General features: G+C 40.5%; 4 protein-coding genes across 8 annotated transcripts in view; 2 read left to right on the forward strand and 2 right to left on the reverse strand.

Moving 5' to 3' along the window:
• Positions 1 to 22,810: 22,810 nt before the first annotated feature.
• heatr3 (HEAT repeat containing 3) lies at positions 22,811 to 84,607 on the reverse strand. 3 transcript variants are annotated; one of them, XM_059992887.1, is made up of 15 exons: positions 84,253 to 84,599; positions 80,560 to 80,732; positions 80,140 to 80,227; positions 79,477 to 79,589; positions 78,090 to 78,199; positions 58,837 to 58,977; positions 57,835 to 58,127; positions 55,452 to 55,542; positions 49,664 to 49,809; positions 43,599 to 43,681; positions 43,383 to 43,519; positions 24,657 to 24,745; positions 23,892 to 24,038; positions 23,496 to 23,672; positions 22,811 to 23,318 (listed from the first exon to the last, which is right to left on the reverse strand). In XM_059992887.1, exons 1-15 carry the CDS (start codon positions 84,391 to 84,393, stop codon positions 23,205 to 23,207), a joined length of 2,043 nt encoding a protein of 680 aa, XP_059848870.1. In that variant the 5' UTR covers positions 84,394 to 84,599; the 3' UTR covers positions 22,811 to 23,204. The 3 variants fall into 3 exon arrangements, with proteins under 3 accessions (XP_059848870.1, XP_059848873.1, XP_059848872.1); XM_059992889.1 differs by lacking the exon at positions 22,811 to 23,318 and having other exon boundaries at positions 23,496 to 23,614; positions 84,253 to 84,607; XM_059992890.1 differs by lacking the exons at positions 78,090 to 78,199; positions 79,477 to 79,589; positions 80,140 to 80,227; positions 80,560 to 80,732; positions 84,253 to 84,599 and adding an exon at positions 59,460 to 63,088.
• Positions 84,608 to 86,687: 2,080 nt separating this feature from the next.
• Positions 86,688 to 98,476, reverse strand: cnep1r1 (CTD nuclear envelope phosphatase 1 regulatory subunit 1). The gene is made up of 6 exons (XM_059992894.1): positions 98,411 to 98,476; positions 98,254 to 98,325; positions 95,162 to 95,235; positions 94,221 to 94,330; positions 93,803 to 93,857; positions 86,688 to 87,960 (listed from the first exon to the last, which is right to left on the reverse strand). The coding sequence occupies exons 1-6, from the start codon at positions 98,433 to 98,435 to the stop codon at positions 87,919 to 87,921; spliced, it is 378 nt and encodes a 125-aa protein (XP_059848877.1). The 5' UTR covers positions 98,436 to 98,476; the 3' UTR covers positions 86,688 to 87,918.
• On the forward strand, positions 98,472 to 119,413 carry LOC132406843 (nuclear receptor coactivator 5-like). Its single transcript, XM_059992893.1, has 10 exons — positions 98,472 to 98,651; positions 101,987 to 102,051; positions 102,427 to 102,474; positions 108,296 to 108,372; positions 112,055 to 112,181; positions 113,395 to 113,594; positions 115,166 to 115,447; positions 116,238 to 116,303; positions 116,575 to 116,766; positions 118,515 to 119,413. The coding sequence occupies exons 2-10, from the start codon at positions 101,993 to 101,995 to the stop codon at positions 118,553 to 118,555; spliced, it is 1,092 nt and encodes a 363-aa protein (XP_059848876.1). The 5' UTR covers positions 98,472 to 98,651; positions 101,987 to 101,992; the 3' UTR covers positions 118,556 to 119,413.
• A 13,614-nt stretch (positions 119,414 to 133,027) lies between these two features.
• znf423 (zinc finger protein 423) overlaps positions 133,028 to 144,179 on the forward strand; it is a 392,953-nt gene continuing 381,801 nt past the window's right edge. For 2 of the 3 annotated variants that reach the window (XM_059992895.1, XM_059992896.1), the window contains exon 1: positions 133,029 to 135,959. In XM_059992895.1, coding sequence (XP_059848878.1) covers positions 135,920 to 135,959 — 40 coding nt within the window. In that variant the 5' untranslated portion in view covers positions 133,029 to 135,919. Of the gene's footprint in view, positions 135,960 to 144,179 lie in introns of all 3 variants that reach the window. The other variant, XM_059992897.1, reaches the window with a different exon arrangement.

Here is a 144,179-nt window from a genome sequence, read left to right on the forward strand (position 1 = left end):
CCTGTTCTCCATCTCCCTCTGGTGCTCCCCTCCCTCTTTCTTTCTCCCTAGGCCTCCCATCCCATGATCCTTTTCCTTCTCCAGCTCTTAGCTTCACCCCACCCCCTCTGGTCCTCTCCTATCATTTCGCATTTTCCCCTCCCTCTCCTACTTTCAAATCTCTTACTACCTTTCCTTTCAGTTAGTCCTGACGAAGGGACTCAGCCTGAAACGTCGACAGTTCTCCCCATAGATGCTGCCTGGCCTGCTGCGTTCCACCAGCATTCTGTGTGTGTTGCTTTAATGCCAATACCAATAAGATGGACTCTTAACCTCACTCTCTACTGCACTTTCTCTGTAGCTGTTCCACTTTATTCTGTTATTGTTTTACTTGTTCTACCTCAATACACTGTATAATGATTTGATCTGTATAAATAGTATGCAAGACAAGCTTTTCACTGTACCTTGGTACATGTGCCAATAATAGACCAATTCTGAATTCCCTGAACACTTGAGCAAGACTCCTAAACATGCTGACATTTCCCACAAAACCCACAAGCCCTTACTCACATAATAGGCTTTAATAAGACAGCAAATCAGATTTTTTTTGAGAATCCAGATATATTCCATCCACTATTTCTCTCTTCTTGATTCTAGTGTAGCTCATTGGAAAAATAGTTTTATAAGTACCCTATAATTGTGTTAACTTCGTTGAGTCATATTATGATTTTCTTAAGTGCCTGGTTGCCGTATACTTGATGATGGTTTTGTTGTTATAGATTCCTAGAAACCCATTTATCTCAACTTTATCCAAATATTTCATCTAGTGGAGTATCTTTGTTACTCTGTGCTTGTTATGGAATCATGGGCAAACCTACTTTACCTAGTTGGAAATTCAGTAAAAATCATTGTTACTTATAATGTGTATAAATCTTTTAAAATCATTAGAAATGTGAGTATCCTCAACATTTTCACTCTATTAGCATTATAATTCTAGGGGTGTGATTTCTCTAACCAGCAAACACACCCCAAAAAAATCGCTTGATTGTCTTTCTTTGCTATTCCCTTGCCTGATGTTGATAAATTATGTTAATGGATATATTATTATGAGGTAATGGGTTTCCTGTGTGCACACTAGATTATGATAAATTGCTTAAACAAAGATGTAATAAGCATCTTCCTGCTTGAAATGGTAGATGCAAGAAGATTTTGAATTTTAAAATTCAAGAGCTTTTTAATAGAAATTTCTTTATCTGGGATATGCTCTTTACAGCAATCTGCATTTTTTCCAATTTTGCCTTCAAAAGTTGGTTCTTTTGCCTGACAGAAACACTCCAATGATTATACTTCAGAATCCATCAATTTATATCAAGGCAGCAGTTGATCACATGTTAAACTGAAGATCATTAACAAAAATTAAATCATTAGGAATTGGGGATAAAGACTTAATTGTCCAGAATCTTAAGAACAATCATAGCACGAAAGAAGGAGGTTGTGATCTTATTCCTTTAAAAAAAAGGCAGGTTTGTTGCAGTTATCTCAGTGAAAAAACACTTTCCAGAGCAGTGTTCTTGTCCTAAGCATCATCAGCTGCTCCTTTGTTGATTCCATGCTTTGAGTCAGAAGTTGGGATGTTGATAGATGATTAAACAATGTTCCACTCAGTTTTTTTTCAAATAATGAAACAATCTCTATCTGTTCGTAGCAAGACGCGGACAACTAGGAGGATAAGAACAGCAAAGCTAATAAATTTCATTTCATATCAATAACAGGTAATGGACATTTCCTTCAGTGGACTGAGTACCTTCACAGAACTGTTTGCAGTATGACATTAAACCCTTGATATCCTGGATAATGGTGCTAAGGGTACAGGAAGTCATTATAGTGTGGTGGATAATTCACCTGGTTCTCAAAAGAGCTGCAAGGCATAAGTAAAGTGTCTGAATGCCCCCAATTAGGAACTTGAGTGTCTCCCTTTGTGTTTTCCACAGCCGATTTTATATGGTGGTTGAAATTAAATAACTGGGAACAAAACAGAAAGCTTTATGCTCTGCACCAGTCCACATTCACAGCTGGCAGCAATTTACTAATAACATTTATATTTTTTCATAACTGAAATTTCACTAAAGGAAAAAAGAATTCTGTACTTTTAGCTATCATATAGCAACACTAAAAAGTGATTCTGAAATTCACTATAATTAATAAAAAATAAAATCATGCATCTCTTTGTTAGATACATTTCAAGTTTATGGCTAATGTCTCAAAATTATAAACTCATTTATAAGAACAACGGCTTAAGAATTAATTTGCTGCTTAGTAAGAGCATTAACATCACGCTGACTTGTTCATCTACGCCGATACACATTGGATCATTTGGGATATGGTTTTTAATAACAGTCCTAATGCAGCAGTGCAGAGACATTTTCATTAGGCTATAATTCCTAATAAGGGAAACAGTATGGGTGATGATACTTTGTCATTGAATTTTATGCAGCTGCCAGCACTTTACTGTGTAGCTAATACGTCAGAACTCCAGCATTTAAAGGGATCCTCTACACAAATTATTGCAAATGGTCTGCTTATGCAATTATGGAAAGAAATTCTGAAGAGGGAATGGAATGTTTCCACTGCATCAGCCTTCCACTATACACTGACCTTATGTGAGAGGGAGGTGCTCCATGGAAGGAATTGGGAGGCTTTCGGCTGGCATGAAATAGCAACAGAACACTCTTCCACCAGTGCTTCTTCCAGTAATATGGTGCAATACAAAAAGAGTACCATGACCTGACTGAAAGTGTCAAGGTGAGTACCCAAACATTTCAAGCTGCACGTCAAATGTCCTTTGAGCTTGCAACTGCAAAACTCAGCCCCGCCCCACCACCCCCATACACACATACTGCTATATTTAGACAAACACGGGCACACATACTTTCCTGCGACGAAGCAGACAAACACATTTGCAGGCGGTCACTGAGATAGAGGTATACACACTCAGTAGTCATTTTATTAAATACACCTGCTCACTAATACAATTACCTAATCAGCCAATCATGTGCCAGCAACTCAATGTATAAAAGCATGCAGATATGGTCAAGAGGTTCTGAAGTTTTGTCCAGACCAAACATCAGAATGGGGAAGAAATGTCATCTAACTGACTTAACTGTGGAATGATTGTTGGTGCCAGACAGGGTGATTTGAGTATCTCAGAAACTCCTGATCTCCTGGGATTTTCAAGCACCACAGTCTCTAGAGTTTTCAGAGAATAATGTGAAAAAACAAAAACAAAACATCCAGGGAACAGCAGTTCTGTGGGCAAAAGTGTCTTATTATTGAGAGAGGTCAGAAGAGAATGGCCTGACGGGCTTAAGCTGACAGGAGGGTGACAGTAACTCAAGTAGTCACGTGTTACAACAGTGATGTGCAGAAGAGCATCTCTGAGCACACAACACATCAAACCTTACAGTGGATGGGCTACAGCAGCAGAAGACCCACAAATCCACATTCAGTGGCCACTTTATTAGGTACAGGAACTACATAATATAGAAAACCATGCCATTGATGCACAAAATAAAAAAAAGCCTCCTCCATGTCTCTCAGTCTTTCCCCATTCACCAGCTGACAGGCGAAGAGTATTGAAGAATAGTATTCTCAAGCTCACAATCTGATTTGAATGGAAGATGAGTGCTCTTCCTCATGGATATTGAGCAGCTAAATTGCATGACCCACATATTGGAAAGGAGCTGCTGAATTTACCTAACATGCACATACCTTATGGATTTTCATGATCACTACTTAATTTACATAACTGTGTGTGTCTATGCATGTAGATCACAGGTTCCCAACCTTTTTTAGGCCACGGAGCCTTACCATTAACTGAGGGGTCCGTGGACCCCAGGGTGGGAAGCCCTGCTTTAGATTGTCATTGACAGGTTTGCTATTAAAGTCTATCATCACCACAGAACCAACATAAAGGCAGGGGAACATCACTGAGCCCACTTCTGTTAAACTTTAAATTCAAATACATTCATGATTCTCCAATTTACCCTGTCGTGTCTGTTGCACTTTGTCTTCCTCGACTGCACCTTCTCTATAATTACAACACAAATCTTTGGCATTGTCTTCTTTTTACTACTTTAGTATCACATGATCTGTCTGGGTAGCATACAGAACAAAAGCTTTTGACTGTATCTTGGTGTGTGACGATAATAAACCAAAAGTAACCAAAACCAATACCAAAGATTGTTAAGTTTTTTTTTAAATTCACTACCTAGGAGAACTGTGAATGCTGAATCATGAGAAAGCTCCATTTTTTGGGCTGTAAGAAACCCAAGGGTTATGGGATTGAGAGGGCAAATTGAGCTGAAGCCAATGATCAGTTCTAATATAATAATGGATCTGGTTTAAGGATCTGGTATGACCTACTGCTTCTCAATCTCACATTCAAAACTCCTCAAGGCTCATGTCCACCCTTTCACTTTGCTGCTGAATGCTTCTCTGAATACTGGAATGAAGAAGCTCACATATCTAAAATCCATTAATGTATGGCCTTTACTTTATGATCTTGGTCAAATTAAATTAATTGCCTCTAGCTGTATCCCTGATTTATTACACCCACAGATGAATGAGCTGAGAACTTGTGGCCTGCAGTCTTCATGAGAATATGTGGATCATTAAATGGTTCCTGACTGAAGATCCTGTTAGGACCTGTCTTCTACATTGCTGTAGCACCTGCTCTTCCCATTGATGCTCTTTCTGTAGCTGCTTTCTTTCATTTTCTTCACCTTCATTTCCTTCTACTCATCTTCTTTATGATGTTGGATAAGAGATCTGTTCTTAGCACGATTGTGAAGGATGGCGTAGATGGAGAGTTGGGCAATCTTCCCCCAGAGAGCTACATTTTAAGGAGATCTGTGCCTTTTTCTACTAGATCATGTAGTTTTCATTCTGGTGGGATTGAGCTGCTGTGGCTGAAGAATTGTCAGGAACAAAGGGACGATCTAGAAATCCTTAAGATCAAATATTCAGTGCTGTGGAGCACCTTAAATACAATAGATCAAATAGACTGTCAAAATGAATGATTGTAAGATCCCTAATTACTCAGCATTAATCATTAGATATGACATTAAACCACAATTGAATATTGAATGAATGATTGTCCTTATGATGAACAAATAGCATTGTGAATAGGGAAGCCTCAAGCACAATATGACTGCAATCTATCAACACTTTAACCCACAGGAAACCTACAATGCTGGAATGTTTGTGAACCTATGCAGGTTTATGTTATCTGATAAAGTGAAGACAGAAGAATTCCCTTTTCCTTAAGTTTGAAGTGCCTGTGTTTTTCACAATTCTCTGGTGAGCAGAAAACTGAGATACAGGTCAGCCAACATGGCTTGGAAAGATCTGGAGAAATGGAAGTTGAAGAAGAAAATGAACTTAACTTTGATTGAGAGAACAGACCAGGCAAAGGAATGAGCTTTGCACCCCTTCATGAAGCATGACTCCTAATGATTACAAATATTCATGAAGCATGAAGCAATTTGGAGAATTCCTTATATTAAAAATATATATAAATGTTTGAAGAGTATTTCTCAAGTGAACAGCAAATTAACTTCTACAAAGACATCGATCTCCCTAACTGGTTTTACTCATGATTGATCTCCCTAATTGGTTTTGCTCATGATGCTCTATTAATTTTATTTAATAAAACATTTTGAATGGCTACAGATGAGCTATGGCACATATCCACACGCACAAGAATAAATATAGAATATCACAAATGCACTCACACAATATAATTAAATGCACTTTACTGACATATTTCAACATTTACTTAAGAAAAATCAGGTTCAATAATTAAGGGGAAAAAAAAGTCAGAACTATCAAAAAACTCCTCCCCTACTTTTTGTCTAATCATATAATTGGTTCCTTAAGGTTGTAATAACCAGGGGTAGTGGTGGGATAAGCTCCCATTATCTATTAAATGCTCCTGCAGATTTTCACAAATAAAACAAAGTGAGGCATTTTTTAATGAAACCCTTAACACATTTTATTGAACTCCAAAACCTAAACACAAAAACACGCTAAATACCTTTAAGTAATAACGTCATCACATCAGACCAGCCTCTTAAAGTAAAACCCTAACTGAATGTTGGTGGTTGTGAATTATCTATCTATATTTCTCTCAATTACATTATCCTACACAGACCCCCCCACCATCCCAGAATTCACTAAAATCAGCATAGTGAGCCTGTTTGGATTTTGGATGAGCTGCCCGGGCTCGGGTCCTATTTTCAATGGATGGAGGAACAGCAGGTGCTTCTGGCTTGTCCAGAGGTGCGTTGAAATGCTTATAGTCATGTTGTGATAGCAGGGGATAGCAGCAGAAAACCCCAAATCTTGGTGGACCTGTTTAAGGCAATCTACCAAAATACATTCAGGTTTGCCACTCTTATCTATGAGAAAGGTCTTTTCTGACCATTCCAAAACATGGAACGGGGGCCTAAGAGGATGTTAGTGTGCATCATGGTGTCACGGTCAGGTCTGTTGATTCTCTGTTTCAGTTAATTTCCTTTTCCCCTTGTTCCACTGGGCTCCTTGATTAGGGCACCTGATCCTTATTGGAACAGGTCAGCGTAGAAGCGCCAGCTTACATCTACTCGCAGCTGGTTCATCACCTCAGTAGAGTGGCTATGCTTGCTCAGGGCTGCCGAGAATGAGTCAAGAGCCTGTCACCCGCTGTTCCTGCTTCGAGTCAAGAGGCTGGTTAGTCACCGTAGCCAGGGCGGTGATGAATCTTCTGAGCCACCAAGATTAAGGGACCGTCTTCATGAACTTCTCCGAGTCAAAAGACGTTTTGTTTGTTTTTGTCATTTCATGTCCTGCTGAGTGGGTCCGGGCGTTTTGCCGCTGCTGCAGAGGCAGAGGCAAATGAGGCAGAATGGAGATCAACAAGAACCCAAGAGTGCTGTACATCATGATGGGAGGTAGGAATAGGTGCAAAGGAATTGAATTTACTGACGAGGGTGGAACACTGTTGAGAGGCCAACCAGGTGGTTGTGGCATCATGAATAAAATCACCTGGCACTCGTAATGTCTGTCTGTAGACCAACTCAGCTGCGGACAGTTGCAGGTCCTCTTTTGGAGCTATTCTGAGCCCCAGCAGGACCCACGGGAAAAGATCATGCCAACACTTAGTAGTCAGGGAAGCCCTCGGAGCAGTCTTTAAGGAACAGTGAAACCACTGCCATAGGCCATTGGACAGTCGGTGATATGCCGTGTTGTGATGTAGCCTAATACTGAGGTTCTGGCCATTACAGCCCAAAGGTCTGAAATGAATTGGTGATCCCAGTCAGAGGGAATATCGGATGGGGTGCCAAACCAAGCAACCGAGGTCTGCGGCTGCCGTTGATGCTGGAGGGATGACCTCTGGCCACCTGGTGGTATGATTTACTGTGGTAAGAAGGTGCATTAAACCATGGGAGGGGTGAAGAGAACCAACAAGGTCCACATTGACATGTCAAACTTCCGCTCAGAGACCTCAAAAGGTGCCAGTGGTGCCTGAACATAACAGTTAATTTTTGCCAACTGGCACTCCACCCAGGCAGGCTGTTCCAAAGAAACCTTGGTGCAACCAGTTTCCATCTGGATGTGGAAGGCCACATATGAAAAAATCTGCCTCCAGTTTGCGGGCATGATGGGGCAAGGGCTGCCAGTTGAGATACACATAGGTGAGTAACCCCAGCTTTCCTGAACCAAATCGCGGGCCCATGACTGCTGATCGGTAAGCTCGGACCTCTGGGTCAGTAGCTTGGTCAGCCGTAATGCCAGCATAGTCAACCCCTCTGTGTACGGCCTCAGCGACTGGCAACGAGAGGCAATCAGTCACAGCATTATTTGCCCCTTGATATGTTGTGAACTCAGATATGTAGGCTATTTGGCATTGTGCTGTGCAAACCAAGGGTCTGATATTTTGGCCATTGCACGCACAAAGGTTTTGTGGTCAATGAACACTGTGAAATGGTGACCCTCTAGAAGAAAACAAAAATGGCGGACTGCCAGATAGAGACCAAGAAGCTCACAGTGTGCTGTACTTCCTTTTGGGGGCACGGAGCTGCTGGCTGAAGGCGGCAATGGGCTCCGACCAGCTTTTCACTCACAGCAACCACAGCATAGTCTGAAGCATCAGCAGTAATGGCTATGGATGTGTTGGGAATGAGTGTGACAGTAGGGTCCCATTAGAAAGAGCTCATTTGGTATTATCAAATGCCCTGGTCATATCCACTGACCAGTTACGTGCCTTTAAGTGCACTATTTAGGGGAAGCATAAGTTTAGCAGCTTGCTGAGTGAAGTTGTGATAGAAATTCACCATGCCTAAAAACTCCTGTCATTTTTTAGTAGTGCAGGGCAGTGGGAAATCCATAAACACAGCTACTTTTGATGGGAGGGGTTTTGCACCTTCTGCGGAGATGTGATGGCCAGTAAAGTCAATGGTCAACAACCCAAACAGGCATTCAGTAGTTAATAATCAACACATGTTGGCTTAAGTGCTCAAAGTGTGCAGAGATTAGATATGTGTTTAGATTTGGATGTACTGGCAACAAGTATGTCATCCAGGTAAACAAAATGAAAATCTGTCTTTTAATAGAGTCCATCAGCTGTTTGAGAGTCTGTGCTGCATTTTTCAGTCCAAACAACATGCACAGAAACTCAAAAAGGCCAAACAGGGTTTTGGGAATGTCCTCCAAGCATACAGGCACTTGATGGTAGCCCCTAACTAGATCGACTTTGGAAAAAAATTAACATTCCGGCTGTACATGCTAAAAAGTCTTGGTATTGGCAACCACTGACGGACTTATGGACCACATGGACTGGTGTAACCCAGGGTCTATTTCACCAGCATCCAGTGCCAAGCTTTCCATGTTGGCAAACTCAGCCTTTGCAGTTGCCAGCTGATCTGGGTCCAGCCAGTGTGCACGGGTATGGACTGGTGGGCCAGTTGTGGGAATGTGGTGCTTGACCCCGTGATTTGCGACTGTAGTGGAGAGTGTGGGCTTGGTGAGGTTTGGTGATTTGCCCAGCAGTCGAGTAAACTCACATGTGGTGGTGTTTGCACTTGACAGAGTCGTTGGGGGAGCAGGATAATGACTCAAAGTCCTTGACATCCACAAGCTGGCAGTGGCTAAAATCAACTAACAGGGTCTAGCCAATTTAGCCAGGACAAAGTTCCATGAGTAACATCACCCACTGAAGCCAAGCATCATCTGACATGTCCCACAAGTCTAGACACTGCTGCCGTTGGTGGCCTCTAGTGACGTTTCCTCACCTTTCACTTTTTGTTCAATAAGTGATGCTGGCAGCACACTCACTTGAACACCCATGTCCTGCAGGAAGCATTGCTCTGAAAGGGTATCTGTAGACGACCACAGCAGATGGAACCCATGTCTGTTCACAGACCTCTCATGTCGTGATGTGCTGGCACTGTCGAAGCTGCAAGACGGTCTGTACTTCCTAGTGTTCCTACCAAAGCGAGCATGTTAAAAACACAGGCCTGGCATCATCTGTTTCTTAGTCGTGGGTGTCTGTATGTTGGGTGCCTTGCTGACCAGGCTTATTGAGGTAGAGAAAGGAGGAGGTAGTATGCATTGCTGCCCAGCTGAGTGTAGACTATCAGCTGCTTTAACAAACTCCCTATGGTCCAATAGCGAGGACTATATGAACTTCAGCAGGCATTTGCAGCATTTAGAGTTCTTTAAAAATAAAACAAGCACGGTGATTTCCCAGGAGAGACAGCACTTGCTCCATTAGCTTTGAAGACTTCCCATCGCCGAGACCAGGCAAGGAGAGCCACTGTTTGGCGCACTCAGACTCTGATAGTCCAAAAGTCTATAAGAGGTGAGTTTTCAGTGACCGGTATTAATCCCGTTCAGATGGGTGTTCTAGCAGACCCACCACTCTCAGAGCCATGAATTTTCCAGCAACATTACCACATAGAATTTGGGGTTGTCGGTGATGATTTCTCACTGAGTGAAAGGAGCCTCAGCTTGTACAAACTAACTGACAGCATTTTGCTCCCCAAACTCTAGTAGTTTCAAAACAACTGCATTGGGGGACCTGTGCAATAACTCTGGAATCATCCTAGAGCATCGGTGTCACCAGGGTAGGTTTTCACAAATAAAACAAAGTAAGGCATTTCATGTTTAATGAAACCCATAACATGTTTTGTTGAACTAGAAAACCTAAACTCAAAAGCATGCTAGAAATCTTATATAATAACATGATCATGTCAGACCAGCCTCTAAAGCAAAACTATGTCAGTGGTTGTGAATTACGTACACTTCTCCCAATTACTATACATTCCCAATGAAGTGTGACTCAAATGACCTCTGACAACCATGTCCAGCTCCTGGCCTTCCATGTGTGGCTTCGCTAATAAGCCCGGCAGAACTGTTTGTACTGACTGGAGAAGGGGCGAAGCCGGCTTACTGGTACTTTAAATATAGTTGCTTCAGGAGTATAGAGCTTGTTAGCTGTCATTTAGGAGAAGGAAAACTCTGAGTTCAAACCTCTGCTGCCTTGCAGCTACATCCACTCATGGGGAAGGCTTCAAGAGTAAAGCCCGAGAGAAAAAATCTGTGGAGATCACTTAGGGATAGTTTACATGTGATCTGAATAGGTTTGCCCCACTGAGACAGGGAATTGACAGTAGAGTGAAGGAACCATAATTATGAAGTGAGGTGGAACATTTAATCAAGAGGGAAAATGAATCATACTTGAGGTTTAAAAAGTAAAAATCAGAGAACTCTTGAGAATTATAAGGCAGTTGGGAAGGAGGTTAAGAAGGGATTTAGGAGAGCAAGAAGGGGGCTTTAGAAGGCTTTGATGAACAGGATTAAGGAAGACCGCAAAGAATTCTACATGTATTTGAGGAACTGGAGGATGACTACTCAGGTATAAAGGAGGGAGAGGAGGCTCTTAATAAACACTTTGCTTCAGTGTTTACCAGGTAGAGGGACTTTGAGGAATGTGAAGTTAGGGTACAGGAGGCTAATGTGCGGCAGCATGTCAAGGTTCAGTAAGAGTCAGCGCTGGAGCTTCTGAAAAACATTAGGATAGATGTCCCCAGGCCTGATGGGATATGTCCCAGGTTACTACAGGAAGTGAAGGAAGAGATTGCTGAGGTGTTGACAATGATCTTTCTGTCGTTCCTGGCCACCAGAGTAGCACCAGGGGATTAGAGAATGACAAATGTTGTTCAAGAAAGGTAGTAGGGATAATCATGGGAATTACAGAACAGTGAGTCTTACATCAGTTGTGAGCAAACTAATGGACAGGACTTACAAAGGTTTGAAGCAGCATAGTCTGATTAGGGATAGTCAGTGTGGATTTGAGAGGGGCAGGTTGTGACTCAAAGGCCTGATTGACTTGTTTGAGGAAGTGACAAAGCAAATTGATGAAGGTGTAGTAGTGAATGTGATGTATATGGATTTTAGTAAAGCATTTGACAAAGCTCCTCATGGTAGATACATCTAAAATGTCATGAGGCATGGGAACTATGGAGACTTGGTTGCATGGATTCAAAACAGGCTTGTTTACAGAAGGCAGAGGGTGGTAGTAGATGGAATGCATTCTTCCTGGAAGTTGGTGACCAGTGGTGTTCTGCAGGGATCTGTTGGTTGGCCCATACTCTTCATGATTTTTGTAAATACCTTGGATAAGGAAGTGAATAAGGAAGCTGATGACATGATCATGTGGGTCTCATCAGCAAGAACGACAAGTCAGTTTACAGAGAGGAGGTGCAATGGCTAACGGACTGGTGCAGAGCCAACAACCTGTCTCTGAATGTGAACAAAACAAAAGAGATGATTGTTGACTTCAGGAGGGCACGGAGCAACCACTCCCCGCTGAACATTGACGGCTCCTCAGTAGAGATAATTAAGAGCACCATATTTCTTGGTGTTCACCTGGCGGAGAATCTCACCTGGTCCCTCAACACCAGCTCCATAGCAAAGAAAGCCCAGCAGCGTCTCTACTTTCTGCGAAGGCCGAGTAAAGTCCATCTCCCACCCCCCATCCTCATCACATTCTACAGGGGTTGTATTGAGAGCATCCTGAACAGCTGCATCACTGCCTGGTTCGGAAATTGCACTATCTCGGATCGCAAGACACTGCAGAGGGTAGTGAGTTCAGTTGAGAAGATCATCGGGGTCTCTCTTCCTGCCATCACGTACATTTACACTACACGCTGCATCTGCAAAGCAAACAGCATTATGAAGGACCCCACGCATCCCTCATACAAACTCTTCTCCCTCCTGCCCTCTGGGAAAAGACACTGAAGCATTCGGTCTCTCATGGCCAGACTATGTAACTTTCTTCCCCCAAGCTATCGGACTCCTCAATACCCGAAGCCTGGGCTGACACCTTGCTGCCCTATTGTCTTGTTTATTTTTTATTGTAATGCCTGCACTGTTTTGTGCACTTTATGCAGTCCTTGGTAGGTCTGTAGTCTGGTGTAGTTTTTCTCTGGTTTTTTTTACGTAGTTCAGACTAGTTTTTGTACTGTGTCATGTAACACCATGGTCCTGAAAAACACTGTCTCGTTTTTACTATGTACTGTACCAGCAATTATGGTCAAAAAGACAATAAAAGTGACTTGACTTGACTTGGAATGATGGGTTAGTAAGTTTGGAGCTGACACGAAGGTTGGTGACATTGTGGATAGTGTCATAGGTTACTACAAGGTATAAACAGGATACAGAGTTGGATGGAGAAGTGACAGATTGACTGCAGTCCTGAAAAATGAGAGATGATATACTTTGGAAAATCGAACTTGAAGATGGAGCACAATATTAATGACAGAATTCTTAACACTCTGTAGATGAACAGAGGGATCATAGGTTCCAAGTCCACAGATCCCTCAAAGTTCCTATGCAAGTTGATAGAACGGTTAAGAAGGCCTATGATGTGTTAGCTGCCATTAGTGGGGGGAAATGTGTTCAAGAGCCACAAGTAATGTTGCAGCTCTAAAACACCCTGGTTTGACCACAGTTGGAATATTGTGCTCAGTTCTGGTCACCTCATTATGGGAAGAATGTGGAAACTTGAGAGAGGGTGTGGAGGAGATTTACCAGGATGCTGCCTGGGTTAGCGAATATGCCTTAAGAGGAAATGTTGAGCATGCTAGGGTTTTTCCCTTTGGAGTGAAGGAAGATAAGAGATGACTTAATAGAGGTGTATAAGATCATGAGAGTTGGAGCTAAGACTATAAGACATAGGAGTAGAATAGGAGGCCCATCAAGTTTGCTCCGCCATTCAATCATGGCTAATCTTTTCTTTTCCCTCCTCAGCCCCACTCCTGGCCTTCTCCCTGTAACCTTCGATGCCGTGTCCAAATGTTTGAAAGGTTCCAATGAGATCCCCCTTCATCCTTCAAAATTCCAGCGAGTACAGATCCAGAACCATCGAACATTCCTCATATGATAACCCTTTATGATAATCATCTTTATGAATCTCCTCTGAACTCTCTCCAATGTTGGCACATCTTTTCTTAAATGAGGAGCCCAAAACTGTTCACAATATTCAAAGCGAGGCCTCAGCAGTGCCTTATAAAGCCTCAGCATCACACCTCTGCTCTTGTATTCTAGACCTCTTGAAATAAATGCTAACATTGTATTTGCCTTCCTCACCACTGACTACCTGCAAGTTGTAGGATGTTCTGCACAAGAACTCCCAAGTCCCTTTGCATCTCAGGTTTTTGGATTTTCTCCCTATTTAGAAAATAGTTCGCACATTTATTTCTTCTATCAAAGTGCATGACCATGCATTTTCCAACTTGTATTTGCCACTTTCTTGCCCATTCTCCTAATCTGTCTAAGTTCTTCTGCAGCCTACCTGTTCATCAACCATACCTGCCCCTCCACCAATCTTCGTGTTATCTGCAAACTCGGTAATGCCATCATCTAAATCATTGTTTTTCAGCATAAAAAGAAGCTGTCCCAACACCAACCCCTACAGAGCACTAGATGTAGTGGACATCCAGCATCTTTCTCTCAGGGCAGCGACAGCCAATAATAGAAGGCATCAATTTAAAGTGCGTGGAGAAAAGTTTAAGAGAGATGCAAGAGGCAGGTTTTTTAAAAATATACAGACTGTGGTAGGTGGCTGGGCCGCACTGCTGGAGGTGGTAGTGAAGTCTGATAGGGACACTTAACAGACTCTTAGAAAGGCACAAGGATGTGGGAAAATGGAGGGCTATGGACTACATAGGAGGAAAGGTTTAGAGATTGATCACAGTGTAGGTTTATGTAGGTCGATATGACATCCCAAGGACCTCTGTGCTGTACTGTTCAATGTTCCATCTGTAATTTGCTGCCTATTTGCTAGGTTTACACATCTTTTATTTGTAACCCTTTCCTCAAAACACCATGTTTTTCCAGGCATTTTAGAGTTAAATTCAAATTTTAAAATTCAAGGTCTAATCCACATAAACAGGGTTAATAAATATAGTGGATAGAAGGATTCTCAGAACGGACACCCAATGGACCTTGCTGCTCAATTCAACCAATGATAATGACAATTCCTGATCATGTCAGTATGATTATTATCCAACAATCTCCTTTTTGCTGACGTTTTGCTGAGAAGCAACTGGAACCCACAGTGTTCACAGATCTCTGTCTGATCTCTGATGGCACTGTTGAAGCTGCAAGACAGTTGGCTCTTCCTAGCATTCGTAGCAAAGTGAGCATGATAAAAACACCAGACCTGCCATTGTCTGTTTAGCAGTCACGGGCGTGGATGTGTTGAAGGCCTTGCTGACCGGACCTTTTGAGGCAGGGAAAAGAGGAGCAATGATGCACCTCTGTCTGGCTGAGTGCAGACTATCAGCCATTGTAGCAAGCTCCCTATATTCCTTTATGGGTGTATTAGCGAGGGCTATGTGAACTTGATCAGGCATTTGCAGCATGAAGAGTTCTTTAAAAACAAAGCAACAATGGTGATTTCCCAGGAGAAATAGCATGAGATCCATTAGCTCCATAGGCTTAGCATCACTGAGGCTGGGCAAGGAGACCAATTGTTTTGCACACTCAGCCTCTGATAGTCCAAAAGTCTGTAATAGGTGAGTCTTCAGCATGCCATATTTATCATGTTCAGGTGGGTGTTCAAGTAGACTCCCTACTTTTGCTGCCATGGAACTCCTGAGTAATGCTACTACATAGTAATATCTAGTGTCGTCCATGCAGATTTCTCGCAGCACAAATTGGGCTTTGGCTTATACAAAACAAGCAATGGCATTTTGCTCCCTAAACTCTGGCAGTTTCAAAGCGACTGCATTGGCAAACATGTTGAAAAACTCCAGGATCATCCTAGAGCTTCGTGATCACCAGTGTAGGTTTTTGTAAATAAAAAGACAGGCATTTTAAGTTTAAGGGAAACCGTAGCAACAAACTTTCTTGTCAATCAAAGCACAAAGCATAAGGCTCGTTAGACCTTCCTGACATTACATCATCATGTCAGCCACAGCCTCCTCGAGTGAACCCCAACTCAATGTTGGAGGTTGTGAATTATGCTCCTGTTTCTTCCTATTCCAATACTCTACAGGCCCATGTGAGGAGCATTGCAGCCCCTTCCACCTGCTTCTGTTTAGCCGATGGTGTCCCAGTGCTGGTAGGCTTTAAACCTAGCGTGCAGTAACCATTGCTGAAGTATGCCCTGATTATGTACTTCTGTGATTTGTTCTCGGTCTTTGACAGCAATGAAAATGGGCATTTCAAATTGTAGGCCAGACATTCTTCTTGAGGCTGGACAACATCTGCTGAGGCTGAAGGGTCCAGGCTTGTGTATACATTTCTCATGGGTCTCTCCCCATGTTTGGATTGAAGGAAATGAGATGACAGATATTTTAGCCAAGCAATCATTTAAAGTTAAGGTTATATATGGAGTGGAGGAGATGGAAGCCATAATTTAAAAGTTTATTTCACCACTGTGATGAACAAAGTTTGGATAAGGAAAAGGAAAGGGCATCATTTATATAAAATTCAGAGGACGGTGGGAACTCAACTGGGAGATAGGTATAAAACAAAGGAAGAAGTTATGCTTACATGTTTACGTATTGAACATACTAGACTTTTTGATCTTATTTGGGTTCTTTTTGGTGGGATGGGGAGGAATTTAGTAGGGTATACCCTGTCTCTTTACACCTCATTCCAACTCAGTAGGCACTTTATGTTGGTCTGCCAACAGGCAGTAAACTTAACAAGAACATGTGTTCTTTTTTCCTCTTCGATCACCATGGAGACTGGGGTGCTGCAGAAATGGTAAACCGTGGAGGTATGCTGCAGTGTAGAGGGCCTGGGCACATGCTTTGAATAAGTACATGCCACTGTGTGCATGTTTAGCATCTGTTTTGCCCTGTTACTTCGGGTGCTCAGTTCAGATAAAGTATCTGTAACTGAGCTTAGTTGAAGGCATAACTGAATGTTTTATGTCTGTCTTGTCTTGTAAGTAAATAGCTAAGCTACTTACCGTCAGTGAGTGTTTTCTGTCATCAGCCACCAAACCCTTCAACTTTATTTTCTACAACAGCATGCTAAGATTGAAAAGACAGGGTAAACTTCTCAGCATTGCCCTCGTCCCAAAGTACCCACAAACTGCAGGTGTACTGTTTTTAACTCCATTCACGGCCTCTCGCATCTGGCCTGGAAGGCCTCACAGAAACTGGTTGTACAAAAATTGTGTGGCACAGCTTTAGAAAGGATGTGCATGATTGGAGTGAAACCACTGACACCTTTTGGGATCCCTGGGCAATGGCTTGACCATGACAATAAAGCCAACCAGGTAGTACTGCATATTTTATAATTTGAATCAAATGTTTCTGTATTGGGCACGTTTTTCCCCAGTAGGAATTTTGAGCAAAGCTTATGCCAGGGAGTGCAGCTGTTGCTTCATCACCAGGGAACGAAAGGATCAATTCTGTTGCTGTTGAGCAATGAATCTTGAACTTTGCCTTTGAGTTTTCAATAGGAGATGATAGGAAAGGTAAAGTTAGATATACAAAAGAAAAACAAGAGCTACACAGAGGGAAAATGTTTGGGAAAAGAAGAAAAATAGAAAACGTGGTAATGGACTCAAGAGAAAGGAAACAGAATTCCACTTTTGTGGTGTTACTGCCTAATGTGTGTGTGAGCGGTGAGAGGTGTGTGTTGCATAAATAATGAGTGTTTCAAGGCTGGAACTGGCATCCAGTACTTGAGAGTTTCAGCAAACAAATGAGGTTATGTAATGTTCTCTTCCATTAGCCTCAGGTTCACCGCAACCCCTGGCTCTCTCTGGCAGGGATCTCCCACTACTGTTTCAGGTCAGGCTTTGTGCAAGAAGCACAACTGAAAATTATCTTTCAACTGTACTGCAGGAAATAAAACTGAGTTCCCATTGCAGTACCACTTCAGTGCTTCAAAGTTAGGGCAGAAGAATTGTTTGTCCTGTTTTTTTTCCATTTGAGTTTCAAGTAAAAACATCAAAATGCTATTTTCTGTCTTACTATTAAAACAAATGGCCACATTATGCTATTACATGCATAATTTCCTTTACATTGTGGTACAGATGGGTTACAATAAATTTGGCATCAGACAGCTATCCTGCCATTATAGAAGGCAGTTAGAAATGCAGTGATAAAACACTGTTGATTTTTCCTCTGTGACCCAAAATGTTCATTTTACAAGGTCTTTGATTTTTTTTTATAAAGCACCAGAAAATGCTGGGTCATTCCTCAGAGACTAGACTTGTGTTGACATAGGCTGAGATCCATCACAGATATGCAAGAACAGATGCAAGAAGAAACTCCCTTCTTTAAGTACCTGATCAACATTAAGTACTGAAGCACTCAGGCTCACAGTTACCCAGACTGTTTAAGTTTCTTCCCCCAAACCATTATATTTCTCAATTCCCAGTCTATTCTGACACCAACCTACAAGCACACACACTCAACTGAACACTACTCCACTCCCTTTGCAATTTTTGCTCATTTCTTTCTCAATTTCTGCTAAAACATTGTTTACATTTACATAATTTTTTTATTTGTAAGTTGCCCTTTACTGTGCTTGTCTTGTTTATTAATTATTGTACTGTCTTGCACTGTTTTGTGCACTTGATGTGGTCCTGTGTAGGTCTGTAGTCTAATGTAGTTTTGTGTTGTTTCATGTACCACCATGGTCCTGAAGGAACGTTGTTTCGTTTTTACTGTGTACTGTACCAGCAGTAATGGTTGAAATAACAATAAAAAGCGACTTGACTTAACAGTTTGCTATGCTCAGAGTGGAGCATGTTTTGGTTTACATCTGGATTCCTGGCAACCTCAGATAGGCCCAGGGACAGTCTAATAACACCCAGCAATGTCCTTCCTTCCATCACCTCCAAATTCAGTAGCTAGAAGCCCTGCGGCTATGTTTGGATTTCTCTTCTTTTATGTTGGCACAAGACTGCCCTGTAGTGTGGTGTACAATGCCTCCTGGCACAGTCCTCAATCTGGGAAAACAGTACTATATAACTCCAGCCCCACTACTCCATTTAGTGCTAAGGTAGAAGGGGTGCCAGCAAAATCAGTTCCGAACATTTTGATTTAGCTGAAAAATAAGGAAATGTACTAAGACATCTATGAAAACTATGCCAATGAACAGGAATTATTTGTATTCAAGGCAATAACAATCACAAAAAAAAATCTCTTTGGAGAAGATTGTGGTAGGGCCAATTAGGGGAAAGGCAATTCTGGATTGGGTGTTGCGTTCTGAGCCAGATTTAATAAGGGAGCTTGAGGTAAAGGAACCCTTAGGAGAGAGTGATCATAATGTGATATAATTCATCCTGCAGTATGAGGGGCAGGGGCTAAAATCAGATGTATTGCTATTACAGATGAATAAAGGTCACTTAAAAGGCATGAGCTGGCCAAAGTTGATTGGAAGAGGATACCAGCATGGTTGACAGTAGAGCAGCAATAGCTGAAGATTCTGGAAGCAATTTGGAAGCCACAGGATCAATTCATCCCAGAGAAGCTGCAGTATTCTAAAAGGAGAATGAGGCAACCACGGCTGAACAAGGGAAACCAAAAACAGCATTCAATAGGAAGAGAAGGCATACAATATAGCAAAAATTTGTGGGATGCTGGAGGATTGGGAAACTTTTAAAAACCAATGATGGTAATTTGAAAAAGCAAGGAGAAAATAGGTGAAATATAAAAGTAAGCTAGTCAACAGTTTAAAAGGGGATACCAAAGTTATTTCAGGTATATAGAGAGTAAAAGAGATGCAAGAGTGTACACCAGACTACTGGGAAATGATGCTGTTGTAGTAGTGGTAGTAATGGGGAATAATGAAAGGGTGGGTAAATTTTGTAATCTTCATTGTGGAAGATGCTAGCAGCGTGCCAGAAATTCAAACATTAGGGGGCAGAAGTGAGTGTAGTCACTATTGCTAAGGATAACATGCCTGGGAAGTTGAAAGATCTGAAAGTAGACCTGATGGACTACACCCCAGGTTTCTGAAAGAGGTAGCTGAAGAGATTAGTAACATTAATGGTCTTTCAAGAATCACTAGATTCTGGAATGGTTCCAGAGGACTGGGAAATTGCAAATGTCACTCCACTCTTTAAGAAGGGAGGGAGACAAATGACTGTAAATTACGAGCCATTTAGCATAATTTCAGTGGCAGGCAAGATATTGTGAGTCTATTATTAAGGTGCACACAATAGGCCAAAGACAGTATGGTTTCTTTAAGGTGAAATCATGTCTAACAAATCTGTTGGAATTCTTTAAAGAAATAGCAGACGGAATAGACAGGAGATCTCATTGAAATCCATCAAATATTGAAAGGCCTAGATAGAGTGAACAGCAGAAGTAGTATTCTATTGCGGGAGTATCTGGGATCAGAGTGCACAGCTTCTGAAAGATGTCATATTAGAATAGAGATGAACAGGATTTTCTTTAACCAGAGGGTGGTGAATCTGTGGAATTCCCTGCCAGAAACAGCTGTGAAGGTCAATCCAGTCGGTATATTTAGAGATAGGTTCTTGATTAGTTAAAGTATCAATGTTTAAGGAAGAAGGCAAGAGAATGGGGTTCTGTTGCCTTCCCCTTTCCTTTCCAGTCCTGAAGAAGGGTCTTGGCCTGAAATGTCGACTGTTTATTAGATGTTCCTTAGACTGTCCCTTGGATGCTGCCTGTCCTGCTGAGGTTCTCCAGCATTTTGTGTGTGTTGAATGGGGTTGTGTATGGTAGGATATAACTTGAAGCCAAACAAAGGATGACATCCTGAACAGCTGCTGCAGTAACTCACCTGATCCACTGAACTTTGCCAGGGCACAATGATATTGGCAACCTGTGGAAGGAGAATCTGCTTGTGCAAGGGATGAGGTATCATTTCCCTGTAGAAGTATAATTGAGGGCAAACACAACCACTTCGCAACTTACAGAGGGGCTTCACCACCAGACCAATGTTGAAAGTGATGGTGGGGACAGAATGAGGAAGTAAGGCACTCAGTAGTAGACCTGGATCCCTGGGCATTGTTTTTTTAAGATAAGTGTTGCTTATATTTTCTCAAATACTGAATAAATAGGTCATAGAACACTACATAACAGATACAGGCCCTTTGGCCTATGTAGTCTATTCCAAACTAGACAGTTCCATTGACCTGCACCTGGCCTACAGCCCTCCATACAAACCCACATCCCCCCAATCCATGTACCTATACAAGTTCATCTTAAATGTTGAAATCAACCCTGGCAGCTCGCTTCACACTCTCACCGCCCTCTGAATGAAGTTCATCCTGATGTTCCCCTTAAACATTTCACCTTTCACCCTTAACCCATGACCTCTGGTTTTAGTCTCACCAACATCAGTGGAAGAAGTCTGCTTGCATTTACACAACCTATATACCTCATAATTTGTATACCTCAATCTCCTACGCTCCAGGGAAAAAAAGTCCTAACCTATTGAATCTTTCTCTACAACTCAAGTCCTCAGGTCTCATCAACATCTATATAAATTGTCACTGCACTCTTTCAATCTGATTTACATCTTTCCAATACTCCAAATTAGGCCTCAACAACACCTTATACAATTTAAACATAACATCCCAACTCCAGTACTCAGTACATTGATTTATGAAGGATAATGTGCAAAATCTTTCATTACAACCCTAAATTGATTAGTGCCTTAAAGTTACCATTCATTCCCTTATTTCTTTCATCTCCAGTTCCTAAAATGGTGTGTAACAGATTAGGAGAGAAAATAAATCAGCTATGATCGAATGGCAGAGAAGACTCAGTGGACTGAATGGCTTAATTCTGCTCCTACGTCTTGTCAGCATGGCATCCCTAGGGGTTGTGAAGCAAAAAATGTAGAAGCCACAATCTTTCTTTTCAACAAAGCATCCTACTACAGTTATGATAAAAATATTTTAAGGGAAATTGTTATTTGGAATTTGAAGCATAAACAAGTTTAAATTGCAGCTCTTCCTCCAAGTTAGGTTAGCACCATTATTAAACTGATCTGCAAGATCCTTTCCCCTGTATCTGAATATTCTATAGATGGCAAATGGGCTACTACTCAGTTCCATTTTATATTACTCAGAAGCACATTTCCAACTATCTTATGTTTCTAATCATATTCAGTGCCTATTTATAACCAAACAAGCTGGACCTTGTTTAATCCAAGTACCACTGGAAACTGCTTTCATGTACCCATCTAATTCAATACAATCTGTTGACATGAATACTTGTACTTTAATAAAGAGGATCTTTGAATGCTCAAATATGTGTGTCATGACTACAAACATCCACAGAAGAATGGAGGCAAGATGTAATAACTGCCACTTCTCATCACTTCGAAATGAAAGCTTGTGAAAATTCAACCAAGCTGACATGAAAATAACTTCTTAAGGTGAACACACAAAGATAGACAGAAATAGGAATAGGTCACTCTGCTCAACTTTGAATAAGATAGTGGCTGAAAGGCATAACAAACAGCTCATCACTATTTTGCTATATTCATGATTTGCCCTCTTCATTCAAAGCACTCCTACCAACCAAAGCTCTTGAGCAGATGGATGGAAGTAACAACTGTGATTTGTTTCTGCAAAGCATCCAACATCTATTCAATATAAGTAATTACGAGAACTTTGCCTCAAAGTCTGGTTGATGACATTTCCTAATCTAGTCATGCACCTGACTGGAGACCATCAACTACTTTGACAAGCTGGCAAACAGCCATCTGGATTAGATCCCAGGATCCAAATACAGCTAGGATTCCAGGATATTGATGCATCTAATGTGTATTAAGGGCTTGGAATAATACTTCATCTTTGCTGAGGATACAAAGTAGAGTTCCCTTCTACAAACCAGTTTGTATTCCGTGGAGCAAAATTATTACCAGCTTCAAAGCACTGCAAGTTTTCAGCAATGAATCACTTCAGGCACAAAAATGCAGCATATATAAAAGATTACAAAACTCCTTCCATTACAGCAAGTAACAGTAGTGGACGAAAGCCAGATAATTTGATGTGTAAACACTTTTCAGACTCGTGCACCGTATAAGGGTTGATTCCTGGTACAGTTTAAGCTTTATCCTTCTCTCCATGCCTTTGGGATTCTGACGTCATTGACGAGAAAGATGCCAAGCTGTTCAGAAAAGCTGAAGTACTCTACACCCTTGAGTGTCAGAAGGACACTCCAATTCATAATGGGTGAGTGTAGTTGCAATTTAACTATTCAAGATGTGCAGTTCCCTGACAAATTTCCCACCTAGAATATTTGCCATCCTGAGATAGAGTTGAAGATAAATGTTTATACATAAAATTTAAACTTTATTAAAATCAATCTTCTTCCAAGTGTTTCCTTTGATTGACGGTAGTTGTTTGCACTATATGCAATACTTGTCATGTTACAAAACCACTTGTGATTTAATTTATGTACTGAAAAGAGCTTTCAAACTTGACCAATATAAGAGAATTAAAAAAAATTGTTTTTCTATGTAATCATGGATTGAACTATTCTGACCAATTTAAAAAGTCTTTAAAAACTATACTGAATATTTAATAAAAATATTTTATGCCTAAAGCTTGATTTTATAAACTGATCACCAGATATAACCATTTTACATGTGAATGCTGGAACAAGTTCTCAAGTGAAAAATATGAATAGTGGCTCAACTTCAAACCAGCTTTCGTGAATCTCTGCTTATTTTTTCATTAAGGCTTCACGGTAGGCAATAAATCGCCGTAGATTGAGCTTCACGTTGTCAAGGACCAATCGTTGATCTGGAGTAAGGTTACCTTTCACTTCCTTTTGGATCTAAGACAAAAGTTTACAATTAGAGAAATATGATCATGTAAAGTAATTTTTATATTTATGTAAATTTGTTGAACTGTCACTTTACAAAGCAGGATCAAAGTCTCACTGAAAAACACAAGACCTTCGATACTATGTGTATATAATTACAGCTAATGCAATGTGTTTTACAACAATTACCTTCAATTTGAAAACTGGCTGGAAAGACTTCAGAATATGGACCAGCTTCATCTCATCTGCTGCTTTATCTGCCTCTTTTCCATCAGCAAAGACATCAATGATGGCATCCAGGGCTTCACCTACGACGACGAGTGAAGAATCCTTGGTGACTACTTGGAGCAAAAAATTACCCATCATCTGCAATTTACAAACACATAGTATGAAACAAGATAAAATATTTACCAATGATGTTGGCAACTGACATTTTTCACTTGGCTACACAGTGGGTGCATGGCTTCTACAACAGAGATCTGTTTGTATGTTTATATAATTAACTAAGTCAATACAATTTGTTTTAAAATCAGGCACAGAATTACATAAACAGGATATTTTATATAGTATATTATCTTCTGATACCTTGAGAGTTTCAGCTGTGTTATCCACCTTGGAAAGTACATTACCACTAATTCCCATCATGGCAACCACGTTGACTCGAGTACTGATGTTTTCGCATTGGGCTCCTGCTTCACATATCATCATCAGCTGCTCTGCACTCATACATTGCTTTATGATGGAAAAGAAAGGGTTAAAATGAGATGGGTTGTTGAGAAGTAGTTGGGCAAAATATTAACTGGGATATGAATGTTTCTGAGTTATCAGTTGTGCGCAACCTGAAAAGCCAAATCTGCAACTATAATGTTACTGGCCAAGATGAGACAAGCTCAAGAACTACATCACAATATACTATATCTTTCCACCTTAACTTAGTGCATTTCTTTATTATAGTAATCTTTGGTGCTTCATCATTATAGATTTGGATAACATTGTGTGCATTGGTCAAATTCCAGTGGACAGTATTTTTACCTCAGAACCAGGATTTTCTTTTATTTTCCAACTACGACATAGAATCATTTTTGTCTCCATTTGAACACACCTAGCCTAGACAAATTTTAGGAACGTCTGAATAAAGGAAAACAGAGTCCATACTCATTTGGACAAACCCCACTTTGGACTGACCTTAGACATGAAAAATTCAACAGTTTAAAATTATAAAGGGTGTTTAGAACCCACACATCAATTATATATTTATGGTAACTGCAACCTCTTGCAGATTCTTTTGAAACAAACGTTTAAAGACTGCCTTTAAAATGTCAAATATTGTTCAAAAATCGACTGTCTTACTTGAGGAAGATTATGGGACGACATTATCTGCATCGATGATCTAATAGCACTTGTCACGGCCTCTAAGAATTCTGAGTCTTTTGTTATCTCTGCAAATAAAATTAAACAAACAAAATCAAAACCAGTACTACATGACACAAACAAATATAATTACATTAAACAGATGAATTTGAGCTATTCAAATTCACTATAGCATGGATCGCATGCTATACAGTAGATACATTAGGCCAAGAATTTCTGTTTGCTTCCCAGGCAGGTTGATAACAGGAGAGTGCTGTCTTGGCTCTTGAAGAACAATAAGTGGATAAGTTCCCAGAGTCTGATAGAGTCTATCCCAGGTTATTGAGAGAGGCAAGAGAGGAGACAGCTGCGGTTTTGACAAATATCTCTGTGTGGCGACCCATTTCCTAGCGTATCCGAACCGACTCACAATTAGATAGCCTACGGGGGTTTGCGAGCACAGAGCTTTGGAGCCTCTGCGCCATGGGGGGCCGGTTGACAGAGGCTTAAAAGTGAGGCTGAAGTTTTCGAATAAAGTTTTTTCCTTCGACTGCAGTTACCGACTCCGTGTCATAATTTTAGCGCTGCGTGTAGCACACCGCTACAATTGGTGACCCCAACGGTCCAAACGATTTTTGGACCAGAAATGACCGACGCCGCCTCTGTTCATGCGGTTTCGTTGAAACTGCCAGGTTTCTGGACACAGCGCCCGGACCTATGGTTCCAGCAAGCCGAAGCCCAATTCCACGTTCGCCAGATCACCTCAGAAGACACCCGCTACTACTACGTGGTGAGCTCCCTCGACCAGGACACAGCGGCCCAGGTCGCGGAGTTCGTACAGTCGCCCCCGGCAGACGGCAAGTACACGGAATTCAAAGCCCTGCTCCTCAGGACTTTCGGACTCTCACGGCGCGAGCGGGCTGCCCGTTTACTGCACCTGGATGGCTTGGGCGACAGACCTCCATCAGCTTTAATGAATGAGATGTTGTCTCTCGCCGACGAACACTGCCTCATGTTTGAGCAGGCATTCCTGGAGCAGTTGCCCGAGGACATCCGCCTGCTGCTGTCCGATGCGGATTTCAGTGACCCCCGGAAGGTGGCAGCCCGGGCGGACTTGCTGTGGAACGCCAAAAAGGTGAGCGGGGCGTCCATCGCACAGATCTCCCAGCCACGCTCCCAGCTGCAAACCAGTCCAGGCCCGGCCGCAGAGCCCACCAACCCCCGGCCCAATGAACACTGGTGCTTCTACCACCAGCGGTGGGGTGCAGAAGCCCGCCGTTGTCGCCCGCCCTGCCAGTTCCCGGGAAACGCCAGGGCCAGCCGCCGCTGATGGCTATGGCGGCTGGCCATCGGGATAGCCTCCTGTATGTGTGGGATAGAAGGTCGGGACTCCGGTTTTTGGTCGATACTGGGGCTGAGATCAGCGTTTTACCTCCGACGAGTTACGACACCCGCAGCAGGGCACCGGGTCCCCCCCTGAGGGCCGTGAATGGCAGCACCGTAAGGACCTATGGCACCCGCCAGGTGCAGCTACAGTTCGGCTCCAGCCAGTTCACGTGGGACTTCACACTGGCCGCCGTAGCCCAACCGCTTCTGGGTGCGGATTTTTTGCGGGCTCACAGCCTGCTGGTCGACCTGCCCAGGAAGAGACTGGTACACGCCGAGACCTTTCAGACGTTCTCCCTGGGTGCAGCCCAGTTGCTGGCCCCTCACCTCGGCTCCATCACGCTGTCCGACAACGACTTCACCAGGGTCCTGGCGGAGTTCCCATCGGTTCTGGCACCGCAGTTCACAGCAGCCATGCCCAGGCACGGCGTACAGCACCACATCCCGACCCAGGGACCACCCCTCCATGCCCGTGCTCGGCGGCTTCCCCCGGACAAGCTCCGACTGGCGAAGGAGGAGTTCCAGAGGATGGAGGAATTGGGGATCATCCGGCGGTCCGACAGCCCATGGGCTTCCCCCCTGCACATGGTGCCCAAAGCGACGGGGGGCTGGAGACCGTGCGGCGACTACCGCAGGCTGAACGAGGCTACCACACCGGACCGCTACCCTGTGCCGCACATTCAGGACTTTGCGGCAAACCTGCACGGCGCACGGATCTTCTCCAAGGTAGATCTCGTCCGGGGATACCATCAAATCCCGATGCATCCTGACGACGTCCCCAAAACGGCTCTCATCACCCCATTCGGCCTTTTCGAGTTCCTCCGCATGCCGTTCCGCCTGACGAATGCCGCACAGACGTTCCAGCGGTTAATGGACGCGGTGGGACGGGACCTGGACTTCGCGTTCATCTATTTGGATGACATCCTCATAACCAGCGGCAGTCGTCAGGAGCATCTGTCCCACCTCCGTCAACTCTGCGCCCGACTGAGTGAGTACGGTCTTACAATCAACCCTGCCAAATGCCAGTTCGGACTCGATACCATTGACTTCCTGGGCCACAGAATTACTAAAGACAGGGCAACCCCTCTGCCCGCTAAGGTAGATGCGGTCCGCCACTTCCCCCGACCCACCACGATCAAAGGCCTTCAGGAATTCGTAGGTATGGTCAATTTCTACCACCGCTTCCTCCCTTCAGCTGCCCGGATCATGCACCCCCTGTTCGCCCTGATGTCGGGTCCGAGCAAGGACATTACCTGGGACGAGGAGTCTGCCGCCGCTTTCGTTCAAACGAAGGAAGCTTTGGCGGACGCCGCAATGCTAGTACATCCCAGAATGGACACCCCTACCGCCCTCACAGTGGACGCATCCAACACGGCAGTCGGTGGGGTGCTGGAGCAGCTCATCGCAGGTCGCTGGCAACCCCTGGCGTTTTTCAGCAAACACCTGCGACCACCCGAGCTTAAGTACAGTGCTTTCGACCGGGAACTGTTGGCGCACTACCTGGCAATCCGGCATTTCAGGTACTTCCTAGAAGGTCGGCCCTTCACCGCGTTCACGGACCACAAACCGCTTACCTTTGCATTTACGAAAGCATCCGACCCCTGGTCATCCCGCCAGCAACGCCACCTGTCCTACATCTCTGAATACACGACGGATGTCCGGCACGTCTCGGGTAAGGACAATGTCGTGGCGGATGCGCTCTCTCGCCCTACCGTTCATGCCCTTTCCCAAGGGGTAGACTTTGAGGCACTGGCAGAGGCGCAGCAGGCGGATGAGGAGATTCCGAGTTACAGGACCGCAGTCTCCAGTCTGCAGCTCCAGGACCTCCCCGTGGGCCCGGGTGAGAGGACCCTACTCTGTGACGTCGCCACCGGCCAGCCCCGTCCAGTCGTCCCGACAGCATGGCGGCGCCGCGTTTTCGACTCCATTCATAACTTGGCGCATCCCACCATCCGGACAACTGTCCGGATGGTTTCCAGCAGGTTCGTTTGGCACGGACTCCGCAATCAGGACAGTGAATGGGCCAGAACGTGCATGCACTGCCAGATGGCCAAGGTGCAGCGGCACACCAAAGCCCCACCGCAGCAGTTCCATCCCGCCCACCGGCGTTTCGACCACATTCATGTGGATATCGTGGGCCCCCTGCCAGTGTCGCGCAGAGCGCGTTACCTCCTGACTATCGTGGACCGGTTCACAAGATGGCCAGAGGCGGTCCCGCTCACCGACACCACCTCCGAATCTTGCACCCGAGCCCTGATCGCCACCTGGATATCTCGCTTTGGTGTACCGGCCCACATTACCTCCGACAGAGGCGCCCAGTTCACCTCCAGCCTGTGGTCAGCTATGGCCAGCCTTTTGGGGACTCAGCTGCACCACACAACTGCCTACCACCCACAGTCGAACGGGCTAGTGGAGCGTTTCCACCATCACCTGAAATCGGCCTTCATGGCCCGCCTGCGAGGAGCCAACTGGGCGGACGAGCTTCCCTGGGTCCTACTCGGCATCCGCACAGCGCCCAAGGACGACCTGCACGCCTCGTCGGCCGAGTTGGTATACGGCGCGCCCCTGGTCGTCCCCGGGGAGTTCCTACCAGCCCCACGGGGGCAAGAGGAAGAACCCGCAGCAGTCCTGGGCAGACTTCGCGAGAAGCTCGGTAACCTGGCCCCCATACCCACTTCACAGCATGGGCGGCACCCGACCTGCGTACCCAAAGACCTACAGAACTGTAAGTTTGTGTTTGTACGAAGGGGCGGGCATCGGCCACCGCTGCAGCGGCCATACGAGGGGCCGTTTATGGTGCTCCGGAACAACGGGTCCACGTTCGTGCTGGACGTTGGGGGGAAGGAGGAGGTTTTCACGGTGGACCGCCTCAAACCGGCCCATGTGGACCTGGCGCAACCGGCCGAGTTTCCGGCGCCTCGGCGCAGAGGCCGACCTCCCAAGCAGGTTCTGGCCCAGACTGTGGACATTGGGGGGGTGTATCGCCGGTTCTGGGGGGGGTTATGTGGCGACCCATTTCCTAGCGTATCCGAACCGACTCACAATTAGATAGCCTACGGGGGTTTGCGAGCACAGAGCTTTGGAGCCTCTGCGCCATGGGGGGCCGGTTGACAGAGGCTTAAAAGTGAGGCTGAAGTTTTCGAATAAAGTTTTTTCCTTCGACTGCAGTTACCGACTCCGTGTCGTAATTTTAGCGCTGCGTGTAGCACACCGCTACATATGTACCATTTGTTATCAAAGGCAAGGATCCAGAGAGCTGGAAAATAGACAACAATGTTCCTATGTTTAAGAAAAGTAGGGACAAACAAGGAAATAGAAGTCTGTGAGCCTTGTATTAATGGAAAGGAAACTACTGGAGACATTTCTTTGAGGTGGGATCTAGGGATAGTCAGTGTGGATGTGTGCTGAGGTGTTTGTACCCAACTTTTGAGGAGGTGACAAAAACGATCGATGGAAGGTGAGGCAGTGGATATATATGTACTTCACTGGAGTTTCCAACAAGGTCCCTCATGCTAGGTTGGTCCAAAAAATTAAAGCTCATTGGATCCATGGAATCTTCGTAGAATGGATTTTAAAATTGGCTTGGGCACAGAGGAGAAGGTAGTGATGGAGGATGTTGTTTTGACTGGAGGTGCATGAACAGTGATGTAACAACGCTGTGACCAGGGTCCTGACAAATTGCATAACTAGGGCTGTGGATAGGGCTTTAAAATAAAAAGTAGAGGATTGAGTTCAAGCACCATTCACAAAACGCTGGAGGAACTCAGCAGGCCAGGCAGCAACTATGGAAAAAAGTACAGCTGACACCTTGACCTGAAACGTCAACAGTAATTTTTTTCCATAGCTGCTGCCTGGCCTGCTGAGTTCCTCCAGCATTTTGTGTGTGTTACTTGGATTTCCAGCAACTGCATATTTCTCTTATTTGTGAAAGGGTTGAGTTTAACAGCTTGGAAAATTATGGATAATGTGAAAAGAGAGTACAAAAGAGGTTACTGAAATCTCCAGAATAAAGAATAAGACTAGAAGTTTAGAAAGGAATTAAAATTTAACTTCAGGCAACATGGAGGCAAAAATTCAAAAGAAGGATGGTGAATACAGAATAGAAGGTGTTATATTTGCATGCACACAGTATATGTAGTAAGTTAGATGATCTTGTAGTGCAGTTAGAAATTGGTAGGTATGGCATGGGCATCACAGAGAGATGGTTGAAAGAAGATCATAGCTGAGAGTTTGACATCCAAGGATACTCTAAGTATTGAAAGGCAGAGAAGGGTGAGTAGCTTTGTTAGTAAATACAATTAAATCAAATTCTTTGAAAGAACTGACACAAGATTAGAAATTGTAGAATCCTTGTGAGAAGAGTTAGGAAACTGCAAGTGTATAAAGATTCTGATGAGAGTTAGATGCAGACTTTCCAGTACCAGCCAGGATGTTGGGTATAAATTACAACAGGAGGTAGAGAAGACATGTAAAAAGAGCAAAGTTGCAATGATCATGGGGGAAGTTCAAAATGCAGTTCGGTGCTGGATCCCAAGAAAAGGAATTAGTTAAATCCCTAAACATGGCTCTTTTGTGCAGCTTGTGGTTGAGCCCACTAGGAAAAAGGCAATCCTGGATTGGGTGTTGTGTAATGAACCGGATTTGATTAGGGATAGGGAGCTTAAGGTAAAAGAATATGATAGAATTCACCATTCAGTTTGAAAGGGAGAAGCTAAAAACCAAATGTGGAGTAAATGGAACTACTGAGGCACGTGAAAGGAGCTGGCCAAAGTTGATTGGAAGCGGACACCAGCTGGGATATGTCCATACCCTTCCATTTTCCTCTCATGCATATACCTAACTAAACACCTTTTACCTCACCTGTGGCTAGAGAGGCTATGAAAATATCAGTCAAGGACCCAACAATCTCTTCTTTTGCCTTTCTTAATGATCTAGGCTCTGAGGGCTTAAACACCTTAATACTCTTGAAGAGACCCAACACAAACTCCCCTTTTACCTTGAAATGCCCTAGCATATCAATATACTTGGCACTGATCTCCCGATCCTCCACGTCCTTCTCCTTGGTAAATAATGATGTACTTGTTAAGGATAATTAATTCTAAAATACTCATTAAAGACCTCACCCACATCTTGCATATCCAAGCAAATGCTCCCCCCTTAATTCCTGAGTGGTCCTACCCTCTCCGTAATTATCCTCTTGCACAATGTATGTATAAAATGCCTTGTGATTCTTTTTAATCACACTAGCCAAGGACTTTTCATGGCCACTCTTGGCTTTCCCAATTCTTTTCTTGAGGTCTTTTCTGTTTCTTTAGAATCCTCAAGGGCTCTGTTTGATTCTAGCTTCCTTACCTTTACATATTTATCCTTTTCCTTTGTAACTAAATTCATCACCTCTTTTGACATCCAAGGTTCTCTTAAATTGCCATCCTTGTCCTTCGTTGTGATCAGAACATACCCGCCCTGGATTCTGTCTTTAAATACCTCCAAATGTTGAATGTGGACTTGCCCAAAACCAGCTGTTCCCAATTAACTCTGTCCAGTTCCTACCTAATGCTCTCATGGCTAAGTACTAAAGACCTGTGCTGATTAACTGGCTGGAGAGTTCACTGAGGACTTTAACCTCTTGCTACAGCAGTCAAAGGTACCCAATTACTTCAAGCAGACTTCTCTTATACTGGTGCCGAAGGAGGACATGGCAACCTGCCTCAATGACTATCATCCAATAGCACCTACATATACAATGATGAAGTGTTTTGAGAGGATGATGATGAAACACAACTCCTGTTTCAATTTGCCTACTGGAGCAACAGGTCCATCGTAAATGCCATCTCATTAGCCCTTCACTCAACCCCAGAACATCTGGACAGCAAAGATGCATACATCAGGATACTCTTCATTGACTTCAACTTCGCATTCAGTACAATCACCTCCTCAAAACTAATCAATAAGCTTCAAGATCTTGACCTCAATACTGCTTTGTGCAATTGGATCCTCCGATTTTCAGAATCCAAATCAGGTTTAATGTCACCAGCATATGTCATGAAATCTGTCGTCTTTGTGGCAGCAGTACAATGCAATACATAATAATAGAAAAATAAAACTGTATTACTGTCAGTGTATACCAAATCTCCTCAAACATCTAATGAAATATAGCCGCTGTCATGCCTTCTTTGTAATTGCATCAATATGTTCGGTCCAGGATAGATCCTCAGAAATATTGACACCCAGGAACTTGAAATTGCTCATTCTTTCCACTTCCAATTCCTCTATGAGGACTGGTGCGTGTTCCCACATCTTACCCTTTCTGAAGTCCGCATCTGTTGCTGTAACACCACTCAACTAGCTTATACATCTTGCTCCTGTACACCCTTCCATCACCATCTGAAATTCTGCCAACAGCTGCGTCGTCAACAAATTTATAGATGGCCTTTGAGCTCTGCATAGCCATGCAGCCACAGGTGCGCCAGTGTTGACTGTTGGCAAGGTGGAGACGTTGTTTCCAATCTACAAAGATTGTGGCCTTCCGGTTAAGGAAGTCGAGGATCCAATTGCAGAGAGAAGCCCAGGTTCTGGAGCTTTTCGATCAGAACTATAGGAACGATTGTGTTAAACACTGAACTGTAGACAATAGAAAGCATCCAGACATAGGCATTTGACCCAAAGCTGCATGAAGAGCCAATGAGATTGCATGACTATAGACGTTATTATGGCGATAAGCAAACTGCAGTGGGCCCAAGTCCTTGCTGAAACAGGAGTTAATTCTCGGTATAACCAACTCTTAAAGCATTTCAACACAGATGTGAGCGCTACTGGACAATAGTCTTTAAGGCAGCTCACCCTGCCCTTCTTATACACAGGCATAATTGTTGCCCCTTTGAAGCAGGTGGGAACTTCCTACTGTAGTAATGGAAAATTGAAAGTCTTTGAACACCCCAGCCAGTTGGCTGGCACAGATTTTCAAGGCCCTAAGAGGTACTCCTTTGGGGCCTATCTCCTTGTAAGGGTTCACCCTCTTGAAAGACAGCCAGGCATTGGTCTCTGAGACAAAGGTCACAGGGTCACCAGGTGCTGCATGGATCCTCGTAGCTGTCATTTTATTCCCCCTTTCAAAGTGTGCACAAAAAGCACTCTCATCTGGGAGTGACGCATCACTGCCGTTCATGATGCTAAGCTTTACATCCTTCAAAGTGATGGCCTGCAAACCCTGCCAGAGATGACGTGCATTTGATTCTGCCTCCAACCTCATTCAGAATTGTTCCTTTGCTCTTGTCATACTTGGTTTTCTTGGACAGACTTGGGTCACCAGACTTGAATGCCGCAGATCTCCTGGTTCATCCACAGCTTTTGATTTGGGTATGTACAGTAAGTTCTCATAGGCACACACTCATCCACCCAGACTTTAAATTAAGTCAGTGACAGTAGTGGTGTACTCATTCAGACCTGAAGATGAATCCCTGAATACTGTCCAGTCCACCAATTCAAAGCAATCCTGTACATCCCTTGCCCATACCTTCTTAGTCCTCACTGCTGGTGCTGCAGTCTACCATCTCTCAGAGAGTAGAAGTACAGAAGATCAGACTTTCCAAAGTGAGGGTATGCTCTCTTGATGGTGGGGCAACAGTGGTCCAGTGTGTTGGTTCCTCTGATACTGCAAGTGATTCGTTGTTAATAATTATTTAGGGACCTGGCCTAGTTAAAATCCCCCAAATGATAGGAAAGGCTTCAGGAAGCACTGTTTCATGCCTGTTTATTACATGGCTCAGTTCGTCCACAGCCTGTTTGACAATGGCCTTAGCTGGGATGTACACCAAGATGATCGCTGGAATCTCACGCGGCACGATGACACTTGATTGTGAGATGTTCCAGGTTGGGTGAGCAGGATTAGGACAGCACTGCAATGTTTGTACACCACAAGGAGCTGATCATAAAACATACTCTGCCCTCCTCTGCCTTTGAAAGGCTCAGCAGTCCTATCTTGGCGGTGTATTGTGAACCCATCAAGCTGTATTGCTGCATCCAGAATTTTCACTTGCAGACCCTAGTAAATTCGGATTAACAACATCTCCTCCACAATCTCCATCAACACAGGTGCACCACAGGGCTGTGTGCTGTGGTGCCCTGCTCTACTCACTTTACACTTAAGAATGTGACTAAGCACAGATCCAATGCCATTTTTGTTTGATAGTGACAACACTGTTGTAGGCCAAATTAAAGTTGGTGCTGGATCAGCATATAGGACAGAGATTAAAAATCTGGCTGAGTGGTGCCACAATAACAACCTCTTACTGGATGTCAGGAAGACCAACAAGTTGATTATTGACCAAAAGTTGGAAACCAGAGGACCATGAGCCAGTCCTCACCAGAGGATTAGAGGTGGAGAGGGTCAGCAACTTTGGATTCCTCAATGTTACCATTTCGGAGGACTTGTCATAGGCCCAGCACATAAGTACAACTATGAAGAAGAAAGCATGACAGCACCTCTACTTCCTCAGGAGCTTGTGAAGAGTGAAAATGACATCTAAAATTTTGACAAACTTCTATAGCTGTGTGGTGGAGAGACTCTCTGCATCATAGACTGGTATGGAAACTCCAAATGCCCTTGAACAGATAATCCTACAAAAAGTAGTGATACTGCCCAGTCCACACGGGTAAAGCCCTCCCCACCGTTGAGCACATCTACACAAAGCATTGTCGCAGGAAAGCAGGATGCATCATCAGGGAACCCTGTCGCCCAGCCATGCTCTCTAATCGCTGCTGCTAAAGGAAAAAAGGTACAGGAGCCTCAGGACTCAGGTTCAGGAACAGTTACAAACCCTTCAACCATCAAGCTCTTAAACCAAAAGGGATAACTTCACAACTTCATTTTGCCCATCACTGAAATGTTCCCACAACCCAAGGACTCACTTTCAAGGTTGCTGCATCTCATGTTCTTGATATTTATTTATTATTTCTTCTTTTTGTATTTGCACAGTTTGCATCTTTTGTACACTGCTTAAATGCCCAAATTAGTCCAGTCTTTCATTGATTTTATTATGGTCATTATTCTATTATGGATTTATTGAGTATGCTCACAAGAAAATGAACCTCAGGGTTGTATATGGTGACATATGTGTACTTTGATAATAAATTTACTCTGAACTTTGAACTTATCCTGCTTCAGTTTTATACTTTCCCACAAGGTCCATATTTATCCACATTTATAGCTACCTTAAAACTTCAGGAGCTGTGGTCACAGTTCCCCAACTGCTCACCCACTGAAAGGTTAGTCACCTAGCCAGGCTCATTAGCCAACACCAGATCCAGTAAAACCCCTCCTCTTCTTGGACTATCTACATATTGATTATAAAAAAGGAACTTGGATGCACCCATCTGAACTTCTTGCACTAAGGTCCTAGCTTATATCAGGGAAGTTGAAGTTCCCTAAAGCAACAATGCTTTTGATTTTGCACATTTCCTTAATCTGCCTGCATTTCTGTTCCTTAATATCCCAGTTGCTATTGGGGGCAGGGGTAGTCTGTAGTACAATCCTATCAGAGTGATTGTAGCCTTCCCTTTTTTGATTCTACTCATACAGAGACAGTGGACGAACCTTCCATTATGTCTTATTTGCATGCAGCTGGGATATTGTCCCTAATTTCTAGCGCAACAACCCCACCTCTTTTACCTCCCTCTCTATTTTTCTAATACATTGAAATCCTGGGACATTAAGCACCCACTCCTGTTCCTCTCTCAAGCACATCTCTGTAATGGCCACAACAATATAGTTCCATGTACTGACCCATGCTCCAAGTTCATCATCTTTACCCATAACACTCCATAAATTAAAACGTATGCACTTCAAATGATCTGTTCCAACTTATATATTATTTTTCTGCCTGTTTTTTTTTTACTGACCCTGACATTGACCTTCCTTCCACAATCTGACCTGGTACTATGGTTCCCATCCCCCCCCACCCCCGCCAAACTAGCTCGAACCCTCCTGAGTAGCAGTAGCGAACCTCCTGGCCTGAATATTGGTTCTCCTCCAGCTTTGGTAACTTTGCAAAGGTCACCCCTGCTCCAGAAGAGGTTCCAAGGATCCAAGAACCTTTTTGGGGGGGGGGGGGGGAAGAAAAGCCTACCTGGGGGAAGAGACAGTGATCGTGCCTCTGGAACAGAGTCTGGCCCCCTGTGGCTCAGGAAGGTAGGGAAAGGAAGAGGAAGGTAGAAATGATAGGGGACTCTAAAGTTAGGGGGTCAGACAGGTGATTCTGTGGATGCAGGAAAGAAACTCAGATGGTAGTTTGTCTCCCAGGTGCCAGGGTCCAGGATGTTTCAGATCACATCCAAGATATCCTGCCAGAGGTCGTGGTCCATATTGGTGCCAATGACATAGGTAGGAAAAGGGAAGAGGTCCTGAAAAAAGACTACAGGGAGTTAGGAAGGAAGTTGAGAAGCAGGACAGCAAAGGTATTAATCTTGGGATTACTGCCTGTGCCATGCGACAGTGAGAATCGGAATAGGATGAGGTGGAGGATAAATACATGGCAGGGGGCAGGGATTCAGATTTCTGGATCATCGGAACCTCTTTTGGAGCAGATGTAACCTGTACAAAAAGGACAGGTTGCACTTGAATCCCAGGTGGACCAATATGCTGGCAGGGAGGTTTGCTAAGGCTACTGGGGAGAGTTTAAACTAGAATTGTTGGGGATTGGAACCGAACTGAAGAGGAGGTTAGCTCACAAATAGAGAAAGCTTGTTGACAGAGCGAGAAGTAAGATAGGCAGGTGACAGAGAAGGGATGCGCTCAGACTGAAGGTTTAAGATGTGTCTATTTTAATGCAAGGAGTATTGTGAATAAAGCGGATGAGCTTAGAGTGTGGATCAGTACTTGGAGCTATGATATGGTGGCCATTACAGAGACGTAGATGGCTCAGGGACAAGATTGGATACTTCAAGTGCCGGGTTTTAGATGTTTCAGAAAGGACAGGGAGGAAGGCAAAAGAGGTGGGGGCATGGCAATCTGATCAGAGGTAGTGTCATGGCTCCATGGACGGCATGGAGGAAATGCATACTGAGTCTCTGTGGGTGGAGGTTAGGAACAGTCATTAACTCTACCGGGTGTTTTTTTTACAGGCCACCCAATAGTAACAGGGATATTGAGGAGCAGATAGGGAAACAGATCCTGGAAAGGTGTAATAGTAACAGAGTTGTCGTGATAGGAGATTTTAATTTCCCAAATATCGATTGCCATCTCCCTAGAGCAAGGGGTTTAGATGGGGTGGAGTTTGTTATGTGTGTTCAGGAAGGTTTCTTGACACAGTATGTAGATAAGCGTACAAGAGGAGAGGCTGTACTTGATTTGGTATTGGGAAATGAACCTGGTCAGGTGACAGATCTCTCAGTGGGAGAGCACTTTGGAGATAGTGATCACAATTCTATCTCCTTTACAATAGCATTGGAGAGAGATAGGAACAGACAAGTTAGAAAAGCGTTTAATTGGAGTAAGGGGAATTATGAGGCTATCAGGCAGGAAATTGGAAGCTTAAATTGGAAACAGACGTTCTCAGGGAAAAGTACGGAAGAAATGTGGCAAACGTTCAGGGGATGTTAGTGTGGAGTTCTGAAGAGGTACATTCCAATGAGACAGAGAAGCTATAGTAGGGTACAGGAACCATGGTGTACGAAGGCTGTAATACTGTCAAGAAGAAATGAAAATCTGACAAAAGGTTGAGAGAGCTAGGTAATGTTAGAGATCTATAAGTTTATAAGGCTACTAGGAAGGAGCTTAAGAAGGAAATTAGGAGAGCCAGAAAGGCCATGAGAAGGCCTTGGTGGGCAGGATTAAGGAAAACCCCAAGGCATTCTACAAGTATGTGAAGAGCAAGAGGAAAAGACGTGAGAGAATAGGACCGATCAAGTGTGACAGTGGGAAAGTGTGCATGGAACCGGAGGAAATAGCAGAGGTGCTTAATGAATACTTTACTTCAGTATTCACTATGGAAAAGGATCCTGGCGATTGTAGTGATGACTTGCAGCAGACTGCAAAGCTTGAGCATGTAGATATTAAGAAAGAGGATGTGCTAGAGCTTTTGGAAAGCATCAAGTTGGATAAGTTGCCAGGACCGGACAAGATGTACCCCAGGTTACTGTGGGAGGTGAGGGAGGAGATTGCTGAGCCTTTGGTGATGATCTTTGCATCATCAGTGGGGACAGGAGAGGTTCCGGAGGATTGGAGGGTTGCAGATGTTGTTCCTTTATTCAAGAAGGGGAGTAGAGATAGCCCAGGAAATTATAAACCAGTGAGTCTTACTTCAGTGGTTGGTAAGCTGATGGAGAAGATACTGAGAGGCAGGATTTATGAACATTTGGAGAGGTATAATATGATTAGGAATAGTCAGCATAGCTTTGTCAAGGGCAGGTCATGCCTTACAAGCCTGATTGAATTTTTTTGAGGATGTGATTAAACACATTGATGAAGGAAGAACAGCAGGTGTAGTGTATATGGATTTCAGCAAGGCATTTGATAAGTATCCCATGAAAGGCTTATTGAGAAAGTAAGGAGGCACGGGATCCAAGGGGACATTGCTTTGTGGATCCAGAACTGGCTTGCCCACAGAAGGCAAAGAGTGGTTATAGACGGGTCATATTCTGCATGGAGGTCGGTGACCAGTGGAGTGCCTCGGGGATCTGTTCTGGGACCCTTACTCTTCGTGATTTTAAAAAATGACCTGGGTGAGGAAGTGGAGGGATGGGTTAGTAAGTGTGCTGATGACACAAACGTTAGTTGGAGGTTTTGTGGATAGTGTGGATATGCAGTCAGAGGTTACAGCTGGACATTGAGAGGATACAAAACTGGGCTGAGAAGTGGCAGATGGAGTTTAACCCAGAGAAGTGTGAAGTGGTTCATTTCGGTAGGTCAAATATGATGGCAGAATATAGTATTAATGGTAAGATTCTTGGCAGTGTGCAGGATCAGAGGAATCTTGGGGTCCGAGTCCATTAGACACTCAAGGCAGCTGCACAGGTTGACTCTGTGGTTAAGAAGGAGTACTATGTATTGGCCTTCATCAATCGTGGAATTGAATTTAGGAGCCGAGAGGTAATGTTGCAGGTCCTGGTCGGACCCCACTTGGAGTACTGTGCTCAGTTCAGGAAGGATGTGGAAGCCATAGAAAGGGTGCAGAAGAGATTTACAAGGATGTTGCCAGGATTGAGGAGCATGCCTTATGAGAATAGGTTGAGTGAACTCGGCCTTTTCTCCTTGGAGCAACAGAGGATGACAGATTACCTGATAGAGGTGTATAAGATGATGAGAGGCATTGATCGTGTGGATAGTCAGAGGATTTTTCCCAGGGCTGAAATGGTTACCATAAGAGGACACAGGTTTAAGGTGCTGGGGAGTAGGTACAGAGGAGATGTCAAGGGTGTTTTTTACTCAGAGAGTGGTGAGTGCTTGAAATGGGCTGCCAGCAACGGTGGTGGAGGCGGATATGATAGGGTCTTTTAAGAGACTTTTGGATAGGTACATGGAGCTTAGAAAAATAGAGGGCTATGGGTAAGTCTAGTAATTTCTAAGGTAGGGACATGTTCGGCACAACTTTGTGGGCCGAAGGGCCTGTATTGTGCTGTAGGTTTTCTATGCTTTCAAACCCTGCCTCCTGCACCAGTTCCTCAGCCACTCATTCATCTGTACTATCATCCTTTTCCTACCCTTACTAGCACGTGGCACTGGGAGTAATCCAGAAATTGCCATCTTGGAATTCTTGCTCTGCTAACACCTAACAGCTTCAAATCCTGCGGCCTCTTTCCTAACTCCCCATACTCACTGCGCAGGACCTCTTCCTGTTTCCTACCAATGTCATTGTTGCCATTGTGCACCACAACATAGCTGCTCCCCTCCCCCTTGAGAGTACAAGACCATAAGATAGAGGAGCAGAATTAGGCTACTTGGTCCATTAAGTCTGCTCTGCCATTCCATCATGGCTGATTTATTATCCCTCTCAACCCTATTCTCCTGCCTTCTCCCCGGAACCTTTATCAGCTTCACTAGCCAAGAACCTATAACTTCCGCTTAATATATACACAGCTGTGAATTTTACAGATTCACCACCCTCTGGCCAGAGAACTTCCTTCTTATCTCTGTTCTAAACAGACATCTCTGTATTCTGAGGCTGTGCGCACTGGTCCTTGATGGACCCACAATAGGAAACATCCTCTCCACATCCAAGTTACTTAGGCCTTTCAATATTCAATAGGTTTCAATGAGATACCCCACCCCCTCATTCTTCTAAATTCCAGCAAGTACAGGCCCAGAGGCATCAAACACTGCTCACATGTTAACACTTTCATTTCCAGAATCATTCTTGGGAATCTCCTGTGGACTCTCCAGTGCCAGCAGATCTCATCTTAGATGAGGATACACAAACTGTTCACAATACTCCAGCGGTCTGACCAATGCCTTATAAAGCCTCATTCTTGCTTTTCAATTCTAGTTTTCTCAGAATGAATGCTAACATTGCATTTTGCCTTCCTTAGCACCAACTCAACCTGCAAGTTAACCTTTAGGGAATCCTGCACAGGGACTCCCAAGTCCCTTTGGACCTCTGATTATCGAATTTTCTCCATTTCAAAAATAATTTATGCCTTTATTCCTTCTACCAAGTTGTCTGACCATACACCTCCCAACACTATATTCCATCTGTCAGTTCTTTGCCCCATTCTCCCAAACTGTCAGGTCCTTTGGCAGACTCCGTGCTTCCTGAACACTTCCTGTCCCTCCACCTACCTTTGCATCATGCTGCACATTTGGCCACAAAGCCATCAATTGTCATCCATATAGTTGACATTATGTGAAAAGAAGTGATTCCAATACCAACCAGTGCGAAACACCACTGGTCACCGACAGCCAATCAAAACAGGCCCTCTTTCTTCCACCTTTGTTTCCTGTCAGTCAGCCAATCGTCACACAGATCAGTGTGAAGTGGTTCATTTTGGTAGGTCCAATTTGAAGACAGAATATATTATAAATGGTAAGATTCTTGGCAGTTTCAAAGGTATACTTAATGTCAGAGAAATGTATACAATATACATCCTGAAATGCTTTTTTCTTCACAGCCATCCATGAAAACAGAGGAGTGCCCCCAAAGAATGAATGACAGTTAAATATTAGAACCCCAAAATCCCTCCCAACTCACCTCTCAGTGTGGAGGATCAGAGAGAACTTTGGGGTCTGTGTTGATAGGACAATCAAACCTGCTGCACAGATTGACCGTTTTGTCAAGAAGGCGTATGGTGTGTTGCCATTCATCAACCATAGGAGTGAGTTCAAGAGCGTGAGGTAATGTTACAGCTATATAAGACCTTGATCAGTCCCCACTTGGAATACCATGTTTAGCTCTGGTCACCTCACTACAGGAAGGATGTGGATACTATAGAGAGATAGAGAGAGTGCAGAGGAAATGTTACAAGGATGTAGCCTGGGTTGGAAGGTGTATCATATGAAAATAGGTTGAGTGTATTTGGCCTTTTCTCCTTGGAGTGACAGAGGATGAGAGGTGACCTGATAGAGGTATATATGATGAGGGCCATTGATCATTCTCGGGGCTGAAGTGGCTAACACAAGAGGGCTTAACTTTAAGGTGCTTGGAAACAGGTACCAAGGGGATATCAGGAGTAAGTTTTTCCACACAGAGAGTGTTAAGTGCATGAAATGCACTGCTGGCAGTGGTGGTGGAAGCAGATACAATAGGGTCTTTTCAGAGCTTCTTAGATAGGTACATGGAGCTTAGAAAAATAGAAGGCTATCCGCTAGGGAAATTGTAGGCAGTCTCTAGAGTAGGTTACATGGTCGGCACAACATTGTGGGCTGAAGAGCCTGTAATGTGCTGTAAATTTCTATGTTCTATCCATGCTAGTATCTTTCCTGTAATACTATGGGCTCATTAAGCAGGCTCATGCATGGCTCCTTGTCAAAGTAAACACTGAATATTCCGCAACTGTTCTGAGACATCCTGGACCTTAGCACTGGGGAGGCAACGTACCATCCTGGCTTCTCTTTCACAGCCATAGAATCTCTGCCTGTCCCCTTAACCATCAAGTCTCCTATTGCTCTGCTTAACTTTACTCTCCCCGCTGACCCTCAGATTCAGCCCTACTGCCACTGGCCTGGCTGCAGCCCGATATCTCATCCTTCCCAGCGATATGCCTATTGCTGAGGGGAATGGCCACAGAGGTGCCCTGCACTGACTGCTTACTTCCCTTACTTCTCCTGGTGGTCACCCATCTACCATCTGAAGCCTGCACTCTGGCAGTGTCCATGTGTCTGTTTAATCCATGAGGATTTCAGGCTCCCGGATGATCCTCAGTACACCCAGCTCCAGTTCCTTGACCTTGTCAGTCAGGAGATGAAATTGGGTGCACTTCCTGCAGATGTAATTATCAGGGAGACCACTAGCTACCACCCTGCCTACACTTGTTACACATTTGGTTCTAAATTCTCAAGCTTAAGTTGTACAATCAAATAAACGACTTCAAAAGTCCCAGCACCCTTGGCCTTTGCCTGTTCTCACTGAAGCCCGTTGAGCCACAGCCTGACCACTAACACTGGCCCACTCACACAATGGCCACTTCGCTTATGTGTTTGCTTCTTTTTATTAGCCCTTGCTAAGTTACTAACTACCCAAGCAATCTCCCACTCCACATGCCCCACTCGCTTTAAAAAACTTGTGTGTAAACTCCACAAGGAACTGTCTCCAACACTCTCTGTGATCTCCCATTCCACAGACAAGTCCCGACAGGCACCTCTTTTTAAACAGTCGCATAAACACAGCAGTGAACAATCTCCAGCACTCTGTGATCTCCCGCTCCGCAGCCATAAGAGGCAAGGATGAAAAAAGCTGAACAAATATTTTGCACCAATCTTCCCTGTGGAAGAGAGCAGCACCATGCCAGAAATTTGAATGCGTCAGGGAGCAGAAGTCAAAGTAGTAGCTCTAACTAAGGAGTTGAAAGACTTGAAGGTAGATGAGTCACCTGGACCAAATAGACTATGCACCAGCATTCTGAAAGAGGTAGCTGAAGAGAGGGTGGAAGCATTAGTAGTGATCTTTCGAGAATCACTGGATTCTGTCATGATTCCAGAGGACTAGTTAATTGCAAATGTCATCCACTCTTTACAAAGGGACCAGAGGCAGAAGACAGAAAATTATAATAGACATAGTTTGCCTGACTTCAGTGGTTAATAATGGACTCCAACATAAGGATGAGGTCTCGGGGTTTTTGGAGAACACAATAAGCTAGAGAACAGGAAAGATGAAAATTCAACTATTTATAACTATTATAACCCAATTAACTTACCTGATTGACAGAAAACAAGTTTTCCAAGATGCTGTGAAAGAGAATGAAGTGCAGATGGTCCACCAAACCCCTCCACATCCAATACCGATAAAAGATTATGCAGGCAGGTCAGGGCTCTACATTGTATCCGCTGTAATCTACAAAAACAATGCAGTGTTCAAGTTTCTAACTAAATACAGTTGTATGCATTAACCCAAGTGCAAGGTTTCTACTTACTTTTCAATCAAATGTCGCCAAGATGGACTTTCCATACATGCATCTACTGTAACTTTGTCTGTGAATTTTGTCTTCTCCAAAACCTACGGATTTATCAATTAAAATAAACATTATCCAAAAGCAGAGGAAACTGTCAGTGCCCAGAGTGCTGTCAAACCCCAAGAAACGAACAATGGCAACTAAAGAACAGTCCAATCTTTGCACAGCACTCTTAGTTTACACTGCAGAATCTCATGAGGACAAGGAGGTGTACAGGGATGAGATAGATCAGCTGATTGAATGGTGTTAGAACAACAACCTTGCACTCAACATTACTAAAACCAAGGAACTGATTGTGGACTTCAGGAAGGGGAAGTCAAAGGAACACACACCAGTCCTCATCAAGAGATCAGCAGTGGAAAGGGTGAGCAGTTTCAAATTCCTGAGAGTCAACATCTCGGAATATCCTGGGCTCAATACGTTGATGCAATCACAAAGAAAACATGTCAATGAGATTTAGTATGTCACCAAAGATGTGAGCAAATTTCTACAGATGTACAGTGAAGAGCATTCTAACTGGTTCTGTCACCATCTAATATGGAAGGGACATTGCACAGGATGAAAAAGCTGCAGAGGGTTGCAAATTCAGCCAGCTCCATCAGGGGCACGAGCCTCCCCTGCCTCAAAAAGGTGACATCCATCATTAACGACCCCCATCACCCAGGACATGCCCTCGGCTCATCGCTACTCTCAGGGAAGAGGGACACACACATACATATACACACTGTATTTTTTTTATTATGTACTGCTGCTGCAATAAACCTCATGACATATGGCAGTGATATTCAAACTGATCCTTTTCTCTATAAATGAGATGCTGGGAGATTTAATCAGTTATAATTTTTGTGGAAAACTCTGGGCTTCTCCCTCCAGAAACTTTCTTCCTCTGACATTCCAGAAACTCTCCAAACCAATCCAGTCATTTAGTTTCAACTGGCTGGATGCATTGATAAACACAACAGGTAGTTTATGGACCCTTTTAAACAGACCAGGCCATTTCCCAGGTGTTTTACCTGGCTGTTCTGCATCATAGCTAATCAAAAAATGAAATTTTTCACTGGTTTTAATCAAATAGATTTTTCTTCAAGGGCAAAGCTCCAGACCTTGGTTCATTATTGTATCAGATATGTAACTCATATGCACAATATACTTACACATTCTGCGAAATCTGAAAGTAGTAAGTTTTGCTTCATCAACTCTACAACTTCTCCATGTGAATATTTTGAAGATTCACACTTGAATAGTAAGTGAGAAACACTAACAAGGTAACAGTTTGATTTTTGTACTGCTAGAATATGCACCCCAGGGAAGAAAAACACATCAGCCCATGCCAACTACATAGTTATGCACAATAACTAATTTGGGGTTACATCACAGGGTAAGGTTTAACAACTCAGGGCAATGTTTGGGGCACCAAAGAGGATGCACTAAAAGGCTTCAGCATCAACTTTATCCTTATTTAAATTTTTCCTGAATCAATCAGCAAACAATGAAGGAACTAAAGCTGACAGATGGTGCTGCCAAACTAATGAATGTTCCTTGTTAATAGCTTCATTATTGTCAGTTAGTCTGACTTCCTGACATACAGCAGTTACACACAGAGATGTTGTGCAATTCTCCTAATCTTCCAATTTCCGAGTTTTGATTTTCAGAAATACTACGATACTGTGCAAAATGTCTTATGCACCTATATATAGTAAGGATATCCAAGACTTTTGTACAGTACTGGAGTAATTCTATGTATTGCACTGTACTCCTGCCTCAAAAAAAATCAAAGTTCATGACCTATGTGAGTTATGATAAGCCTAATTCTGATATGGGTCTCTACTATGAACTGAGAGTGAGAAGAAAGGAGCAGGGAGAGGAGAAATCATAATCAGGAAAAGGAAAAGGGAATGGGGAGGGAGTGGGAAGCACCAGAGAGATATTCTGTAATGATCAATAAACCAATTGTTTGGAAACAAATTACCCCAGGGCTGAGTTTGTCTGCAACCCACCAACCCCACCCCAGCAGTTCTTCTCTGCCATGTGTCTCACACCCCTCCCACGGGGCTCCACCCTCGCCATTCTCAACACCCATTACTCCTGTCAGATTTACAAATTCGCTCTCTGCTCCACATTGACAAAAACGGTGCTGTGCAAGTCTAAGGCATCCAAGCTATATTTATATGCCTTTAACTTCTGAACAGTACTGTAATTATTGCCAGCTCAACTACATCTTACATTTGTACATATCTCAGCAAGAGTCTTTGTTTGCTAAGAACCACATTTTAAATACATCTCCAGTGAATCTATCCAACGTAAGATATATTACTTTTAAATGTGGTTAATTGGCATTGATTAAATATCATGTTTCAACAGCTCTGTGTAAAATTTAGTAAAATAGCAAAATGTATTTTCACAATTGTTTTACAAACTGCCATGTAGATCTCTTAAATTTCTGACGCTATAAAACATAAACATGCCTGCGTGTAACCTCATATTCTCTCAAGATGTTATTTCTTTGAAAAGGTAAAAAATCTTTGTAATAGTAAACATTTAAAACACTTAGCAGTATAGACAACTAATAATAAAGTACAGAATAATATACACAATAATAATTTACCAATTTGCAATAACGTGTAATAATAATGTATGAAATAATAAAACAATGACTATTGTACTCTGTTGTGTGTTCTCCTGTTGCATATGCTTATTACGTTTAGTAGGGAAGATTTTCTGTAGTGATCCTTATGATAGTGGAACAGAACAAGTCCATTCGAAAGGGGACTCTGTTGCTTATTCAGTAGGTCACGGAGAGGATGTGCCTGATTGTTCATAATGGAAAATTACTAAATCTTTTTTTTAAGTTTAAATTGCTAAATGTTTTCCTCATGTTGACTTGTCAATGCCAAAAACTTTGCAGGAACTGCAAGACTAAATATCGAAATGATTGGGTAAGAACATGCAGCCAGTGACAAGACACCCAAGTTCATTAGTCCCTATCCTAAATGGCAAGATTGTAAAAGCAAATCTAAATGCCAAATCCTGCCCAAGAAAGCAGCAGAAAAACACTGACGATCAGCTAAATTCAATTGCTGGATCAATCCAGTTAACTATTTCAAATGGCGCTGATATTCACAACATTCAAAATCTATTAAATATTGGTGAAACAATTCAACAATTGAAGTTTTAACAGCTAAAACGCTATGCAAAGGCATTTAAGTACAGTCACGTAATTCATGAAGGTTTAAACAGTCCTTTGCAGCTATCCTTCTAAATAAGGGGATGAGCCAATAGAGTCCTGTTAGTGCAGAATTGCAGTCCTTGACCTCCAGCATGGACTGCTTGAAGAGTCCAGTAACAGAACACAACTCTTCACAAACATGCCCAGCCAGCACACAACCTCCTGCTGTTCACAAGGGACGCAGCTGCCAACATTCCCCAGCAACTTCTGGATTTGAAGCAGACAGGGTAGATTTCTGCACCCACACCAAAAGGAAAGTCTGATAAGTAGCTATGGCAGATTGTACTGCTTTTAAAAAAAGGGAAAGGGAACAATTTACCGCTCTGAGGTCAACTATCTATCAAAGGCAGTTTTATACTTTCAAATCAATTCACAAACCGCTGGATGAAACTATTTCAGTTCCACTTGAAGATCAAGAAATTTGTAACAGTTTTTCATAGCTATAAATACAAATATGATCCAATACAATTCAGAAAGGTCACTTCTGGGAGCAATATTGGTACCAAAAATATTTCAAGTATGTATTACATACATTAATTTAGCTCACTGGATGCAAGTAAAATCTGACTCCATGGCTCTACCAATATTTTTAATAGTCAAACATGGGAAGGTTTCAATCTCTTATGTTGATAAGAGAGCTTAAGGTAAAGGAAACCTTAGGAGCCAATGATCAAATTACACTGCAATTTGAGAAGGAGAAGTTAAAGTCAAATGTATCAGTATTACAGTGGAGCAAAGGGAATTACAGAGGAGAGGAAGTTGATTGGAAGGGGACACTGGCAGGGATGATGGCAGAGCAGCAATGACTGGAAGCAATACATAAGGCATAGGATGGGTGCATCCCAAAGTAGTACTATTCTAAAGGCAGGATGATGCAACTGTGACCAGCAATGGAAGAGAAAGACAGTATAAAACCAAAAGAGGGGGCATATAATAGAGCAAAAATTAGTGGAAAGTCAGAGGATTGGGAAGTTTAAAAACCAACAGAAGGCAACTAAAAAAAGCCATAAGAAGGGATAAGATGCAATATGAAGGTAAGCAAGCCAAAAAGAAAATCAAAGCGGATACCAAAAGATGTTTCAGATATATTAAAAGAGAAGCAAGAGGAGATATAGGACCGCTAGAAAATGATGCTGAAGAGGTTTGAGTATTTTGCACTAGCATTCACTTTGAAAGACACTCGCACTGTGCTAGAAGTTCAGAAGTGTCAGGGGCAGAAGTGAGTGCAGTTGCTATTATAAGGGAGAAGGTGCTTGGGAAGCTTAAAAGTCTGAAGGTAGGCAAGTTAATTGGACCTGATTGTGTGTACCCCAGGGTTCCAAAAAAGGTGGCTAGAGAGACTGGGGAGGCATTAGTAATGAATTTTCAAGTTCACTAGATTCTGGAATAGTTCTAGAGGACTGGAAAATTGCAAATGTCACTCCACTCTTCAAGGGAGGGAGGCTGAAGAAAGGAATTTATAGGCCAGTTAGCTTGATCTCAGTGGTTGGGAAGATGTTGGAGTTGATCGTTAAGGATGTTGTTTCGGTGCAATTGGAGGCACATGATAAAACAGGCCAAAATAGGCATGGCTTCCTTAAGGATAAATCTTGCCTGAGAAAGCTGTTGGAATTTTTTGAGGAAATAACAAGCAGAACTGTCAAAGGAGAATTGGTGGATGATGTACTTCAGAAGGCCTTTGACAAGGTGCCTCACATGAGGCTGCTTAGCAAGATAGCAGCCCATGGTATTACAGGAAGGACACTAGCATGGATAATGCAGTGGCTGATTGGCAGGAAGGAAAGAGTTGGAATAAAGGGAGCCTTTTCTAACTGGCTGCTGGTGACTAGTGGTGTTCCGCAGGGGTCAGTGTGGCAGGTAGTGCTGAGGAAGCTGGGAGGATGCAGGAGGACAGACAGATTGGGAGATTGGCTAAAGAAGTGCCAAATGGAATAGTGCCGGGAAGTGCATGGTCTTGCATTTTGGTAGAAGGAATAAAAGCATTTTCTAAACGAGGAAAACATTTTTAAAATCTGAGGTACAAAGAGAATTATTGAAAGTCCTCATGCAGGATTCCCTAAAGGTTAACTTGCAGGTTGAGTTGGTGGGTGAAAAAGGCAAATGTGATGTTAGTATTTATTTCAAGAGGACTAGAATATAAAAACAAGAATGTAATGCTGGGGCCTCATTTGGAGTATTGTGAGCAGTTATCTAAGGAAGGGTGTCCTGACACTGGAGAAGGGTCAAAGAAGGTTCACGAAAATGACTTCAGCAATGAAAGGCTTATAAGAGGAGCATTTGATGGTTCTGGACCTCTACTCATTGTAATTTAGAAGAATGGGTGGGGGGGAGCTCATTGACCCCTATCAACTGTTGAAAGGCCTAGAGAGGATGAGGAGAGGATATTTTCTACACTGGGGGAGTCTGTGACCAGACGGCCCAGCCTCAAAATAGAGGAATGTCTTTTTAGAATGGAAATGAGGAGGAATTTATTTAGCCAGAGGGTGGTGAATCTGTGGAATTCATTGCCACAGATGTCTGTGGAGATCAGGTCACTGGAGGGTGACAGATTCTTGATAAGTCATGGCATGAAAGGTTACAGTGAGAAGGTAGCAGATTAGGGTTGAGAGGGAAATGGATCAGCCATGATCAAATGACAGAGCAGACTCGATGGGCCGAAAGTCAGCACCATGTCTTATGGTCAGAAATCAACTGTGCAGTGTTCAGGTATACAAAGCATCAACAATGAAAATATATTATTTTAACTTAAGCTGAAACTACCCCAAGAACTAAAATCATGACAAAAAGATTTGATCATTACCTTGTTTGGAATAAGGTAGTTAATGAGTGCAGAGTTAACCTCTGCAGACAGGCAGAGAGGAGAGAAAAGTGTTTCAGACCCTTCGACCATACAATTATCACTTTCGTCGCTGCTTGATATCTCCTCCCACTCATCATCAGAAGGATCTGAGGACAAACAGAAAAAGAGGGGCTTTGGTGATTCTGATGGAAGTCAGAATAAGTTAACACTCGAATCAAAATATTTTGTCCACCATTTTGGTAATGGTCAGCTACAGATTTCCTATATTTATGGTTTAATTAAATTCACTTGAACGCTATCAATTTAAATGTTTTTTTTTACCCACAACACAATATTTAGGAAAATTTCTGAGATTTTAAGCATTAGATAATTTCTTGAAACTTAAGTAATGCCCTGGCAAAGATTTTTACAGCTATGTTGTAGGTATTCCATTTTAGCAGTTCTGTAAGAGCAGCCTGATGTGCTTTTAGCATGTTTGGGTTTGACCTAAATTCCAAGACAATGTTGTGTCAGGCAATCAGGACAGTGGAATTGGGAGAAGGTTCTAGAGAATGCTGAGCATAGATGTTCTTGTGGCGTACACTGGTGTGGGTCGAGGTCTTTTTTTGGCGGGAACTGGGAGAAGATCGGAGGGATGATGGCTGAGGATGCCGTTCCTGTTGCACAAAGTACTTTGTGCAGATGAATGGCTTCAAGGAGGAAGGACCAATACTCCTGTGGGGAGCCCGTTGGTTCGAGATGGATTTTAAGCAACTTTCGGAAGATGGTATGTGCTTTCACACAGACTGAGAGTCCAGCAAGCGAGTTAAACACAACTTCAAGGTGAGCTCCAAATTATGTGCACATTTGAACTGGGTTAACTGTAATGGGCCTTCTATTTTTTTTTCTCTTCTTTTTCTTAACAGTTCGATAAAGCTTAAATTTGTAAATATACATTCTTTATAATTGTATACAGCGTATGATCCATTATTTCTTGCCGACGGTTATTTGCACAGGGGTGGTATTTACATAGTATTTGCACAGATCAGGGCTCTGGTGGTTGAGACATCCCAACTTCCTGGTTTTGGTGGGCGCAAAGTCATACCAACCCCAGACATACAGAGCTTTGGAAAGGTGGTTTTCTCATCGCTGAGTCTAGAGGCTGTTAGCGACACCTGGTAAAAGGGGGCTTCACTTTCAATAGACTTTCAATGGCTGCATCCATGCATTTAGGAATCAATGATCAGCTTTATTCACCATACACATTTACGTGTTATGAATTTGCTGTGATGTGTTGGTGCAACATGCAACAAAAACATTATTCAACAATTATAAAGAAAAAGGAATTGCATAACAAAAAAGTTAAAGTACGGACATGGAATAAAATGCGCATAAATACATAAATACTAGCGTGTATTTATAATATACAGGCAGTCCCCGGGTTACGTACGAGTTACGTTCCTGAGTCCATCTTTCAGTCGGATTTGTACGTAAGTTGGAACGAGTACATCGGTATTATTTAACGTCACTTAGTCAAATGTTTGTCTTAGTATATAGTATATATTTTACCTTTCTATGCATATAAAGCACTTAAGAAACTTATGTATTCCAATAATTAAACCACTGCATTGCTTAGTAATAATTGTAGCTTTCATCGGGGCAGGGGCTTTCACATGCTCCATTGTTCTCACTTTATCCGTTATCCTTTAAAATTGTTCTGATCGTTGACCGACTGTAGCCTAACACTTTTCCAATGACTAATGGTGTTTCACCTCTTTCCAAACGCTTTATTATTTCCACTTTATTTTCAATCGCGATCGCTTCACGTCAATGGAACAGAAACACTGTGGGCTGCGGGTCCCGAACTCCGCAGGCTCTGGGTCCTAAGGACCACCGCACTGAGACAGGTTAAATGGGACAAGTGGGGGCTGAGCTGGGTTTGGGTATTTGATCCTCCACCATATTCCGCGTGGGAATTTAAACTGGAGGTGGCAGTGTTTTTTTTACAAGGTCGAGTTGTGCGCTCGACATCAACCCGACACAGATGGTATGGGAGTCACTGGATCGACATCAACCCAGCACGGGAGCGGTCCGTCACTGGATCGAACTCAGGAACCCCGGCGCTGATCTCACTGCGCCACCAGCCAACCGGAATGGGGGGGGGCGGGGGGAGGTCAGGGTGAATCTTACTAAGAAAAGTTTAAGCCAAATACAAAGTTAAGCACTCAACACAGTGTCAACGGCAACGACTTAAAATGGCGGATGGCGTCATGATCCGACTTAAAATGGCAGACGGAGTTCTCCTTCCTCGGTTCATAAGTACAAGTTGTCTGTAGGCCAAACATTCGTAACTCGGGGACTACCTGTAAACAGCATTATAAAGAAGTGGCTCGAAGTGTTACAATACAATGACTCAGGTAATCAATGGATGGGGTGGGGGTGGCTGACTAGGACAATTGATCAGATTAATTGTCTTGGGAAGAAATTTTTCAAGATGGAGTGAAGAAATCCTCTGGCATTTCACATTAACTTTTAAGATTCAATAATGTGTTTGGTCATTGGTGGGATAACCTTACTATCTAGTTTTCAAGATTCAAAAACTTGATTGTCATTCTAACCGTACATCAGCTCTGCAGGGCAGAATGAGACAGCATTTCCCAGGAGCAGTGCAATCATAACATAACAAACGCAACAATAAGTAATAAACATAACCATAAATAGTAAAACACAATAGCCACATGTCAGTTAAAATCAAGTTATAAGTGTCCAGTGCAAGTTAAAAGTGTCCAAAGCAGAGTCAGGTAGAGCAGCTATTTAGCAGTCTGACTGCCTGTGGCCAACATGCTGAAATTAATTAGATCAACTATTATCTAATGGCAAGATGTTTAAGTATACATATTGCTCTTTAAAGAGTTTGCTATCTTAAGCTATCTCAAATAGCTGTACAGTCAGGAAATTATTTTTTCCCAATGGCAGGAATTGTGGACTCTCAACGGGAAACATGCTCGGAGTCCAACTTTGACAGGTGCTTGGAAGTAAGTCAGGATGGATACAGACACACTAAGTAGGGAAAAGCAGGTATTCTATTATTGGAGAGGATTATAGGGATTAGAAGTTCACTTGGAGGGTTAAATAGAATGCAAAGGTTGTATACAGCCTGGCTCAGCTAAATGTGTAGCTGGCAGGAATGGAATTGCGGTTAAAGAATGGAGCTTACGGCAGAAGCTAGCATGAACCTTGGGTGTAAGATCTCAGCACTGTAACTTAGCCTCATACACAACCAGATTTTCTCATGCCACTACTGGCAGCCATACCTTCGGCATCCAGGATACCAACATCTTGGCTTCCAGAGCCCCACCTCTCCTTTGGGGCACTCCTCAAATCCACTGCCTGAGTTGTTGTTGGTCACTGATATAGACATACAACAGTAGAGTACAGGAACAGGCATTTGGCCCACGACGTTGTACAAAACTAACCTCTTCTCCCAGTACATTCTGTTCTCTGTGCCTGTCTGAGAGCCCCTTAATCTTCTTCATTGTACGTGTCTCCACCACTAACCTGGTCAGCACATTCCAGGTACCCACTACTCACAGTGCAAAAAAAACTAGCCCAGCACCTCTTCAAACAAACTTCCTTTACCTTAACTGCCAAGTATTAGACATTTCTACCCTGAAAAAAGATTCTGGCCATCTACTCTAACCCTCTCATAATTTTGAGCTTTTGTCTCCTCTCAGCCTCCACCGCTGCAGAGAAAACAAGCCTAGTTAGTCCAAACCTCTTCCCAGAGCACATGCCCTCTAATCCAAGCAGCATCCTGGTAAGCCTCTCCAAGCTTCCATATCCCTCCTATTGTAGTGTGAGCAGAAATGAATGCTGTTCTTCAGGTGAGGCCCAACCAGAGTTCCATAAACTGCAAATTAACTTTCTGACTCTAGAACTAAGTGCTATACAAATGCAAACTGTTGTTATAAGGATGTAAAAATATACAGCTTATCCAAGACTGATCTGCCAAGACAACTTGTATAACAATAGCTGTATTAAGCTCCTAACTCTGGAATTTCAACAGAACTGGTTTAGTTAATTAGCCAGTTGGAAAGCAATCAACTAAACTCCTAGGTGGGCAAGAGTACAAGCTTTGAGATACCCTAAGCAGGATTTGCACTACTGATATCAAACAGACGTTGAGGTTATCCTCAACAAAACAATCTTAGATTTTGGTTTCATGTTGAAAAGTTACAAATAAAAGCAACCTTATTGCATTTCAATTGTAAGAATAGACTGCCAAAGGCATCTTTAAAGCAAAGAAATAAAGTTAGTGTCTGTAAAAAATTATCCTTCACCATTGAGACCAATGAAATAGGGGTATACACCAGTTATCAAAAATGAAACATCAGACACTGGAAAAATGGAATCAAATCAGGAAAGGCTAGAAGTATTCTAACAGGTCAAACAGTATCTGCATAAAAGGAAGCTGTCAACTCTTCAGGCTGATATCTCTTATCAGAACAGACACCAACAATGGCTCCACATTCCTTTCAATATTGAGAAGAGATAAATACAATGAAGGGTCATGGACGTGACATGTTAGCTGTTTTTCTCTCCACAATGATTTAACAAGTCAAGAGGATGACGAGAAAAAAGCAATACACCAAATACCTGGGGAGGATGGAGAGGATAGGGAGTTTGGCAAGCCTGAAAGGTCGAGTCTATGAGTTTAAAGTCTGCACAGGAGACAGAGGCCCAATTAGCTTAAAAAGAAAGGCAGAGAAGACAGTGGCCTCCAGTCTTGTGAGCTTGGCAAATGAGGGGGCAACTTTATTTCCATTTTAAATATGCAATTTAGTTTTGCATTTAAATTCCCTAGAGCTCATAGTTTTAAATCAAAAGTAACAGGTGGCTTCAGTGTTCCAGAAAATAGAGTAAGCAACAAGAACTGGTGAATCGAAGTCAGGCGACACAAAGTTATGAGAGACAGGAAGTAAATGTATGGCCCAGTTAAAAGCACAGCACCTTGTGAATGCAAGATCCACAGAATGTGGACTTTGGTGAGATAGATGAAAACCACTTGGACCTGTGCAGTAAATGTCTGCAGCTCACAAAATTCAACTCTGAGTTAATGTATCACAAACACAAAAAAAATCTGCAGAGGCTGGAAATCCAAAGCACACACACAAAATGCAGCAGCTAGCAAGCTGGAATCCAAAATTCAGATACTGTGCTGCATCAGGAAAGAAGAAAGTATATTTTATATATATATAATGTTGTTAAAAGGGCAAGCCAGAGGATATGGCCATAGGAAAATGAATATTAGTGTCGAATCTGGTGATGTATATGTACTTTGAACTTTGAACTGCAGTGCAGGCACAAGAGACCTACATTTTTACTGTTTACTGTTTGAATCTTCCTATGTATAAGAGAACAATTACTTTGTAACTTGATAACAGGTCATTAAGAAACAATGAAGTGGGGATGCAATAAACAATCTGGCCATTGGGGTGCAGCATCATCTCAGAGGAAAACAGCAGCAGGTTTTGACCAAAGCAAACTACGACAGGAACGGTGTCTGAAGTTAGCCACCTGGAGACAGAAGAAAATTTAACTAGTGAATTCAGGTAAAATGACTCATAACTTTTTGATGTATATTTTTGTATGTAAGTCCCTCATTCCAACAGACAAGGTAGTTGTTCTTGTTACTTCACCTACAAGGTATCAAGGATCTTCCTTCAACTGGAGGAACGCAACACGCGGTATATCGGAGAGCCATTCCCAAACATAGCAGATGAAAACTACTTTGGAAGTAAGTTCATACCTTCAGAACAACACATGTTTACAATGATCTCCAAGGCAGTCTGTTGAGCTTCAAGCAGAGCAGTGGCGTGCCTCAACTCCTCGCACTGGGTCTATGTAAAAATATGTTAAAGAAAATCAATTCAAAGATTTCTAGCACTGAAAACCTAGATATCAAAAACTTTCTCAAGTAAATAAACAAGATCATTTGAATCAATACTATTTGTATTCTTTGCAGGCACTTTGTTTTTCCACTGATGTCATTAGGAAGCACAGCTATTTAGTTCAAAGTGAAAAATCATCAGGCAAAAACTATCCTCAAAGTAGTAATGTAAAACTATCTGAAGTGTAATTGTGCAAGTCTGCAAAAAAAATAATTTGCACCTACGTGAATGTCAAGAGAAATAAGTTTGGATTTTCCTTTGCGATTTTCCTAATCCTGTCCCAGATGCATCTGCATTTACAACCAAACATACGCTTCCCCCCAAATAGCACCACAAAAATCCTGAGTAAGAAATTTATACAGACTATTAATGAAATTGAGTACCACATGTCTCATGTATCACATTGAGGAACACAAACCAATCCTTAGAAAGATCGGAAATGGAGAGAGGGAGCAATTTCAAGTTCCTGGTGTCTAACCTGGTCTCAACATATTGATGTAGCTATAAAGGCAGCAAGACAGCAGCTATATCCCCTTAGGAGTTAGTGAAGATTCGATTATCACCTAAAACATTCAAGCTTCTACAGATGTACCACGGAGAGTATTCTGACTGGCTGCACCACCATCAGGTATGGTGAAGGGCTACTGCACAGGATCGAAGTAAACTGCAGACAGTAGTGAAATTAGACAGCTTCATCATGGGTACAAGCTTCTGTAGTATCAAAGCCATCTTCAAGAGGCAGTGCCTCAGAAAGGTGGCATCCATCACCCAGGTCATGCCCTCTTCTCATTGATACCATCAGGAAGTAGGTACAAGAAGGCGCAAACACAGTGATTCAGGAACAGCTTCTTCCCCTCTGCCATCCAATTTCTAAATGGATGTTGAACCCATGAACACTATCTTACCTTTTTTTTTGTTATTTTGCACTACTTACTTTAACTTAACTACTTTATAGACATATATACTTTCTGTAATTCAGTTTTTTTCTCATGTATTGATTGTTGCTGCAAGGTTAACAAATTTCATGACATACGTCAGTGACATTAAACCTGATTCCATGCAGATATTTTATACAATTGAAGTAAAACCTCACAACTATTTACAAAGAAAAGTTAAAGTTTTTGAACAGCTTTAAAGTATAGCATAATCAATTGTCTTCATAATGACCCAAAAGAGCACATTCGATTGAAAAGAATCAGGTTACATTCTTGACCAACTTTTGGTAATTTGATAGCATCTGTCTAGTTACAGTATAAAACTACTCTAACGGTAAGTCAATCTATTATTAATTATAACAGCAGCTATTAGCATTTTATTAAACATTCAGTGCTGAAGGTCATAATTAGTGTTAATGAGTTAAACGTAGGGCAGTGTTTTAGCTTGCTATAGAGGAAAGAACACAAGGAGGAAAGCAAAGGAAAACATTCTGCCTTCCATGGACAGAAAAGATCAATATACATGTTAAACCCTTCCATTCCCTTCCTCAAAGAGTTGGTGCTTAGGCAGACAGCCAAAGTGAGATACTGCTGTATACAGTAAACCACTTTAATTTTAAACTAACCAGTAGGATGATCAAATTCTACTTTGATAAACACACAAGGGAATTTAAATTAACCAATAACTCCATAACATATTTAGCACTGCAAGCTGCAAAAGATTCATGTGTACGCAATAGGAAAAGAATAACCCTTTAAGCTATATCTATTTGAATTTTGCAGTCTGGAAGTTCATCCGCTGTTGCTTGCACCAAATAATTGAAAATCATTTAACCAAAAAACCTTGCACAATATCTTTGTGCCCATCTTCCAACAAATTATCTTTTTAAAAAAGGAAATCATGAAACTTAAAGGCTTGAGACTACAACTACGTTAAATAAAAGAAAATACATTTCTTTCGTTTTTAAAACTTTCATCCATGAAATGAACAAAAAGAAACATCGGTTTCTGCTCATAAAAAAGAGAATGGAAAGCATACTGCATTTGGTGCTCAGGTTAGAAACTAAACAACGTGGGTGCCCATTTATTCCAAAAGGGGACTCTGAGATTCTAGTTACCCATCGCCTTATTTCTCCATCTGACTCTGACTTCCATTCCTCTCTCCACAGCAGCCACTGGACATGCTGAGTATTTCCAGAATTTACTGATTTGATTACTGATCACAGGAAAGTACCTGGGATATATCTGAAGGGAGATATGCACAGTAGGTGTATTGAACAAATGTATGTCTTCACAATTCACTTACTGGTAAAAAATCTGAAATGTCTTCACTTGCAATATTTTCTGCTTCACTCTGATCAGATATTTTTTGTGTAGCATCTTCCAGTTTAGGAGCAACATTCTCATCTGTATCATTCATTTCCTCTTCCATTTCAACCACTGCCTCAGCCTTTGGGACTGCACACACAGCCTGTCTGAGTGTAAGAATGATCTGGTCTGCATTCTTGTCCAAGGCTTCTGCAAGAATCCTTATAACAGCATTTATTGTGTCTGCTTGACTGCTGGAAGGGACAATGTTCTTCACATTCCATACTGTACCTAAAGGGAAATGTTAGTTACAATCATTAGATGTGTGAAATAAACCAAGATGCTTCAGTGACTCAAACCACCAGGCACCATTGTCCCTCATCACTCAGGATTACACTGCCTGGAGCAATGTACTGCATCAAATTACACTTTTTGTTTAATAACAATTCATAATGCATAGTCTAGGGGAATTAAAAAATACTGCAGCAAAACATGCAAATGCCATGAATAGTATATTTTTTCCCCATTTCATAATATTTAGCACTATAAATGTAATTTTCTAGAATCTATTTTCCCAAATATAACACTTTTCAGAAATTGAATCAACAGCTGACCACTGTAAATTCCATAAATCAAGCATATAAAAATTAAACATCCTTTTAATCTACAACCAAACTCTTACTTTTCTCCTCACAAACAGGTTTTAGTAAAAGCAGTTATTAACTGATAATCTTTGTAATAAAAGACTCCTAACAAAATTTATGTTTACTTTGACACAACGTAATTTTCCCTGATTAGTTATTCAATCAGGCACTTCTGAAATGTTGTCCTGATTTATTTTGGCTTGTGATAATTAAGAAATGTATTACAAGCTTTTTGTCAGATTTGTACTTCCAAAATATATCTAGATTGTATATTGTAGCTGATAAACAAATGGAGTATTTTCTTTGCTTGAACAAATGACTAAGATTTCAAATCGCTTTCCAGTTACTCTTCTTACCTGCTACGAGGGTCCTCAGAAGCAGATGTTCTGTGGTATCTTTTGAGGATAGCAGCACCATTTCCAATACTTGGAGGGCCGGGGGAATTAAGGATGCCAAAAGCTCAGTATTGTCTTCGGTAACAGTCTGTAAACAATAAGCTGGGGAACGAAGCAATAAATCCAATTCATTTCCATTCCACCTGGCATACAAGTTACCATATAAACAGAAAGAAAAGTGCTGCGACAACAAATCATACTGATCTGTATCATTTGCATGGATTGGAACCCTGTACTAAAACTACCACATTCTGGGCTGGGATTCACACACACGTACTTTCCTAACAGTATTAAAGCAGAATGCAACCCTTCGCCAAGCAAATGCATTCAGTGAGGATGTGAGCTACGCATTCCAGGTACACGCTTTCACCCTGGATTACAAACACACTCGTTACTACCATCAGGTAGGAGGCTACAGAGTCTTAGGTCCCTCACTGTAAGGTTCAGGAACAGTTACTGCCCTATAACAAGAAGCTTGCTGAGTGAGCGTGGACAGCTTTATTCACCTCTACTCTGAAATGACTCACTTCCAAGGACACTTTACAACCCATGTTTTCAGTATTATTTACATTTACGTAGTTTACCTTCTTTTACATATTGGTGCTTGTCAGTCTTTATTGGTTTATGTATAACTTTTAATAAAATTCTCTTTCTTTTTCCTGCAAATGCCTGCAAAAAATAAATCTTAAGGTAATACATGGTAACATATATATACTTTGATAATACCTTTACTTTTAACTTTGGATATGTTGATTTTGCCCGTAAGCCGCAAGATAGGCCAATGCATACACAAAACTGAAGATTGAACTGTAGCTGTTTCCATTTCTTTGTAGTGTTCAGGACTTGGGTTGACATCCCTACAAATTTTCATTCTTCTAACAGCCACTTCTACAGTTTCATAAGGTCCTCATCACTTAGCTGTTCAGCATGGGATTCAAGAAAATCAGTGGTAGATTCTCATCAACTCAAGTTGGTTGCAAAGAACCACCAATTTCCCCTCCATATCTTCTATCAGAAAAATGGTGGAAAACACAATTCAAGTTTGGACACAGAAAAGGATGGAGGAACTAAGCAGGTCAGACAGCATCCATGAAGAGGAATAAACAGTTGAAGTTTCAGGACAAGACCCTTCATCAGAACTGAAGTGCTTCAGCCCAAAGTGTTGATTGTTAATTTCTCCATAGCTGCTGCCTGACCTGCTAAGTTCCTCAAGCATGTTATATGTGTTGCTCTGGATTTTCTGCAAAATTTAATGTTTCAATTTGTTTGTAGCCCAAACCCTCTACAATATCTTCCAAAATTCTCTTTAAAAAAAAACTTGTCTTTTGTTGCTTTGGTTATTTCAATAGATTGAAAAAAGATGTTTTAAAAGCTGCAATTATACCTTGATCCATTGGCTGGAGAACTGCTGTTGTGCTCAGTGGCAGGTACACAACCAAAAATGCAGTCACAAGAAAATGCAGACGTTTGAATGTAGGGCAAAATAGAAAAAGACTGGAGGAACTCAAGTGTATTGAGTAGCACACATAGGGATTTTTGCAATATTTTGGGTTGATACCATGCATAATGACTAAAATGTTATTAACAATAATATCTTGAATAATAATTCTTGGAAGCACAGAATCCCTCTACCTCAGGAATACTTCATAAACTACTCTTCAAAAGTGGCCAGCTTCATCCTAGCTGTCTTGCTGAGCTTCCAGATGCTTCCCAATTCTTCTCAGAACCTGAGGGTTCTCAAATAGATCAACAAAGGCTCAAATGAGCAACATCCTGCTGAATTTCCACTAAGTAGCAAGGTCGCTTACTCTTTTCAAACCTTTTCAATGCTTTGTAATGACAGCAGACTGCATCAGGGCCAATCTTTTTAGGATGGTGCTACAGAAGGCACGCAACAGCTTACTGATAGTGCAAAGCAAGGAAATTCAACTAAAAACATGACTAACAACAATCCTTTTTAAGGTAAATTGTGGTAAACCATCACTGTAAACAATGAAGAGGCAAGCAAAGGCTAAGTGAATCCGGGAGACGAAGGGTGCTGGTGCACTGCAAAATTGACACAGATATAGTTGGAGTGAACATTTCTGAGAGGAGAAGTTCAGGCAAAGGACTTTCAATGCCTGTCCAACTATCCCAGGTGTGAGGTTGGATCACTCCAAGCAACTTGGAGAGGTTGAGAACGGCTTTGTCGGCAGTGAAATCTCCGTCCAAAGTGAATCACTGGGTGGCGTGTTCTAGGCCCAGAGTCCGGGTCTAATCCAAGATATGATCTGCTATTTGGACAATTTCAACAACAGACTGGAAAGGCAGGATGGCTGATTTTGCTCACTCTCACTCTTCTCTCTGCGACGCTGAGGCTGAGACTGTCCCGGGCTGCTGAGTTTCATGTCCGTGAACTTTGCGGCGATTTGCTACACTAACATGATGAACTGAAACTGAAGGTTTGGGCCTACTCCGGGGATTTGGATGCAAGGACCCAACTTGGCTTAGAATGTGGTTGTTGTTGCTTGCTTCTATTGTTTGCAAGACTTGTGCTTTGTTTGCTCTTCCCAGGTGCATTATGGGTTGGCCTTCATTTTTTTCAGTTGGGTTCTTGCTTTATGGCTGCCTGTAAGCAGACAAATCTCAAGGTTGTATAACTTATACATTCTTTGATAATAAATGTACTTGGAATCTTGAAGCGTTGAGTGTCCATTTTATTCTTTATATTTGAACGCCTAAGATATGATGCTTTACTAATTTCTGATGGTGCTCCTCTCTTTAGATCATTTAACCTCATCCATTTTGACCTATTGTAATGCTTTTCCTTTTCTTAGATGCACTACCATGAGTTACAACTTTATGCCTATCCAAATTTTCAGACTGCTGGATGAAAAGGTTTCCATTGTTCCCTTAACTTTTCAAACAGCGACCCTTGATTCATGGTTACAAATTTGACCAGGTGATATCTTCAATTTTTTTTTTTACATACCATTTAATAACCCCAAATTTAAACAAAATTAGTTGCATTCACGAAGAAACAAACAACAGGATCTATGGATTTTTACTTATCTTATAATGGAACAGAAGACTGCTCCTGCGATCAGTAATCAATTTACAAATGAACTGAAACAAGTAGGTTGATTTTAGCATGTGGTCGTGTCTAAAAGGAAGGGGATCATAAAAATTCCTCACTAGATATTCAAACATCAGAGGCAAAATGATCTGCTACTCCGCTTGCTTAAAACAGAGAAAGACACAAGACCACAAAGAATAACAGAAGTTCACTGACATAATGGACAAAATGGCTTCCAGCAAATAGTTAACCAGTGGAACTCCTTTCTATTGAGGAGCCAGACTAACCTCACTGAACCAGTCACTTCCCAAACATGTCCTGAAGCAGCAGCAACAACCTCATGGAATTAATTCAAAGAAGTCTCATTGGAAAAATCTGGTTTGACTAGTTTGACTAGGATCCACTCTTTACAACACAGGGAATAGTTGTAAGAGATGAACTGAAGGAATTTTTATATTTTAAATCGATTTTTTTTACAGTTGGTACACAAAGTTTCAATAATCTGATTTTAATAGTTGATTAATTTTTCATGGACTTGAAATGGCTAGAATGTCCGAGGATTTCATCATATTGAACACCAACGGAGGGCCCACTTGAGGGTCCAAAGAGGGAAGTTTGTCCTTCACTGCTGGAATTGGAGCCAGGAAAGTGCAGAAAGCTTTCAATGGGGGCGCAAAAAAAAGGGCATCATGTTTTTCCCTGCATAAGAGGTTTCCATATTAAATTATGGCTCAAAGGTAAACAATCAAATTAAAAATGTAAATTGTGTTATCTTTTCATCCCATTTTTGTACCTTATACATGACCTTTTGGAGTAAATTCATTAGTCTGGTCTTGACGGCAGACAGCACAGTGGCACAGAGCCAGGTTGGACTCTGACTTTCAGTGCTGCCTATGGAGTGTGCATTTTCCACATTCCAAAGTGCTACAGATGGTCAGCTTACTTGACCTCGATAAATTCCCCTTACTATATAGTTGAGTTGAAGGGATGTGGAAAGAATAAAGTGGGATTAGTGCAAGATTGATGCTTGATTGTCAGTGGACCTGCTTTTCAGCTGTATGATTCAACAGATTAAATATTCAGAAATACTCTGAAGTAGAAAGAGAAAAAAATTCCTTGTTCATTCTTCCTAAATGATAGAACAACTCCAAAGGATCTCTCTTCAATCTAATAATAGAGCATTGAAAAAACAGGATCAAAGTAAACTATTGAGCATATATTATATATAAACATACACATATACATATATACATACATAAAATATACACAAATATACAAAATTTCCAAAGATTGATCTATAATACATCACAGACATTTTTTTAAAATATTAATCAAGCATCAGTTGTTGGATATGGGAACATTGAATGCTTTCTATATAACTTCCAGCCAACAGGCAGAATATCATAAAAGTACAAAATATTTTAAGTTTTGAAAGGTAATACATTGGACTCTGGTTAATTGGGCCATTGGTCAATTGGGGCAGCCGCTTATTTGCGACAAATTTGAAGGAACAAAAAAACAATTAAGAAAATAAACGGGATTCGATTTATTTGGGATATTGCCGTTTAATTGGAACAGGACACTGTTGCCGAACAGTTTCGAACTTGTGTGGCCATTCGATACTGTACTGTGCCTAGAGCAAACAGTGTTAAAATAATGTCAGTTTCATGTGCTTGTGTTCAAATAGGAGTAATTTTTATCGCTGATAGGTGCCGATAAAACATTAGCTTTATTTGTAAACACGTACATCAAAACAATGAAATGAGGCTTATTTGCGTCAATGACCATCACAGCCCTAGGGGATAGCCATGCAGCAAGTTTCACTACACCTGTACCGCCAACAGAGTACACGCACAATTCACTAAACCTAAATGCACACTTGTGTAACGTGGGAAGAAATTGGAGCACCTAGAGGAAACCCAGTAATCATGGAGAGAACATAGAAACTCCTTACAAACAGCAGCAGGAATCAAATTCCAATTGCACTGTAAAGCCATTGCGCTAACCACAACACTACCATGCTCTGCTTGTTTCAAATATACAGTATAATTTAGAATGTTTTTTTAAAATCTCAAACAAGCAATATATTTTAAACTCCAACTTCTATGCCTCAGTTCATTCTTCATAGTTGTAGGGATTTAACTTCTTGTCATAAAAATTTGAGGCAATTACAATACAGATTTATCCACCTTCAGTGGACAGGCCAAACAGGTTATTTTTGATTTTCCAGAATCACATGCACTCTGGACAAGTTTCATGTGAAGTCCTTTGAGTTATTTTGAAAACTTAAATGAGCATTCTACCCAATTTTCCACTTTGCTCATGTTTCTGAGAGCATCAGCATGTGACACAATCTGATATACAAATAGAAATTTGTACCCACCAGCGAAAATCATACATTTGCAAAATTACTTTGGAAAGTGAAACCAAGTTTAATACTTTTTAGGCAACAACCAACAGAGTTCACTTTAAGAATTTACAAGTGGTGAACGTTATTTGGATTCACACAAGGAGTATTTGAACATGGCCTTAAAAGTGCATGGATGGTTAGCAGTCAACATCAAATATTCTTCAGGATCATATTACTATGCAGAAAAGTCATGGAACATCTGCTAGCAACTTGATCCATTTGACCGGAATTAACATCCTAAATTCAAAAATGATCTGACTTACCACAGGCTTATCATTGGCTTAGCAATAAGCCATTCAAATATGTATCTGAAAGTGCAAACAGTAGATTCCAGTTAATTGGGCCGTTGGCTAATCAGGACAGCCAATTATTTGGGACAACTGCTAAAGAACAAAAACTAATTGGGAAAATAGCCGTGATTCCCTTCATTTATTTGGGATGCATAATTGTGACAGGAGACTGTTGCTGAACAGTTTCTAATGACTATCAGCACACTACACCGTTCCGAGTGAACAGTTTTTAAATAACATCTGTTCAAAGCGCTGTGATTCTTGACAGGGAGGGAGAGGGAGGTGGGGGAGAGAGAGGGGAAGGAGAGAGGGGAGGAGAGAGAGGGGAGAAGAGAGAGGGGGAGAGGGGGGAGAGAGAAGTGGGGAGAGGAGGAGAGAGAAGGGGGAGGGGGAGGGGGAGGGGGGGAGAGAGATCAATGCCTCTCATTATCTTGTACACCTCAATCAGGTCACCTCTCATCGTCCGTCACTCCAAGCAGAAAAGGCCGAGTTCACTCAACCTATTCTCACAAGGCACGCTCCCCAATCCAGGCAACATCCTTGTAAATTTCCTCTTTTTTTTAATCTCCTCTGCACCCTTTCTATAGTTTCCACATCCTTCCTGTAGTGAGGTGATCAGAATTGAGCACAGTACCCCAAGTGGGGTCTGACCAGGATCCTATATAGCTGAAACATTACCTCTCAGCGCTTAAACTCAATCCCACAGTTGATGAAGGTCAATGCACCGTATGCTTTCTTAACCACAGAGTAAAGCTGCGTAGCAGCTTTGAGTGTCCTATGGACTCAGACCCCAAGATCCCTCTGATCCTCCACTGCCAAGAGTCTTAACATTAATGCTATATTCTGACATCATATTTGACCTACCAAAAGGAACCACCTTGCACTTAACTGGGTTGAACTCCAACTGCTATCATTCACCCTAGTTTTGCATCCTATTTATGTCCTGCTGTAACCTCTGACAGCCCTCCACACTATCCACAACACCCTCAAACTCTGGGATACCTTGCATGAACAGCTCTCTTCAGGTTGTGCCACAACATCTCAATTGGGTTAAGGTCTGGATTCAGCCTTGGTCATTCCAAAGGATTAATTTTCTTTATAAAATATTCTATTGATTCAGTCTTGCATTTCAGATTATTGTCTTGTTGCATCGTCCAACTTCTATTAGGCTTCAGGTGATGGACCAATACCCAGACATTCTCCTGTAAAACACCTTGATACAATTTTGAATTCATTGTTCCCTCAACAACTGCAAGCTGTCCAGTTCCTGAGGCAGCAAAGCAGCCCCAAACCCTGATGCTCCTTCCACCATGCTTCACTGTTGGGATGGGGTTTTGGTGTTGGTGTGCAGTGCCCTTTTTCCTCCAAACATAGCAATGTGCATTTCTGCCAAAAAGTTCAACTTTGGATCATCTGTCCAAAGAACATTGTCCCAGAAGTGCTGTGGAACATCGAGTGGTCTCTTGCAGAGTTGAGATGGGCAATAATTTTTGTTTTTGGAGAGTAGTGGTTTCCTTCCATGAAATCCATGTTTTTCTTATAGTGAACATATGAACAGAGACTTTAGCAAGTTCTAGAGATTTTTGCAAGTCTTTTGCTGTTACCCTTGGGTTCCTTTTTACCTTCTTCACCATTATTGTGCTCTTGCTGTGATCTTTGTAGGATTCCCACTGCTAGGGAGAGTAGTACAGTACTGAATTTCCTCTATTTGTAGACAGTTCCTCTTACTGAAGACCTTGTCGCCTTTTCCAACTTCATGCATCTCTACAATTCTTCTTCTAACGTCCTCTGAAAGTTGCTTTAATCAAGGCATGGTGCACGTAAACAGATCTTTCTTGAGAAAAGCAGGTTCTGTCAGTAACCTGACTTTGTATGTCTTTTTTTTAAAAATGGGACAGGGCACCTCTACAACCCACACCTCCAATCTCATTTCACTGAGTCACCTGACTCCAAATAACTTTTGTAGAAGGCATTACCCCAGAGATTCACATACTTTTTTTGAGCCTAGACAGTGATTGTTTAAATGGTGTACTCAGTGTTGATGAGAAGCACAAAAGTTTGTGTTTTATTAGTTTCGGCAGATTGTATTTGTCTACTATTGTGACTTAGATGAAGAACAGACCACATTTTATGAGTGATTAATGCAGAAAACTACGTAATTGTAAAGGTTTAATGAACTTTTACTTGCAACTATATAATTTTATGTATACATTATGTACACCGTATATATTGGAAACATCAGTCTATAGTGTGCACATAACCGTTGGAGAGCATTGTTGCTTAATCAAACCAGTTCGCCTCACTTCAGTTAGTCACAGTATTGAAAGTTTTGCGTTGATGAACCCATCCCAAGAGGTACTAACACAACATCCAAGGAAAAAGTGTCAAACTTTCTCAAAGTCATGCTAACTAGCTAACTAAAAGGTATCTGTGCATTTTCCGTGAGACCATTGTCTACATAATATATAACGGACCCTTTTCTTTATTTTGTATTATTTTGTTTGTTGTAGTTTAAAATATTTTGTCAGTACAATTTTGATCAAAGTTTATACTGGTGTGAGTTAAATTATTGCCTTCTGGCGAACAGTAAATTTGCATGGATGTGTCAGTATTTACAGAAGTAACAGTACTGCTTTCCCTTGAAGGAACTTTCAAACTTATGTTGTGTGACCAGAATCTTATTTACCCTAGACATGTTTACTAATTGGAAATGGCCTTTTCATCATTACTCCCATGCACTGTTGAACCATGCTGCTGTTAGTTTTGTATTCATAGTAATTGCCTAACTCATTACGAGCTTATGGTGAGAGGGTTACACAAGTACATAATTTGTTACTTATTTAAATGGTAGTGTGTTTTTTTTATACTTTAACTTTTTCCTTGTAACTTCAGGTAATTAGGCAGCCGCTTAATTGGGCCAGAATGTACTGGTCCTGATATGTCCCTAATAACCAGAATCCACTGAACTTTAGAAACGCCTTCACATGCTAGGAGCAACTCATTTTGGAAAGAAGCTGGTTAATTTCTGTTCCAATTTGTTTAGTTGTTTCTTGCTGAAGCAACTAACTGTCATCAATGAACAGAAACCTCATGATGCAAGTATTCATGGCAATAAATAACTTGGGAAATTGATCCAGTAGAATTTGAAATAGTTTACAGGTAATTCAAATATTGATATTTAAAATACAAAACACACTTCATGCCTGTCCATTTTATTTACTTACAGAAGAATGTGGACATCATTAGCCAGACTACATTTATTGTCGAGTTCAAACTACCCTTGAACTGAAGAAATTCCTTGGTTGTTCCAAATTATGGGCCTCAAATCATGTAGAGGCCAGTAGTGTGGCACATTTCATTTTCTGAAGGGAAACCAGACCGGTTTTATGACAAATGTATTGTTTCGTGCACAGTAATACCAAATCCAGGTTTAATTTCTGCTGACAATCTATTACTATTTGCAGAATTTATTTAATAACTGGATTTTATAATGTATATTTCAAGGTTCTCCTTTGATGTCTGGATGCTCCCAGCAATTCTGTTCATTTATATCTTTACTCATAAAAAAAGATCTAATCCCACTCTTCAAAGATAGAGAAGCACTAGCAGCAAAATGGAATAATTATCTGGTGCCATGTTTTGCAGTGCACTTTCTTCAAGCTAACATGCAACACTGTGCTCACAAAGTCAAGTTCTGCCTTTTTTGAGAATTACATATATACCAGCCTTAGGGTACTCAAGAGGAAGAATATGGGAATTTAATTTTTTAAAAACTAACCTTGGAAAGTCTTTAAACATAGAATACTAATATCTGTCCTTAATTTTTTAACAATTTCAAAAATAATGTTTTATAATACTTTCTGTAATCTAGAAAAATGATTAAAATGTGCAATCTAATTAACTGACTAGATCATGCAAAAAAAACTTCTCCAAATCAAATCAAAATTAGCAGTACAAGGCACTAAAGTTTACATCTGAAAGCATACGAAGTGCCAAAACTGCAATGCAATAACCTACCAGTGTGTAAACACTGATATTCCATCTGAGGTGGTTATTACATTTTCCTTTCAGAGTAATAAAGTATTACATCAAAGAACAATTAAATATCTTTAATGTGAAGTCAGCCTTGTGATATAGAAAAGACATCGTTTAATTACTGTATATAAGCTCCCCCACACACAAATGAAAAAAATGACCAAACACTGAACGAATGTATGAACGGTACTTCCAGCAACAATAAAATTCATGGCTTAGACTTTGCAGAAATAATAATAAAACATCTGGTGTTTACAACATTACAGTGGAGAGTGACATCAACTATCGCTGTGATGTGATGCTCAGCATGCAAATCCCAAAATTGCTATTTTGATCCAGGGATTTCACAAGCTGCACCTTTATTCCAATTGCCACCACAAAAGTTACGTCAAATTAATTGATACGAGGCGCACTTAAGCTTTTTACAAACAAGTCACACTGTCAAAATGTTCTCAACTCCCACCAAGCTGTAACACAAGGTCTGTAGATTTTTCATGAGATGCCAAACAAAAGTTATTGCTCAGCGAATAACTGGCGCATGAAACTACATCTAATGCAAACTGTAATTAAGAAGCATGAATAATGAATACTTTAGAAAACTTTATTCTTTGTTTCTGGATTTTTCCTTAATTATCTCTGCATGCTCCAATCTTATTTCACATGTTCTAATCTTGTTGTGGATGGTCTAATCATATTTCATATGTTCTAATCTCATTTCTGTAAGGAATTATTGATGTGATGCGCAGCCAGCTTAATGACACTAAAGCTACTGGCTGCCTGATATTCCCCCCATTGAGGTCTAACAGTAGAGGTAGAAAGGTTGGCATGGAATCTGTACCAAAGAAAATCAAGGGATCTTTGAGAATTTTTCTTCATGCTTTATCACTGACTGACTTCACCATTGAAAAAAATATAAAATGAGTATCAGTGGCAACATGTGATTTATATAATCTACCTTGGACATAAAAACTTCTCAGAAATAACTGAAAATTATTTTCTAAACTGTCAGAACAACCCACAACAATTCATGATCCTTTGAAGGGCAAATATTTTTGTTCTTTCCAGAGGCAAATTGTTTTCTTTATGCTGGACGATGGATAAATTCTGGCAACATAAACCAGAGTTTTTGCCTCACCCAGCATCTCAATCCTGCACTTTAAGTGTCAGCCTGATTAAATGATTCAAGATTCTGGTATCAGACTCAAATCCACATGAGCCAGAGTGCTATTTCTGTGCCAAGCTTCAGTCAATCAGTTCATAAACAAACATACATCTCATTTTACTTTGCTAGTGGACAATAAAGTAAACATTAGTTCCACTAAATATAGTCTGCTTTCTCGGTAATTTTTTTACATCTAAAGCCAGTTCCTTGCCCTGCTTTAACAAATGGAAGTGATAGAGAATTGTATTCTCATTTTTTAAACCAACCATCTTATTTTTCACAAGACAGGATGTGGAAGATGTATTACTGCTGTCATCGGGCACTGACAATTCAACTGAAGGCATTTGGCACAGTTTGGCAAGCAATCAGACAGACTTAGGAAAAAATCCCAAGGGCAATTTCACAATGGAACCCACCAAACCTCTTCCCCATTCTGCCACTCCCACTTTATAAATCAGCCAGGATTAATTCAGTCACTCACTCAAACTTTTAATACCTGCATATTATTTATAATAAGTCAACTGATTCCACAGATGGCACTCGTACCCAAATCGCAGTTGGATATTTTAGTGCAGTGCTGCAGGCAAGCTGTTTTGAGATGAAGTGGTGGTCCTTGTCTATTTGTGTAAGTGGTTCATATTGACAAACAGATGATAGGCAATATTTCTGCCTCAACTAAATACACAGATCAACGGATCATTTGATTCACTTGTGTTCTGGTGATCTTTTGCTCCTTACATTACTGTTTACACAAAAGGGACATTTTTCAAAGGTCTTTTCTCTTAATTTTAATAAGTATACTAATTTTGCTTATGATTTTTACATATATATGAGAAAATCTCAGAATAAACACATGCAGACCCCAAAAATTGACATTGTAACTTCAAAATAATTCAGTATGCACCTGTCATATGTGAGATTTCTGTCCTCAATGTAGCAAAGTACAGTGGACTCCGGTTATCAGAATCAGATTTAGTATCACCAGTATATGTTGCAAAATTTGTTAACTTTGCGGTAGCAGTACAATGAAATACATGATAAATAAATAGAGGAAAAAACTGAGTTCCATTAAATATATATTGTATGTCTATTAAATAGTTAAGTTTAAGTAGTCGCAAAATAACAGAGAAAAGTGGGGTTGTGGTCATAGGTTCAATGTCCATTTTGAAAATAGATGGCAGAGGGGAAGCAGCTGTTCCTGAATTGCTGGTGTGTGCCTTCAGACTTCTGTACTCCCTCCCCAAGAGTAACAGTGTAAAGAGAGGACATCCTGGGTGGTGGGGGTCCTTAATGATGGATCCCACCTTCCTAAGGCACCATCGCTTGAAGATGTCTTGGATATTATGGAGGCCAGTACCCACGACAGGGCTCACTGATTTTACTAGTTTCTGTAACTTATTTCAATCTTGTGCAGTAGCCCCACCCCATACCAGATGGTGATGCAGCCAGTCAGAATACTCTCCGTGATACATTTGTGTAAGTTTGAGTGTTTTAGTTAGCAAACCAAATCTCCTCAAACTCCTAATAAAATATAGCTGCTATGTTGCCTCCTTTATAGCTGTATGGATATGTTGTGTCCAGGTTAGGACCACAGCGATATTGACAACCAAGAACTTGAACCAAGATTCTGTAAAACAAAGGGTGTACACATTCCTAACGACCCTCTGATACAGAACCCTAGCTCGGAGATCGTCAATTTTATTTACCAGAGGCTGCATGTTTGCCAGTAAGGTAGTTGGTATTGGGAGTCAAAAACCGTTTTTTTAAAAACACTTCATCAGACCAGCACATCAACCCCTCTTTTGCTGGCAGATTCTTAAATGGGCGGTGTGGCGACCACAGTCTGATCTATTTGTCAGTTTTAAGCAGTGATAGATCGTCCAATTGCATTAGAACTTCATCTCTAACTATAGACATCATAGATGCAGTTATGGTTCTCAGCCGTAGCAGGCTGAAACACGAATATTTGATGTTTACCATTGCCTTCAATGAGAGCTGTCTTTAGGGTCGTCTGTAATGTTGGTGCCCTCGAAGTTATTTGTGATACAGCAGGACTAGTATATTTTGACTCAAATATGTGGCTCCCAAATTAGCCAAAGTTTCATAGAAATAGTTCAAAGGGTGTAAAAAAAAGACAAACTGAGTAATAAATTATTTAAATGAAATGCAGAACATACTAGAATACTACCAATACTACTACAGTACTATAAAAGTATGTATCAGTTCCTAATACTTTTCAGTAGAGGAATTCATCCATATCGTGTTCTTTTGACTATAAAGGAACAAAATCAGCACAGACATCTCGTGCAGATAATGGACTACCTTCATTAGAGTACAAGCCAAAGGAACAGAATTAGGTCATTCAGCCCATCAAGTCCACTCCACCATTCCATCATGGCTAATCCTGGATCCCATTTAACCCCATACACCTGCTTTTCACCATATCCTTTTATGCCCTGACCAATCAGGAAACTATCAGAAAAATCAGGAAAGACGAATGAGGGGAGATTTGATAGAGGTATATAAAATTATGATGGGTATAGATAGAATGAATGCAAGCAGACTTTTTCCACTGAGGCTAGAAGAGAAAAAAAAAAGAGGACATGGGTTAAGGGTGAACAGGGAACAGTTTAAAGGGAACTGGGGGGGGGGGCTTCTTCACGCAGAGAGTGGTGTGAGTGTGGAATGAGCTGCCAGATGAAGTGGTAAATGCAGGCTCACTTTTAACATTTAAGAAAAACTTGGACAGGTACGTGGATGAGAGGTGTATGGAGGGATATGGTCCAGGTGCAGGTCAGTGGGACTAGGCAGAAAAATGGTTCGGCACAGCCAAAAAAGGCCAAAAGGCCTGTTTTTGTGTTGTAATGTTCTATGGTTCTATCAAGTTCTGCTTTAAATATACCCATGGACTTAGCATCCACCACAGTCTATGGCAGACATACCACAAATTCACTACACCCTGGCTGAAAAAATTCCCCCTTACCTCTGTTCTGAAAGGTCTCCCCTGTTTTGAAGCTGTGACCTTTTAGAACAGAGGTAAGGAGGAATTTCTAAAGGTAAGTCCTACCATCTTTTGTAGCGTAGAATGACATTAGCGATTTTCCAGTCCTCCGAAACCAGCCCAATGGATCTAGTGGTCTTTCAAAAAAACGAGTGTTTCTTGAAAGATTAGAACACTGATCATGCCTCTACAATTTCTTCAGCTACTTCTATCAGACCCCTCTACTGTAGTCTGTCTAGCTAAGGTAAGTTATCTACCTTGAGTCCTTTTACCATCCTCAGCATCTTCTCTTCAGTAATAGCAACTGCACCCACCTTTGCCCCCTAACACTCACATTTCTGGCATGCCAGTGGTATCTTCCACATTTAAGACTGACACAAAAATACTTAATTATTTCTTATTAATATTACCCTGGGTGCTCTAGTTTCCTCCAGCATCTCCACATATGTTAATTTTTAGGTGAACTGCCGGGCTTGCGAGAGAGAATAGAAAAGTGGGAGAAAGGTGATTGCTTTGTGAGAGACTCCATGGGTTGAATGGACTCTTGCATCATGAGGGAATACAAGACTATAACAAAGCATATACAGTTATAGCACAAGACACAGAAGTAGAATTATGCCATTCAGCCCATTGAGTCTGCTATCCCATTCCATCCTGGTTGATTTATTATCCATTTGATGTCCTGACTAGTCAGGAACCTATCTCCACTTTAAACATACCCGATGACTTGGCCTCTATAGCTGTAATTCTCCTGCTTCCCTACTCAAAATTGAAGTGAAAAAGATCACTATTTAACGTGCCAGATTGAAACAACTCGTACATCAGCCATTGTCCTTCCACCATTAAACCTGCTAAAGTTTGATCTAATGTGCATTAAATCCAGAACGCAAAATGAACAGGAACTTAAAGACAAATAAATATTTACTGCAAAACCACATGAACATCACTAAGATTTCAATGGTATTTGGTAGACAAAGTTAGATAAAGGGTACAAAAAGCACTAATTAATCTATTATTACTTAACATGATCAAATAACACAGTTGCAATATGAAAAACTAAATCACAGCACTGAAAAAAAAATCTGGAAAAATGCCATTTTGGAAGGTCTGAACTAGTCTGAGAAGATCTTTGCTTCCAAGTTCCCACTCTGCTTCAAGATCTCAGAGAATTAGAGCTCAAACTTTAAAACTCATAAGCTTTCTTTCACAGGCACCATCATGAGGATAAATTCTGCATGTGCATGGTCCAAATGATGATGTGACATATAGGAGACAAGATTTTAAAAGAGACGATTCCCATTGATTAGTGAATGAAGGCAAATTAGATGTCGTGTTTTCTTCTATCTGACACAACTGTTCTGCTGTGTTTTCTATGATTAACTGAGGCCAAAACTCCAGTTATTTTAAACTCCACCCCGCCAAACATCAGAGAGAAACAGTCTATTTGTCAAATAATGCACCATTGTTTGCATCTATGGCAAGTACAGATCTACTAAATCATTTTCTGAAATATATGGGGTTAAGTATGTAGGATTAAATTATATATAATGACAAATAATTAAAACCAGTAGTTTGCAAAAGATCAAGAGACGATAACCAGTTTGATATCTGTGAACTAAAAATTATGACATCACATACAGTATATTAGTTAAAAATGGACTTGAATGATAAACTATCTGAAGTCTGAAATCAGCTATTTAAGTGCACATTACAACCATACTTATTTCAAACCATAATACATTCTGATTTTAATAAATTAATAAAATATGTATTAGCTACCTTATGTAAGCAGGTGTCCACTACCCAGTTGCAGACTTTTTCAAGGTCATCCGTTACCTCAAGTCTAGATCTAGCAAACTCAAAGAGCTCCTCATTCAATATCACTTGTCAGATGCCATCACAAGCCAGTATATTAAACTCATCTTCTACTCCAAGATTCTCATACTCTTCAGATTCTGGTGATATCAGCTGCTCTGTAGGCCCTTTCCCATCAACACACTTGGAATCATAGTCCCCCAGGGCTCTTGACACAGCCAGTGATCATACAATCTTTTCAACGATTGCATCCTCCAAGTCTTCGTTTTCATTGTAATACTCAAGATGAATGCCGATACCTTCAAAATCTTCATAGTGCCTAACTTGTTGAAGAAGTGAAATTGTTTTATTTTCACTCTCAGCATTTTTTGGCATCTCCCTGAATGCTTGAAACCACTGAGAGAAATCTCTTCTTTTTGAACACAGACACAGCTGACACAATTTGATAACTGTTTGCTCTAAGCATGGTGTAGTGTCTAATGGCCATGCAAGTACATGCAACTGACGCCAGTTATAAACTGTTCATCAATAGTCTCCTGCCTCAATTAAGCAGCATAGTGTCCCAAATAAACCATGGGAGTCCCAGCCATATTCTTGATTAGTTTTTGTTCTTTAAGAGTTGTCCCAAATAAGCGGCTGTCCTGATTAACCAATGGCCCAAATAAATGGAATCCACTGTATATCAGCTGTGTAAAATCAACAGAATTAACAGTAGAATACTGCAGAACCACTGATTATACACATGAACAGGATTATGCAATGTATAGGAAACCACAGAAATTACGGTTTGACAATGTAAAGCATTGAGAAAATCCCTACATACATGTCTGCACACCTGTGCAATACTTAACAGAAGGCAGCATACTGAAAAAGATATAGCAAACTACCTAATGAATTAAGTTTGGTAGCTGAGTGACACAACCCCAAAAATTAAATTAATGATAAAAACTGTGAATGATTTGTGGCCAATGTACCAAGCTTCCTTTAGGCAGATGAAACCTTAGAAATAAAGTAGCAGATGATTGTCAACTGGCAAACATGAAACAAGTTTCTAGGCGTTAGATTGATACTTGGTTATAATTTTAAAAAGTACTGAAGGGATACATGTAATGCAAATAATTTCCACCTGTAGTCGCAGATTACTCAACAAATTAAACTAGTTTCTTCATGTTATATGCTCATTTTCTAAATAAAAACTATATCCCACTTCGATCCAAATTATGATGGCACCAAGTTATAATTGAACTATCTCCATTCTTCCGAAATGGTTAGCAAAGCTTAGAACATAGAATAGTACAGCACATTACAAGGACTTCAGCCCACAATGTTGTGCCGACCCTTAAACCCTTCCTCCCATATATACCCCCCCCCCACCTTAAATTCCTCCATATACGTTAAATTAGTAGTCTCTTAAATTTCACTAGTGTATCTGCCTCCACCACTGACTCAGGCAGTGCATTCCACGCACCAAACACTCTCTGAGTAAAAAAACCTTCCTCTAATACCCTCCATGAACTTTTCACCCGTTACCTTAAAGCCATGTCCTCTTGTATTGAGCAGTGGTGCCCTGGGGAAGAGGCGCTGGCTGTCCACTCTAACTATTCCTCTTAATATCTTGAATACCTCTATCATGTCTCCTCTCATCCTCCTTCTCTCCAGAGAAAAGCCCTAGCTCCCTTAATCTCTGATCATAATGCATACTCTCTAAACCACACAGCATCTTGGAAAATCTCCTCTGTACCCTTTCCAGTGCTTCCACATCCTTCCTATAGTGAGGCGACCAGAACTGGACACAGTACTCAAGTGTGGCCTAACCAGAGTTTTATAGAGCTGCATCATTACCTCGTAACTCTTAAACTCTATCCCTTGACTTATGAAAGCTAACACCCCATAAGCTTTCTTATCTACCCTATCTACCTGTAAGGCAACTTTCAGGGATCTGTGAACATGTACCCCCCAGATCCCTCTGCTCCTCCACACTACCAAGTATCCTGCCATTTACTTTGTATTCTTCATTGGAGTTTGTCCTTCCAAACTTCACACTTTTCCGGGTTGAACTCCATCTGCCACTTCTCAGCCCACTTCTGCATCCTATCAACGTCTCCCTGCAATCTTCGACAATCCTCTGCACTATCACCAACACCACCAACCTTCGTGTCATCTGCAAACTTGCCAACTCACCTTTCTACCCCACATCCAGGTGATTAATAAACATCAAGACAGGCAGAGGCCCCAGAACAGATCCTTGTGGGACACCGCTAGTCACAACCCTCCAATCCGAATGTACTCTTTCCACCACGACCCTCTGCTTTCTGCAGGCAAACCAATTCTGAATTCACCTGGCCAAACTTCCCTGGATCCCATGCTTTCTGACTTTCTGAATAAGCCTACCGTGTGGAACCTTGTCAAATGCTTTACTAAAATCCATGTCAATCACATCCACTGCACTACCCTCATCTATATGCCTGGTCAAAGAACTCTATCAGGCTTGTTAGACACGATCTGCCCTTCACAAAGCCATGCTGACTGTCCCTGATCAGACCATGATTCTCTAAGTGCCCATAGATCCTATCTCTAAGAATCTTTTCCAACAGCTTTCCCATCACAGATGTAAGGCTATAGTTACCCGGACTATCACTACTATATTTTTTGAACAAGGGGACAACATTTGCCACCCTCCAATCCTCTGGTACCATTCCCGTGGACAACAAGGACAAAAAAATCCTAGTCAAAGGCTCAGCAATTTCTTCTCTCACCTCATGGAGCAGCCTGGGGAATATTCCATCAGGCCCCGGGAACTTATCCACCCTAATGTATTTAGCAACTCCAACACCTCCTCTCCCTTAATATCAACATGCTCCAGAACATCAACCTCACTCATATTGTCCTCACTGTCATCAAGTTCCCTCTCATTGGTGAATACCGAAGAGAAGCATTCATTGAAAACCTCACTCACTTCCACAGCCTCCAGGCACATCTTCCCACCTTTATCTCTAATCGGTCCTACCTTCACTCCTGTCATCCTTTTATTCTTCACATAATTGAAGAATGCCTTGTGGTTTCCCTTTACCCTACTCGCCAAGGCCTTCTCATGCCCCATTCTTGCTCTCCTCAGCCCCTTCTTAAGCTCCTTTCTTGCTACCCTATATTCCTCAATAGACCCATCTGATCCTTGCTTCCTAAACCTCGTGTATGCTGCCTTCTTCCACTTGACTAGATTTTCCACCTCACTTGTCGCATACATGGAATTATGATGTATTTACCAATGGAAATAGTAAAACTAGGTGTTAACAAGTGTTCAAGTTTTAAAGTTTATTCTTTATTAAAGATTGTGGAATTAAGTTCCATCAGCCACAAAAATCATTTGAAATGCAACATGAAAAAAATTGAAATTCAACTTAAGTCCTACATGCACAGACGCACTTAAATTTTAAGAGATTGCTCACCTGCAGAAATGGCCAATTCTACATTGTCATTGAACTTTCTCAAGCATAGAATACAGATATCCAATAAACCTTCTTTGTTGAAGACAGATACTGCCTTGCTGCTGCTTTCACTTAAAAAATAAAAGGAAAATGTCCAATTACTTTACATTTATTTCCCTGAGACTCCTCCATATCTGCATTGAAACCACTCACCGAATCAAACCAGGCTTTACAAAATTGCGCACCTTATCACCAGGCAGATTTGTTTCTGATATAACACAATTGTACTAACAAAATGCCAAATTATTCAACAGAAAACTGTGCAGCAAAATAATCTGTACATTCATAAAAATTAAAGATGCTTTAGGAGCAAGTATCTAATCTCAGAAGCAATAATCCTTGCCGAACCAACAGATAATTATGCAGGATAGGAGAACATGGATGCAAGTTGACAGGGGGTAAGAGACTACAGACATAACTTTTCCAGTAGATATCGATAAACTGCTCATCTCCTGGGATGGAGAAAGAAAGTTCCTGAGAGAGAGTAACAGGCCAGGAGGAGATGAACAAGTGCTGGAGATGGAAGAAGAGGCTGTCAGTGGAGGTAAGCAAGCCTTAGGTAGGGAGGGAAAGGCAGCAGAAGGACTCAACATCACGTTGGACCTGTAACTCTCCAAGATTCGAGTACCTGGGTTCGAGGTGAGGTCTCTGCCATTGGGGTCAGGGGAATGGTGAAGCAGGGGTCAGAGACAAAGTGAAATGTGCGGTCAGGGGAGAGGAATTGAGGACTTCAAGAGCAAAGGAGTCAGCAGAAGGGAAGTCAGAGGAGAGAGATGGGGGTGAGGTGAGGGGGTGGGACGAGGAGAAATAGTGAGGAGACATATGTGGAATGTTGGCGCCTGTGCCTAGATTCAGGCAGGAGAGTGAGAAACCAGTTGGCAACCAGTCAGGAAGCAATACTTTGTGGTTTCTGTGTCAGAGTGGTACACATCAAAGCCCAACTTCGGCCACAACTGAAATGATCCATTGGGCTGTTTCAAATGTGCCCAGTTGAAAAACATAGATGTGAAACCTATGAGTATACTACCCACAATTTTCTATCAGTTGCAATAAATGGAGGTAAATAGTTATCAGTGGACCCAATATTTTCTGATTCACTTCACTGTTGGAAACTTATCTTTGTTCACACACTTCAGGGCAGTTGTTATGAACTACATGTAATTTATTAGAGTGTATGCTGATACAGTAAATAAAATTGTCACCAAATATTATCACTGACATCAAAATCACCTTTTCTTTTTATCTGTAATGATTTAGTGATAACAAGACTAAATTATCAAACAATTCTGCATTAAAAAGTTTACAGCAGTTACTCAGAAAACTTGTGTAAGATAAATAATGAACTTACCACAAGTTCCAAAGAAGATGGATAGCCTCATTGGACACATCCTCTATATAATTTTTATCAGAACCTTGGGCTTTTTGAGGATTTACCATATTAGAATTTAATTCTGTACAGCACTGCCAACACAAAACAAATCAAACTTTTATAATGTAATATGATTTCAATAAGTTCAAACTAGATTTTGAACCAAAAAACAAACTTCCCCAACAACTTTTCCAGTCCCAATGCAAAGACATGAGAAACACCACTTTCCTGGCAGCATTGTCATGGAACTTTATTTATTTATTTGGCAATAGAGTTAAGAGTAGCCCCTTGAATCACCCTATCCCAGCAACCCCACTACCCCATTAACCCTAATCTAATCACAGGACAATTTACAATGGTCAATTAAACTACTAACTGGTATCTCTTTGGACTGTGGGAGGAAACCGGAACAGCTGGGGAAAATCCACACATTCCACAGGGAGGACGTACAGACTCCTTACAGAGAATGCCAGAATTGAACTCTGTAATAGTGTTGTGCCAACCACGGCACCCTTGAATATCACTGAACATCCTCATTAACGTATCTTGAATACCAACAGAATGAGACAACTCCATGGGAACAAAATCACAGAAAAAAATCAAATAGCCGCATTTGGATTTATTTTCTGCATTAAGGCTTACCTCCCGCAACAGTGCAGTAAGCGGTGTCAAAACATCTTGCTTCACCATCTCATCACAAACATCGTATCCTCCACAAGCACTAAGATTTCTGTCATGAATAAACAAGTCTTGTTATGTGCTCTATTGCTTATAACCCTTTTCACTTCATCAATAATTAAAATATTTCTCCTATTCCCTTTGGAAATTCTCCTCGTCTTATGTACTGCATGAATGCAATGAAGTTGACAATCATCATTCCTTTAAGATTTAAACTTTATTTCAAAAGTTGACCAATGGTTCAGAAGAAAGAAACGGTAACTTCTAACTGTTTTACTTAAAATCTAAACATTCTAACTAGTTTAAATGAACTATTTAATTGTATCGGCTATTCAAGATAAATCTGCCCGATACTTGAAAAAGATTAAAAGGTTTAGCACTAACCTGAGTGCACCTGCAGCTGTCTCCCTGACAGCAACACTTGGATCCAGCAGCATGGGTCCCAAACATCGAATGGCATCTTTTTGTAAAAATGAAGGGATCACCTTTTTCTCCTGGACAAGTTTTGAAATGCTTGCACATGCAAATTCTCGAATATCAGCAGACCCATTCTGTAACTGTACACAAAGTGGAATTTTAGGCTTGCACAGTTGAAACCATAAATTATTTTTACAGCTGCTTACACAATCCATAGAAATATTGTGACTTTTCTCTGGATGTTTTCTAATCCAATATTCAATGTAGTTTTGCTCCTCTTTTGAAACTGAAGTAAACCAGTATTAGTTCTCAACAATCCTTCACTTTTAAAAACTATTCAATGAAAATCACACTGACATCAATAAATTCATATAATTACAACTTAACATTGATTAACCTTTACACAGGATTTCTTTTAATTTTGGTGTTGTAGACCAGGTTAACAGAATACTCCTCGGCCTGCCAAAGATCATCAAACCCTAAATCTACTTTCTCGACATTCGCTTCTCAGAAATGTTGAGAAAGAATTGAGGTAGATTTAGTCAAAAAGAAATGTAAATATTTTTTTCAGCCCTGCCTCAGCATCATCTGAACACCAAGGTTTGTTTGCACCAGCATTGTAAACATACAAATAAGTTGGTGTGTGGGACTCAACGACACCTCCTCTGAACTGTTTAAAATATTTGGCGATGAAAAGTTCAGAATTTAATTTCACAGTGGAACATGAAGCCATTGAGCCTATAAACTCTTAAGTGCAATCCCATTTCTTCCTTCTCCTTATTCTTCTATACTCCTGCAACTTATTCTTTCCCACACATAAACTTCCCTTCAAATAATTTGCCATTAATTTACACTAAAGGGTAAATTACAGTAGTCAATTAAACTATCTTGACTCAAGGATGTCTGATGAAAAATGACATACATGGTCAGGGAGGGATTATGCAAGTTCTACAAAGAAGGCATTCAAGGTCAGGGTTGAACAAGAATGCACAGAGCTATGAGGCTGCAGCACTAACTTCCACTACCCTGCCAAGCTTCACATTGAAATCTTTCTACCTCTATCTCCAAAACCAAAAATTACAATCATTCCATTGATGGATTTCAGTAATGCACAAATTTAGACGTTTTACTGATGCTGGGTGCATGTAATCCAACACTTTGCTCCTATTCCATCACCCCATCTCAGAGACTCTAATTGTGAACACAAGAAAACATTTTCAAAACAAAGGCAAATTAGCAACTGTTATGTAAACCTTTACCCTGATTCATCAGATTATAAAAGAGGGTAATTAGAAATTGGGCTGGCTGGTGGCGTAGTGGCATCAGCGCTGGACTTCGGGGCGAGAGGTCCCAAGTTAAAAAAAAATCTCACCTGGCAGAAGGCAACGGCGAATCACTGTCGTAACTGAACTTGCCTAGTATGCGATTTCCCAATACTTCAGAGCGGTGTGGAAGGAAATCGTCTGCCACCCGGAAATAATTCCGGATGCGACATACCTTAGTCAGAAATTAATCTGATTAAGGCAAGACAAACAACTGGTAGAATAAAATGAGCTTTATTTGCTTTACATTATTCTGCAGTCAGTAACTTGATTTTAAGTTATGTTTAATTGGAACAACTCCACCATGGAAGTCCTCATCACTCCACAGATATTTCTCAGACACCTGCAATACCAATAAACAAACTTCAAGACCTCTACTTCCTTACCGGAAGTTGGAGAATTCAATGTTCATGCCAGGGGGCTGGAGACTACCCAGACGGTATATGAGGTGTTGCTCCTCCAACCTGAGTTTGCCTCCTCCTCCAGCTGCATATCACCTCCCTCATGGTTCCGCCACCTTCTGCTACCCATAGTGCTTTCCCCCTTACATTCCTTCTTCACCTTTCCTGCCTATCCCCTCCCCCACCCCTTGATCTTTCCCCTTACTGGTTTTTCACCTGGCACCTACCAGCCTTCTCCTTCCCACCCTCCCCCCACCTTCTTTATAGGGCCCCTGCCCACTCCCTCTTCAGTCCTGACGAAGGGTCTCGGCCTTAAACGTTGACTGTTCGTTTCCACAGATGCTGCCCAACCTGCTGAGTTCCTCCAGCATGTTGTGTGTGTTGCTTTAACCCTTCTTTGTGATGTTTCTACCCAACCTCATGCTAACGCACACCGCAGCAACTTCTAGATGAGCCCACTGGCACTGTGTAGCTTCATTTGAAACATAGAAAACCTACAGCACAATACAAGCCTTTTGGCCTACAATGCTGTGCCGAAGAAGTCCTTACTTTAGAAATTACCCAAAGTTACCAATAGCCCTCTATTTGTACCTATCCAGGAGCCTCTAAAAAGACCCTATCGTATCTGCCTCCACCACAGTCGCCAGCAGCCCATTCCACACACTCACCACTCTCTGCGTAAAAAACTTAGCCAACATCTCCTCTGTACCTACTTCCAAGCACCTTAAAACTGTGCCCTCTTAGCCATTTCAGTCCTGGGAAAAAGCTTCAGACTAACCACACAATCAATGCCTCCCATCATTTTATACGCCTCTGTCAAGTGACCTCTCATCCTCCGTCACTCCAAGGAGAGAAGGCCAAGTTCATTCAACCTATTCTCATAAGGCATGCTCCCCAATCCAGGCAACATCCTTGTAAATCTCCTCTGCACCCTTTCTATAGTTTCTATACAGCTGTAACATTACCTTTTGGCTCTTGAACTCAGTCCCATGGTTGATGAAGGCTAATGCACCATACACCTTCTTAACCACAGAATCAAACTGCGCAGCTGCTTTGAGCGTCCTATGGACTCGGATCCCAAGATCCCTCTGATCCTCACATTGCCAAGAGTCTTACAACTAATATTATATTCTGCCATCATATTTGACCTACCAAAATGAACCACATCACACTTCTGAGTTGAACTCCATCTGCCACTGCTCAGCCCAGTTTTGCATCCTTCTGATGTCCCCTCTGACAGCCCTCCACACTATCCAGAACACCCCCAACCTTTGTTAGCAAATTTACTAACCCATCCCTCCACTTCCTCATCCAAGTAATTTATAAAAATCATGACCACTGGTCACCAGCTTCTATTCACAATATGACCTGTCTACAACCACTGTTTGCCCTTCTGTAGGCAAGCCAATTCTAGATCCACAAAGCAAGTTCCCCTTGAATCCCATGCCTCCTTATTTTCTCAATAAGCCATGTATGGGGTACCTTATCAAATGCCATGCTGAAATGCATATACACTACATCTACTGCTCTACCTTCAATGTAACTGCCATTATATCTTAACGTTTTGTATTCCTTTTTCATTTTACCCATAACTTAAAATGGCTTTCGGTCTCAACATCTAATCCAAATCTAAGAGCTATCATATTGAATGAAACACAGACCCCAAGCCCTGCACTCTTCGTTAACACTTTTTGCCATTCCTTCCGGTACCGTGTCCGGGCGTTCCTCGGTATTATCTCATTTACCGTTCAGAGCTGCAGAAAACTTATAATTTTCCTGAAAAACACATTTACTTGCTGTCTGTTGATCCCTGCTTACGCGCAAGGATGGAGGAAGCTGGTGAACAAATTGAACTTTGAAATGAATGAGGTCGAAAAACAAACTTTATAGAATAGGAAACCCTGGTTAAATTACAGGGATACAAATTCTAAACTTACTTTCTCAAGTAATTCCCCGGCTGGCGAGGAAACGTCTCCATCCACCTCCTCCTCCTCCTCTTCCAGCCCTCCGGTGTTATTCGATTGCCCTATTGGGGAAAAATGCGGGCGGGCAAATTTGTTGGTTTTCCTTTTGCCCATTGTCTCGGTCCCTGCCGACGCTGGCACTTGGAAAAACGACGCACTACTCGGCCGCACCGCTATACAATGTGGACAGCCCGATCAGAGACCATGTCGGTGCCGGCAGCCGCCAGGACATGCGATCAGAAACGCGTCACTACCGGGGAGGAGAAATGGTCAAAGGAACAGTTCACTTCATAAAGCTAGCATGGTTTTCCTGTCGATAAAGTTCGCAAGAAAGCGACCTTACCCAGCCATTTTATGGATAAGCTCTGACAGGTTAGAACAGTATCTGTTACGGACGAAAATCACTTTTAAAACCAAGAATTAATGCGATCCGGATGTGATATTAAAGCGAGGCTTCTCCCTCCCATGCCGGATCCCCTTATGGAAATCAGATACAAAGTATTTTTATCACCTTTCCGTAGGTTAAATAACGGTGTTTCAGGTCTAAATCAATGGAGTTAGGTATGATAAATTTAAGTTAGGAATATGATCACATTACCAAATTATGAATAAACAAACGGATAGAACGGTTTTATTATTTCCTCTTCAAAATTCCGTCAGGTGGAATGGGCTAAATTGAAATAAAGACGAAACACTGAATGATAGCGATAGAAGTGACGGATCTCAGCATTTGACATTTAGTATCATGGCACTTTGACAATCCTCATCTTGGCTGCATCACCATCTGGCATGAGGGCGGGGAGGAGGCACTGCTCAGCATCGAAATCAGCCGCAGAAAGTTGTGAACACCATCATGGGCAGTAGCCTCCTCAGTATCTGGGACATCTTCAAGGACCGATGCCTCAAAAAAGCGGCATCCATCATTCCAGACCCCCATCTCATAGCTTGTTCGAATTGCTACCAGCAGGGAGGAGGCACAGCTGCTGAAGGCAAACACTCAATGATTCAGGAATAGCTTCTGCCCCTCTGCCATCAGATTTCTGAATGAACATTGAACCCATGAATACTACCTCTTTTTTCCCCCCACTACTTATTTAATTTAACAAATTTCATGATATATGCCAGTGATATTAAGCCTGATTCTGAAGACAGTCATAATGTGACAAAGGGAAATGGTGGTTTTCAAAAGGTAAAGATTCCAGTAGGGTAAATGGGGGAATCAATTGCAGAGGTATATCTAGATTTTCTAAAGGCACTTGATAAATGACAGCACAAAAGATTACAAGGGTTTTAGTGACTGGGAGTACCACATCATCTTCGTTAATAGAGTCGTGAAAAAGGTAAAAAAAAAATCAAAGGAGCTTGAGGTTGGCAGTTGTGCCATACATCTTTTTATTTGCATCAGCCAAATATAGGAATAGCAGGGTGGCATTGCAGGTAGTGAAGCTATCACAGGTCCAGGGTAGATTCTGATTTCAGGTGCCCTATACTTGCAGTTTGCATTATTAAAGATTAGGATCAGCAGTCTTCAGAGCATAGCTTTCACTTACAGAAATTAATTTCAAAACTATAGGAAATATTGCACTACATGAAATGCTGTAGAAAATACAAGCAAAACTCCCACCTTTGTTAGTTGTCTCACTTTAGAAAATTGCTGTTTCACAAGTCCTTCCTACCTCAGTTGGTTTGGTAACAGTGAAATGCCGCTAGTTAACCCTTAGTATGGAATGATACTTGAATGATTACATGTAGGTCTGAGATCAATGGTAGCATCACCCTCAACAACTGTTCTAACTCATCCTTCCAGCCTACATGAACATACAAGTTAGTCTTTTCTGGGAGGAAAAAAAAAGACTAAATTAAAATTTTAAATGTATGAACAGGTCTCCAGTGGCCAGCATAAATCACAAATGTTAGTAAAAGCATAGTATAACTTTGCTACTTCAGACATGAAATAGACAATACTGGCAACCATTTTTATAATTTGGGATTTGAAGGGAAATTATTACATACCAAGCTCATTGTTCTGATGTAAAGATTTTTTGGTTAGAGTCTACAGATGGCAAAATTCCTTCCTGCTCACCTTCAGGAACTTGAAATTAATTGCAATAACCAAAATCAGACTATGCTGACATCAGCAGGATAATTAATAATTGAGTGTAGTTAATTCACCATTCTTTGCATCTTTGACACACCAATCATTGTACTTATATACTTCAAACCTTTTTCTGGTATGAGAGTTAATGATAGTTATTAGGAGTATATACTGCATATCTGTGTATACAAATTTCATTTGCCACCCTTGCTCACCATTGTCTTTTAAAATTGAGATAGCAAATAATCTCCAGAGTTCCTTTTGCAAATGTCTAGTTACAACTCGATTTTTATTTGCATGTAGTCTTCAGTCACATCATGTGTGCTACCCAAATCTTTAAAATAGTAATTTTGTTCATTATGCTCAAACTTCAGAGTATATTTATAAAGGGTACATCTACTTTTTTTTTAAGAAATGTGTCCAGTAAAATATCTCACATCAGGTGCCTTTGATGAAATCCCAAGTAAGAGGTCAACATTTTAAAGTAATTGGCATGCCATTCTTCATGCCCAATGGGAGACAAGTCTGTCTTTCCTACAAAAGTATTAGGCAAGCTGCTTGCCATTTTACATCTTAAGATATTCAAATCCCATCTTTGGTATCTGACATATCAAATGCACGATCAACTCACTACTCACAACATGTTTCCAAAAAATTCCATACAAATTGTTTATTGCTATGTACAGAGGCCTACAAAATTTGTGGGCCAAAACGATCTTACAAAGTCGTGATGCTTTTAAAATTTAAAAATTTATATCTTCAAGTTTTTTTAAATGCAACATGGTAACTGTAGAACACACATTTTAGAATAGCAAAACAAGAGAAAATGAACAAATGCAAGAATGAAAAAGTTCATTTCTACCTGTTATATAATTTTTCATAATTAAGTAAAATTTGAATCTTCATATGCAATAGTTTGCCAAACAAATCAGTCTCTTCCTATGACTACTACATAATTTAACAGATCAAAAAGCCACCCAAAGTACTGGTAGTCCATTTATAATTTGTCTCCAGTCTGAATGGAATAATAAGTCTGATGTTTCATAGTACATCATAATAATGAAACATAAGAAGCAATAGTCACATAACTTATATGAAAGAAATATAGGCAGAGCAAACAGACTGGAAGCATAACAGCATGCTACAATAACTTAGCAATAGTTCCTGATACAGTTCAGCGCAATTCTCTGTGAGAACAGTTCGTAGCTTTTAAATCCTTGACGTTATTATGAATCAGTGATAAAATGAGCAATACAACTCATAAATGATACAAAAATCTATAACTTCTTAATAAATTAAAGTGACTAAGCAATATTTAAATACTTCCCAAATATCATTTTCTATGAGTTACCTAAAACTATCTGCCAGCTGCAATGCTACATTCATAAAATCCACCTTTGATGCTGAGCATTTTCTATCTAGGGAACTTTATGAGCCGAAATATTGATGCTGACCCCAGAAGAAGCACTGCTTTCATGAATTTGTGCATTTCAGGGTACCTTCACTTTTTCACAAAGATTGTATTTTCACTAGTCAGTAGGGTGTCATTGAACATGAGGTCTAGGCTTCAATATTAGTTTCCCAGTCTAGAAAGGAGAAAAAGAAAGATAAAAAATGATTAAAGTGAAATACAATAAATTGCATTCCCATGTATAGTATATACTGTGAAAATGTCTAACATCTGCTGCAGAATGAAAACTTAAAACAGGATATGGACTCAATACCTAGTTAATACAGGTCTATGTCATTATACAGTAAAAAAGCAAGTCTGAAATCAACTGATGCTGCACTCACATGAAAATATCAGAAGCATATCTGTCACATTGACTCAAAGGTTGCTAAAGTGTCCACAATAAATGTAATAAAACTTGTGGATTCATTTATTTTTTTAAACTTATTTGAATGGAACCCAGCAACTCTCAATATCTCAGGCTCCTCTTGCTAGACGTGACTAAATATTCAGTTGTTGCTTGCTAAGTTTCTGGGTACTGATTTCACAGGATTTGAAATAAATCTACGTAAAAACCACAACACAGACAACATCGAAGGGATAAAACTGTGTCCATTCCTCAATCTAAGGAACAGATTTATTATCCTGCAATAAAGTGACAGAGACGGTAAACCTCATAGATCATATAAAAAGCAATACAAGAGTAAAATTTCTTGCTGAGATTATACATGCCTTTGGTAAGACTTCATTTGGAGTACTATGGGAAGTCAGCAGGTGTTGATTCACTAGTTTAATTCCTGTGACTTAATCTTAAAATACTGTCAAGTTGGAAATAATGACAGGTAATCTCAACAAGAGCCAAGAGGTAAGGATATAACTATATTGGACCCTGGTCAGATCCCACTTGGAGTACTGTGCTCAGTTCCGATCACTTCACTATAGGAAGGATGTGGAAACTATAGAAAGGGTGCAGAGGAGATTTACAAGGACGTTGCCTGGATTGGGGAGCATGCCTTACAAGAATAGATTGAGTGAACCTGTCCTTTTCTGCTTGGAGTGACGGAGGATGAGAGGTGACCTGATAGAGGTGTATAAGATGATGAGAGGCATTGATCGGATGGATAGTCAGAGGCTTTTTCCCAAGGCTGAAATGGCTGACACAAGTGGGCACAGTTTTAAGGTGCTTGGAAGTAGGCACAGATATATCAAGGGTAAGCTTTTGTAAAGAGGGTTTCTTCTTTTTGTTAACTAGCAGGAATGCTAATTTACTGATAACGAGAATGGTATTCCTTTGTAAACCAAATGGGGATTAATGTTCTTTCTTCTGAGTCTGTAAGCTTTTGCTGATGGGCTTTTGGGCAGATCGGCGCGAGGGGGTCGAGAGAGAGGACGCAATGCTCTAAGCTGGGCGAGGATCAGACCCCAAAGGGGGGTCCGAGGCCGGGAGATTCTCTGAGGACGGGGGGGGGGGGGGGGGGGGGGATGAAGCTAGATGTGCTTGGTTGACCACTCGGAGGGTCCTGAGCTGTTTGGAGAGTCGAGGAGTTCGGAGGGGAGCGAATGGTGGCCAGAAGACTTCAGTAATTGAGCTCCAACGGCTGTGCACGAAGTGGTTTGGACTTTGATAAGTTTGGCGCCTTTTCTTTAATTTTCTCTTCATATATACTGTATCGTTATTAATCACAGTTATAGTAACCTTTATAAATTGTACTCATTTAATCGCATATGGTGTACTGTCTGTTTGTGGGCGAGGCGGGGACATCACACAGCATCCACACCAGCTGATTACCCAGTTTGGCGGGGCCGAAGGCTGCTCCCCTAGACGAAACGAGCTGAGCCAGCCTGAGGCGACCCAGGGGGTTACATTGTGGGGTGTTCGTCCGGGGTTGATTTCTGTGGAGGCTGTGTGATCACCCTATTTAAATTGTGTCTGTGGCGAAGAGCTGGTGTGCCTTTATGGGTGTGCGATTGCTGGTTATCGCTGCGTGTGTGTTGGGTGGGGTGGCTGCTGTTGCTAGCCTGGAGGTCGTTCGAGTTCCGACTAGTGTTGACAAAATGGTGGTGGGACCATGGGTTGTCCGTACTGTTTGGAGATTGAGGAGTGACAGGTTGGGATGTTTCAGCAGAGGTGAGCTCCGCCCAGTTATTGGAATAATGTCCAGCCCTAAAGGGGCGGAAGCGTGGGCAGAGCGGACCCCTCAGTTATTGGGTGAGTGGCATTACTTGGCTGAGGAAAAGCGACAGGGACGGGTTGAAAGTTTGAGTAGGCGGGCTGGTGACTTTGTTAGAACTGTCAGGCGCAATTACCTTGAAGTGACCGCTGCCAGTTCTGGGAAAGTGTGGGAAAATGCGTGTGGTTCGACTAGAAGTCAAATGCCGCAGCTGGGGGGCTTATTATATCTGTGGCAGGAGATTGGTGGGAAGTTTTTAGGGTATCCCTTTTTGCCTAGGGGGGCAGATAAATTGCTTGTGGTGCCAAGGGGATCAGTTGTTCCGTTGATTCGAGAGGTGTCGGGAAACTTAGAGGAGGCCCAGTGGGGGAACGGCTTGGGGTCTCTGGGGGAGCACATTCCCAGCAATGTACCAAGGAACTCCCGAAAGGAACAGAACCTATTCCTGAAGGCTTAGAGGGGCCATGCGTACAGGTGTTGTTACGGATGGATGGAAGTCAAGTTAAAGCCATCCTCGGCACCGGGGCACCGGTTAAGTTGCTGTACAGTTTGTTTCATAACCGTTATTGGAAGCATTTACCCTTGACGACATTGAGAACACTGGAGATTCGGGGTACCAGTGCCGGTGATTATCCAGACGACGGTTGTTGGTCAGTAAAAATGGAGTTCTTGGAGGCAAATGTGGAGGAGACTGAGGTTCAGGAATCGTTAATGCTGATGTGTCCGGACCCTGTTGAGACGGGCAGCGTTTCTGTTCTAGAGAGAACCAATATCCTGCTGGTGCGCTTGGGGGCCTGCCCGGAGGAGGCAGGTGAGCGTTGTTTGGAGGCATTGTCGATGCACCCTGAGTTTCGAGCTGCTTGTGTGGACGTGTGTAGCAGCATTGGGCCGGTACCGAATTCAAACAAGGGCCAGTGGCGGTACGGCCTGGGGGAAGTATCTGAGTGTGAGACCCTCTTAGTGGACGCTGCGAAATACCACGAGAGAGGGGAGTTGACTGCTGAAGACACCTCGGAGAGAGAGAGGTTGCGGCGACTGGCCCCTGAAGCCGTGGAAGACGTAGGCAGCGTGTGTGTGGATTGTATTGCATTGAAGAGGCGCACTGTCAGTGACCAGAATATGGCCCTGAGGGCCGGAGAGGCGATGGCCTGTCTGAATGGTGCGATGTGGTTTAAGGTGCTCGATCTGAGGAGTGGATGTTGCCAGATCCCGATGAGTGGGGCCGACAAGGACAAGACGGCCGTTATAAATTCCCTAGGAGTCTTCGGGTCCGAAAAGATGCCACAGGGCATATCTGGAACCCTTGCAACCTTCCTGCGGGGCAGGTGGAAGACCATAGGGGATATGGAGGCGTTTGGAGTTTTGGTGTATGTGGATGATCTCTTGGTATTTGGATTTGCCTCAGGAGAATATGAAGTGAGGTCGTTGCAGGAGCAGCTGAGAACTACCGAGTTAAAGTGTTTTCGGGACACGTGCCAGGGCTGGCGAAGGTCGCAGCTCGTGAGTGACTGTCTCTACGGAACCAAGTTTGAAATGAAGACGGAGAGACTGGAGAAAGTGATCTGGAACCATTCTGAAGACTTACAAGTTGGAGAGAATGAAGAAAGTTGTCTGACTGAGGGTAATAGCAAACTGAGAACCCGGAGGGGGGAGTTTGCGGAGGTGAAGAAATTACAGACAAATCTCAGAAGAGAGAAGCGGAGGCTTGAAGGGAACCTGAAGGTGACCACCGACAGTTCAAATGAAGTGCAAAACCTGAAAGTTGATCTGGAAGAAGTCATGAGGAAGAAAAAGCTGGAGAGAAGTGCAGTGAATACTGAACAGGAGGCTGAAGAGACTGCGGGAGCAGTGCAGGCCACATGTTTCCGTTTGGAGAAGATCAAACAGCAGCTACCGATCACAGGAATGAGGAAGAATACAGATTCGATGGATGATGTGCTGGATGTGTGGTACATGCTGCCTTTTGCTGACTTTCCCTCGATTGAGGAAGAGACCTTTGGCCCTTCTCCCATTGAGTCAGGTGTAGCGGGGAGGGTTAGCTGTGTGCAGTGTGGGGCATGAGTGAGAGGTTGAGAGAGGAGTTGGTAGTGGGTCCAAGGTATCCCCAGTTGTGTCCGAGCCTGAAGGGTTTAGGTGAGGGGGTACGGAGGTCTCAGAAGGGTTAGGGAACTCCCAGATAGTTGGCCTAAGTAGCGCCTGAAAAACAGGGCGTGAGGGTTACTGTGTGGGGAGGAGATGTCACTGTTTGTGCTTGGGTTACGGTGTGTTGGCAGGAAAGGTGGCGAGTTATTTAGTAGTCATGAGGACATGACTTTTATTTGGTGGAGGGAGAGTGTAAAGAGGGTTTCTTCTTTTTGTTAACTAGCAGGAATGCTAATTTACTGATAACGAGAATGGTATTCCTTTGTAAACCAAATGGGGATTAATGTTCTTTCTTCTGAGTCTGTAAGCTTTTGTTGACGGGCTTTTGGGCAGATCGGAGCGAGGGGGTCGAGAGAGAGGACGCAATGCTCTAAGCTGGGCGAGGATCGGACCCCAAAGGGGGGTCCGAGGCTGGGAGATTCCCCGAGGACGGGGGATGAAGCTAGATGTGCTTGGTTGACCACTCGGAGGGTCCTGAGCTGTTTGGAGAGTCGAGGAGTTCGGAGGGTCCTGAGCTGCGAGTCGAGGAGTTCGGAGGGGAGCAAATGGTGGCCAGAAGACTTCAGTAATTGAGCTCCAACGGCTGTGCACGAAGTGGTTTGGACTTTGATAAGTTTGGCGCCTTTTCTTTAATTTTCTCTTCATATATACTGTATCGTTATTAATCACTTAGTTATAGTAACCTTTATAAATTGTACTCATTTAATCGCATATGGTGTACTGTCTGTTTGTGGGCGAGGCGGGGACATCACACAGCATCCACACCAGCTGATTACTCAGTTTGGCGGGGCCGAAGGCTGCTCCCCTAGACGAAACGAGCTGAGCCAGCCTGAGGCGACCCAGGGGATTACACTTTTTTTTAAAATGCAGAGTGTGGTGAGTGCCAGCAAGGTGGTAGAGATGGATACAACAGGGACTTCTAAGAGACTCTTGAATGGGTACATGGGTAACCCTAGGCAATTTCTAAACTTAATTTATAAGTTAGCATAGCATTGTGGGCCAAGGGGCCTGTACTGTGCTGTAGATTTTCTATGTTTCTATTCTGAGAGAATCTGACAATGGATGGCAGGAGACTCATTTCCTTTATCTGAAAAATCTACAAATAAGGGATTGGTCTTAGGGTAATTGATCAGCCATTCACAGGAAAGATGAAGCAATAGTTTTAAACAGGGAATGAGAATTCTGCAGAACTTTCCACCCCAGATGGCTTTTGTTTCTCATTCATGGAGTCTATGCAAGGTCAGAAAGATATTTTTATGGATATTAGGGGAAATCAGAGGATATGGTGGAATCATTTACAAAAGGGGATGATGCAAAAGCATAAATCATGATCTGATATAGTGTTGAAAAGCTGCAATACTTCTAACCCCAATTTTCAGTCATTCACCTGTTGCTTAAGTGATTTTCTAATCAGTGTCTAATTCATTATAAGCAACAGTTTAGGCACATTTCCACAGAACTCGGAAGGCTGGTACCACAGCTATGCATACCAGATTGAGCATTTGTGTATTTTTTCTCTTAAAGACAGAAGCGACTGATGGACATCTGTGAAAATGGAACCCATTTATTACCCGTGGATAGCTGTACTTCATTTAGAACACCAACATTTAAAATCCAAGAATTAGTTATGTACATTTTCTTGGTTTTCTGAAAACAGATACTCACATCATCGCAAGACATATTGTATTCTGCCAAAACAGTTCGACATCTTGCAGCAATGCTGAAAGCAAATATGGTAAAAGAAATAACAATTGCAATTGAAATTAGTTGCATAATAGTTCACGTTCCTTGGGAAGTACCATGCAAAAAGTACAAATACTGCAGATAATGTTCTCAACTTATCCAAAAGTATAGTAAAATTTAATAAATACAACCATACAGACTGTTAACTACTAGTATGTTCTGTATTGGTTAAATAATTGCATTCTGTTAATATTACAAAATATTGAAGCTCAAAAAAGATAAGGCTTATTTTCACAAAAGAATCAATTTTAAAAGTCAAGTCTTAATTACAATTACCAAACACCTTTTTGTTTCTGCAAATCTCATCACTAACAATTTGAACAGTTCACACAAAGGATACATTGATGGTGCAACCACTCTTTTATGTATTCCAGCAAAGAATAAACCAATTAAAGTTATACAGCTGATTGTGAAAAATGGGTGATTCCATAGTGATGTGAAAAATGAGACCTAAAATGACAAGGAAACAATTAAATAATTTTAAAATATTTGAACAGATAAAAATTAACTAGCATGATATAAAAAGACCCCAATTTTCTGAATTGTCAGCAACATTAATTAATATCAATGAAAAACAACTCACCTACATATTAACTTCATTTTAAAATTTTGCTGTGATTGGAAAGAGAAAGACTGTCCTTTCAAAATGTTTTACAATAAGACTCAAGTGGACTGTCTGGTTGCAAATTTTCTTTGAAATAATCAGCTTTAATTCTTTACTGCATAATTTTAATCATAGGAACAGCCAGTAAGCAAGTTTATTGTCAGGTTCAAGCCCAGTAGAATGTAAAAATTGATTGATCATCAGTTAAGAATCATATTTCAAATACAAATCCCTAAATAGATACATTTTTTGAGACTAATTGCAAATTCATAATGGGAGCATTAAAATTTTAACATTGAGCACAAGGCAATTTCTAATGTCTGACAGTCTGAAAACAATGTTCATAGCTTTGCAAACTCAAGCCTGACATAAGAGTTACCTACAAGTTACTGGTATTTTTAAAACTTGAACAAGAACCTCTCAAAATTTTGATAATAGCATTTTATAAAAATTATTTGAATTTTAATTTGTCCATTTTGGATGGACTCAGCTATAACTTCTGAAGTGATTCTCCTCACATAGAGCCATTCATGTGTCGGTTATGCAGGAATGCCAGGTAGAAAATAGCTTTCTTGCATTTTTTGATAATGAATTCACTAAAGCATGGCAGTACAGGAAAGCAGTTGCTCCCTGCAAAATGTTTTAAGAATTATTTAAAGGTAAAAGCTTAAAATTACCTTTTGTGTTTCAGGATCTATTAACCAGTTCCAAGCACCTGTGGCTGTACATACTGAAACTACTATAAGAATCACTGCAAATAAAGAATAGAATATAAATTATTGAATTTTAAATGGATATTACTCACTAAAATTATTAATGTATATAAAGAGTAAAATTACAAATGTGCATTAGCTATTTTAAAGACATATTAGAGTCCAACTTTCACTGAATTCAATTCAGTCTGTACCTGACCAGGGAAAGGGCAAGAGCACAGAATACAATAAAGTCAGCGCATTTTGACAACATCATGTCTGTAGTAATTCCATCCTAACCAAGCGGTTCAATTCTAGCTAAGTACTGCTCTAACAAGAGAAAATCTACAGATGCTGGAAATCCAAGCAACATACACAAAATGCCAGAGGAACTCAGCAGACCAGGCAACATCTGCAGAAAAAAGTAGTCGACGTTTCGGGTTGAAACCTTTCAGGACTTTTGGCCCAAAATGTTGACTGTACTTTTTTTCTATAGATGATGCTTGGGCTTCGGAGGTCATCCAGCATTTTGTGTGTGTGTAAGCACTGCTCTATTAGTCTTCCCTCAATATTACCAATGCGTTAGAAAGTGTTGTTGATAGTTGTATATAGTTGGGAATGGGTGAGGGAAGGGGAAAGTTGCGCATCTATAGGTTTTACATGTCTACAAAAGTAGATCAGAGTCTGTCTTGACTAACTTCCCAAAGCTATTCCACCATGAAAATATGTCAGGAATGTGAAGCAATGGTCACCGATTGATCGGATGAATGCAGTTCTTGCAAAATGCAAGAGGCTTGACAAAATCCAACCGTTGGATTTGGCTGGCACCCATTCCAACACCATCACTATCCACCTGCAAGATGTACCTACTTCAAAACACAACATGGCAATAAAACATTTTTTTTCTAGTTTGGATCATGCAATTCTATTTCTAACATGACCCAAAAGAAGACTCATCGTTTGAAACACTGCAGATATACATTGCACGTAATCAAATCTTAGTTTACTTCACAAGGCCTCAATTCAGGTTTAACAAAATAATGCAAGTTTCTTTGTGGGAGATGTGTGCAGAGTAAGTAGGTCTTTAATATGTCTGATAAAACTGATGCTGTCCTGACTGATCTTATAAACAATTTTCTTGTGTACATAAAAGGAGATAATTCACAGATTGAGAGATAATTCATCAGAGACTCTCCAATAAAAGTTCCCTCTCATCTCTGATAGCCACTGTGACAATGATTTCCAAATTTATTCCTGAAAAAAAAAACATCTTTACCTTTTAGATTATCTCAGCCAGTCAACCAGTTTAAATAGTTTATCTTTGATTAGTTCCCCATTGTAATTTGATAACTTTAATTTAAAGGATATTCCAAACATATGCATTCTAGGACATAACCCAAGGTTAATTACCCTTTCATTTAACCCTTTGAATTTAGGAGTAATTTTGGTAAATGCACTCACTTCAAAGACAATAGAAGATGATCTCAAAGGGGCCCTCAGTACTCCAGATATATATATGCATTATTTCAAACTATGAGCCTTCTTTTGGGGCACAATGTGGATAGCATGAGGCAACAGACACAAAATGCTGGAGGAACTCAGCAGACCAAGCAGCATCTGTGGAAAAAACTACAGTCGCCATTTTGGGCCGAAACCCTTTGGCAGGACTCTGCTGAGTTCCTCTGGCATTTTGTGTATGTTGCTTGGATTTCCAGCATCTGCAGATTTTCTCTTGTTAGAGCAGTACTTAACTAGAATTGAACAGCTTGGTTAGGATGGAATTACTACAGACATGATGTTGTCAAAATGCACTGACATTATTGTATTCTGTGCTCTTGCCCTTTCCCTACAACACCAACTGTAGTCTTCTCCATTGATGCCTGCTGAGTTCCTCCAGCATTTTGTGGTGTTGCTGGGATTTCCAGCATCTGCAGGTTTTCTCGTTTGTGATTGGATAGTGATGGTGTAGGATTGGGAGCCAGTTAAATCCATACCTTCACCTTGTATTCCTTACATACAAAAGCCCCTATTTTATTATTTTTTAATATTTTCTGATTTGTTGATCATTACAATATACAGATAAAGTCTCTCTTTCCCAGTTATGAAGTAAATGGCAGTGTTCTGTCTTTCTCAAATCTAAAGCAGATGACCTTACACATATTTACACTGAAATTCCATTTCTTCTGTTTATCAATATTTCTGTTATTTAACGTACTTCCTAATAATATTGCTCTCTCTCTCTTTCTGAATCACTGGCAAATTTTGTATTTCTTCAAAGAAAAAATATTAAAGTACAAATATTTACAAAAATTGGAAAAACACGATATGTGCAGTCTAAAATATTAACATTGTACAAATTTATATTCGTATAGTTGGCCTTTAAGTCCTTGCATTGGGCACAGCAGTCAGATTCCACATGAATCTGCAGACAGGAAATACTGAATGCATACAAAAGGGTAGGTGTGGGGAAAATGTTCGTAAGTGTAACTATAGCTTTATAATGCAATGATCTGCAGAAGTTTTTGAAACTTGTAACTGCGTTTGAATGATTTATTATGCCAATCTAATTGTGCAATAAATAAAGCACTTTGTTTCAAATGGCACCGTACTGCTATTGAATAATAAACTTCACGACTTGTCAATGATAATAAACCTGACTCTGAAATAGAATTTCGACAGTAACATGTTCAAATCGGATGATTTATCAGCAAGCAATTCTTTAGCGCTTGGTGATGCATTTAGACATCATTAATGACAGTGATATAACTAACTAGCAAACAAAAAACCCATATTCACACCGGAACGATGGACAATAAAACATTCAGACTCCTAGTTACAGGTAGCCTCTTAATTTTTTGATGCTTTGCGTTTTGTTACAGTTGTTGCCTTACTGACCTAGTATTTTAGATGCATATTAGTTAACACAAATTACTTGTACATGATTAGTGTTCAGCTGGTAATATAGCTTTGACAGTTTAGTACAGACAATTAAAAGTAGAGGGCAACTGGGTCCCAGGGTCCCATGTGCGCGCTGAGGGACAGATATTTGAAGCACCTCCCCGAGCCCGGACACTCACTCCGCCACCGCCCAGTCGCCGGCTGTAAGCAGGAGATGTACTCGGTCAGTCGCCTCTCGAAAGCTTTCAGGTCTGCAACACAAAAAGTAAGCACGAGTCGCACCTGCTTCGCAACAACAGCCCGCGTTCACCGCCTTCCAGAACGCCATCGGCTTACCCTCCGCTTGCTCCAGGGAGTTCATCGTCCGTCCGTCCGCCGCCGCCGCTCTTGCCTCACGCCTCACGCCTCACGCCTCGTTACCAGACGACACGGCCGATTGGTCGCTCGCAGCGACGGCGTCCGCGGTGGAAGGGGCAGCCTGATTGGCGGAGAGCCCCAGAGACGGCGCGTGGCCAGTGCGTGCTTGTGTTTCTGGTTCCGGTGCAGGTTAGCAGCGAGGGAAAGGAAGCTCGGAGAGGTGAGTTGTGGTTTGGTTTCCCTTCTCCGCCCTGGACTTTTCTGCTTCAACAGCGCCCGTGAAATGGAGTCGCCTTCTTCTACCTGATGAACTTCGGGTGTTTAGGTTTCTTCGCGGTTCGTCGGGCGCGATCTCGACCTGTGCTTGAGCCGTAAACCTCCCTTTGTTGCTTTACATGGCGACGCGGCCTAGTTGCTGTTACCGTTGTCGTCGTAGAAGGCATCCCATTCTCCCCGGCCCCATGTCGCCAGGTCGGATCGGCCAGCTTTTCCACGCCCACGACCTCTCCCCGTAGTCTCTTCGTGACCCTTCATCCAACGTCTGTGTCTGTTGGTTCGTCAGGCCTCTAGTTCAATGTTAGTGAATCTGCTCACTGCAGGCGACATGTCGCTCTTCCTAAACCCGTGTTGTGAGAAAGTGGTTTTCAGCCGCTGTCATTTTTAAACTTACCGAGAACTAGCTGTTTTTTTTCAAGATGGTTTAGGAAAATAGGTTTTTCTTAAGGCTATTTATGACTGTTTATATAAATATCAACAGGTTCCCAAGTTCGGGACTTTTCTTTGGAAGACCAAATTCAGCATAGTACTGAGTCAGATGAAATAGGAGCAATTGTACTGAAGTTCTGCACGCTGACTAGGACATCAAACCTGCCCCATCGTTTATACTGATCTATGCGGGCCCATCATGCACCATCTTAGTACTGCTAATTGTAGAGCTATAAAATTTACAGTCGTTAAAATAAAAGTGGTTAGATTTTCAGCAGGGCAGTCAGATTTGCCAGAACGGGTAAACTGTCCTTTCTGTTGCCACTTTTAAACGTCTCAGGTCGCTATGAGCAGTATTAAGAAGAGTTGTGGCTGCTGATTGGGAAGGTTATCATATTCCGGCTTTTAGAAGGTGAGCTCTTGTGGATGTAGTTATTTTTGCTGTTGCATAACTTTTTTATGGCAGTGTACTTTGCAGCCCTGGAGTTGTGCTGTTGAGTCAAATTTCACAATCGCCATGTTCTATACATGACATTGTTATGTCATTTTGTTGCTTTTCCATTTTTGAAGAGAAACCTTTAGAGGTAATTTTCTAGATGTTACAATGATTCATTTGTTCTAGGTCCACTGCAGTGCTTTCCATTTTTACTTTAGATTTGCTGCATCTTATTTGCTTTTGTTGAATTGTTACAGATTTCTTGGTAGTCTTATGGTAGGGAACTGAATGAGGGTACAGCTGGATCTCTTTCACCACTTGTTGCTGAGTTGCATGAGGAGAGTAATCATTTGGAAGAATGTACAGTATGTGGCCATTGTGCATTGGTGTCATTCGAAGAAACTAGATTGTGACATTGGGCTGGATCTACTATACAGCTAGTGGGCTTTTTTTAAAAAATAGATCTATTCATGTAATTTCAAAATAGCTTCCACTTCTAAAAATTTTCTAATACGTGTGGTATGTTCGTATATGTATTTAAATACAGGATCAGAATTACATTTGTTTTCACTGACTTTGTGAAATTTGTATTGTGGCAGCAGTACTGTGCAAGATTTAGAAAGTTACTGTTAAATTACAATAAGAAATAAGAAGTGCAAAAGAGGAACGGTGGGTACATGGATCATTCTAAAATCTGGCAAAGGGAAAGAAGCTGTTTCAAAAATGTTAAGTGTATGAATTTGGTCTCTTGTACCACCTGCCTGATGGTATTAATGAGAAGAGGGTACGTCCCTAAATGTTTGATGCTGGATGCTGCCTTCCTGAGCCACTTCTTTGAAAGATTTTCTTGATGATGGGGAAGATAGTGCCCAGGATGGAACTGGCTGAATCACCAACCCTCTACAACCTCTTCTGGTCCTGTGCATTGGAGCTCCATACTGTACAGTGACGTAACCAGTCAAAGTGCTCTCCATTGTACATATTTGCTCGAGTCTTACCAAATCTCCAAATACTCCTGATGAAGAACAGCTGCTGATGTGCACTCTTTGTGATTACATTGATATATTGAGTCCAGGATAGATTGTTTGAGATGTTAGTGCCAGGAACTTGAAGCTGCTCACTCTTTTGACAGCTAACCCTTCAATGAGTTTGTGTGAGAAGCAGCATAATGGGAATAAAAATTGGGAAAGTGGAAGGAATATCTAGCAAGTTCATGGAAGAAATTAGTTTGAACATTAGATATTTCAACATCTGTAACATAATTGAACTCTGTTTCAAGTCAAGTTTAGTTTGTCAAATGCACAGGAATGCTGAGGTCAGGTACAGTAAAAACTTGCTAACATTAGCATCACAGACATGTGGGTTCAGGCTACACAATAGAACATGAACATGTAGTAATCATACCAGGTGGTGAACGAAAGACTTTTCAAAGTTATTGAAAGGAATACAGGTATAGTTAGAACAGATTTAGAATGCTGTTGGCCATGTGCTCATATTTGTCCCTTTAGTCTTTTCCTGCAATTTTTTTTCTTCCACACATGCTCACAACCTCCCATTGATTCCTTTTGCCATGAACTTACAGTACGGGGTATTTACTGTAGCCAGAGCAGCATATCTTTACAACGTGGGAAGAGATTGGTGCACTTGAGGAAATCCGCAATCGCAAGGTGAACGTGCAAGCTCCACACAAATGCCAATCAAACCCTAGTTCCTGGAGCTCTGGGGCACTTTCTCCATCATGTACAGTGAGCTCAACATATAAACTGAATTTGCAAAATTATTGCAGAAGCAATCTGTTCCTTTATTAGAAAATTCCGTTTACTTGGAATAGGAAAAATTTTTGGTCAGTAATTAAAGAGAACTGTAGCAATTTAAATTGCTCCAGCTGAAATGTGGCACAAGATATTTTTTTGTGAAGTTGCAGCAATGCAAATGGATGAGTCGGAACCGAAAATTTAAATTAATTTATTACGTCACAGATTTTGAATACAGTTAAAGAACATTTGCATGGTGATATTCAGCTCTTTTCTGTGGCAACAAAATTATGGAGTTTTGTACTTGAAAAGCACTCTTTGGAGTTGTAAAATTTTAGCATCAGCTAGTCCAGTTACTCTATTTATGCAGTTAGTGTCGAAGATTAGCTTGCGTGATGTTGATAACTTTTCTTTGTATTGTTTAATTTGTAAAATTTGTGAGAACATTGTGCTGTTTAACATCCTACTAATGGCTCCATTTTCTTTTGATTTAAAATACCTCTTCTTTAGAATTGTAGTGTTGATGGAATGTAAAGGGGCAAAGCAAAGATCTAGGACTCTGAAAAATTCCAACCAAAATGTGCAAACAGGTAATTTATTACTTGATGCTATTAAAGAAAAGACTTTTAAGTAATGCTTCCTCGACATTTCTTTTTGTAGGTTAACATGGCAACTTGGATAAAGCCTAGGGTGGCCCCGACACACAAACTCAGCGCAGATGGAACGTAAGGAAGGTTTAAAAATATTACCTACATTTCCTGAAAAATCTGTATAAATGTCTGCATTCCTTTAGTTTTGGAGTTTTTTTTTCAGTTTAATATTTGCTTCAATCTTTAGAAGTTGGTTGAACAACCTAACATAGAAATCCCACCATTTAAAATGTTGCTAGTTTCCATTGGAGTAAAAGTGTACATCGGTTGTTCTGACTGAAAACCATTGATCCGCTGGGTAGAGACAAATAAATACTGACATTTTCAGCATGCTTTTTGTTAATTGCAAATACCTTGTTTTGCACCTGTAGGCAGTGCGTAGAATATATTAAAATGGTTTCAGACCAAGTCCTGGAAATTGACTCATTTTGTTTTCCTTCTCTCCTTCAGTACATATGTAGCTGCAGAATACAATGTTCCCAGAGAAGCTTTGCAAAGGTATGTGAAAACAACTTCAGAAATAATGGGATAAAGTTTATTTTGAATTTGGAACACAAGGGGTGGAAATGAAAGAACAGGTTTCCTGCATCAAATTGGCATCTTGAATTTTTACTGTGAATCTTTCTCTTTCCTGCCAGAGGGTTTGTACTCATGCTGGCTGCAAATAAGAACTTAATAACTAATTGTTGCAACAATATCCTTGTTGATGTATCCTTGTTGTTTCCATCCTCTGGTTGGCCTTATGTGATTAGCATTCTTTTAAAATTGTGGAACTGCTTCTTCAGAGTAAAATACAGAATCCATCAGTTGCGCATTGGAAATGTTACTCTTTGAAAATGTGGTTAAATGGTAGAGGTTGAGAGGAAATTTGGTAGGTTTGTTGAGTTGAAGTATGAAGCTGATGGGATTGCTGTACCAGCATAGATTCAGCGAACCAAGAAGCTTCCTTACTATAACAATTATGTTGTCAATGTCAAAATCAGCAAATGTAGAAGAATTGTATCAGGGCCCGATGTGCAGATCTGTGGGGCAAGAGGAAGGAAACAAAATCAAGTTCAAAAATGTCAAGGAATGGTGAAAAGCTTCAAGTCAGGGTAAATCAGGGTTCCCTACCTAGGGTCCACGGACCCTTTGCTTAATAGTATTGGTCCATGACATAACAAAAGGTTGGGTATGCATATTCCAAATACAGTCCTACCTGAAATTTCCAGTATTTTCTTTTTGTTAATTTTGGATTTCTTGAATCTGCAGTTTCTTGCTTAACAAAAAGTTTATCCATTTTTATCTAACTGTGGTACTAAAAAGATAGTCTTTTTCTGTATTCTAGTCAGTTTTGACAGCACTGCAAATTATATTTTGTTTCTGTAAAAAATCTGTTAGAAAAGCCTTGTGTTGTATATTTTCCAGTGTCAACAACTTGATTTTAATAATGCCGGGTGCTTTGCTAGAAATCTATGGCTTGTCACGCCTGCAAACATGTCAATGACTACTGAAGCTGTATAATAGTCAGGAGAGAAGGGCCATCTTGGCCATTTTTGCCATCTTAAGAAAATCTAGACAGCAATCTGAGTAGCATGTATTTTCTCTTTCCTGCTGCATGTAACTGACGGTTATCTTTTGTAGAAGCTGTGATCAGATAGTCGGATCAAAACGTTCTTGCATGACACTGTAGTGTGGGGGGGTGCCCTTTGAGATTATTGTTCCGAAGGAGTTGGGAATCCTACACATATAATGTTAGTTTTTCAGGTCTGAGTGCACAGCTTACTAATTGAAGAATGCTGTTAAAATCACAAGTAAGCTTATGAACATTGCATTTCAATTTTAACATCAAGGATGGCAACTTTTTAAAAAATTCTCATCAATTTGTTGATTTGTTGATCAATTTGTTGCTTGCCTTGGCAACAATGCACATTGTTGTGTCAACTTTTCAACAATGTGAATTTCTACACATGTTGGAAGCTTCTGTCAGTTTCACAGAGTAATAATGATTGCTGTTGATAGTTTTGTATCGTTAATACCATGAATTCCAGACATTATTTCATTATGAATACTTATTGAAGGGATCTGGTATTAGTATCAACACATTGAGATATACAGGAGCGTGAATGCTCATACTCAACAATTTAAGAACAGCTTCTTTTGTCAACGGTGATCAACCCAATGTAATGAAACAGGTACCACACTTGATTCTTTTCCGCCTTTATTAGTAGCAAGCTACGAGAGAGAGCATTCCATCTGAAATTTAAACACGAAATCAAAAGGTGTGAAAAGTCAGGAGACAACAGCTGCTCAAACTGCAGCCATTCTCAAACCAGAATACACAGACTCGACCTTAACCATTATTTACAGGAATCTGAGACTCCCCAATTCCCTTAAAATTTTTATCACTTACCCTCTACCATCAGATTTCTGAATGGTCTATGAACACTCTCATTACTCATTTTCTTGTGCTTATTTAATTTGTAAGTTTACAGTTTTGTGTCTTTGCATTGTACTGCTGATGCAAAGCAACACTTTTTCACATCATATAAGACAGTCATGATGAACTTTATTCTGATTCTGAATCATCCAGATTGGGAATATTCAAATATTCACGTCAGCTAAAATTGATAAACACCCTGTTCTAAAATGACTGAGGCTGCGTCCACACTAAAACGTCGTTTTCCTCCCCCAAAAACGGAACTTTTCTAAAATGCCCTCCAGAGTGTTTAACTTTGAAAACATTGGATTTGTCGGAGCAGTGTGAACAGGGTAACTGGAGAAATCTAAAAAACTCTATGGTGACGGTAGTGTGCCATTTCATTGTTTTCTTGAACACAACCTAACAATTTCAGAACAGACGGCAACGAGACTGAAGCCAGAAGAGTTAGAAATGTGTCCTGATGAAGGGGCTCGGCCTGAAACGTCGACAGTGCTTCTCCCTATAGATGCTGCCTGGCCTGCTGTGCTCCACCAGCACTTTGTGTGTGTTGCTTGAATTTCTAGCATCTGCAGATTTCCTCGTGTTTGAGAGTTAGAAATGTACTCACCAAATACTTTGACCCATAACTTACAGAATAATTACGTAGTATACTCACTTAGCCCTGTTTTCTGTCCTTGCTCGTATGAAGGTGGTTTACCTATTTATGCAAGTACGTCTCTGACAATAGATGTGTAACAGCCTAATGTAACATTGTATGGAAATACAAGATAATACTGATGCAGACATGTTTTATACATTTAGCAAGGGGCTTTATTAATGCAACAGAGTTAGTCAGTTTTTCAATGTTCGTCGTCATTCGGGTCAATCTGTCCGTGAACTCCCTGTCGGTTGCCTCCATATGTTCCAGTATTTGTTTTTTTTAGTTTTAAGTCCTCCTGCGCAGGAGCCAACAGCTGTCCGTTGTTTAAGTTTTTCTAGTCTGTAACTGAAGAAACGCATACCAAGTCTTTCACAGTGAGATTTGACACCAAACATGTCATTTGTTTTCGGTAGATGTGTCCTGCACATGTGCAATAGGAGGAGATTCACAGAAATATCCATTTTAATGTGGACAGAAGTATTTTCAAAAATGCTTAGTGTGGACGCCTATCGTTTTTATGCAAAACCGGCGTTTTCAAAATTATCTGGTCTAATGTGGACGTAGCTTGTAAAATGCATGTTAACTAATTCATGGCAAACTGCAGCTCACTGCACTTTGTTAGTGTTCTCTTGCTCTCAGAGAAATTGCTGTAGCTGCTGCTTTCTCTGCTTTTCTGAATAGACTTTCTCAGACTCTGCTTTACAGTACAGTATATTACAATCATTTTTCCTCCCTTACACAACAGTGGCTGAAGCAGTGCAATCCATAATTAGTGTTTTACTCAATTATTAGCACTGTCAGCCAATTATCTCTTGGTATAAAACAAGGCAGTTTAACCCATTAAAGGTATGTTAAGAAATGTGAGCATCTTTCAATAAACATAGTATAATTTCTGCAAGAAAATTAATAAACAGTTATAAAATTGTGGACAGTATAAATTTCAGGCACTTAAAACAATATAGATACTAGTCAACAACAAAGTTATCAAATCATTTCTATCCAGGCAAAACGTCACCATCAGCAGATATTTTTAAATACTTGCCATGCAGTTGGTCTTAATTAAAATAATGGAAACAGTTGACCTAAGAAGTAGGGTTTGTATTTCAAAGCACCCTCTCAACATCAGCAAATCCAGAAAGAGACAATTGCCTTTGGAGTTGATACTTACAGGTTTGAACTGACTATCTTTGTCTTAAGGCAACACGAATGAATCTGCAGATGCTGGAAATAAATAAAAACACAAAATGCTGGCAGAACTCAGCAGGCCAGACAGCATCTATGAGAGGAGGTAGTGACGACGTTTCAGGCCGAAACCCTTCATCAGGAGACAGGAAACCCTTCCTGATGAAGGGTTTTGGCCCGAAACGTCGTCACTACCTCCTCTCATAGATGCTGTCTGGCCTGCTGAGTTCTGCCAGCATTTTGTATTTTTATCTTTGTTTTAATATGTCTTCCATAATTTATCCCTTAATTAAAGCTAAAGCTCAGATTGCCATTGTAACTGTTGGGTTAAAATAGAATCATGAGGTTGCAGTCATACTTTCCTTGATCCTCTAAGTATAGTTGTTTTCTCAGTCATGAAACGTGAAATTGCTAATCATGCTTCCTAAAGTTGTCAGGTGAAGTTGCAACTTACTTGTTCAGAAGCAGAATTATTGTCAGTGAATAAGTTGCGAAGCTTACTGTTACACCTGCACTGTACTGCACAAAATTTGTTTGAGGCAGCAGTACAGTGCAGGCATTACAAATTACTATTAAGTTACAGTCAAAATAAATATAGCCTGCCAGAGGAACAGTGAGGTCGTGTTCATTGACTGATGGTAGAAGGAAGGAAGCTGTTACTAAAATGTTGAGTTGGGGTCTTCAACTTCATGTACCTCTCCCTGTTGGTAGCAATGAGAAATGCATGTCCTGGGTCTGATGCCACCTTCTTGAGGTACAGCCTTTGGAAAAATATCCTTGACGGTGGGGAAACTTGTGGTTGCTGTCAAACACCTCTGAAGCCCCTTATGATCTTGTGGATTGGCACCTCTACCAGGCAGTGATGGAGTCGGTCAGAATGCTGGCCACCGTACATCGTTAGAAATTTGCTAGCATCTTTGATGTGAATACCAGATCTCTACAAACACCTTGTGAAGTTCAGCTGCTGGAGTGTCTTCATTGTCATTGTAACAATATAGTGGGTCCAGAACAGATCCTCTGAGAAGTTGGCACCAAGAATCTTGAAACTGCTCACTCTCTCCACTGCTGACTGGCTTGAGAGGATTCACCCCCCCCCTTGAAGGATGCTTTGACATCCTGTGAGACAGGGATCACAAGGTCACCAGATATCATAGGCATTTGCACAAGTGTAATTTTATTCTCCATTACAAAGCATGCACTAAAAGTATTGACCCCTACCTTGAAGCATTACTGCCAATTATATTGTTAGGTTTCACCTTGTCGGAAGTAATGGCTGGTATGCATACAGCTGTGCTTCACATGGAATTGCCTTTTTGCTGTCACGACAGTCTTCAATATGACTTGTTGAATGGCTATGGACCACTGGTCTTACATGCCATAGATGTGTACACAATTCTCCACAGGTTGTTTTAGCATGTTAACACTCAACAACTTGCTAAGTGTTGGTGCCTGACAAATGCTGACTTGGCCGATGACCCTGTATGAATCGTTACTCATTCCAATTCTTTGCAAATTTGCTATTTTGTTTATCTCTTGGCCCCACTCTGTACAAACTTGTACTACATGCTTTCAAAAACAAAAAGCTGCAGGTTCTGGAAATCAAAATAAAACAGATAATGCTGGAAATGCCAGCCGGGTTAGGTAACACTTCTGGAGATTATTCTTCAGTCTGATTAATTGTTTGAGGAAATACACAGCCACATGATTGATATCCCTTCTTGATTGTAGTATATTGCCATTGATTTTCTCTGGACGCAGATACTGTGATCAATTTATTTGCTCGTTGCTGCTGCTCTTCACCCATTCCCAGTCTTAAAATATCCAAAAGTTAAACAGATGTTTGACCCCCTTGATCTCTCAAATTTTCAGATTCATCTGCATGTAAGTACTTGTTGCTGAAGAGAAGGGAAATGCTATAGAGATTGTTGAAAAGCTTGCATTGACAGCATTGCATTGTCTTATTTACATTGACTTTCTTGCAATATCATTAGTTAACTTCAATATTGTGCATATTTTTGATAAGTGTAACTTCATTTTATAGCGCTGGAATTTATCCTACTTCTGTCCTCTTTTAGAACTAATGAAGTTGTGGAATATTATGGTGGCTATCCTGAAGGTTACACTGCAGAGGATTACAACTATACCTGGAGTGGTATGATTAACTGTTATGCATCTACCTATTTGTAGCATGCTATTAGTATTGGATAGAAAATTAATAAGTAGCAAAGGAATAATTAGAAGAGGCATTAGGATGATGGAAAAGGTTGGGTGGTAGTTTAAACACCATGTAGGAATCAATACTACTACATTTAACACACCCCACCTTAAACCAATGTTCTCTCATAATTTCTCCATGTAATCACTTCTCATCTTCTGTGTTCACTTTTCTGCTTGGTCACGTGCATTTGAGTAGTTTTATAATTACAAGTAGAAGATTTTAATATGCCGAGTATTAGCCTGCTTGTGGTAATGGGTTTATTTGCAAGGGTACATTCTTGGAGGTAAATGATTACCTTAGGTCAAAGTACTAGTACTGTATTCCTGTTATGGTGAAAGATGTGCTATTGCAGAAGCTGGATTCACTTAGTGATTTGAATACAAGTTCAGGGTTTGCGAGATCAGGTGAAATTCAGTTATTTTGCTCTCAGAATCTGGGTTTTGCTAGTAAGACTTAACTGTCATTGAGACTATGATAGTTGTGTTCCTTGAACCACTATGGTTTTTTATATGGGGCGGGGGAGGGTACGCCCGAAGTACTCTTTAGTCGATAACAATTATGAAGAATTGAAGTCAGAGAAGTGTGTCATTTGAAAGGGAGCCTGCATATGTTTGTATTCCCGCATGTCAGAAGCTTTTCCGCTATTGTAAGTGGTGCATTCAGAATCATCTGGACAAGTAACAGCAGTGTATTGTGTATGTGGCACATTCTATAAAAAGGAATAAGTGTTTAGAGTGGGTTGTATTTTTTGTTTGAGCAGGCTACTGTCTTTTGGGTGGTGTTGGTTATAATTGTTGGAGCTGACCTCTTTTAGGGAGTGTCATTAGACTTTTTCTTGAGTCTTAAAATGGTGTAAAGACCCTGTGTTGTCAGACAGTGAGATGTTTGCTCCAGGTTCCCAAACATCTGACCTGTTTCTGTGGTACTGGTGGCCTTCAGGATATTGGTGGGGGGGGTAGAATTGGTGGTACTTCCATTGAATGTCGGGGATCAAGATTAAAGATTAGCTTGATTTGTCGCATGTGCATTGAAACATAGAGTGAAATGCATCATTTCCAATAAAACAAAGCAAGGATTGTGTTGAGCAGTCTTCCAAGTGTTGCCACACTACCAGCTCCAACATAGCATGCTTACAGCTTACTAACCCTAACCTGTACATCTTTGCAATGAAAGGAAACTTGAGCACCTGGAGGAAACTCACATAAAGTTAGTTTACTGGTACATTTCTGGCACAAACATCTTTTTAACCCCTGCCAAAATTCTTGCCGCAAGAATGCATGTACTGTATCATTGCTGTGGAGATGCACAATCTGCACTGTATGTCTGCAGTTCTGACCTTGTGATGGAAAAAGAAGCCATTAATGAAGCATGTGGTTAGGCTGAGAGAATGGACATTCAACAACCAAACCTACTTTCATGCGAGACATGAGTTCGGCCATAGTGTTTTTTTGCCTTGATGTACGTTGAATGCAGAGTTGAGACTTCTTATCCCACACTTGTCAAGTGCTGCTCTTACGTCAGAGGCAGTTGCTCTTGCCTCTCTCCTGGAATTCAGCTCTGACATTTTTGAACTTGGGACTATCATAAGGTCAGCTGAGTTGTTCAGCAAAAGCTAAGCTGGGCGTATTGAGAAAATTATGGATAAATACTACTTGATAGTTCTGCCGCCTTTCATTTTTTTTGTGGTAAGTGGCTGGATTCAACTCTTTCTTGATCTTTAGCAAATAGTTGGTTGGGTTGGTAACTTAGGGAATTTCCTTTCCCATACAAGACTCAGACTCAGGTATGCATTAGGAGACGCTATTTATGTGACACGGGGAGCAGTCCCTCTGGAGAGAAAACCATTCTAATGGGTATGGTTTGTTCAACTTTGCCATATTTGGTACTGCTCTAAGCAAGCTAGAATGAAAAGTAACATCACCTTGTGACGTACCCATGTACACCTAGTGGCCAACATCAGGTATACTTATGTCTACGGCAGCAGGCTAGAGGGCAGCACCAGGATTTTCTGCTGATTCAGGCATTAAGCACAATTCTGTAGTCTCGCAGAGTATTCACCTGACCCCAGTTGGCTGAAATCTTCCACAGTAACAATGTTGTAACTGCACTGAAATAGCTTGGCTGGAGGCATGGCTAGCTCTGCAGTGAAGGTCTTGAGTTCTGCATGTGAGCTGTTATTTGGGGCATAAAGTTGAGCTTCATCCAGCTTTCTCAGCTGTTCTTGATGTCATATGAAGTAAATCATCTTGACCAAAACAATAGTTGGGTGCAGGAGTGGGAGTGAAGTTGGAATGTGTCAATTCCTCTGTCTCCTGGTGGCTTTTTACTGTCCCACCACTATCAGTCAAGATTAAGTGTGGTAGGGTGCAGGTCTCATTTTATCCATTGGTTGAGATTGCTTGGCCTCCTTATTTCAGTATCTCCTTATGAAGAGCTAAATGACTCCTTTTCAGACAAGGCTAGCTCACTTACCCAGTCTCTTAACCTGGTCTTCCCATATTCACATCACTTCCCCAGCAGTCACAGGTGAAAGTCCACTCGGACAAAATGGAGATTGGAATTGAGCTTGAGTTGCTGGAGCTAGATGCAGCAGCTATACACCACTACATGCTGTTTAAAATTATTTTTCTATGAAAAGGCTATACTTGGATAGCACATGCATATGAAATATATACAGTGTTATGTGCAGATGCAAGTGTTGGCTATTCAAAGTGAATAAAATTAGAAATAATGATTTGAGTGAGTAATTAGAGAAGAATTCATTTGAGGAAATTCAAGCAAATGATTTAAAATTAACAAAAATATGGAAGTTGAAAGAAAAATGAAACCCAAGCAAAGAGCAATACAGGTGGTTGCCGCGGTACCATGGTGGTTAGCACAACGCTATTATAGCAACAGAATTTGGAGTTTGATTCCGGTGCCATTTGTAACAAGTTTGTATGTTCTCCCCATGAGCGCGTGGGTTTCTCTGGGTGCTCCGGTTTCCTCCTCCAGTTCAAAGATCTACTGGTTGGTAGGTTAATCAATGTAAATTGTCCTATGATTAAGTTAGTTTTAAGTAAGTGAGTTATTGGGTGGTTCAGCTGATTGGGTCAGAAGGGCTTGTTCTGTGTTCTCTAACATGGAAAGGTGATATAGCAGAGGTGCCTGTATAAAGTTCTGATACTCTGAAACTTTTGATTTGTTAAGCTGTGCACTGAGCCACCTGGTGGTTTGTTCATGTAATTACAATATAAGTTCAGGTTGACTATGCATAGTTTTAAATACGTATTTCTATTAAAACTTCTTGACAGTGTTGGGAAGAAAATGCATTAGGATGTATGACCGGATGAATTGCAAATTGTTTTGAAATTAACCATTACTTTAAAGTTGCTTGAAAAAGGTTAGTGAAGAAACATTTTTCATGACTTAAGTATGAAATTGAATTGAGCAAATAATGCAGCACTTTATTCAAAGGTAATATTTAACAAACTATTAACTACAGCAGTAATTTAAGCTAAGTTTATTTTTTCCCTCCAGGAGGTAAGCAAGCATACTTGGAGCATTGTTGGATAGAGAAAAAAATGATTTAATCCCTCATTCAAAATAAGTAATTGTGTTTTCTTGGTCATTGAAGAAGCCTGCAGACCAGATGATGGGCGTAGAGAAGAGCTTTATCAACAATTCTATAAAGAATTAGAAGATGACTACAATAAAGAAAAACATGCTGACTGTGTTGTCATAGCCTTAAGCAAGCAACAGGGGTAACTTTTTATCAGAATATTTTTTACTTTTGTTTACATTTTTGTTGGATGAAGGGCAAAAATGATTACAAACCCATCATAACAGTTCATGCTTGATTGCAGTTTATTTAACTAACTTGATGTGCATGTTAAGAGCAAATTGTATAACCTAAAAGAGCATGCATAAAAATTTCCATATTGCACAGTACTGTAGTGATTTTATGTATTGCGCTGTACTGCTGCTGTTTTTTAAAAAAAAACAAATTTCATGACATATATGAGTGACCATAAACATGATTCTGATGTGGGTCTCTATTGTGGACTCAGAGGGGAATCATGGATGGGAGAGGGAAAGAAGCAGGAAGTACCAGAGAGGCATTCTGTAATGATCAATAAACCAATTGTTTGGAATTAAATGACCCCGCGTGGTGTGTGCACTCGTGCCAACCCCCACCCTCGGCACTCTGCCACCTGTTCCACAACCCTCCCCTGGTGCTCCACCCTTGCCCAACATCCCCTGCTCTCGCCAGGTTTACAAAATTGTTTTACACTCTGTGGTGACAAAAACAGTAGTGCAAAAGTCTTAGCCGCCCTATTTTTTTATATATATATAATATACACACACACACACGTATATGTTTCTAAGATTGTAAGAACATTAGAGCACCAAAATAAAATCACCATGCCATTTTAAGGGGTAGAATTCTTGATACATTGTTTCAGCCTTTTAAGGTATTAAAATAAATCAAAGCTCAATTTATTTCGATTCTTTCCTTCCCTTGTTTCCCAGAGGCTTTGTGGTTTGAATTGGATAGTGGGGTGGCAGAATGTTAGCATAATTGAGAGCCTGATCTTTTCCAGTTTCGAGCGTACAAGATCAAAATTGTAAAAGATATCCTGTGTGGAAATTTGAAATCTGCTTTTATCTAAAGATGTACAAAGATTGTTATCACAGGTGTTCCATTTTTGTGTCTATTTAACACAACTGATAAATTCTGCTTTTTTTTAAAAACTCGGCTGCTTCATTCTCAGTTTTTCTTTAGCTGGTCACAGAATAAGATCCAGATTTCTGCATAGGTGCAAAAGTTATCTTTTTTTGCATCTATAATGTGAAAAATTAGATTATGCCTGTCTTTTCCAAACCTTGTGTGTGAGAAGTCATAGCATCTTCAGACTACAATATTACATTGTTTGACCTGCTAACCGGAAAATATTAATTTGTTTCATTTTTAAGGGATTATGCTAAACTAGTAGGACGACGAGTGCAAGAACTGGGCCTTCTCGTGGATTTGTTATATCTTAAATTAGAGTTGGCCCTTGATACTGCACTGAAAGATGTTCGTGAAGAAGGCTCCCCGTTTTGTGTTGTTGTGAGTGGAGAACATCAGACTCTTTCATCTTGCACAGTGATTATTTTGTATGCTGGCCACAAAGGTACATTTTCAGCTTCTATAAATATTGCACTTAGCATTAATGAGATGTACATTGCCAGTGATGCCACCAAATTATATTGAAATCTTGTCATATGTGACTTGATGTTCTTGATCTGGATTGCTTTACCCTTGATCCAATTGTCGCGTCCATGCCAATATTTTTAAAGGGCTTTGTTGCAAAGTTTCTCATAAAGCTATTGCCTCAGAGCTTGCTATCGATGGTGCATCTGCTATGCTTATTAAAAAAAAAAATTTTGACCAACTGCAGAGGTAATCCAAAACAAATTATTTAAATAATTAATATATTTTTAGAATGCCATAATTATTTTTAGTAAGTAAATTACTTAAACGACTCACAGATATAAACAAAGCACTAAACTAAACTCAAATGATTGTGGTGGGGATATAGAGGGGAATGTGGATCATCTTATACGTGCCGCACCCTCACAGCAGTTCTCCAGCCAAATTCGCAAGCTTGCTTTTCCTATGCTGGGTTTAAATGCCAGAAAATTAGTATCACCTGATATGTTATAAATCCATAAGCAGCTAATATTCTCTATCCCTTGCATTTTTTTTGTGTAAATGCACACAACTAGCAAGTCACAAGTCACCAGAGTTTGGTGCACTGTCAAATGACTTGGTTACCTTACGATGGAATTAAGATTGGTGCTGGATATTTTATTTTTATTTTGAGGGTGGGAAATTGTTCTCCAGGTACAGGGTGCAAATTTTAGTGGAATTTACTTTACCTGAGAAATAAGTGTGAATTGATTTGTTGAGTTACTACGTTCATAGTGGGCAGCTCTAAAAGGATGTAAATACAAAGTTAGGGCAGTCAGTATTCTGTTTTTTACATTTTTTTAATTAAGATGAATTTGACTTCAATCATAGTTTAAAATTTTACATCATATCTAAAAATTGAAATATTGAAGTGTCTGTATTCTAATTCTTAGTTTCCTTAATTTCATATAATTGTAGCAAAGTTTTTGAAATATTTTATTAGTGATACAGGCAGACCTACATTTCACAATAAATATTCTCACCTTGATCAGTAAAGACCTTTATCATTGCATTTGTGGAATAGCAAGGTAGCAGTGAAATCTAGATCTCCATGTTGTAGTGTCTATGTAAGAGATTGCTTGACTTCATGCTACAGTTTTGGCAAATGCTGACTGTTGTGTTGGTGCAACTTATTCAGCTGGAGACCACAAATACTGCAAGGCTAATGAATCAGTTGAACTTGGTTCCAGGTCATTGAACGTTTGCTCAATGTTGTTAGGCAGGTGAAGTGACTTTGCAGGCCATGTATGGATTCTGTAAATGGCTCAGAGCCAACTGACTTTGGGGTTAGTCAGTGTCACACAATGAATGATTTGAAATTCAAAAATAATTTATGCAAGGTTTATCAAATGAGATAATGGTCAATTAGGTAAGAGTCTTATGATCTGTGTCATGTTAAGTGGTTAATTGTACCTAACTGAGTCTATTCTTGAAAACTTAGTTGTGCATTATTACCAAGTACGCTGAAGAGAAAGATCTTTGATCAAAAATAAAGTTGCCTCTATTCAACAGAACATCGTAATATGCCCTTGGAAGACGCTTTGGACCTGATTTCACGTGAACATCAACGTATATTTGGTGAAACTTTGGAAAAAGAACGACTTGAAATTGCACACAAAGCAGCTAATTTGGCAGATGATTATCTTCATCGTGAATCTTACTCTGAAAGTCATGTTGTGCCGAGCACCATCCGACATCTTCTATTTCTGCTTGGTGATGGAAAACATCTTTATGCTGAGGAGCTGCAAGCAGTTATTGAGTACTTGAGCAAACGGAAAGAGGATGTTGAAGCTGGTTAGTTCATTATTTTCTGTTTTCATGGGATATTTTGATGAAATAATTGAAGAAGCAGTTTTCCTTTTTTTTTAAATTAGTTTTTTACTGTGGGCGTTTTTAATGTTGAAGATGGCTTACCTTAAACTATTCTATTTTTAATATTTTGGCATTAATGGAAATATTCCATAGATGACTCACGTGGATAACTGCATGCCTTCTCTTTTGCCTGATTCTCCATTTTTATGTATGAAAAGATTCAAAATCTTCCTCTGTCTTTGTGGTGCATATCATTAAATATTTATATTGTTCCAGTCTCCTTATTCAGTTTCATTACACACATTCAGCTTAAAAGATTGCTGTACATGAAGGCATGGCTGTGAACGGTAGATTGGTGAAATGCTGTGGATGAAACATCTGGTTTTTCATGCAGGTCAAAGACATTAATTTTGTACAAGAATCATCTAAAGTTGATAGTTTTGTTAAGTAAAATTTTGAATGTTTAATTAGTTAATAAAAAGACTTGCTTGACCAAAATACCAGTCAAAAAAAAAATAAAGCCAGACAAACCAGGAAATAGAAACACAAATAATATTCAGTTTTGTCATCTTTGGAAGTCAGTGCCGAAGTGTTTAATCACAAGTAGCCTCAGGGCCGGAGTGTAAACACTTTGTAGTGCAACACAGGGGAATCCATTTACTTTGTGATACTTTGTGATCTAGAGCTTGATTTGTGCTTTTTTTTAACCTGTACAGGTATCAAATTACTCTAAAGTTGTAACTGTCTTAATCTGATATATTTGTCTTGACAGAGGTGAACAATACTTGGCAAAACTATCAGGAAGAGAGAACCGAAGCGTATCAATGGCCACATGAAGGTAAATGAGCAAAGATCAAGATTTCAATATTGTGTTCTACCCTAACAAAAATTTTATTCAAGTGATAAATTATCTGTTTATCACATATAAATAAAATTACTGGCCTTTTGCCTTCAGGTCCTGCCAGTAACTCCAAAAAAAAGGTCTGTGCACAAAGAAAGGAATTGTGAATAAATAAGATGATGATAGGAAGTAGAATTTTAGCAGTTAAAATTTTAAATAAGTGTATGTCTTATTTTTATGCTTTAAAGTTGTTTTCTTTATTTTCCAGCATCTCTTGTTCAACAAGCTACTGGAACTGAGAGTTACTATGACGTAGGCAGTGTTTCACAAACTTCCAGCAAGCCCAAGCCCCTCCTTCCAACACCAGTCAGGCCTCCCCTTTTGGGCCATGCTCCTCTTTCTCAGAAAAAAACGCCTCTTTTGGGTGATCGTCCAATTAGGGCTCTTCTGCCTGCTCCAGGTTAGCATTTTTCCCCAAAACTTAATGCATTCAGCAGTCTGCCACTCATTAGTTTGTAATGCTCAGTTGCCTGCAAAATGGTAAAAAAAAAAGTTTTAAATGAGCTCAAAATGCGTCATCTTTGTTATCTCTCTTTCTAAGCACAACTTCTCAGGTTATTGAACTTTGCATTGCAGAGATGACTTTCATGGTTGCATGTTAAATAAAAGCTAATTTTATTCAGGAACAGTGAAATTTCTTGTATTTTTCAATATCCTCTGTAATATGTAGCTCTTTCTACAGTTCTATAAGAAATCTCTCCTTTACCAATGCCCTTTTGCAGTCAGTTTTGCAGTTCATTTTGCGGCATACTAGCCTGAATCAGAAGGTTTTGGGTCCACATCCCACTCCAGAAATTTGAGGATATAAATGTATAAATATAAATTTGAGCCTCTGTTGTGGTACTGCTAATGCCGCACAGCTGCAGATTCAGATGAGATTTTTAAAGCAGTCTCCTCTTGTCTCTGCTGAGCATCTAAATACTGGCATGGCATCTTTAAAAACCACTGGAGAAATCCCAGGTGTTCTACTACCCAAAACTCGGTCCTCAATTGATCTTACAAAAAGAAAATTGTTTTGTGATGAATATCTGGCTATATGTGCTAGCATTCCTCACAAAGTATTAAGAGAAGCAGAAGTAGGCCAAACAAACCCTCAGTTGTGCTTACTATTGAAAAGGATTGTGGCTGACCTGATTTTGGCCTCAGCTCAATTTTCTTGCTGTTCGCGTTTACCTTTTGAATTCCCACTAATCTCAAAATCTGTTTGCTTTGATTTTTAATTTAATGACTTGGGCTGCACTATTACTCTTGGGGTAAAGAATTCTGAAGATTCATAAATCTCCTGAGAACAAGTTCTTCCTCAACATTTTTTTTTAAAGTGGGATATCCCATTATCCAAATCTACATGCTTAGTTCTAGATTTTCTGATGTCCTCCATAAAGGAAAGTGTCTTTTCAGTATCTACTTTATCAGATTCCCACAATCTTGTCTTGTTTCTGTGAACTCCAAAAAGAATAAACCCAGCCCAATAAACCTCCTTCCTAAGACAGTGCCTTCATTCCCAAAACCAATGCAGTGAATTTCTCTGAATTGTTTCCAATGCAAGTGTTTGTTTCCTTAACTACATGTAGTACTTTAGATACAAGAAGTCCTATACAGTCATCACCAGCTATCTCTATGTTTGCACTCCATCTTGTTTGTGGTACGGATCAGATGACTTGTGATTGTGAGATATTACATGAATGTTTCTTCATGTGCCAAGAGCCATATTTCAAATTTTCAATGCTTTTTTTGAAGTTACACAGAGGCTGTAGGCAAATACAAATCCAAAGACTGTAATTAGTAGTTAAACAGATGTGACTATGATCAGATTAATGAAAAAAATTAGAAATGAAATCAGGGGAAAATTCTAAAATAAAATTGGTTCTTTGGGATGGATAGAGGACTATGAAAAAAACAGGTTGAAATTATGATCAGAAAACCAATAGGTATCTAGTGGAAAGCATTATTCCAGAAGTTTAAAGAAAATTCCGTGACAGTAAGAGTTCAGTTTAAAAGGATTGTCAGTAATCATATTCTGTTTAGCAATTGCAAGACATAGATGCTACAGGGATCAGTCTTGGGTCTCAAAAAATTGCAATTGTATATTAATGATTAAATGAAAATCACTGATTTAATGTAATTTGCACCATTTTTGTTCTATTGTAGGTCATCCATTAAAATTAGGTGCTAGACTCCAGTTGCAGTAAAGAATAACAACTTGAAAGCATTGGAATGCACACTGCATTGGAATAGAGTTTGTATGTTCAATACAACATTATTTGAAGAGCACCAGAAGTATACAGCACCATACCGTACTAATACCATGGGATACTTTGATGAATAGTCACAGACTGTGAATTGTAAACTGTAGTATTTTAGCATTTTAGAACAATCCCATTGTAAGTTCAAATTTCTTTTAAAGGTGTATGCCAATGTCATGTACAAGGACCATTTTTTTTTGTAATTTATCGACGTCACCATAAACAGTTTTGAAAAGGTTGGGAAAATCCCTTTGATAAATGTATCTTTTGCAATGGTTGTTTATTATTTCATTTGTTGGATTGCTTGTTCAAAAATTTCCCTTCTGTTAAAAATCTCTTTTTGCAAGGTTTTATTGTATGGTGATTTTTTTTAAATAGCGACATAAAATGTACTCTCCAATGCCTTTGGACACAAACTCCTTCCATGTGAGTATATCTTTGAAAGTAAATTGATCAACTATCACCATACAATATTATCTTGGCCAGATTTGTACAACTGTTCACTTGACTGCTTTTTTGTACTGAGCATTGTAACAGTGCTGCATTAATTTGATGAGAAACAATATGTTCAGTAGATTCCAATTAAAGTAATTAAATTTATTTAATGTATTGAAATACACCTCTCTTAAATGAAGTTTCTAATTATTTTCAAGGGCTGCTGGAGAGGGGAAACTAGAGAACCATTTCAGAAACCAGAGTTTTCAGAGTTACAATGTGAGACTATTTTAAAGGGATGTCTTTTGTAACAACTGAAGAAAAAAATCATTATTTAAATGGAATAAAGGTTCCACTTTTTCTTCCTAATACTTTTATTTAAACCTGTAAGTTATTTGGTGCCACACATTGAGGTTTTATTTAAAGCAGGAAGAAAAGCTTTTTATAATCCAGTGCTGTTGGTTCTTGTTTTCTTGCACTTGCACTTTATTAACAAACAATATTTTGTTGATCCTTTAAATTCTTCCCCTCAGTTCTAAAGTTGCAAACATGCTTAAGTATTTAATACAGCAACACATGCAAAATGCTGGAGGAACTCAGCAGGACAGGCAGCACCTACGGAGAGAAATAAACAGTCGAAGTTTTGTATTAGGACCCTCATTCAGGACTCAAAAGAAATGGGGCAGAATCCGGAATAAGAAGGTGGGTGGGTGGGAGGGGAAGGAGTACAAGCTGGCAGGTAATAGGTGAAACCAAGAGAGTGAGAAGGTGGAAGATTTAAAAGGCTGAAGAAGAAGCAGTCAGATGAGAAGCGAGTGGACCATGGGACAAAGAGGAGGGTTTGTCCTGTTTGCAGGAATAAATGCCAAGAGCAGATCAATGGGGAAGGAGTAATCCTATGAGAATCAGACAGTGGGGAAGGAGGAACGATGTGATTAGTGGGAGGATCCCATTGTGGATGTGCTGGATATGGGGGCACGTGGGGTGGTATGTAAGGACAAAGGAGTACCCTATCCATGTTGTGCCGGAAAGGCAGATGTGTGGGAAATGGAGATGTGGGTGAGGGCAGCATTGATGGTGGTGGAAGGGAAACCCTGTTTCATTAAATGCTCCATTTGTGTTTATACAAAATGGTTTTAAAAACTCACTGTTATTATTATTGAGCTCATATTTCAAATAATTTCCTTTTAAGCATTTTCTAACCACTTGTTACGTTGTCCCATTTTATGGGTTTTTACCTGACCCTCAATCTTGATGCTTAAAAATGTGGATCCAGTGTTTTTTCAGGAAATCCTTTCAGTGAGGTAAGTAACATCCTTTCCCCTTGCTTTAAACAAATATAAAGCTGAAATTATCATCCAAACTGAAGGCTTTAACCCCTATGGGTATATGACTATATTCTGTTATAAATACTAAAAGTTGGGTGGTTAGAATTTTTGTTGTTGTCCAGCAATAATTTAAAAAAAGGATAATGTCAGAGTTTTGTCAGGTAATTAATTATATGTTAACTAGCAAAATAGTTTTTTTTGTCATACTCCTAAAGTTAAGAAAATATTAAGGACATTTGAATTACTGTTGCCATCCATTGTATTGCCGTGTGATCAATATGAAATCATAATGAAGTTTTTTAGCAAGCATAATTTTGTAAAATATTGCTTTAAAGGAGTAGGGAGGTGCTCTTAACTTTGATAATAATTTGAATGCTGTTGTCCAAGTATTCATGTAGCTCTTTTTTTTAATTCATAGGAGGCTGGAAATTTAAGAGTTCCTTACCAGTGTGACTACAATTCTGATAAGGAAGTCCTGAAGGGTTTGGCCTGAAATGTTCACTGTTCATTTCCTTGGATGCTGCCAGACCTGCTGAGTTCCTCCACAATTCTGTGTTTTGCTTTGCATTGCCGGCATTTGCAGGATTTCTTATGATTGCAATTCATGCATCAAAGATGAAATGGAGAATGAGATTATTGTATTTATCCCTCAGTATCAAAGTTCTCTACTAAAAAATATAAACACATTGGGCAAGTGTATTAAAATAATCTTGCATTTTAATCATATCAGAATACCTCTATTTTGATTGTTGTCAAGAGAAGCAAAAGAAACTCAAAAGTAATTGTCTGAAGAAGACTGAAGTGTGTTTAGATATTCTGTGGTCCAGACATGAACTGAGTTTCCATGTTCAAACATCTTCCAACTTATGAGGCCCATCTCTAGGATGTGGAGCCCCAGAATTATAAGAACATGAAAGGAGTAAGCTAAGTCCATGAGAGTCTTTGCAAGAGCAATCCATTTAGTTTTAATTCTCTGATCTATAGGGCCCTACAAATCCTTCTGCAGACAATTGTCAGCAGTCTTTTCAATTTTGTAGTTTAATCTGCGCTGTTTTTTACAATTTTTTTAATGTCTCAGATCACTAAGTCCTTCTGATTGTCTTCATTCATCTCTAATACCTGATTCTTCCAAAACATACAAATATCTCACTATCAATTCTGTCCATACTATTTCTGATTTTAAGTACCTCTGTGAGATTTCCCAGTAGCATCAACTTGCATGAACTCCAGTTTCTGTCTTTTTTTTTACTGAGATACGGTGTGGAATACGTTCTTGAGTCGTGCTGCCCAGCAATCCTTCGATTTAATCCTAGCCTAATCTCAGGATAATTTACAATGACCAATTAATTTAAATTTGTGCTATTGAAGCCCTGCAATTCTTAAAATCCTTCATGATAAATCTCTTCTGGACCATTTCCAAAGCCTTCACGTCTTGTGAAAAACACAACGAAACACAATATTTTGGCTGTAGCAAAAACAATGCTTTGTGAAAGTTCATGAATTCTGCTCTCATTTGCTTTTCAAACTGCCATTCACTTTCAGTAAAGTTCCACCTCTATTCCCAAAGGTCTCTGCTTACGCATTGTTCTTAGAATTATGCTTTCAGTTGAAAACAAACTGCATTTCTCTGTTTTAAAATTTGGCTGTTAACCATCCCACCTGCCTATTGCATTTCCTGGAAGTCTATATATTTTCATGCACCTTCCAAGAAATGTGTTGAGTGTGTATTTGGAAATTATACCCTGCATAGCTAAGTCCAAATCACTAATAAAGCAGTGATCCTAATACTGATCTCTGGGAACTCTTCAATTTACCACTAATTCAAAAACAAGTCTTTAATTCATTTCTCTCTGTATTTGGCTAATGTTTTATTCATATTGCATGGAGCCTTTTATGAATACACTGTCTTTGATGACATGTTGTAAATAGCCATTTTTTAAATAACTTGAGATATTCTGCAGATGCTGGAAATTTTGAGGAACACATACAAAGTGCTGGAGGAATTCAGAAAGTGTGGTGGCATTTATAGAAAAGAATAAAGAGTCAACATTTTGGGCCAAAATCTTTTATAAGGACTTTTTTTAAATTTAAAAAGTCATAGGGTAATTAAGTTATTAAGCTTCTGGAGATTAATTACAAACATTAATATCAAGTCTAAGGAACAACTATTCACTTTTTTACTTAAGGTCAGTGAACCTATTCAATCCTTTTAACTTCAGCACCACATACTGAAACATTGAAGTCAGATACCAGCTGGCCCATGAGGAAGACATAGCCAATGGTGAGCATTATCCAGCCCATTTTGTTATCAGGTAGCAGGTTTTGTAAAATAGCAAAATACCTACGTGCATACAAAACAGTTGCATACAAAGGCTGGGTGCAGTATTTAAAAATTCTATTTAAACAGTTTTAGTGCTTCAGAGGATCCTCAGCCCATATCATTGATTTATCGAGTGAACCATGTTTTAATTCTTTCAAGGCCAGTAAGATAGTTAAAACATATGGACTTACAGTGTGCATTAAATTTTATTTCTCTCCAAGCCCATCTAAAAAGATAAAGTGCAAAATCTGAAATATCCAGGTTTATTCATTGAACTGCACATTGACATTCAAGATGAGGTAAATGGATTAGACATCCGTTCTGTGAGAGAAGCCAGAGTGGTGGTGTATGGTTTACTCTCTGAGTGGAGGCCTGTGACTAGTGATGTGCCTGGGTCCATTGTTTGTCATCTATATCAAGAATCTGGATGATGATAATATGGTAAAATGGATTGGCAAATCTGCAGCTGACACTAAGATTGGGGGTGGAGTGGACAGCGGGGAAGATGATCAAACCTTGCAGCTGGGTCTGGACCAGCTGGAAAAATGGCAGAAGATACTTACTGCAAACAAGAGTCAGGTGTTGCACTTTTGGAGGACAAACCAGGGTAGGAAGTACATGGTGAATGGCAGGGCACTGAGGAGTGAGGTAGAACAGAGGCATCTGGGAATACAGATCCATAATTCCTTGAAAGTGGCATCAGAGGTAGATAGGGTCACAAAGAAAGCTTTTGGCACATTGGCTTTCATAAATCAGAGTACTGAGCACAGGAATTGGGTTGTTATGTTGAAGTTGTTTAAGATGTTGGTGAAGCCTAATCTGGAGTATTTTGTGCAGTTTTGGCCACAAACCTACAGGAAAGATGTCAATAAGATTGAAAGGGTGGAGAGAAAATTTATAAGGATATTGCCAGGAGTGGCGGACCTGAGTTATATGGAAAGGTTGAATAGGTTAGGTCTTTATCCCCTAAAGCTTAGAAAAATGAAGGGAGATTATGAAAGATATACAAAATTATTAGGGGTATAGATAGGGTAAATGCAATCAGGCTTTTTTCACTGGGTGAGACTAGAACTAGAGGTCGTGAGTTAAGGGTGAAAGGTAAAATGTTTAAGGGGAACGATGAGTAACTTCACTCAGAAGAGGTGAGAGTGTGGAATGAGCTGCCAGCGGAAGTGGTGGATGTGGGTTTGTTTTCAACATTCAGAGAAATTTGGACAGGTGCATGGATGGGAGGGCAATGGTCTGGGTGCAGGTCAATACAAGGCAGACTTAATAGTTTAGCATGGACTACGTGTGCTGAAGGCTGTTTCTGTTCTGCAGTGTTCTATGATTATTAAAAGTGGAGAATAATCAGAATGGAAACAATAAATGATTTGGCTGTTGCATAAACAAAATGCTCCTTGCAGTAGTGAATAGTACTTTCTGATCCTATGATATAATGCTCCAAATTTTCCTTTCAGTTCAAAGGTATATTTAGTGTCTGAGAAATGTGTACAATATACATCCTGAAATTCTTTTTCTTCACAGCCATCCACAAAAACAGAGGGGTGCCCCAAAGAATGAATGACAGTTAAATGTGAGAACCCCAAATAGAAAACTAATGCAATACTGTATTTGCAATGCGTTTTGATTGGGTCTTTTAGTCTGTATTCATGGATTTAAATGATTATTTAGTCTTTAAAAAAGATGTACTTCCAGTTTCACCTCAAATTTCTGCATACCTTCTGCTACAAGTTCAAATTTATCATCATTCAATCATAAACTGTACTGCCAAACAAATCAATGGTCCTCTGGACCAAGGAGCAGAACACAGTGCATACAACTCACACTAACACAAAGTAATATTACCACAAATAACAAATAATAAGTTTTATTTATGACACAAGTTAAAAGTAAGCATTAACACTTCTGGCACTTCATTCATGACGAGACTTGGATAGTGACAGGGAGTTCAGTTGTCTCACAGCCTGGGAGAAGAAGCTGTTTCCCATTCATACCTCTATATCATTAATATATAATTCTGATGAAGAGTCTCGGTCTGAAATGTCAACTGAAATTTCCCTACATAGATACTGCTCAACCCAACGAGTTCCCCAGCATTTTGTGTGTTATTTCTACATCACTATTATTATTATATCACGTGAAAGCTGCATGCATTTCTAAATGTAGTCCCAGCCAATGTTTAATACAGGGTTAGTGTAACTCCCCCAGTTTTCAGTTCTATCCCTGCAGAATGATATAATTTCAGTTTGCTTTTTATCTTCCAGATTTGCTAACCTGTGGCAGAGCACTGAGGTATTTGCATTATGGAATTCCTTTTGTTCCTCTCCCTCTCCTAGTATTGTGATCTCCCTTGTTCTTTTCTTTCTTATTACCAACATGTATTCCCTCTACAGTGACACAGAGTCAGAAGCTGTTATTAAAAGATGTTACAGTATGACACTTAGAAAAAAAGAAAAAGGATGGTTTGTGGAAGAGGAATCTGTGAAGCAAAAAAAATCTTGATCAGTTAGGGAGTTGGGCTGACAAATGGGAAAAGGATTTCAACTTCATGCGAGCTGATGCATTTTGGACATTCAAACCAAAGTAGGACTTTTACAGTGAATGGCATGGCACCGACAAGCCTTGTGGAACAGAGGAGCCTGGCCGTGCAAGTGCACTGTTCACAGAAGATGCCTGTACAAGTAGATAGGGTGGTGAAGAAGGTGTTCAACATGCTGGCCGTCATCAGTCAGGTCTTTGGGTTTAGGTTTTTTAATGTTACAGTTATATAAATTGCTGGTGAGACCGCACTGTATTATGTACAGTTCTGATCCACCTGCTATTGGAAAGACATAGAAGTTCATAAAATCACAAAGGGTTTGGATAAGGTGGAGAGTGATAGTCATTTTCCCACCATTGGGGAATTGAAAACTAGAAGGCACAGATACAAGATAAAATGGGAGAGATTTAGAAGACCAGAGAGGTAATTGCTTTACACAGGGAGTAGTGAGTAGCTGGAATGAGCTGCCAGATGAAGTGAGTGAGGTGAGCACTAATGTACATTTAAGAAGCTTTTGGACGGGTAAATGGAGGGAGGGGAAGAGCTTGGAGAGTTATGGGCTAAACACAGACAACTAGGACTAGTAGGAAGTAGAAACATGGGCCCGTCAGGCCAAAAGGCCTGTTTCTGTGCTGTATAACTGTATGACTATGTTGCCTGACCTGCAGAGTTTCTCCTCACATTTAGAATCAGAATCAGTTTAACATATCTGGCATATGTCATGACACATATTGTTTTGCAGCTGCAACAGGAGTCCATTGAAAATAAAAATCTATAAATTACAATAAGAGATCTGTATTATCTGCATCTATATGTAATTTAATTTACCAATTATATTCTCATTCTGCAAATGGTATCTTCCTGTAATTTGTTGCAGTCCCCCAAAGTATTGAGTACTTCCTCATTTTATATCATATGTAAATACTTAAAGTGTATTTTTGATTGCAAATAGTAAAGTGTTAATGTAACTTATGAACAGCAGAGGTCCCAACACTGATCTTTGTAGATCACCATTTCTGCTGTGATTAACTACTTCACTCCCACTTTGTTTTCAACTTTAAGCTAGTTATCAATTCTTCTTGCTATTCATCCCATGATTCTGTATTTTTTTCTATCTGTTAGTCTATTATGGGGTATCAGATCAAAATGTTTCTCTATTCAATAAGGTTTAACAGGCAAGATTTTCTGCTTTGAAAAATCATGTTATACGTTACATCTCTGGATGTTTTCTATTATTTTGAAGGGATTCCATAAACTTTTCCTGGCAGTGCTGTTAAGCTAATTGGTCGATAATAGCTTCGACATGTTCTATTCTCTTTGTCACATATAAGCATTACATTCGTCATTTGCCAGTCCTCTGGCACAAAGCATTTTCGAATGAACTAGTAAATACACACAGCACTATTCACGTCCTCTCTTCCCTTGATTCTCTGAGGTAGATTGTCTACTCTAACTTTAATGTACACTTAGTTTCTTGATGATTGGAATCCATGCTGTGATTTGGACAGCAGCCCTCCAGCCATAGAGAAAAGCCAGTTGAGGAGATCATCAATGAAGACAAGAAGTAAGCCTCTTTGCAATTACTATGTTAAATCAGTTTTACATGTATGAAGGTGGTATTTATTATGGCAGTTCATTAAGTTTGACCTAGCTGGGGGTGGTTGTAGGGATAAGCTCCCACTACCTATTAAATGCTCCCAATGGTTTGCCTCTAAAAATAGCTTCTGACAACCAAATCCAGCTCCTGGTCTTCTTATAGGGCTTAGCTACTAAGTCCAGCAGAACCATTTCTAAGGACGAGAAGGGACAAAGGCAGGAAACTGGCACTCTAAAATGAGTTGCTTTGGGCAGATGGGGCTCATCAGCCATGGTTGGCAATTCATCTCAGAGAAGAAAAACTTATGGTGGGCTTTATCTTTATTATGCAAAAAAATATTAAGATAGGCTATAACTGTACATTGCTTTTTTTCAACCTTACAGAAGCTTTTGACCCCAACAATTAGGAAGCACCATAGAAAATCCTTCTCAAATATGGTTGGTCTCACTATATTCCTTTCGTTTTTTGCTTTCTACTTGATGATAGTATGCAAGTCAATTGATAGAAGAGTGGGAATAAAGAGGGTCTTTTATGGTTGGCTGCCAGTGATCATCAGTGCTTGAGGGTCGATGTTGAGTCTTCTACTCTTCATGATATAGTTTCATGATCTGGAAGATAAAATTGATGACTTTGTGGCCAAGTTTGTAGATGATACTAAGATAGATGAAGGAGCAGGCAGTGTTGAGGAATCAGGGAGTCTGTAGGAAGATATGGATATATTAGAATAGGCAAAGAAATGGAAAATGGAATACAGCATAGGAAGTGTATGGACACACATTTTGGTAGAAGAAGTAAGGAATAGACTGTTTTCTAAACAGGGAGCAAATTTGTGCAGGATTCCCTAGAGTTTCACTTGTAGGTTTAGTCAGTAGGTAGGTAAATGCAATGCTAGCATTCACGTTGAGAGGACTAGAATGCAAGAGCAGTAATTTAATGCTGAGGATTTAAAAGGCATTGTTCTGACCAAATTTGGACTATTGTGAGCAATTTTTCAGCCACGTAACTGAGGATGAATGTGCTGGCATTGAAGAGGGAGAATATGAGGTTTACAAGAATGATCCTTGGAATGAAAGAGTAAATGTTTGAGGAGCATTTGATGGCTATGAACCTGTACTTGCTGGAGTTCACAAAATACATGTGTGGGATTGGGGAAAGGGAAATCTCAAACCCACTGAATATTGAAAGGCCTGGATAGAATGGAGAGGATGTTTTCAAAGTGGGAGTGTGTAGGTCCAGAGGGTACAGCCCCAAAGACATCTTTTTAGAACAAAGGTTAGTGAATCAGTAGAATTCATTGCCACAGGTGGTTATGGAGGCTGAGTCATTGGATATGCTTAAAGCAACAGTTGATAGATTCTTGATTAGTAAGGGCATCAAAAGTTATGGGGAAAAAGGCAGAAAATTGGGTTTGAGAGGGAAAATCTACCATAATTGAAGACAGCAGATTTGATGGGCCAAATAGCTTAACTCTGCTTCTATGTCTTATGACCATTTTTTATCCAATGGATGCCAATCCCAATTCATCTAAGGCTCTTTTCAAAATCTCTTGCTGTAACAATGTAATTTGCCTTCAACATATTTCCCACTGGAGCAAAGCTAATCTATAGTGTTAATGGATAACCTCCACACCATAAACAAAATCATTCCAATTAAGTTGCATTATTGAGACAAAATACATATTTGGAGGTCAAGCTGTAGACCACCATTGACTCCATAAACCATAAAGGAGGACAGTTTTACTCTAAAAAATACAAACAAAGGTGTGTTATCAACCTATCCCGATACTATTCCATTACAATTAAGATCCACAATGGGACCCTAGAAAACGTGTACCACTTTGCATTGTCCTTTGCTGCTATTTAAGGGAAATTCCAAATATGAATTGTTATTTAATGGGTAAAGTCTGTCTCATCAGAACCATCTTTTTCTCCACTTCGATTCTAGTCCAGATGTTGCTTTTAATTATTTATCTTCATTTGCATCAAGATCCAAAGTATCACAAGAACTGACTAAGTAAATTATCTGAGTTAGCTAACTAATGAATGTTAAATTTGAAAAATATTGAATGGCATACTTGACCTGTGTTTTCTATGTTCTTGCTCATTATAAATTACCAACCAATTTGAACTTTAGAGCTTTTGGATTATCCACTTAGTTCTATTGCCATTTGATGTCAGTCCCTTACCTCAGCAAATCATTATTTGGTGTCTTACAGATACCATTTCATGAGTTCTTGTCTTTCAGATACACTCTTCAAGAACTGACAAAAGACTGTGAAGACAATAGTGAATTTGATCATTAGTGCCTGCCTCTGTTGTCAGAAGGCTCCTGAGATATATGAAGCAGTCCTTGCCACGAAGCTTCAATTTTGGGGGCATTGTGGTAAAACAGGGTAGTTGAGCATCATTGTCCTGCAGGTGTTTAATGTGAGCTCAAACTTTCATACGTTTTAACGAACAAGTCAATGATTGCTTTGGTACTTGGAGTTTATTGTGCAGCGGTGCTCCATGCCTTCCTAAATGCCTCTGAGAGTTGGATCACCTACACTAAATACTCTGAGGCACTGCAATAGAATCTCCACAATAACTTCTAAATTCACGAAAACACAAAGCTAACCATTGTCATTGTGGTCTCCCAAGCCAATATTGCAACATTGGGGTTTTAATTACATTTGGTCATCTGTGATAGTCATAGATTTAAAAACAATGATCTGAGAACAAAATAATGGACAGTTTTCATTTGGAAGTTACGGCATAGAATGGTAGTTAATGGTCTCTACATTCTTTGAAAGCCTCAGAAGTATATAAGATGGGTTAGATGAAAATTATTTCATTGAAGGATTAAATCCTCAGGTTTGATGAACTGGTCCAGCATGAAATAAGGAGGTCATCAAATTGTCATGAGGTAAGAAAGAAAGGATCCACATGGCATTTCCAAGGCATTTAAGGCCTCAAAAGAAGGCAGAAGAACTGGTTTGGGAGGCACAGTGGTGCAACCCGTAGAGCTGCTGCCCCACAGTTCCACCAACCTGGATTCATTTCTGATCTCTAAGAATAGACAGCATGTTCAGGTTGGTAGGCTAATTAACGGCGAGTTGTCCCTGGTGTGCGGGTGAATTATAGAAAATATAAAATATATAGAAAATATAGGAAGAATTAAATGGGTTTCTGTAGGGTTGCAGTTAGAGTTACTGGGTAGACTGAAGAAATTGTTCAGAACTGTATTGAGAACCTTCTTGTAAAATTGTAATATTCCCACTAACTCCTGGGAGCTTTTGGTCTACGACAATTCACAGTGTTAAGAGTAGTATTGAGTTCTTGCACCAGCTACACACATAAGCCTGTATGTGCAGTGGAAAGAGTACACTACTTGACAAACTACCCATCCATCTGCCAATCAAGCATTTCCCATCCTACTTGTGCAAGACTCTGTGGTTCTCACCTTGACCCCATAGGTCACACGAGACTCTACAAATCTGGAGTGGGAGTAGTCATCGTGTTCCTGAGGGATTGTCTGAGGAACTTGAGATGACATACCCCGAAGAATGTCACAGTTTGGCCATCATAACAATAGATAACCAATAAATGCATGTTATATGTACTTAAATAGCATTTATCATGATCATGTGGAAAACTGGAAAATATAAGTGTGCTGATGCAGCTTTTTAAATCATCTTTTGTCTTTTAACAATTACGCAATGCTATCTCCGAGCATATCATGCCTTTCATGCCTGCAATTTTTGAACTTTACTGTGATCAAGTTAACAATGAACCTAAAAATTTTAAAATTCTATATTAGAAATTACACACATAAACACAATTTCAATTATATATCTAACAAATTAAGAGTACAATACTTATCATCAGAGTCGAACAGACAGAGAAATTACAATGTACAGTATAATTACAAATTGAAAGGAAAACAAAAGCAACATCTGTGGAGAGAGAAGCAGTATTAACATTTCAGGTCAATGACCAATCAGAACTAGGAACAATCTGAAATAAAATGAAAACTTCAATGTGCAGGGGAAGGAGAGAGAGGAAGAGAGAATAAAAAAGGCATACAACAAGAGTGATGTATGAAAGGGTAATAGTGCATGATGAAAGAAGGTGAAATTAGAGAATGAAGCATTAGTCTGGTGAAGGTATCAAGTAAGTTTTGGAAACATCAAATAAAAATCGATGAAGTGCTTATTATCTGACATTGCAATACTAAAATTTGAATATGGATTGAATAAATGATTTAATCAGTAGATATTCCTTGAGCTGACACTGAGCTTCAGTGAAAGAATGCAGGAGGCTAAGAACAGAGTTATCAGAGTGATTCAAACGGGAATGAGATCAAAAATGAACATGAAGAATAACTGGAAGCTTAGGATCATACTTGGTTGCTGAACAGAGCTGACGCACAAAAAGGGTCACCCTTTCTAAGTTTGGTTTCCCCAATACTCATTAGGTATTAGCAAGTCCAGGAATCTAAACAGAACAAAGTATTAATAAGAGAAAAGTGTACCTGAGATTTTACACAGTGCAGGGGGGTGGGGGAGGTAAAAGACTGGCAATTGCAAAGTAAGACTGTGGGAACAGCAGTGAACATCAGGATCAATATCTTGCCATATTGTCTACAGAAAACCAGATGGGATTAAATCTATTCTCTTCAAAACTTACAAAAATCAGTATTTTTAATTAACTAATGAAAGGCTAAAAGGAAAGTGATATGTTTTGCAAAATATTTTCAACTCTTTAAATCTTATCTTGTGGTAGAAATGATGACATCCTGTCATAGTTTCCTGATTACTAAAAGTCAAGAATCAATTTTAAATTTGCGTTGAATTCAGATTTTGACATATAATAAACTGCAAAACTTTCTGGTTGTACACTCCAAACCTGATATTTTCCTGTACAGGTGCTCTTGTGCTTACACAACTGACCCTACAAAGAGCCCATCCAGTGTCCGTTTATTAACAGAGCAGCGTCCACTTTATCGCCCGTTGCACAAACAAAGTTAACAAAATTCCAGCCTATTTTAATAGATTAACTTTGAAGAATAAACCCAACTTAATGGAAATACACAAACTTTTATACATGGCAGTATTCTAACAAACTCAAATGAGTTTTTTTTAATACATTCGCTAACACCAGCAGCATATTCCATATAATAGCGCGCTGCATCACCAGAAGGGATTTAATTTATTTTGTCTGGAAGAAGTGAAAGAACTGTATAATATTGGATTAAATGTCATTCCCATTTTCTAAGGATCATGGAATAAGCGTCTTTTTTTTTTGAGTAACAACTTTTGCATTGCTACTAGTGCGTTTTTATTTTGTTGTTGATGTTTCATATGGAACATTTGTAACCAATCATGACAGGAATATCAAGCAAGGAAATGCCGGAAATACTCGTCAGGCCATGCAGCATTGTGAAGAGACAGACCGACCAAACGAGAGCTGTTTTTGCAGTAGGAATGAAGGATTTTGTTTCTGCACCATATAAAAATTCAGTGTTCTTTTTTATCCACATAAGTATTTCTGAACATGCTAGTGTTCACAGTAAAATGAGATGATGGGGTCTATAATTTAATATTTTCAATTCAGAGAACTCATGCATATTACACACATCAGTTCCTAATCGAAATAGTTCTAAACAAAAGGCGACATTAGTTTTGTATGCATGCATACCTGACAATATGTAAACTCCGCTGATTTTGACTTGTAAGAGCCAAGATATGCTTTCTCCAGGTTTGTTAAATATTTTGATTTCCACCAATTAACTTTCAACACTCTTTGAAGTATGAATCGCAGTAAAAGCTACCATAATCAATTGCATTCCTACTTTTTTTTGTATGTTGGAATTTCGGTTATATCAGGTTTCTGAATGTGGATGTAAATAAACATTTCCTTCATTCAGGACTGGTCATCTATTATTTAACTAAAGTCGCGTTCCGTATATTAGAAAAAATGACGACTAGGTAGTTATCAAGAGTAATGTGGGTCGAATATGTTCATTTTTACTCAAACCCATCGATGTATCGTCATACTTCGAATCCAGTAGATATTTACATGTTGCTACATAGTTTGTCGAAAATTTTAAATTTGTGGATGCGGAGGTCGGTGCTTACCTGTATTTGAAAAGAAAACGAGTATGACAGAGATTGCTTTAGGATTTATTTTTTTAAAAATCAGTTGTACCGTTCTTAAACATTTGAGTTTAATGTTTAATATAAAAACAACAGTGTATTGAAATGGTTTTCTCAAAGCTGTCTTTAAACTGCAAGTGGTAGCAGAAATCAATCCAACACCGCTGGACATCATTTCATGAACAAAAGACACAAAACGAATGGGAAAATTCAAACTTATTACTAAGGACAATTCATCTTTACCTGTTTAATGCAGCGAATCACTCATATTTTTTGTATAATTTTGCATTTAACTTTTGTTGATTCTCCAGGCACGTTTTGAATAGACACCGTGTTGGAAATAGAGGGAATATTAGTTGTGAAAATATGGCATGTTTTTGGTTCAGAACTCCTATTTTAAACATACTAGAACAAAAGCAAATATTATGTATTTATAGCATGTTCCCCATGGTCAGCAGGATTTATCGAAATAATTGTGAGTGCAACGAAACGACGATGTTTGACCGGATTAGAAATAATTAAGAGTTTTGAGCTAATTCCAGGAGGGGGCGCAAGTCTCCTGGCCAGACAAAAGGAACCGTGTAATAAGGAAAGGGACGAAAATTTAGCTCTGCTCGACATTACACTGAATGCTGGAACAAAAACTATTTAATAGCTCTCCGCAATATCCAACACAAAAACAATTTGATTATAAAATCGCTAAATTAAAATGAAACATTTTCATTACTTAATGCATTTTTATGTCAAATTCGGGATGGTTTCATGTTCACTCGTAACATTTATCCCAGATAAACAACACATAAATCGGAAAATGTTGTTGTTAATGGAGCTAATTTATTACCTTCCTCAAAAATCTGCCAGACTTCCAACCTGTCCTTTGCTCATTCATTCCCCCCACCCCATTTCAAAATTGTATTTAAAATCACAGAGGTGGTCTAACAACGTCTCAGCACACACACATTCACATAAATAAATTCAAACCGATTATATTTGTTAGCCACATAGGCATAATTCCATCAGTTTATAATTAGATGTAAACGAATTACTAACACTAATACCCTTTTAATTCCACTGTATCATTACGGATATTTTTGAAATTCACTGTGCCCTGCAGGGAGTTACGTGCTGGAAGCTAAAGAATTTCCATTGTTCGGTAGGAATTAGGTTATTAAAAACTGAGTGCGAGATTGCTTCTGCGAATCAAAGGAGATGTACAGTAATGGCAACATTAAAGCAGTTTGTGGTTCAGCTGGAGCGACTTGCTTAAATGGACAAGAGTCTGGCGCCTTCCACTGCCATTACCGTTTTCACCAACAGTATATCATGGTTTTGGACTCGGTTTTTGTTTTATTTTCATATTTACTTAAATATTTAGGCGAATCGTGCAGTAACTTGAAATAGCTGTTCCCAAATAAAAGCGGAGTTTGCAGGCGACTGTTAAGTTGTATTATTTAAATAAATGACGCCCATCTTTTCCGTATAACGTTGGTCTGTGTGTTGTAAAACCAATTAGTTTCTCTCAGGAGCTCTGTAATAGTTTGATGTAGTTGTTCCGTTCTTTTAAGAAGGGAAAAAGAATATTAACGAAAAATAAATAACATTTTGCATAAAGTCGATCTAAGGGTGCCAATTTCAGAGAGTGTTTCAAGCTTGTATTCGCAAGCTTGAAAAAGCTGTTTGCAGCACTTTTAGCTTAAAGGATAAGTAAGAAGAGGCACAATGAGAGCGGCATTGTGTGCGCAGTCCAATCCAGGCTTGTCCGGAGCTCCATGCTTTGGGCACGATCGCACACTCAGATTTTTCATTATTCACCATGCGTGCTCTGCACTTGGACAGCGATTTCCTCCGTGATTACGTGTGGCGCGTCTCCCTGCGGGAAAGCTCCCCCGTGGAGAGGTCCTGATGGGTTTGGGCCTTACTTGAATTTCCCAGCTTATTATGTGTCTGCACTGCGCGCTAACGCAGTTCCTAGGAAGCCAGCTCGTCCGCTCCCGCCACAAAGAGCCGGCTCTGCTGCCGGGCGCCAAAGCCGGACGGCGGTCATGGCACAAAGCGGCGGCAGCTGCTGCCCGCCGCCACCGACACCCTGCTGAACATCTGCGGCACCCTCTGGCAGCCCGGTGCCCCCCTGAAGCAAACAGCCACCTTGTTGTTTCTATGTGTGTGCCGAGCAAGAGCGGAGCGGGCCACTCTCGGGGCAAGAAAAACAAGGGGCGCCTGGCCGCGCCGTTACCACATTTCTGGCTAAACAGGTGATCCCGCCGCCAAGTTTTTGCCGCCGCTGTGGCGGAGGGAGTTGCACGTCAGGCTGGCTGTTGGTTTTGCGGGCGTCTTGTTTTGTTTTGTTCACTTTTCTCCTTTCTTTTCGGTTGTTTCTAAGGATATTGCGTGCTCTTCGCTCAGTCCTCGAGGTCGCCAGCGTTGCTCGAAAGCCGGAGCTTTCATCATTTACTGGATTTCGCGCAACAATAGGAAAAAGGGCAGCGGCACATTTCACACACCCCCCACCAGCGAGCAATAAGCCTTGTGCAAAAAAAAAGCAGCCCCCCTCTCTCTCCCTCCTTCCTTCCACCTCCGCCCCCTCCTCCTCCCGGGTCCCGTAAATAATCACTTGTCTTCGTGCGGGCTGCCTGGATCCTGCATCCAAATCCACCAGTTGCAAAGAAGTTGTGTGTGGGTGTGTGTGTGTGTGTTGGAAACAAGAGGAAAGGTGGGGGGGGGGGGAATAAACACTTGACTGAAATCTAGTTTTAGCACCACCGCGAACAAAAAAAAGTACGAAGGAGACGTCACACGTAGTCCACTCCGAGAGGTTGAAGTTGCCGCATTGCAACGGGCAGGAGGAGGGAGAGAGAGAAAGAGAAACAGGAGATTGATGTTTGGAGCTCCGGTCACTGGCCCGGACAGCGGCGCCCAGGCAGTAGCTTCTTCCAGGAGAGCGAGGGACTGGACATGTCCAGGCGAAAACAATCCAAGCCTCGGGCTGTTAAAGGTGAGCCTCTCCTTGTTTTTTTTCCCCCACAGGTAGGGAGAAGGGGGAGGGAGGAGGGGAAGAAGGGGGGCAAGTGATTTTAAATCAGAGGAGCGGGAACAGTCGCGGCAACGGACTTCTCCGCGCGTGCCGCGCCGCTCTCTCCGCTGCTGCCCAGTTGGAGGAGGCTCGAGGCGGCGGCGAAGAGAGTGCGCGCGCACTGCCCGCCAACCAGCAGGGGCGGTGTGGGGATCCGCGCGCATGCACGCACGCGGCCAAGGGCGGGGCTCGAGGCACGAAGCCCGGGTGCCGGCACCTTTGAAATCTGTGGTTTTAACGGACGAAAGGGAGGCGGCAGTCGGCTGCCCCGCAAACCCCCTTTTCCACAGAATAAATTGGGGTTTCACACCACTGAGCAGTATAAACTATGCCCATCACACGTTTTTGCTTGTAATCTGAAGTGCGAACTTCAGGTCGGTGACTTTTCATCACAACCGAAGGCTGTGGACCTGAAACGGCAACTTTGCTCATATCTGCACAGACGCTGCAGGATCTAATGAGCGATCTCTGTAGTTTAGCTTCATGCCAATTACAGTGTATTTTGAGAGTGGGTTGACTAGTCATGTAGTTGACCAGGAACACGTCAACAGTTGAAATTCAGCAGCAGTATCCCATCCACCTGTTACTGCCATGTTACACAGTGTTATCTAAATACAGTAATATATTTTAATATAGTGCACTTTTAAGGAAAATTGACATGTTTCAGTTTGCCCAAGCTGTACAGGTTAAATGGACAGTGGGGGTGGGGGATATGTGTTTAATTCATATGATAAAAGGTCTTCAATCAACTCCTCTGCAAGTTGTAGACAAAACCAATAATTTTGCAGTATGCTAATATTGGAAGACAAGGTTTCTTACTAATGTCAGTAGAATATTTTGACTAAATTTCCCGAACTCTATTGTTACTTATTCATCGTGTCAGTGATTCTGGAACAGCTGCACAAAAAGCAATGCCAAAAGAAGGTGGTGATGATAGGGCATGGCAAGGTTGAACCGCATTAGTCCCTGGTGTACATGGTATTAAGTTTTAGAGAATTTCACTATTTTAATAAATGAAGGAACAATCAAATCTCTTGAATTAAGCTGAGTGGTCCACATTTGATTTCATGTTGGTGTTGGATCAACAGGATGTCTTGGGGACAATACTTCCATCAAGCTGTTAAAGAAATAGGATTTAAATAAAATACGAAAATATTCGGCATGTAATTGAGAAAGCAATCTGTTTGAAATATCATGTAATCCACTAGTTTACAATTTGCTTCATAGCCATTTAGATCCTGAGCTGGGTTTATTTGCCCTGGTATTCACTTGACTTTTCGATGCGTATGTGTGTACTTAGAGTAATTTTTCAAGAGTTAAATTTATTTATTTTGACTAGCAAAATAATTGGGATATATTAAATAAAATTTCAACAATTATTTAATTATTATGACTGTCTTAAGTAATGTTAACTTTAAGAAGAATGCTGCAATAGTGGGGCTTTCCCTGCATTGGATGACATCATAGTTTTTCTCTCTGCTGCTCGTGTGTGAAGTTCTTCACTCTGGTTCCTCCAGCTGGATCTCTTCTGCACTTTTCCGAAAGTCTTTACCTCTTTCCAGATGTGTCATACTTAGGGTTGTTTTTTGTGAGCTGAACAAATGATTTGTAAACTTCTGGTGCAATGCCTTTACTTTTCTATTCTGTTCTTTCATTTATGACCCCAGTGACCCATGTGCTTTATTATCAACTTTCTGTGCTTTGAAAATTTCTGCATATGGGTATCAGTACCACAATACACATACTTAAAAAAAAATCATAGTTATAGAAAAGTACAGCATAGAAACAGTCCCTTTGGCCCATCTAGTCCATGCTGAACCATTTAAACTGGCTACTCCCATCGACCTGCATTGGGACCAGAGCCCTCTATACTCCTTACCATTCATGTACTTATCCAAATTTTGCTTAAATGGCTGAAATCGAGCTTGCATGCTCCACTTGTGCTGGCAGTTTGTGCAATAATATCATGATCCTCATGTTTCCCTTAAACTTTTCACCCTTAACCCATGACCTCTGGTTATAGCCCCATCCAACCTCAGAAACAAAAGCCTGTTTGCATTTACACTATCTATATTGTATAGTTCTATCAAATCTCCTCTCAATCTTCTATGTTCTAAGGAATAAAGTCCTAACTTATTTGATATTTCCATGTAACTCAGGTCCTCCAGACCTGGCAACATCCTCGTAAATCATTTATACTGTGCTGTTTTTCAAAATTCTTAATTATTCCTGATGTGTTGCCTCATGTTTCTCTGAATGGGACATTATCTGCCTTTCTTTGGATCCAATCAAAACCACGTCCTTGTTATCTGAAGTCTGAGGTCTTTTTACCTCAGGTAAGTTGTACTTGCCTGACAATGAGGGAGAAATTGAAATTTGCCAAGTTTATTTCAAGGATAACTCATGTACAGTATGCCTATTAGCTTACTGTCCTATATTAAAAACTTCATACATTAACAGGAAAATACAATGTGTGTAGAATGTATTATTTGTACACATAATATCACTCATTTTAAAAACTACAAAATGGAGCAGTGAAATTGTATGCTATTGGGCCCAATTTCCCTGGAATTAGAAGAATGAGAGATAAATTAAGTGCTTAAAGGTATCGAAGATGTCTGTTATGTCTCTTTGAGTGGAAGAATTAGAAGTCATAATCTCAGGACCAGGAGGAGATGAAGAGATATGTATATTAGATTATAGTCTTTTGGTTAATTTCTACAATTTTCTTAATTTTAGAGTGCAATGCTTGCATGGGACATTATTTTTCTGTTTCTAATATAATTGATTTAGAATATACAGCAGTGAAATTTTATTCTTAATGAAGTAGCGGGTGAATTTTTTCCAGACATACAAACAAACTTAATGTTCCTAAATAGTGGCATGCGTATATATTGAACAAGTAAGATTTGGGGGTTCAAAGATGATTCCATTGAATGAGAAAATATAACTCATTATAGCAAGGCACTTGGAAAAATTGAATGTAATTAAGCAAGGTCAGCATTGCTTTTGTGAACAAAAAGTCACGTTGATCAATTTGTTGTAGTTCTTTGATAAAGAATGTGCTATACTTGGATTTCCATGAGGCACTTGATAAGATACCCCATCAAAGGTTATTGTGGAAGATAAAAAGCCCCTCAATCTAGGAAGTACTATATTGGTCTGGATAGAAGACTGGGAAACAGGAAACAGAGTTGGTATCAATGAGACTTTTTCTGGCTGGCAAGGTGTACAGTCGGCCCTCCTTATATGCAAGTTCCACATGCGCGAATTCAACCAACCGCGAATCGAGAAAACCCGGAAGTGCTCTTCCAGCACCTGTTGTTCGAGCATGTACAGACTTTCTTTTCTTGTCATGATTCCCTAAACAATGCAGTATCACAACTATTTTACATAGCATTTACATTATATTAGGTATTAAAAGTAATCTAGAGATAATTTAAAGTATACTGGAGGATGTGCGTAGGTTACCATGGATCGGGATTGAAAAAAAATTGGAAGTTCTTTTACTAAGTAAGTCGGTACAGGTACATCCGGTATTATTTAGTGTAAGTTAGTCAAACGTTTGTCTTAGTATATGGTATATATTTTACCTTTCTATGCATATAAAACACTTAAGAATGTATGTTTCAGTGCTGGGCTCGGGAATAGAGGTTCCCGAGTTCGATCCAGTGACAGACCGCTCCCGAGTGCACTCTCCATCCATGCCTGGTTGATATGGAGGATCAAAATTCTAAAACCCAATAATTAAACCACCACTTTGCTTAGTAATAATTGTAGCTTTCATCGGGGCAGGGCCTTTCTCACTTTATCCTTTAAAATTGTTCCGATCATTGACCGACGTAGCCTAACGCTTTTCTGATGACGTTTCACCTCTTTCCGATTGCTTTATTATTTCCACTTTATTTTCATCGTGATCGTGATTATTTTTGTGAACAGAAACACTGTGGATTCAGAGCTCCGCTGTTGGGTCCTAATGTCCACCGCACTGAGACAGGTTAAATAAGGGACTTGAGCATCCACGTTTTTTGGTATCTGTGAGGGGTCCCGGAACCAATCCCTCGCGGATAAGGAGGGCCGACTATATAATATAGTGTGCCACAAGGATCAATGCTGAGGTGTCAATGTTTTTCAATTTGTATAAATTACCTGTTGGTAGGTACCAAAATAAAAAGATTCAAGAATTTGCTGAAAACACTCGGAGAGGCTTGAAAATGTGTTGTAAGGAGGAGCAGAGGCAATGAAAAGATATCAATAAGCTAAGTGAGTTTGGAAAGATCTGTGAAATGTAGCATAATATTGGAAACTGAGATTGTCCTTTTATCAGGGGAAAAAAGAAGCACTTTATTTAAATGGTGGAAGATTGCATGGCTGTGGACCAGGTCTGCTCGATCATGATAGGCACGGAGAGAAGATTTTGAAGATGGCAGCTTCTTGAAGATGGCATACTGTCCATGTAGTACCTGATGCGGAAAAGGTATCTAATTTCCCTATTACAAATACACCGTATTATCCTCTCCATTACCACACTCCCAGATGTGGATCATATTCCTGGCCATGAATGGTAGTTGGTTGATTTCTCAGAGTCTGGTGACATCTTTAAAGAGAAAATCTGAAGGATTTTTTATCTGGTGTAGTTGTGTGGTCTGAACAATGCTCCCACCAACATGACAACTCTTACACAGTGTTCATTTGCACAGTTTATTTGGTGACCTGATCTAATTTTCAACCCTGACAGAAGATCTATTTTTGGTTTTATTTGCACTGTCATTACAGTTGCTTGTTATTGAATTAATTTATTATAGCTTTAAGTTATTTAAATAGGCAGTGGTGTGTTTTGTCAGTTGCAGCCTCAGAGAAATGGTTTCCACTTCACTTCTTCATAGGACCAACAAGAGATCAGAAGCTCTGTGAATGAGTTGTCTTATGGAATGGCTGCAAATGCTTGTCATCATTCTGTTTGCTCAAAAACAGCATTGTAGACACTGAAAATCTGAAAAGGATCTCATGTTTTATAATGTAGGATTTAGCAAATTAAGTGCGTTTCTGAAAAGAGAAGCCAACTTAACCTTTTACATTTTGATGAAATGTCGCTGACCTGAAACATTAAGTTACTTTTCACTTAAGAATTCTGGATCTACCGAGTATTCTCAGTATTTAATGCTTTCTCATTCAACTGATGACTGAGAAGAGGTTGACAGGGTGCACTTTTTCATGGTTCTGTTTCAGTTAGTTTGTTTACCATGTGGCCCTTCAAATTGTAAGGTAGACACAGGTATCAGGGCTGCACTGAAGCACCTGCTTCAAGAAGTAGGCACATTTCTCCAGTTCACCGACCACTTCTTTGAGTCATGTGAAGTTAAACAGTAGATGATGAGGAAGGCAGTAAAGCATGATCAGATGCAAAGAGCAGACTTGCTGAAGATGAATTTTACCTAGTAGAAGACTAATATTCTTTACTTTTCATAACTGCAGGTTTATAACCGATGAAGTACTTCTGAACCATAGGCAATGATGAATTAGGAAATACCATAACCAATTTGTATATGAGATGTCTGCGATTACGTATATCAATGTGATAGTAAATTACCAAGATTTAGCAAGAGAGAAACCTGAGGGACGATGCATATGCACAGATCTTATAAGGTGACAGGACAATTTGAGACGTAGTTTTATCAATACGCATTCTGGCCACCAAGACTCTTGAAGCTCTGTTAGCAGCAATCTTCAGCTCTTTCCTTTGTTATTGCATTTCCCTCAGATGTTTGTTCCAGTAAACTTATCAATTTTTTTCCACTTCTTTCTAAGCAGTAAGTTTTGGATTGTTGATATTTGCAGAGAAAAGATGCTTTTTTTCCTCTCACATCAGCTCTGTGTCTTTAAGCCAAAATGTTAAATCTCTGTCCCCTAGGCTTTGAATTAGCAGCTGATGGAAACAGCCTTTCTTTATCCACTTTATTTAAACCTGTCATAATCTTTGTACATTTTTTTTGAAATTGTATTGCCTGTCCCTTCTGCCAAGATACATCACCTCACATTTTTTTTTAAATAAATTCCATCTGCCACTTGTTATGTCCATTAAGCTACCCTATCTTTTACTAAATTGCAATAGATTGCTACCACATTTTTGTTTTACAGTAAGATACGATTTGCATCGTTTGAATTTTATCTCTGTAAATTAATATTCAAGTTAGAGTGATACAGAGTACAAAGGCAAGCAAGTTTGCTGAAACTTTGCTGAACATGCGAAGTCCAAGTCATGGCCATCATAGTTTGAGGCCTTAACGTTCCTCCATGAGATAGATGGTGCTGACCAATATTTTAGAATTTTTCCAGGGCTGAAAACTTTGGTGGCACCACACATGGTATATTGTATACATTTTGTCTCTTTACCCAATGAAGATATAACAATCATGGAGAGAAATGCAGCAAAAAGGTACTAAACTGGTTTTTGCCACGTGAAAAGAGATAGAGTAGGCTGAAGCTTTGAGGAGCAACACACAAAATGATAGAGAAACTCAGCAGGACATCTGTGGGGAAAAAAGTAAACAGTTGAAGTTTCAGGCCAAAATCCTTCCGTAGATGCTGCCTGGTCTGCTGAGTTCCTCCAGTATTTCGTGTGTGTTGCTTTGGATTTCCAGCATCTTCAGATTTTCTCTTAGGCTGGAACTGTATCCTCTAGGGCAGGGGTTCCGAACCTGGGGTCCCTGGACCCTTGGTTCTTGAAAGGGTCATGGCCTAAAAAAGGTTGGGAACCCCTGCTCTAGATTTTTGAAAAATGAGTTGAAATCTTGTATAAATTGGCAAAATTATTACAGGGTTTGACAGGTTTAAGTGTAGGGAGAATGTTTTGCCTGGCTGAGGAGACTTGGAACAAAGGGACACAAACTTGAGCAAAAATTTCTTCACTAAGAGAGTGCTGAACCTTGATAATTCTCTACCTTTGTGGACTGTGGACTTTCATTATTGTGTTCATTCAAGCAGAGATTGACAGATTTCTGGGCATTGAGGGATGAGTGGATAAAGGAAAAATGCTGGAGAATTGCACTGAGGCAGAGTAAATTGTCTCCTGATTTGGCTAGGGTTAAATTGTGTGATTGCTGGGTGGTGTGGCTCAAAGGGCCAGAAGGAAGGGCCAACTCCACGATCTATCCATAAATAATAAAGATCAGTTATGAGCCCTAAGAATAGTAGAGGAGCCTGGAAGAGCCAGCTGACCTACTCTTGCTTCTATTTCTTATGTTACGTTCTTTTGTGGAATGATGATAGGAACTTTGGTTTCATGTAGGAGAGATACCAGTTGAAGAATTGATGGAGGTGTTCAAAGAACCTAAATCTAATCGAGTAAATATGGTAAAATTTTCCTTTGGGACAATGGAAGTTAAAGCGAATGAATGTAATTTATGCAGATGACACAAAGGTTGATAGAGTTGTGGATAGTGTAGAAGTTAGTTGTAGGTTTCAACGCGACATTGACACGATAGAGAGCTGGCTAAGAAGTAGCAGAGTTCAACACAGCAAAGTGTGAAATGAGTTACTTTTAAATTTGAAGGTGGCGTACAGGTTTAATGGCAGGATTCCGAGCAGTGTAGAGGAATAAAGGTGTCTTGGGATCCATGTCCATAGATCCATCAAAGTTGCTATGCAAGTTGATAGAGTTATTGAGAAGTGTGTGGTGTGTTGGCTTTCATTACTCAGAGGATTCGAGTTCAAGAGCACGGGGTAATGATGTAGCTCTATAAAACCCGAGTTAGACTACACTTGGAATACTGTGTTCAGTTCTGGTCGCCTCATTATAGGAAGGATTTGGAATGTTTAAAGGAAATTACCAGGATGATGCCTAGATTAGAGAGCATGTCTTAGTTGAGTGAGCTAGGGCTTTTCTCTTTGGAGTGGAGGAGGATGAGAAGTGACTTGATAGAAATTTACAAGATAATAAGAGGCATAGATCGAGTGGATAGCCAGAGTTTTTTTCCAGGATAGATACGGCTAACGCATGGGGGCATAATTTTAAGGGTGTTTGGAGGAGTGTCAGAGGTTAATTTTTTTTTTTGCAGAGTGATGAGTACTTGGAATACCCTACCACAGATGGTGGTAGAGGAAAATATATTAGGGACATTTAAGAAACTCTTAGATAAGCAC

The sequence above is a fragment of the Hypanus sabinus genome, chromosome 17 (genome assembly GCF_030144855.1).
Source record: "Hypanus sabinus isolate sHypSab1 chromosome 17, sHypSab1.hap1, whole genome shotgun sequence".
Classification (NCBI taxonomy): Eukaryota; Metazoa; Chordata; class Chondrichthyes; order Myliobatiformes; family Dasyatidae; genus Hypanus; species Hypanus sabinus.

What these genes read in the sequence shown, in the direction of transcription:
- heatr3 (XM_059992887.1), bottom strand. Translation starts at nt 84,393, where the DNA reads ATGGGCAAAAGGAAAACCAACAAATTTGCCCGCCCGCATTTTTCCCCA. An exon ending in ACAGCTGCAGGTGCACTCAG is followed by an intron (nt 80,228 to 80,559) that starts GTTAGTGCTAAA and finishes TATTCATGACAG; the next exon opens with AAATCTTAGTGCTTGTGGAG. An exon ending in AGCCAGTTTTCAAATTGAAG is followed by an intron (nt 23,319 to 23,495) that starts GTAATTGTTGTA and finishes CTTTTGTCTTAG; the next exon opens with ATCCAAAAGGAAGTGAAAGG.
- cnep1r1 (XM_059992894.1), bottom strand. Translation starts at nt 98,435, where the DNA reads ATGAACTCCCTGGAGCAAGCGGAGG. An exon ending in TAGATCCTGAAACACAAAAG is followed by an intron (nt 94,331 to 95,161) that starts GTAATTTTAAGC and finishes TTGTCATTTTAG; the next exon opens with GTCTCATTTTTCACATCACT. An exon ending in AGAGTGGTTGCACCATCAAT is followed by an intron (nt 93,858 to 94,220) that starts GTATCCTTTGTG and finishes ATTTGCTTTCAG; the next exon opens with CATTGCTGCAAGATGTCGAA.
- LOC132406843 (XM_059992893.1), top strand. Translation starts at nt 101,993, where the DNA reads ATGGCAACTTGGATAAAGCCTAGGGTGGCCCCGACACACAAACTCAGC. An exon ending in TTACAACTATACCTGGAGTG is followed by an intron (nt 108,373 to 112,054) that starts GTATGATTAACT and finishes TGGTCATTGAAG; the next exon opens with AAGCCTGCAGACCAGATGAT. An exon ending in TTTGTATGCTGGCCACAAAG is followed by an intron (nt 113,595 to 115,165) that starts GTACATTTTCAG and finishes TCTATTCAACAG; the next exon opens with AACATCGTAATATGCCCTTG.